Consider the following 144,179-nt stretch of genomic DNA (forward strand, 5'->3'; position numbering starts at 1 on the left):
TCTAGGGTTACCCATAGCCTTCTATTTTTCTAAGCTCCATGTACCTATCCAGGATTCTCTTAAAAGACACTGTTGTATCCACCTCCACCACCGTCGCCGGCAGCCCATTCCACACACTCACCACTCTCTGCGTAAAAAAACTTACCCTTGACATCTCCTCTGTACCTACTTCCAAGCACTTTAAAACTGTATGTAAATATTTTTGAGGACTGCAAGTTCACGGTTAGATTCTACAGCAAAACCATTCAGCTTTCGTGGTTAGCCTGGAGGCGGTAAGGTGAGACCTCACAATGTGGGAGTAAGTTCTCTTTGAAACACTCTTGCACGCTGCACAGAAAACAAGTGTCCCAGCTTCCCAGCCCTACTGACTGAAGTTAGCCAGCAGACCAGCTAATTGGCCTGAAACTCACAGTCATTGTGGAAATAAGGCCTAGTCTTTGTAAATGGATCAGTGTTCTGCCCACGGCTCATCCTATCAGTGGTGACAGCACCTCTCTGGAGATGTGATGTTCAGCTGCTTATTGAAGGTACAGACATTATTTTTACTGAAGTATGAATATACCGTGGGTTAGTCTGAGGCTCCAGGATTGACTCATTTGTGGCTTTTAGCTTTCTAAAGTACTGTCTGATTCTTCTATCCTTCATCTTGTTTATTTTCCAAGAAGCAAGTAAATCTACGCCCACACTGCATGAGGTCAGCTAGTAATTTAGTTTCAATTTTGTGTTCATGTAAGCACAATTTTGACATTGTGTTCATTCTGCGGGGATACTGTATTCTTAAACAGTGCAGAATTAGCTTTCTAATGATATTCAACTGCAATGATTTTCCAGGCTATAGAACTGTGCTGGTTTCAGACAATATTAACTAAATATGAACTTCATTGCTAAATGTTAAACTGTTGTGGAACGTTGCAACCTATTTATTTTAATAATTCAATATTAAGAAGTTTATGGTAGGCGCTAAAGAGCTCGGCAGGGAAAAGAGGTAAGAAGAACTCATACTGGTCCTCACTGAGGAGGCAGCGATGGAAATGTGAGCGGTTTCAAGTTCCTCAGAGGATCTGTCTTGGGCCCAACATATTGCTGTAATGCAAAGAAGGCACACCAGCAGCTAAGCTTCATCAGGAGTTTGAGGAGATTTGGAATGACGCCAGAGGCTCCAGCAGATTTGTACAGATGTACTGTGGAGAGCAGTCTGACCGGCCGCATCACCATCCGGAATGGAGGGTCCAATGCACAGGATCACAAGAGGCTGCAGAGTTAACCAGTTCAATCATGGGCACAAGCCACCCACCATCGAGTGCATCCTCAAAAGGTGGTCCCTCAAGCAGTCGGCATCCATCTTTAAAGATTCTCGCCATCCAACAGATGCCCGCTTCTCATTACTTCCATCAGGGAGGATATACATGAGATGAAGAAACACATTTAGTGCTTTAGGAACAGTTTCTTCTCCTCTGCCATCAGGTTTCTGAATGGTCCAAAACACTACCTCACTATTCCTCTTTCACATCACTTATTTATTTATTATTGTAATTAAAAACACAAGAATATTTTTATGTCTTGCGCTGTACTGCTTCCACAAAACAAATTTAATGACATATGCCATTGATAATAAGCCAGATTCAGATTCCCAAGAGTTTGATGAACTAGATCAAAATGGCTATGACTGACAGCTTACAAGTTTGACTGCCTCAAAACAAATGTATGAGAAATCTATGGCTTCAGGCCTTATCGTTGTAGGTGGGAGTTGTGGTGAGCAAGCTGACCAGAAGGGAGGCTAAGCTCAGCTTCAGTAGTTCTATAAAGCAGACGAGTAACCAGGAAAGAGCTAGGTGGGAAACATACGGAGTTAGTGGTTGGGATTAAAATGGAGGCCATCAGTACTCAGAACATAACTGGTGATTGAGGAAGTTGCTTTCACTGATTGGAGTGGCCTGATGTCATGAACTGGCAGGATGTATATAGGTCTCAGCCATGTGGTCTAACTGGTGGGGCACACATAGACGTAATATTTTATGTGTGAGTATTAGGGTCACAAAAAGTTTAGTGAGCTCACTCATGTGGTTTGCATCTTCAGATGCTGAATCCTATCCAGTGCATATGCCGGGCTTTCACTATGATCATTACACCGCACGCTTTGCATTCATCTGCCAACAACCTCTGTTATTAGGACGTTGATTAACGTTTACATGCTCCACTTCCACGTGGCACTGCACCAAACCTCCCATAGGTGGCAGCTCGTACCCGGATATTCAACCATAGCTCACACATGTCCGAACTATATTTTGTGGCACTGACTGACAAGCATCCCACTGACCTACAGAAGAAGTTAGTAGAACCAACTGGAGGCAGCAGTAGCTGATGGTAGAGGCTAAGATGGAGGATATCCATAAAGCTGCTTTAGATGTCTACAGCCAGTGGAGGGCAAAAACTAAAGAAAGTGACAATCGTCAACCCACCTTTGTACTGTTCAATTCTTTATTACCCTGCAGTCACTTTTGATTTACATGTTCTAAATCAGGGGTTCCCAACCTTTTTTATGCCATGGATCAATACCACTAAGCAAGGGGTTCATAGGCCCCAGGTTGAGAAACCCTGCTCCAAATGGTATAAGCATAAACCTCTTCTTTGTCTCCCCATCCAGTCACAATTATCCCCATGCCTTTCTTCTTTCAACAGCCAGCATCTGCAACTTGCCCTCTTCTCAGTACTTCCATCAGGGAAACAGTGAAGGTGAAGTTGCGTGCTTTCTGCATTGAGCACTCTCTGTCTCCAGGTAAAGTCAAGGGACTTCATTTAGCCTAAAGGCAGGATCTGCTTGGGGTGAGATGGTAGGAACAAATGGCCTCATGGTGGGGTGAAGGTAGCATGGTTGCCAGCTCGTTGGAGCACAATGTTGAGCAAGGCGTTCTGAGCAGCACACAAAATGCTGGAGGAACTCAGCAGGTCAGTTAGTATCAATGGAGGGGAATAAACAGTCTAAGTTCTGGGCAGAGACTCTTCAAAAGGACCCTGCTGAGATCCTCCAGTGTTTTCTGTGTTGCTTGGACTTCCTGCATCTGCAGAGTCTCTTGTGTTTATGGCATGGTGTTCTGTTGAGGAGTTTGAGGGGATAGATGGCAGAACATGGCTGGTACTGTATGAATAACGTAATGCTTGGTGCATCAGCTGGCTTTCACAGAGTGTGCATTACGTCAAGGAACATGGAACAACCCAGTGGCAGTGTTGCTTAGGCTTATAGCGCTGACCCTTGGTGCTTGGTTCCAAACTGGCAAAGAGCGGGAATAAAGTGAGCCTTTTCTCTTTGTTTGCTGGTAACTTGTGAGGTCAGAGTTGGGACCACTTCTTTTCATATTGTACGTCAATAATTTGGATGATGGAATTAATGGCTTTGTGGTCTAGGTTGTGCATGATATGAATATATGTGGAGGGACAGGTAGCATTGAGGAAGCAGGGAATCTGCAGAAGGATTTGGACAAATTAGGAGAATGGGCAAAAGAGTGGCAGAGGAAATACAGTGTCAGGAGGTGTATAGTCATACACTTTGGTAGATGAAATAAAGGCATAGACTATTTTCTAAATGGAGAAAATACAAAAATCGGAAGTGCAAAGGCATTTGGACGTCCTTGTACGGCATACTCTGAATGTTAACTTGTTAAGAGTTGGTGATAAGAAAGGCAAATGCAATGTTTGCATTCATTTAAAAAGAACAAGACTATAACAGCAAGGATGTAATGCTAGGTCTTTATAAGGCATTGCTAGACTGCACCTGGAGTATCATGAGCAATTTTGGGCCCCCTGCCTAAGAAAAGATGTGTTGGCATTGAGACAGTTCAGAGGAAATTCACAGGAATGATAAACAAGAAGCTCTGCAGATGCTGGAAATCAAGGTTACACACTCAAGATGCTGGAGGAACTCATCAGGCCAAGCAGCTTCCATGGAAAAGAGTAAACAGTTGATGCTTTGGGCCAATGAAGTGAGACATCAGAGTAAGAAAGTAGGGGGAGGAGAGGAAGAAATACAAGATAGTAAGTGATAGATGAAACTGGGAGAAAGGGAGGGGTGAAGTAAAGAGCTGAGAAGTTGATTTGTGAAAGAGGTAGAAGGCTGGAGAATGGGGATCTGCTCGGAGAGGACAGAAGGCCATGGAAGAAAGGGAAGGGGGAGGAGCTCCAGAAGGAGGTGATGTGCAGGTAAGGAGATACAGTGAGAAAGGCAATTGGGATTGGGGAATGGAGAAGGGGAGGGGGCAATTACCGGATGTTCAAGAAATCATGTTCATTCCATCAGGTTGGAGGCTATCCTGATGGACTATAAGGTGTTGCTCCTCCAACCTGAGTAAGGCCTCATCGTGGCAGTAGAGGAGGCCGTGGACTAGCATGTCAGAATGGGAATGGGAAGTAGAATTATAATGAGTGGTCACTGGGAGATCCTGCGTTTTCTGGCGGATGGAGCATAGGTGCTCAGTGAAGCAGTCTCCTAGTCTACGTCAGGTCTCGCTGACATACATGAGGCCACACCAGGAGCACCGGAAACAGTATATGAATCCTAACAGACTCACATGTGAAGTGTCACCTCACCTGAAAGGACTGTTTGGGGTCCTGAATGATAGAGAGGGAGGAGGTGTAGGGACAGGTGTAGCACTTGCAAGATAAGTACCAGGGGGGAGATCAGTGGGAAGGACGAATAGACAAGAAGAGTCTTATACTGAGTAATCCCTGTGAAACACAGAAAGCTGAGGGTGGGGAGGGGGAGGGAAAGATATGCATGGTGGAGGGATCCTGTTGGAAATGGTGGAAGTTGCGGATAATTATGAGCTGGATGTGGAAGCTGGCGGTAATAGGTGAGGACAAGTATGCAGAATTATGCGCTGGACAAGTATGATCCCAGGAATGAAAAGATTGACATACGAGGAATATTTGATGGCTCTGGGCTTATAGTTGCTGGAGTTTAAAAAATGAGTGGTTGGGGAATCCCATTGAAACCTATCGAATATTGAAAGGGCTAGATAGAGTGGGTGTGAAGAGGATGTTTCTGATAGTGAATGAGTGTAGGACCAGAAGGTACAGCCTCAGAATATAGACCATAAGACCACAAGACATAGGAGCAGAATTAGGCCATCTGACCCTTTGAGTCTGCTCCACCATTCAATCATGGCTGACTCTTTTTCTCCCTGCTCCTCAACCCCAGTTCCCTGCCTTCTCCCCGTAACCTTGGATACCATGTCCAATCAAGAACCTATCAATCTCTGCCTTAAATACACCCAACGACCTGGCCTCCACAGCTGCATGTGGCAACAAATTCTACAAATTCACCACCCTTTGGTTAAAGAGATTTCTCCGCATCTCTGTTTTGAAAGGGCACCCTTCTATCCTGAGGCTGTGCCCTCTTGTCCTAGACTCTCCCACCGTGGGAAACATCCTTTCTGCATCTACTCTGTCTAGGCCTTTCAACATTTGAAAGGTTTCAATGTGAGCCCCTTAATCCTTCTGAATTCCAGTGAGTAAAGACCTAGAGCCATCAAACATCCCCTGTATAATAAGCCCTTCATTCCTGGAATCATCCTTTTTAACCTCCTCTGGACCCTCTCTTTTCTAAGAAGAGAAGCCCAAAACTGTTCACAATTCTCAAGTGAGGCCTCACTAATGCCTTATAAAGTCTCAGGGATGAGGAGGAATTTTTTTAGCCAGACTCCACCATAGACTGCAGTGGAGGTCAAGTATGTGCGATATTTAAGGCGGAAGTTGATCATTTCCTGAACAGTCAGGGCATCAAAGGACATGTTGAGAAGGCAGGTATATGGGATGGATTGGAATTAGTGAGCCATGGTGCAAGGGTGGAGCAGATTTGATGGGCAGAAAGGCCTAATTCTGTTTCTTGATCTCATAAGACCATTAGACATAGGAGCAGAATTATGATATTCAGACCATCAAGTCTGCTCCACCATTCCATCAGGGATGATCCAGAAACCCACCCTATCCCATACACCTGCCTTCTTTGATGTCCTGACCAATCAATAAATGATCAATTTCCACCTTAAATATACCCCGGACCTCCAACACAGTCTGTGGCAGAGCATTCCACAGATTCACTACTCTCTGGCTAAAGAAATTCCTCCTTACGTCTGTTGTAAAAGGTCACCCCTCAGTTTTGAGGCTGTGCTTTCTAGTTCTGGATACCCCCACCATAGGAAACATGCTCCCTATCTAGTCCTTTCAACATTTGGTAGGTTTCAATGAGATCCCCTGCATTCTTCTAAATCCCAGTGAGTACAGGTCCAAAGCTGCCAGTGCTCCTCTTATGTTAACCCCTTCATTCCCCAGAATCATCGTTGTGAATCTCTCCTGGACCTTCTCCAATGACAACACATCCTTTCTGAAATATGGGGCCCAAAACTGTTGACAATACTCAAGTGCTGCCTGACTAATGCCTTATAATGGCTCAGCATTATCTCCTTGCTTTAATATTCTATTGCTCTTGAAATAAATTCCAACATTGAATTTGCCTTCTTTACCACAGACTCAACCTGTTAATTAACCTTCTGGGAGTCTTGCACGAGGATTCCAAAGTCCCTCTGCACCTCTGATGTTTGAACCTTCTCACCATTTAGATAATAGTCTGCACTATAGTTCCTTCTACCAAAATACATTATCATACATTTCACAACACTGTCTTCCAAATGCCTCTTTTTTGCCCATTCTTCCAATTTGTCAAAATCGCATTGCTTCCTCAGCACTACCTGTCCCTCCACCTATCTTTGTATCATCCGCAAACGTTGCCACAAAGCTATCAATTCCATTATCCAAAACACTGACAAACAATGTGAAAAGCAGTGGTCCCAATACTGACCCCTGAGGAACACCGCTCATGACTGGCAGCTAACCAGAAAAGACCCTTTTTAATCCCCCTTGCTGCCTCCAGACTGTCACCCATTCTGCTATCCATGCCTGTATCTTTCCTGTAACACCATAGGATTTTATCTTGTTATGCAACCTCATGTCTGCTACCTTATCAAACACCTTCTGAAAATCCAAGTAAATGATATCCACTGCTTCTCCTTTGTCCACCCTGCTTGTTACTTCCTCAAAGAACTCTAACAGATTTGTCAAGCAGGATTTCCCTTTACAGAAATCATGCTGACTTTGACTTATTTTGTCATTACTCTCCAAGTACCTCATCTTTAATAATAGACTCCAACACTTTCCCAACTACTGAGGTTAGGCTAACTGGCTTATGATTTCCTTCCTTTTGCATTCCTCCCTTCTTAAAGAGTGGAGTGACATTCGCTATCTTCCAGTTCTCCGGGACCATGCAAGGATCAAATGATTCATGGAAGAGCATGACCAATAAATCCACTACCTCTTCAGCAACCTCTCTCAGGACTCTGGGATGTAGTCCATCTGGCCCAGGCGGCTTATCCACCTTAAGACCTTTGAGTTTGCCTAGCACTTTTTCCTTTGTAATCCCAATGGCATTCACTCCTGCTCTCTGGCACTCAGAGATCTCTGGTACACGGCAGTGTCTTCCACAGTGAAGACAGATGCAAAACACATTAAGTTCATCTGCAATTTCTTTGTCCCTATTACTACCTCACCAGCATCATTTTCCAGTGGTTCAATATCAACTCTCACCTCCCTTGTACTCTTTATAGAACTGAAAGAACATTTGATAAGCTGCTTTATATTATTGGCTTGTCTTCCCTCATATTTCATCTTTTCTCTTCTTATAGTTTTTCTAGTTGCCTTTTGTTGGATTTTAAAAGCTTCCCAATCATCCAATTTCCCAATCACTTTGGCTACCTTACATGCCCTTTCCTTGGCTTGTATGCAGTCCTTATCTTCCTTTGTCATCCACAGCTGCCTACACCTGCCATTTGAGAACTTCTTCCTCTGTGGGACATATCTCTCCTGGGCCTTGTGAACTATTCCCAGAAACCATAATCTCTGCTCTGCTGTCATCCCTGCCAGATTCCTCCTCCAAAACATTGACCTGGGCAAGCTCCCCTCTCATGCCTCTGTAATTACCTTCATTCCATTGTGATAGAGATACATGTGTATTATGCTTCTCTCTCTCAAATTGCAGTATGGTCTTACGGTCTATCCAGTAAAGAAATGATAGGTGGTTCCATCAGCAAAATTTGGAACCCAAACACTAGTGGAAAGTCAGCAGCCTTCCACCTACCATGACGGGCAGTGTTCATGCTCATCCCTTTGGAAAAAGATCAGTATAAACACAGCTGTAAAGAAACATGTGTGATTGATTTCATTTGGCATATCATGTTTAATTTTTTTTTTGGCTTTGGTAAACTTTTTTTAACATTGAGGCAATTAGATTCTGTGACCAACAGGAGAGGTGACAAGGAAAAACGCGATTTATTGGTAAATGAGGAAATTGGGGATTTGCTTTTCGTAGTTGAGCATCTACACCAAATACCAGACAAGTAAAAGATGTCAAGGTTTCCTCATCTTCTACTGCGCTGCATAGCTGGGACGTCACCAGGACTTTGGGAGAAATGACTGTTTCCTTTAGAAACTCGCTGCCTGAGAGGATAGTGGAGATGGAACCACTCACCACATTTAACCCTTACATACTGTTCAGGTCAAATTTGACCCGTTTTGACATTTGACAGCAGTAAAAACACACTAAGTGCCATTTTTTTAAGCCGAAATGTGATGACTTTTCCTAAAGTGATCCAAAATGCGCAAAAATGAAAATATTTAAAAATGTTATACTTTTGTACAGGTGCTACAAATTTTTGTATATTGAGGCTGTTCCAGGTCAAATTTCACCCGCATCTATTGAAATGAATTTTAGACACTTGTTATGAGGGGATTCTTGGGCTGGGTCAAAATTGACCCGGACCATATTGTGAAGATATAGAATATGAACAGGTTGCCTGGGTTAAAAAAAGCCAGAATGTTCACTTGAAGAGTTGTGACTGACAATGTTTCAGACCAGCCACATGGGAAACTTCTGAGACGTGCATTTGGATGATCCTTCTTCTCCCTTTCCTTCTGCTAATCATTTCACGGCATCTTGAAGCATAGAACTCCTAAGTCCCGTCTTGTTTTAACATTTCATTCAGATGACGGCATTACTTCAACCCTGCACAATTTTTGCTGTAGATCTGATCTGGAACATGAGCTAATAATGCTCGATCCAAAGGTGAAATTTTTACCATCTGAACTAAACTTAATTCAGTCACCTTGCTATCTATAAAATGTAAATTTAAACAGCCAAATCTTAATTCATTGTATTTTTTCTCCACTAAGTCAATAATTTAGTTTTAATAAAGTACATTCACAAAATTAACTTGGCACAAAATTGACTTAATTTCAGAAATAGCTGAACCTTCTGGGTTCAGTTAGGTAGTACAGTGTACTAGTCAGAATTAGAATTTACAAGACTCAGATTGAAATACTTGAGGAAACTGATATATACTTCCAAAATTGTTTAAATATTTGGATTAGATAACAGCTAATTTGTAAGTTGCAGTTCAACAATGAGTTTATCCAAAGTTAATTGAAGTGCCTATATTTATCTGCACAATAAAAACATTTTGCTTTAATAGTTATCTAGTACTATTAGAAAGTATTTGAGATGAGGAGTGATTTTTGTTTTTGGTAATTTACTTGTCAGAGTGTAACTACCTCTTTTCCTGTGAGACTGCAGTGTTTACCATGTTGTATGACAGCTGAGTCTCTGTGCACCTCTAGGTTTGACTGTTCCTCGACATCACATTATTGCATGCCAGCATAAATGTGGTCTGGTTCACCCATTTCCTGAAGCATAAATATAGTTTTCACCATTGTGCAATTCCAAATAAACAGTATCAACTTACTGAAGTGAAGCCAACCATCCATTTCATTTTCTTTGAGCGGATTGGTTGGCCTGCCATGAGTTTTCATCTTCATGAGTCACATTATGTCATTTAAAGTGATGTACACAAGAGTCAGTACAGATTTGCCAACGTGGCTGCCAAATTAAACTGCTGCTGGCTTTCATTTGACTTACCCATAAACCCCTTTGGAATTTGTTTTCCATTACATGGTCTGTATCAAAAACAACTGCAGCCTGGAGGAAAACCACTGGAAGCACACATTAAATGTTTCTTGCACTTCTTAATGTGCGTTGAAAGCATGGCAGCCTCTCTAAACATGTACTGGAGGACTGTTAACAGTTAGACTAAAATGTCTGACCATAGTTAATTTTCGGAGGAATGGTTTTCACAGCAAATATTTTAGATAAATTAGCTTGCTGGCAAATGATACAGAGGCCAAAAAACCTGAGCCACAGGGATGATTGATCATCCTTGGAGACTACTCAGATTAAGTTTGCATAATACTTTAACTATGAACAAACAATACAAACATCATAAAGTTTACCTCAAAGTTAATTTCATATTTATGCTTTACAATGTATTTCATTGCAAAACTATAGCAGTAACTGAATTATGAAACATACCCGTAATAATGAAAAACAAAATGTTACATAGTGATGCCCACAGGAGCCGTATCACCCCAAAGTACAAGTGAACCTGATATGTCATACTAAAGCCTGCTAAAATGTTTAACTTGCTAAGTATGTTCAAACAATCAAGAAACAGTGGGCCAAGCCAACATTACTGCAGCTTCAGGAAATCAGAAATAAACATACAAAAAAAGTGTTGGAAATAGTTTGCAGGTCAGGTAGAGGAGAAACAGAAGTAATGTTGAAGGCTGATGATCTTAGAGACAACTAAACATTGACTTATTTCTGCCCAGTTAAAGTTATGGAAGTAAAAATTATCCCTTACATGAGTAAGTCTGGATCTAATTATGCATTTTAGAGCCCAGCCCTTCCTGCTTAAAGTGATGGCTGCTTCACATTAGCATTTCAGAATCAGAACCAGAATCAGCATTATTATCACTGACATACAGTATATTGTGAAATCTGTTGCTTTGGGGCGGCAGGACAGTGCACTACATAAAAATTACTATGTTGCAGTAACAAATACATATATAAAAACAAGTGTAAAAAAAGACCATAACGTCAGGTATTGTTTATGGGACCATGGTCTGTTAAGGAGGAGAAGAAACTGTAGCTAAAATGTTTGGCGTGTGCCTTTAAGCTCCTGTTCCTTTCTGCTGATGGTAACATTGAGAAGAGGGTACGTCCTGATGTGTGAGGGTCCTTAATGATAAAAACCACCATCTTGAAGATGTCTTCGATGGTGGGGAAGCTAGTGCTCATGATGGAGCTGGCAGAGTCTCAAATCCTCTGCAGGTTTCTCTGATGCAGTGCTCCCATACCAGTCAGAATCCTCTCCTTGGTACGTCTATAAAAATTGCTAAAGTCTTTGGTGACATACTAAATCTCCTTGAACTTCTAATAGAATCTATCCACTGGCTTGTCTTCTTCATAATTACATCGATATATTGGGCTCAGGATTGATCTTCAGAGGTGTTGACACCCAGGAACTTGAAGCTACTCCCCTTTTCCATTGGTGACGCTTTGACGAGGGCCGAATGTGTTCTCCTGACTTCCCCTTCCTGAAGTCCACAAACAGTTCTTTGGTCTTACTGACGTTGAGCGCAAGTTTGTTGTTGCAACACCACTCAACCAGCCAATCTCCTCATCACAAGTATGTGACATCTGACAACAGGAGTCAGAGTCTGGCAGCCACATAAGTACCAGAGCTGCCGTGTAAGCTCAGTCATTTGCTTATTCCAAAGGGCTACAAACAGGCTAGTTTAAATGACTGAGGACATGGTAAACAGAACATTTGTGAGGAGGTTGCCAGGACTAGAGGACCTGAATTATAGGGAGAGGCTGGCCAGTGTACCGTGGAACGTAGGACATGAGAGGTGACCTTATAAAAGGTGACCTTTCAAATTAGGAGTGGCAGGAGTAGCGGAGATGGTCATCATTTCCTCAGGTTAGAGGAATCTAAATCAAGAAGGCATAGATGCACGGAGAAAGGGGAAAGAGTTAAAAAGGGACCTGAGTGGCAACTGTTCATGCAGGGGTTGGTGAGTATATGTAAGGAGCTGCCAGGGGAAGTGCTTGAGGCAGGTATATGGAGGAGCAGGGCAAAGAAAATAGTGACTGAAGGCAGGAAATTGGAACTTGAAAGGTGGGCACCAGTAGAACATAGAACATAGAAATCTACAGCGTATTACAAGCCCTTCAGCCCACAATGTTGTGCTGGCCATGTAACCTATTCTAGAAACTGCCTAGAATTACCCTACCGCATAGCCCTCTATTTTTCTATGCTCCATGTACCTATCTAAGAGTCTCTTAAAAGATCCTATTGTATCCGTCTCCACCACCATCACTGGCAGTGCACTCCATGCACTCACCACTCTCATGCCTCTCATCATCTTGTACACCTCTATCAGGTCACCTCTCATCCTCCGTCACTCCACGGAGAAAAGGCCATGTTCACTCAACCTATTCTCATAAGCCACCCCCTCCCATCCAGGCAACATCCTTGTAAATCTCCTCTGCACTCTTTCCATAGTATCCATATCCTTCCTGTACTGAGGTGGTCAGAACTGAACACAGTCCTCCAAGTGGGGTCTGGCCAAGGTCTTATATAGCTGTGTAACCCCCTGGGTCGCCTCAGGCTCGCTCAGCTCGTTCTCGTCTAAGGGGAGCAGACTTCGGCCCCGTCAGACTGGGTAATCAGCTTGTGTGGATGCTGTGTGATGTCCCCGCCTCGCCAAAGAACAAACAGGACACCATATGCGATTAAATGATTACAATTTATAAAGGTTACTAGAACTAATTGATTAATAATGATATAGTATATATGAAGGAAAAGAAAATAATGAAAAGGCGCCAAACTTATCAAAGTCCAAACCATTTCATGCACAACTGTTGGAGCTCAATTACTGAAGTCTTCTAGCCAACATTCAATCCCCTCCGAACTCCTTGACTTGCAGCTCAGGACCACCCGAAGTGGTCAACCAAGCACATCTATCTTCATCTCCTCTCCTTGGGGTACCTCCTGGCCTCAGACCCCCGCTTGGGGTCCGTTCCTCACCCAGTTTACAGCATCACAACCTCTCTCTCTCACCCCCTCGCGCCGACTCCCCCAAAAGCCCGCCAACAATAGCTTACAGACTCAGAAGAAAGAACAACATTAATCCCAATTGGTTAACAAAGGAATACAATTCTCGTTATCAGTAAATTTTAACCCAAACAAGCTTCCAGCACTCTCTCGCAACAAAGAAGCATTCCTACTTTTAACAAAACAAAGAAGCCATTTTGATTAACATACCCAGTAACAAAGAAAAAGAAGAAACCCCCCTTTACATTACCTCACAGCTCTTGAGCACAACATTGTCAATCTGTGTAGCAGCTTTGAGTGTCCTATGGACATGGAGCCCAAGATCTCTCTGATCCTCTACACTGCCAAGAGTCTTACCATTAATACTATATTCTGTCTTCAAATTTGATCTACCAAAATGAACCACTTCACACTTATCTGGTTTGAACTCTATCTGCCACTTCTCAGCCCAGTTCTGTATCCTATCAATGTACTGCTGTAACCTCTGACAACCCTCCAAACTAACCACAACACCCCAACCTTTGTGTCATCAGCAAACTTACTAAACCACCCTTCTACTTCTTTGTCTAGGTTACTTATAAAAATCATAAAGAGGAGGAGTCCAAGAACAGATCACTGTGGAATACCACTGGTCACCAACCTCCATGTAGAATACAAACCATCTACAACTACCTTTTGCCTTCTGTGGGCAAGCCAATTCTGGACCCACAAAGCAAGGTCTCCTTGCATCCCATGCCTCCTTACTTTCTGAATGAGCCTTGCATGGGGAACGTTATCAAATGCCTTACTGAAATCCACATAGACTACATCCATGTCTCTACCTTCATCAATGTGTTTTGTTACATCCTCAAAGAACTCAATTAGGTTCGTAAGGCATGACCTGCCCTTGACAAAGGCATGCTGACTATCCCTAATCAGATTATATCTCTCCAAATGCTCATAAATCCTGCCTCTCAGGAGCTTCTCTTGCCCACCACTGAAGTAAGACTCACTGGATTATAATTTCCTGTGTGATCTCTACTCCCTTTCTTGCACAAGAGAACAACATTTGCAAACCTACAATCCTCCGGTACTTCTCTCTTCACTATTGATGATGCAAAAATCATCACCAGAGGCTCAGCAATCTCCTTCATCACCTCCCACAGTAGCTTGGGGTGTATCTCGACCGGTCCTGGCAATTTATATAATTTAATAATTTTCAAGTGCTCCAGCACATCCTCTTTCTTAATGTCTATATGCTCAAGCATTTCAGTCATCCCAACAACTGCCAAGGTCCTTTTCCCTGGTGAATACTGAAGCAAAGTATTCATTAAGTAACTCCGCTACCTCCTCCGACTCCATGCACACATTTCCACTATCGCAGCTGATTGGTCCTATTCTCACATGGCTCATCCTCTTGCTGTTCACATATTTGTAGAACGCCTTGGGGTTTTCCTTAATCCTGCTCGCCAAGGCCTTCTCATGGCCCCTTCTAGCTCTCCTAATTTCATTCTTAAGCTCCTTCCTGGCACCCTTGTAATTTTCTAGAACTCTATCAGTACTTAGTTTCTTTTACCTTTCGTAAGCTTTTCTTTTCTTCTTAACTAGATTTTCCATGTTGTTTGTATATCATGGTTCTTTTATCCTACCATCCTTTTCCTGCCTCAATGGAACATATCTATGCAGAATACCATACAAATGTTCCCTGAACACTTGCCACATTTCTGCCATGCATTTCACTGAGAACATTTGTTCCCAATTTATGCTCCCAAGTTCTTGCCTAATAGCATCATGTTTCCCCCTACCCCAATTAAATGTTTTCCAAATTGTCTGCTCCTATCCCTCTACAGCACTATGATAAAGAAGATAGAGTTGTGATCACTACCTCCAAAATGCTCCCTCACCGAGAGATCTGACACCTGACCAGGTTCATTTCCCAATACCAGATCAAGTACAGCCTCTCCTCTAGTTGGATAATCTACATATTGATTCAGAAACCTTCCTGTACACACCCAACCATCTTCACCTCATCCAAACTCCTTGCCCTAAGGAGATGCCAGTCAGTATTAGGAAAGTTAAAATCTCCCATCACAACAACCCTATTATTGCACTGTTCCAAATCTTACCTCCCTCTCTGCTCCTTGATGTCTTTGTAACTAGGGGGTTTGTAAAAACACCGGTAAGGTTATTGCCCTCTTCATTTTTCTGACTTCCACCTATACTGACTCAGTAGATAATGCCTCCATGACTTCCTACTTATCCATAGCCATGACACTATCCCTTTCAGCAATGCCACGCCCCCACCTCTTTTGCCTCCCTCCCTATCCCTTGTGATGCATTTAAAGCCTGGCACACTCAGCAGCCACTCCTGCCCCTGAGACATCTGAGTCTCTGTAATGGCCACAGCATCATAGTTCCACATATTGATCCATGCTCTATGTTCATCTGCCTTGTTCATGATACTCCTTGTATTAAAATAGACACATTTCAAACCATCAGGCTGAGTGTATCTTTGCTCTATCATCTGTCTATCCTTCCTCACAAACTCCCTACAAGCTGTCCCTACTTGTGCTCTAACCTCCCCATCCTCTTTCTCTTCACTTTGGTTTGCACCCCCCTGCAAATCTAGTTTAAACCCTCCCCAATAGTATTAGCAAACCTCCATGCCAGGTTATTGGTCCTCCTTAGATTCAAGCACAACCCGTCCTTTTTTGTACAGGTCACACCTGCCCCAGAAGAAGTCCCAATAATCCAGAAATCTGAATTCCTGCCCCTGCTCCAATCCTTCAGCCACACATTTATCCGCCACCTCAATTTATTCCTATACTCACTGTCGCGTGGCACAGGCAGCGATCCTGAGATTACTACCCAGGAGGTCCTGTTTCTCAGCTTCCTTCCTAACTCCCTGTATTCTGCTTTCACGACCTCCTCCCTTTTTCTACCTATGGCGTTGGTACCAATATGTAGCACATCTTCCGGCTGCACACCCTCTCATTTCAGAATATTGTGGATGCATTCAGGAACATCACAAAACCTGGCACCTGGGAGGCAAACTACCATCCACATTTCTTTATCATGCCCACAGAATCACCTATCTGACCCCCTAAGTAAAGAGTCCCCTATTACTGCTACCATCCTCTTTTGTTCCCTACCCTTCTGAGCTACAGGGCCAGACTCAGTGCCTGAGACACGGCTACTGTTGCTGCCCAGGTAGGTCCCCCCACCCCCCCAAGCGGTACTCAAAATGGAGTACTTATTGTTAAGGGGGACGGCCACACGAGTGGTCTCCACTACATGTGATCTCCCTTCACTCTCCTGACAGTCACTCACTTATCTGTCTCCTGTGCCCCTGGTGTGACCATCCGCCTGTAGCTCCTATCGATCACCTCCACACTTTCCTTTAACAAGCTGAAGGTCATCGAGCTGCAGCTCCAGTCCCTTAACTCAGTCTCTAAGGAGCTGCAGCTCGATGCGCCTGGTGCAGGTGTGGACATCAGGGAGGCTGGAAGACTCCTGGATATCCCAGATCTGCTACCCAGAGCAGAAAACTGGCCTTGCAATCATACACACTATTCTTAAGTTAGAGGAAAAAAAGAGATATGAAAGTAATTTACCTCCTTACCTTGCCGAGGCCTGTCCGCACCAAAACCCTACTATGACTCACGCTCCTTCGATGACTGATCTGTGAGGTAGTATCTCCCTTTTATCCCAGAACCTTCTACGCAGCCTTGTGTGGTGATGAGCTTCTCCCAATCGAATCTCCCACTGACAGAAACTCCTCGCTTTTTAACTCTTTTCAGCGGCCTTGTGCGACAATGAGCTACTGTGTCTGTGCACTTCTCCCAGTGGAATCCCAATGTTGCACGAACATGTTGAGCTGAAGGTCTTGTATTTGTACTGTATTTCTCTATGACTCTATAATATGATAAAATGTGCTGTGATACAATTTGCTGACTTGGAATAAACTATGACATCAATTTCTGGATCTCTGTTTCTCTCTGTGCCTTGAATTTGCCATCAAATTTGATGCCAAACACATATAGTTTCACTGTGTCCCTCACACCAAATCTGGGTTACATACTTTATCTGGTCTTTTCTTATTGTAAAATCCCATGTATGATGGAGACTTCCTTTGTAATTTCACACACCAATACTGTATTACTTCTGCCTTGAAGACACAGCTAATTGAAATATGACAAATTTATTTATAATTTTTCTGTTGATGGTTTAGGTTCAGCGGACATAAATAAAGCAAAATTGTAAAATGCATCCTCATAAGTAAATTTAACAAAATTTTTACATTTAGATAACCTCTCTTCAAGAAGAGTCATTAGACTTAATTTAATTTTGTTGTCTACCTACAAAGTGACTTCATTCAGTGCAGAATGTAATTAAAATATTAAATATACGATAAAAGAATTATCCAGTGGTGAAGTAACGCTTCTGGTGCTCATTGAGTTATTTTTTTCTTCAATATGGCTCAAAAGATGTGCCGTCTGTTAATTAAATACTTTACTTTGCTGGATGGTCTTTTTCCTTAGGGTGCTGTATCTTGCTTCCAGACATGCTTGTATATTATTATGTGGGGATCTCATGTCAAATTTGTTTGATAGACATTTAGCCTCTAGCTCAAATTTGCATTCTTCATATTCTGACAAAATAGAAGATTCTTAGGGGACAGTTCAATTAAGTTATCTTTGAGGCTTAAATGTTGCCGCAATTTAGTGCCAATAGATTCCATTTAATTTGTAGGAAGCGCCGCCCCCCCCCCCCCCCCACCACTCACTCTGCATAATAAATGTGCACAGAGAGGATGGTCAGTGGTGTGGATTATGGTGCTGGATCTGGCTTGGTAATTGTTTTAATGAGCTGCTCTGCACTGTTGGTTTGGTTGGCTAATTATTATTGTTGTATCTACTAAGACAAAATCAAAAGCTTATCTTGCATACTGTTCATACAGATCAAACCTTTTCACAGTGCATTCAGGTAGGATAAGGTTAAAAATGTACAATAATGTGTTATTGTTAAAGAGAAGGTACATTGGAGGTGAACAATAAGGTGCAAGAGAATAATGAAGTAAATTGTGAAGTCAAGATTCCATCTTGTGGTACTAGAGAATAATTTAATTGTTGCTTTACATAGTGGGATAGAAGCTATCATTGACACTCGTGATACACCCTATCCTCATTATATGCATCTTCAGACTATGCGGATTCACAGTTATGTGAGGAGTCTATTTCTACCAATGTCTCCTTATATATGTCCAAAACTCACAGTTATGTGAGGAGCACTGCTTTCCCGATATCAAGTCCTGGGCCATCAGCCAAGGTGTTAAGAACCACCTTAACACTTGAAGAAAAGTCGGAAATTATAAACAGGGTGGCGTCAGATGAGACCTGGCTTTTTTGGAAACATATGCTGAAACACACTTACATAAGGAAGGACGGAAAAACTGTGTCAGGTTTCCAGGCAGCAAAGGATAGATTGACTTTGCTTATGTGTTCCAATGTCGAAGGAGACTGTAAGATGAAGCCTCTCTTGGTTTACCATTCACTAAACCCCCGTGCTCTTAAGGGTTTGAGTTAGAAAGTGCTTCCTGTCCACTGGGCAGCTAACAAGAAAGCATGGGTCACTTTGGAGATTGGTTTGCTAATCATTTTGCTGTTGAGGCTGAACACTACTGCCAGGAAAAGAATCTTGCCTTTAAAGTTCTTTTGTTGTTTGACAATGCACCAGCCCATCCTAAACATTTGGACAGCATTCATCCTAACGTAATAGTGTGTTTCTTGCCGCCTAACACAACATTGCTGATTCAATCACTCGACCAAAGTGTGATATCCACATTCAAGGCCTGTTTTTTTATGGCGAGCTATCTCTCAGATGCTGCGAGCAACAGACGATTTTGAAAATCCCGGGAGTTTACCAATGGTGAGGGAATGGTGGAAGTCCTTCAACATCAGACATGCCATCAACAACATTGATGAATCCTGGAAAGAGGTCAGGTCTGTGAGAGTTCTGTGAGTCTTCCTTCACCCCTTGCTGTCCTTGATGATCCTGATGACCCACAACCATCCACCTTATCCATGTAAAGCTGCCTGTCACCACAACAACCACTCATCTCCCGGAGTGAACACACCTGCCATTGTTGGTGAGTACTGCACACCCTCGTATGTTAACTTTCTATGATTTATTATGTTAAATATTACCTTACATTGATGAAATATAATACAAATGTTGTCTTGTGGTACTACTTTTAAGTCATATTGGTATGAAAATGTGAATAAATTGTAGATAAAGCACATTTGGGAAGCCTTCCAGAATGCATCCCTGTTTCCTCCATTTAAATAATTATTCACATAATGCGTCGACCGCGAGGAACGTATCCCCTGCATATATCGAAGATAGGGTGTACGTGCTTTGAGGCTTCTGCATTTTCTGCAAAGTGGAAGGGGGAGAAGAGAGAATGTCTGGATGGGCAGGATCTTTGATTATGCTGGCTGCTTTACTGAAGTAGCAAGATGTATAGAAAGAGTCCATAGAGGGAGGGCTAGTTTCCACAATGTACTGAGCTGAGTCCACAGCACTCCACAGTTTGTTACAGTCACATGCAGAGTAGTTGCCATACCAAGCCAACTGACCTCTTGCACTAAGATGGACTTGTTTCTGATTTCGCTGTCTGTTCTGCACGCTCTCTGAACTTCCGTGCCTATGATGCAGCTTCAAGCAAATTTTTCATTGTCCTTGTACCTCATTGTACTTGTGCACATGACAATAAATGAATTATTTTCAAAAAATGTTCCATTTTAATTTTAAAGAATTTGTTTGTTTGAAATGTAATATATTTTGCATTATTGAAGAATATCAGCGTAATTTGTCACCTTACTTTGGATTCTCATTGTCAAAATGGATAATGGACATTTCTCTCTGTGATCTATTGTAAGGAACTCTGCGTATCTTGCTCCATCTGCTGGCTGCTGACTGTGTGGTAAAACAGTCTGAGAAACAGGCAGAGTTCAATGTGGAGGGAGACTTCCAATACTGTGGCAAATTTATACAAATTGGCAGTGCATCTGAAGCACTCAACCAGAAGCCAGACTCACTTTCAGATTTTAGATCTGAAAAGTTGTTTTGCAGCAAGAAGTGAGAGGCCTGTGACAGTTCCTCACTGAGCTGAGGACCATGGTCTAAGTGGTTGAAAAGGAGCAGATGCCTATGTGTCAAAAGGGTGGGTTGGCACCAGGATTAAAATGATTTCTAAGCTATGGAAAAGCCCTTTTGCTCAATTTATATATAGATACATATATTTCCTATTAAAGAAAATAAGCAGTTGGGAAAGGAGCAGCAATGGCCTCTTTTAGGACTTCACAACCACTGGTGAAAGTGAGCCTGACATGTTCTACTAAAGCTGATTGGTTCAGACACTCATACGAACCTGCCTGATGTTCATCTCTCAGTTGCCTGTTCTTCCACTGAGAAAGGGGAAGTGAGCAGCTGCAGGTTTCCCTTGCACAGTGCCAGTTGGCAACTATCTCCAGTGTTATTGGAAATAGATGTTATTAACTAATTATAAGACCACATGTGATCTCCATTGGCAGCTGGAACACTGAATATCACTACAGCCGGTTAATGGGCTGGGTAGCATGTTTTGAGAAATTTGTAATTCGACCAACCTCTTTAATGTACCAATGTCAAGAAAATCATATGATATTGCTTAAGATTCCATTCAAGGAAGTGAAGTAATAGGGCATTTTTTTATCAGTAATGTATTATAACAGATTAGCTTTATACTTCACGTGTACATTCAAATGTATAGTGAAATGCATTGTTTGTGTCAAATCCAATCAGTGAGGGCTGTGGTGAGCAGCCCACAAGTGTGACAAAGCTTCTGGCCCTAATAGATCATCCCCACAACTGACCAACCCTAACAAATACAGTATGTTTTTGGAATACGGGAGGAAACCAAAGCTCCTGGAGGAAACCTGCGTGGCCATGGGGAGAAGATACAAACTCCTTACAGACAGTGGTGGGAATCGAATCCTAATTTTACAGAGTTCAAAGTAAATTTATTATCAAAGTACTTGTATATTAGATATGCAACTCTGAGATTCATTTTCTTGTAGGCATACTCGATAAATCCAGAATAGAATAATAATGATAGTAGAATCACTGTAAGACTGTACCAACTGGGCGTTCAACCAACGTACAAGAGACAACAAGCTGTGTAAATACAAAAAGGAAGAAATAATAACAAATAAATAAGTAATAAATATGAAAAATATGAGATGAAGAGTCCTTGAAAGTGAGTCCATAGATTGCGGCAACATTTCAGTAATGGGACAAATGAAGTAGAGCAAGTTTATTCCCTTTGTTCAAGAGCCTGATTATTGAGGGGTAATAACTGTTCCTGAACCTGCTGGTGTCAGTCTTCAGGCTCCAGTCCCTTTTTCCTGATGGTAGCAGTGAGAAAAGGGCATGACCTGGGTGGTGGGGGTCCCAGATGCTGTTTTCCTACGAGAACGCTCCATGTAGATGTGCTCAATGGTGGTGAGGACTGTATCCATCACTTTTTGTAGGATTTTCCATTCAAGGGCGTTGGTGTTTCCTCACCAGGCTGTGATGCAGCCAGTCAATATACTCTCCACCACACATCTGCAGCAGGTTTTCAAATTTTCAGGTGTCATGCCGAATTGCCAAATCTTCACAAACTCCTGCCATGCTTTCTTCACAATTGCACCTAGTGCTGGGCCCAGGACAGGTCCTCTGAAATGATTACAGAGAGGAATTTCAAGTTGCTGACCCTCTCCACCTCTGAAGCTCCCAATGAGGACTGGCTCATGAATCTCTGATTTCCTCCTCCTGAAGTCAATAATCAGCTCCTTGGTCTTACAGATACTGAGTAAAAGGTTGTTGCTGTGGATCCCCCCTCCCATCTGCTGATTCGTCACCACCTTAGATTCAGCCTATGACAATGGATGTTGTCTACAAGGACTTGGGTGACAAGGCCCTGCATGATAGGTTAGATCATGCTGGGATTGAGGATAACTTAGCCATTTGAATACAACAATGGCTTTGTAACAGGAGTCAGAGGGTAGTATTTGAGATTTTTTTTCAGATTGCAGGCCTTTGACTAGATTGTCATTTACTGAATATTAATGATCTGGATGAAAATGCAGGTGGCATGTTTTATATATATGCAGTTGACACAAAAATTGGTGTAATAGTGTCAGGAAATGTAGGGAGGCTTGAGCCAAAAGCAGAGCAGCAGAGACAACTTAGCAGTGATTGATAACTCTTAATAGGCATCGAGGGCACGAGCCCATGATTGACTCCATTGCTTTTCTTCAATTGAGGTGTTGAGCAAAGTACAAGTCAATGAGGACGAGAATGGAGGATGGGAAGGTGTTTACCTCCACCTTCCTGTGTTTGACTGTGGTTCCCCTCTCTTGCTAACTGCTTTAAGAGGAAATTGCGGGGATCTTGGAATCCATATTTCAACAATTAATCCGAGAGGCTGTGGCCTTGTTTTGGGGAAATTCAGGGTTCATGTTGCATGAACTTCTGCATTCTGGTTACTCTATTTTTGCTGTTTTTGAGTGGTTTGATCGAGGTGATCGATGTGGTCTGGGGCGCTTTGGCCTACAGCCTGCACCAGGGTAACAGCGTGACACTGAACTGAACTAAACTGAATACAACGGGACTCCTGGTATGATGTTTCATATTCTGTGTGTTCTCTGCTTGCTTTTTGCTGTTCGCGCAATTTGTTCTTTTTCTGCCTGTTGGGTATCTAATATTTTCTTGAATGGATTCCACGGTATTTCTTTGTTTTGTGGAAGGACAAATCTCCGAATTGTATTCTGTATACGTACTTTGATCATAACTGTACTTTGGATCTAATAACAAGCCACAAGGGGCCACAAAACAAAGAATAGATAAAGTAAACACAGCAGGCAACAAGGTGAACTTTAGGCTGGGAGAGTGGAAGCTAAGAGCAGCTGGCTGAGGCCAGATGGTTCGATGGAAGAACAAGGATTGTGGATGAGAACTGGGATTAAGTAGGCTGCAGGCGATGAGTCTGGAATGAGTGGCAGGTGAATCCTCTTTGCTGGGTGGAGACTGGGAGGTGCCTTCATATGCAAGCCTGACATTGAGTGGACAGGATCTAGACCAAGGGGGCAAAAGATTGGCAGTTGGAGTTTAACTCACTCAAGAGCAAAATGGATCTTGGGAAGTTAAATCAGGTCAGGACATAAGTAGTGAATTGCAGGGCCCTGGGAAGAGTTGTAGAACAGAGACCTAGATGTACAGGTTCACTGAAAGTTGTGATATAGGGAGACAGGATGGTAAAGAAGGCACATGGCATAGATTTTCCTTTTTAGGTGGAGACATTAAGTACCAGAGATAGTATGTCATGTTACAGCTGCTCAAGGTGTTTGTGAAAATGCTTCTGGATTATAGTGATCAGTTCTTATTGTCTTGCTGTAGGAGTGATGAGATTAATCTAGAGAGGGTGGCTGAATAATTTACAAGGATGTTGCCTGGCTGGAGGGTTTGAACTATAAGGAGAGGTTGGATAGACTGAAATTGTTTTCCTTGAAATGATGGAGGCAGAAAGGTGGTCTTATTGAAGTTTACAAAATCATGGAAGGCATAGACAGGGTAGATAGTCACAGTCTTTTTCCCAGGCTAGGGGTATTTATATGTAGGGAGCATAGGTTTAAGGTGAGAGGGGAAAGATTTAAAAGGGAGCTGAGGGGCAAAAGTTTTCACGCAGAGCATGGTAAGAATATGGAATGACCTTCCAGAGGATGGTACAATTATAACATTTTAAAGATACTTGAACAGGTACATGAATGGGAAATGTTTTGAGGGTTATAAGCCAAATACAAACAAATAGGGCAAACTCATTTAGGACAAACCTGGTCAGCATGGATGTATTAGGCTGAAGGGCTGATTTCCGTGTTGTACAACTTAATGACTCTTAAAAGATAGGTATTGACTGTCTATTATCACAGATGGAGTGAGTGACATTAATTACAATGACGATGAGCTAAACAAGGCATTAGGCTTCTTCCGTTTCCAAGGAGAATGCCTGACGGGGTCCTGGACCTGGGCATTCAGATTCCAGATTCCTACATCTCCTATGTCAAGACAATTCCCTTTTGCCTTCGCTGCCTTTCCTTCCTGCTTCAATATAATGCAGATAATTTATTTCACATCACATTCACTACATTTGGATTGATTACACCATCAAACACCCCATTCCACTCATCTCTACCTCCTTTTCAGCATTCCCTGGAAAGGATCCTGCAATAACTTTCTGGTCCGCCTCTCTCTCATCTCAGCAGCTTCTGCTGCTTTCTTTTTAGTGTGAACACAAGAGATACGATACCAGTGATGCACTAACACTTCTTTTAATTCAGTATACTATGTTCACTGCATACTGTGAAGATCAAACATGAGTTGGGGAATGGGAGCAATGGGAGCACAATATTAAATATCCAATAGTGTATCACTTTAATTCTCCCAATAAATAAATAAATATCGTACCCTGTTACAATCAAATTGAATGGTCTGGGAGCAGAACCGCATCTTGATTCTTCTGGTTAGAAACTTTACAGCATTGTGGATCCAACAATGAATACATTTAAGATCATTCCGGTTCTCCCAGATACGGTGCCTAAAAAAAGTATTCTCCCCACCCCTTAATGTTTTATTATTTTACAACATTGAATCACAGTGGATTTAATTTAGCTTTTTTGACACTGATTAACAAAAAAAGACTCTTCTGTGTCAAAGTGAAATCAGATCTCTACAAGGTGACCTAAACTAATTATAAATATAAAGCACAAAATAATTGATTGCACGAGGATTCATCCCCTTTAATTTGACACACCAAATCATCACTGGTGCAGCCAATTGGTTTTAGAAGTCACATAATTAGTTAAATGGAGATCTGTTTCTGGAGACCTGTGTGCAGTCAAGGTGTTTCAACTGACTGTAGTACAAATACACTTGTATCAGGAAGGTTCGGTTGCTGGTGAGTCAGTATTCTGGCAAAAACTACACTATGAAGTCAAAAGAACGCTCCAAGCAACTCTGCAAAAAGGTTATTGAAAAGCACAAGTCAGGAGATGGATACCAGAAAATTTCCAAGTCACTGCATATCCCTTGGAGTACAGATAAGTCAGACTCCTCTGAAGGAGTTACAAGCTTCAGTGCTAAGATGGGAGGGACTGCGCATACAACTGTTGCTCAGGTGGTTCACCAGTCACAGCATTATGAGAGAGTGGCAATGAGAAAGCCACTGTTGAAAGAAACGCACATGAACTCTCAGCTAGAGAGTGCCAGAAGGCATGTGGGAGACTCTGAAGTCAGCTGGAAGGAGGTTCTATGGCAGGGGTGGGCAAACTTTTTGACTTGTGGGCCACAAAGGGTTCTAAAATTTGACAGGGGGGCTGGACCAGGAGCAGATGGACGGAGTGTTATAAGAGAAAATATTTCCTCATAAGAGAAAATAAAATATCATGGGATATGTAGAAAACATGTGCTTTAATTTCAATTGAAAATGAACAAATGCATTACAACAAAATATCTGTCTTTGAAGTCCCATGGTATTTAGCTATTTATTGAAATGACTTTTAAAACACTGAAAATTAAATGAATAAAATACAGCTTTTTTTTAATAGTAACAGTTATTATTTTAAAGCACTGAAAATTCTGTTATCCTTCAAGATATTATCATCATCACTCTCCTCCTGACTGTCTTTATTTCAAAAACGGTAGGAGATGCAGGTCTACTTGTCCTGCTCCTTCTTATTCAATTGTCCCCTGTGCCAAAACTCAGCAATGACCAGTGTCACTGACAGAACAGTGACAGCGCGCCAGTATGCGGAGCGCGTTATTTGATCTGGAGCGCATTTTTTATTTTGAGAACGTACGTGCACCTGCGCACTACTCATGTCCATCACTTAACAGAAATGACATGTAACATGTAAGGCTTATTGAAAAAAAAATATTTTCAAATGCATTTTTTACATAACACAACGAAGAAACTTATTTTTAATTTCAGTGGGAACAGTGTTGTTGGTCTCCCTTTTTAGCCAGCGCATCAAAGTCTGGATTTAGTTTAGTTGTGGTGATTCTCAGGATGGATCTGAGGTGTTAACAAGGTTTATTAATATAATTTCATCAAGTTCTGCGGGCCGGATTAAAAAGCTTAATTAAAAAGCGGGCATATGGCCCGCGGGCCGTAGTTTGCCCATGCCTGTTCTATGGTCTGATGAAACCAAAATTAAGATTTTTGGCCATCAGACTAAACGCTAGGTTTGGCTTAAGCCAAACTCGGGACATCATCAAGATACACCATCCCGACCATGAAGCATGGTGGTGGCTGCATCAAGTTGTGGGGATGCTTCACTGCAGCAGGCCCTGGAAGGCTTGTGAAGGTAGAGCGTAAAATGAATGTACCAAATACAAGAAGATCAAGCAGGAAAGTCTGATGCAGTCTGCATGAGAACTGTGATCTGGGAGAAGATTTCTTTTCCTGCAATACAATGACCCCAAGCATAATGCCAAAGCTACACAGGAATGGCTTAAAAACAACAGAGTAAATGTCTTGGAGTGGCCAAGTCAGAGTCCAGACCTCAATCCAATTGAGAATTTGTGGCTGGACTTGAAAAGGGGCTGTTCACTCACAATCCCCATGTAATCTGACAGAGTTTGAGCATCTTTGTAAAGAACAGTGCCCAGATGTACAAAGCTGATAGAGGCCTACCCATACAGACTCAAGGCTGTAATTGCTGCCAAAGGTGCATCTACTAAATACTGATTTGACAGGAGTGAGTAATTATGCAATTAATTATTTTGTGTTTAATACCTATAATAATTTTAGACCAATTTGTAGAAATTTGTTTTCACTTTGACACAAAAGGGTCTTTTGTGTTGATCAGTGTCAAAAAAGTCAAATTAAATCCACTCTGATTCAAATTTGTAACACAAGAAAACGTGAAGACTTCCAAAGGGGTGAATACTTTTTATAGGCACTGAGTATCTCCTCTAAGCTTGTTTTTTCATCTTGTTTCTCCCTGATTCACCACTTGGTGTCTTCCTTGAATGGAGACACAACATGGTCCTTTTCACCAAACATTCATGCTCCTGGGTGAACTTCTTCTCAAATTGAACTTTTCTCCTTCGCCTCAACTCACTTCTTTATCCAGTGAAAGGTGTAGCTCTGGGAACATTCATGGGCCCAAGCTGTGTCAGTCTTTTTGTGGGATACATGGAATATTTTTTTGTTTCAGTCCTGAAGGTGCCTCCCTCTCAACTTTTATTCCAGTACATTGACATTTGTGTGGCTTCCCATATTTATGCCGAACACAAAGACTCCACTAATTTTGCTGCAATATTTTTGGATGTTTTTATGTATTCGGTGTAAATATAGTTAAAGGAGCAAGGTTGTTAAAGATTTTCTGGTTTTCTTGATTCCAAGAAGCTATCCTCTTCTTTTCATTCGTGAATAAGATGGAGAAGGTGAATTTAAGTAAATAAATTGGCACGGTCAGCTCTTCACTTCCCACATAAAGGGTTTTACGCTGTCTCAGTGATTGCAGGTTTGTTATGATCAATTAGCTTTGAGGCAAAATTTGTGGAGGATACGAGGATAGGTGGAGGGGTAGCTAGTGCTGAGGAAGCAATACAATTGCAGCAGGACTTCAGTAAATTGGAAGAATGGACAAAAAAGTGGCAGATGGAATACAGTTTTGGGAAATGTATGATGATGCATTTTGTTAAAAGCAACAATAGTGCGGATGATCATTTAAATGGGGAGAAGGTTCAAATATCAGAGGTGCAGAGGGACTCAGGACTCCCAGAAGTTTAATTTACAGGTTGAGTCTGTGGTGAAGAAGGCAAATGCAATGTTGGCATTTATTTCAAAGGAATAGAATATAAAAGCAAGGAGATAATGTTGAGGCTTTATAAGACTCTTGTCAGGCTGCACTTGGAGTATTGTCAACAGTTTTGGGCCCCAGAGGAGATTCACAAAGTTGATTCTGGGAATGAAAGGCTTGGCATATGAGGAGTATTTGGCAGCATTAGGCCTGTACTCACTGGGATTTAGAAGAATGCAGGGGGATCTCATTGAAACCTACCGAAATTTGGAAGGACTGGATAAGGTGGATGTGCAGAGGATGTTTCCTATTGTGGGGATATCCAGAACTAGAGAGCACAGCCTCAAAACCGAGGGGCGACCTTTTACAACAGAGGTAAGGAGGAATTGTTTTAGCCTGAGAGTAGTGAATCTGTGGAATGCTCTGCCACAGACTGTGTTGGATTCCAAGTCTGGAGTATATTTAAGGTGGAAGTTGATAGTTTCCTGATCAGTCAGGTCATCAAAAGATATGTCGAGAAGGCAGGTGTATGGGGTTGAGTGGGATCCTGGATCAGCCATGATGGAATAGCGGAGCAGACTTGATGGACTGAATGGCCTAATTCTGCTTCTATGTCTTATGGTAACTCTCCTGCCATCGACATATATCTCAATCATTGTTAGTAAATGGACTGTTAGGCTCTAACCTACAACCACAAGACTAAAGGATCAGATATGATATGATCTTTGTCCAAATGGAACCATTGATGGACTCAGTGGAAAGCCCAGGAGGCAGGGCAGAACATCAATACAACACACAGACATGGAGGTAAAGGAAAAGCGGGATCTCCCAGTGGTCCCCCATTTTAATTCCACTTCCCATTCCCAATCTGATATACTTATCCATAGCTTTCTCTACTGTTGTAATGAGGCCGCACTCAGTTTGGAGGAACAACACCTTATGTTCCTTTTAGGTAGTCTCCAACCTGATGGCAAGAACATCGATTTCTCGAACTTCTGGTAATGCCCCCCTCCCTCCTTCACCATTCCCCATCCCCTTTTCCCTCTCTCATCTTCTCTCCTTGCCTAACCATTGTCTCCCTCTGGTGCTCCTCCCCCCTCTTCTTTCTTCCATGGCCTTCTGTCCTCTCCTATTAGACTACCCCCTCCCCAGCCCTGTATCTCTTACACCAAATAACTTGCCAGCTCTTTATTTCATCCCTCCCCCACCTTCTTACTCCAGTCCTGCTGAAGGGTCTGGGCCCGAAACGTCGACTGTACTCTTTTTCATAGACGTTGCCTGGCTTGCTGAGTTCCTCCAGCATTTTGCGTGAGTTTCTTGGAGGTAAAGGATGTTGTGATCATGAATGAACCATGCAGTGACAAGAGCTGAAAGGGTAAAAGATCTTAATTCAGCACGAGGTGATAGTCAGGAGGAGATCTAATGGAAGATTCCTTCCTGGGAGAATCTCTGAAGAAAACTCTGAACTCAGACGTAAGTTAAAGATTTACACTCTAATACAAAAATAAAAGTAAGCGATTAAATACAGCTTCAATAATTAGATTTGCAGTTTACATTAATATTAGGGGTGTAGACATACGGTTCTGTAGAATTACATACTAACAAGTGAAGTGCAGCGGAGATGATAACTACTCTGTATATTCACCCTTTGGGAATATAGAGGTCCAAAACAGACTTCTTTTACCACTGCACTGAGAGATGGCTCTCTGCAGGCAATGGTATGTATTTATACAGCCACCCTTGTCTTAGTTTGAAGACTGGTTCTTCTTTGCTGCCTGTTATCCTCATTGAGCAGAAAAGCAGCATCCATCATCGAAGATCCTCACCACCCAGGCCATGCTCTTTTCTCGCTGCTGCCGTCAGATAGAAGATACAGGTGCCTCAGGACTCGCACCACCAGGTTCAAGAAAGTTACTACCCCTCAACCATCAGGCTCTTGAACAAAAGGGGATAACTACACTCATTTAAGTACTCACTTATCTTGAAATTTCATGCTTGTTATCTATTGCTATTTATTTATATCTGCATTTGCACAGTTCGTTGTCCATTGATGAATCTCAGGGTTGTATGTGGTGACATGTATGTACAGTACTCTGATAATAAATATTACTTTGACTTATTCCATGGCTCCTGAAAGATGCTGTGCACCTAACAATCCTTCACAAGGGATAAACTGCTAACTAAGCAGTATGAGGCCAGCTGTTCTCTCACTGGCCAAAGGTAGCATATTGTGACTAAAGATCCAAAATGCAAAGGATTGACTGATTGTAGGGTTTCCAGCACCAACTGCACTTTGTCCTGCAGATCATCTCAAGGTCTTACAGATTCCTTCCCCAAGGGATTGAACAGACAGATACATTTTTAAAAATTTAGAGCAGGGTGTTACCTTCAGGAACCTTTGATAATAAACTATCAGCAATAAAAATACATAGATTAATGATTACATTAATGACCAACAAGGCTTTTGTCTGGGTATGTAGCCATTAGAAAGCAGCTCTACTTTGAATGAGTGGCAGCATCTGGGATCAATGTAGGATTTAACACTCCATTATAAGCTGTTTTCAACATGCGTAAGATTCTAAGCTAGGCGATAGCCCATCTTACTATGGTCACCTTCTGGAAAGTGAAGGTATTTAACGTTAGAGAGTTCTTTCAAAGGCCTTTCTTTCCTGTTTTATCTAGCAGATCTAGATTCTATCATCACAGCACTGCCACAATTGAAGTTTATTATGTGTTGCATTCTATAACATACAATGAAGGTCTACATTAGTAAAAGCTAGAAGGATTTCCAGAATCATAGCTTGCGGTAGTGAAATAATAGGTTCCAATTATAGTTAAAATATTTATAGAATAGCATCTCAATGGGAATTTAAGTTCCTCTAGAGCTTTTAATTTCCTGACATTTATTTCATATTCGTCTTCTGATGTTATTATTGGATAAATTTATTGAGATTAAATTGAACTCAATGGTCCTTTATAATGCAGAAACATTATGGCTTACCAAATGCCTGGCTATCAAACCTGGCACAGGTTCTTGGCAAAAGGAGCGGATGAAATTGAAACAATACTGCTCATGTATCCCACGTTACTGCTTATTTTAAAAGGAAGTAGGATTTACAGGGTACTAAATCCAAGGAAATAGCTCTGCTTCAATTCCATACATGATAAGCTATCCATAATTAATATTTTTAAATATTTTGATCGTTTTTCAAAGTTGCAATTTGATGAGATAGTATTATTTGTAATTGTTTAAGGGGAACATGAGGGGGAACTTCTTTACTTTGTGGATGTGAGTTTAATTTCAACTTTTAAGGGAAATTTGGATAAGTAAATGAATGGGGGAGGGTGTATGTTCCAGATAAATAGAACTAGGCAGAATAATAGTTCGGCTCAATTAAGACGGGCTGAAGGGCTTGTTTCTGTGCTGTAGTAATCTATGGTTCTATGATTCTATCATTTATTTTTGGTGTTTACAAATTAACAGGCTAGCTAAACTGGAAGAATGTGCCTTTCAGTTAATTTTATCAATGCTTCAGAACATGCCATGATAGATTTTCATTGTCTCAACCTGGGTGGTAATTCAATGTGATGAATTACCCATTCTTGGCAAAAATATTCTGGAAATTGTGATTCACTCTCCTTTGCAATTTCACGTGACGTGGATTGTGCATTCCCAAGTGGCTACTTTCCTTGTAGAGATGCAGCGCCCTAACACATCAGGAACATTTTGTGCTCAGTGGCAACTCCTGACCCATGAGAAAAGTCTTTGTGTGGTCCTGAAGATGGAGCTGAAATCTGTGATAATGCAGAAGTGATTTCAGTTATTTTGCTGTCAGGGCCTGCTTTGGCACCTCGATCAAAGTCAATTGAATCTCTGTCCCTTTGCCACATTCAGCTGGGTTCAGGTCATTGAAGCAGGTCTCTCTACACGTGCTGGGGAATTGCAGTTATACTTGACTCCGTTGCTGGACTTATAGAAGAGTCCACTGTCAGAGCACAATAGATCAAGCTACTGCTGAGCAAACCTCAGGATCTCAGTGTTCACGTGGAAATACCCATTTATACAGTGACTGCAAAATCCATCCAGGCCATCGGTGCTCACTGAGGTCAGAAGCATTTTGCTGGCAGATGTAATTTCAGTCTTTGTGGTTCTTCCCTGCTGCTTGCTCTTGTTTATTGACATCTTTTGTCCCTTTTGATCTTCTTTCTTCCTTCATGGAAAAGATTTGGGATTGGTTTAACTCTCCGTTATGTTATAAAGCAACACAAATTTGGAACTGTTTAAATGAATGAGAAAGCTGCACTTATTGAAGATTAGGGTGGCCATATTTTTAAAATCAAATCCAGGCACATGTGGAATGGAAGAACAGCCACAGCAGAAAGTGTAGATTGCGCCATGTAGCATGATAAAGTGTTTCAGCAGCCTGTATCTTAGCAGTTGCATGTAAACAGTTCAAATATAAAACAAATGCTTATGTAGTAACCATTAATGTAACAGCAGCATTTAGAAATAATACAAGTAGATGTTTGGGACTTGAACAAAGACAGAAAATTGCAGGCAGATCTCAACGGCTCAGAGAGTATCTGTGGGGAATGAAACAGTCAAGGTTTCAGTTCTCCATTTTGAAGTTCAGTAACTTTTAACATTTGTTCACTTCAGATAATTTTCACAGAGCAAAATAAACATGTGCCCTTGTACAGAATCTTTTAATATTGCAAAATGTTCCAAAGCTATTCACAGCAGCATTGGAAGACAAAATTTGACTCCAAGTTAATTGAAGTACTGATCAGTCCCGATGAAGGGTGTTGGCCCAAAACGTCATCTCGTTATTTCTCTCCTTAGATGCTGCCTGACCTGCTGAATTCCTCTGGAACTTAGTGTATATTATTCTAGATATCCAACATCTGCAGAATCTCCTGAGTTTATGGTGTACCCTAATTAATTAGGTCTATTTAATGAGCAACTTTGAAGCGGAAAGACAAGAGGTGGCAGTCAGAGGTTTAGGGAGTGAATTCCAGAGCTAACTATGAAATGACTATAATCAAGATGATCATCAAAAATGTAGAAACAAGAAATCTTAGGTGGTTTTTGGGTTGGAGAAGAATGCAACTATGGAGATGTCTAAATCCATGGAGAGATTGAAAGAAAGATATCAACTATAAAATCAAAATATTGCTTAGCATACCAGTTATAAGAACAAGTGAGATTTTTTTGTGAGTTAGGCCACAGGTAGAAGAGTTTTGGATATCTCAGGGATACCATGTGTAGAATTAAGATTTTATCCCTTTTCATCTTAGACAATAGCTCTACATTCAACATATTGGAATCAATCTTCATTGCACAGTATTACGCTGGGATGTCTATTAATGTTTTGGAATTACATTGTACAATTAAAAGTTGAAATGAGTTTAATAACACATTATTGTTTTCTGGATGCCGATTGTGCTCCTGATACCTCATTACACAAATATTAACCCCAAAGGAATTAACTTAACATTTTTCTCTAAGCACATAAACACTCCAATATAAATTATTTTCTATTTGTGAATAATATTTTGATCTTCTGCACAAATACAATATTAATTTTTGATTTTATTAATGTAACCATCTGGCCAAATTTGTTATGTATAAAGTAAGATTAATCACAGGATAATATTTGAAATCTAGGCAGGTGTTTTGTGTTAGTACATGTAAGGATGAATGGTTGGGCTGGTATCAAAATATAATCTGAGATTTATTTTTATATTACAGTAATATATCAGGTGATTTTTTTTTCAAAGGGGATAATGTTTGACCTTTCCAAATGATTATGACAACATAACACAGAATGAAAATTGCACAAGGAATCAGCTACTGGATTTCACTGACGTATGAAATTACTTTCTGTGTTTCAAGATCAGAGTGCTAAATCATTTAAGAAGTGGTACACATTCAAAATGCATCTGTTGACCCATATTCAATCTCTGGGTAACAAGGCAGAAGCGATTATTTTTCCAAGAACCAGCTACATTTTATCTCTCAGTGTTAGCTCATAAGCCAATATAGCTTTTGATCTATGAAATTTTGTCAGAACAAGGTAAACATGAAATGCCTCCCCGTGCAAGCACTTACCATTTCATCTCCAAACTAACATTTTCACCCTGTCCTGTATGAAATGCAGCATAGTTTTCGAGCATTATAGTTTCCTTTCCTTCCAGAATAATACTATGTGATTGCATATTTAATAATTTTGAAAATAAGTAAAAACACTTATTGGTGATTTGTTGAAGGAAGTTAGGACTTTCCTTTTAAAATGAAACATTCATGCAGGTCATTTCAACTTGCATATTATTAGCATGTAGTTCCTTTCAGAGGAGTAGTGGCTATCTCATAAAGTTCAGCTTCAAGATGATGATAGTTTTAACAACAGCAATGCTCTCTTTGTTGGAATGAGGCACGTTGATTAGATAACTCAGTCAGAAAATGAAGATGAATTCTTTAAGCTCCAGAAAGGGGGTCATCTTTAATACTGACAGGTCGCGCTCAGGCTGAGTATATATGTATGCAAAACAATTCTTTTCATACTATTATGATAATGATTTATCTTAGACTTTGCACATACAGCCATTTGTAAACCTACTTTTTAAATAAAATTCAGGATGTAATCTGGATTGTGTGGTATCTGATTAGACTCAAACCACAACTAACAGTTACTTATTTTTGCCCACATGCACTAGTTTAATTTGAATAAAGAAAACTATGTTTAAAATATGGGGACTATGATTTTATATTGTATCAGCTAAAATATAATACTGGTATTTCAGATTCAATTCATGCTTAAAAGAAGGTACATGTCATTTCAACTTGTTATAATTTGAAGAAATATGCATGACAATGAAATGCAAAATCTACTTCATAATGTTTATGCAATACCCTGCATTGACAGCAGAAAACAATAATATTATGTATAGGTTGAAAAGGAGGACATTTCAGATCTATTTGTCCTGATCTTTGAACATATACTACAGTTTGGTTACTGCTTTATCATTTATTTTTCTCTTCCTTGAATTCGCTTTAACTTTTTCTAAAACAAATCAATTTCATCATCTGATCATTTTCAAAAAATAGAGGTTGTCTCATCAGTTTTGGCAGGTCATTAAGATGATGTATGTCTGGAATTTTTGCACGCTAACACTAATACAGTTTTCTTATATTTACATTAGTTGAATATTACATGCAGCTGTTTTATATTTGTATGATAATACTCCAAATCCTATTCAGGTCTGGCTACAAAGATTTCACTAAACCTCACAATCTGTTCTCCTTTGAGGTAAATACTTTTGCTTATAAATTCATCTCCTGCTTGTAGCTCTAAACATGGTATGTGATAGTGGCTAAATATTCTGTTTCACTTGTGAAATTCATTTCCTTTCAATTAAAGAGCTTGGGACAAAATTTTGGAATCACAAGAGAATGCCATTTCTCTTATCCAATATTTGTAGCACAACTCATTGGACATGAAATGATTTGTAGACAACACGTCTACTTTGCAAGAGGACTTTCAATGCCTCTTGCACATGAATAAATCTATTGTTCACACTCATTTTAAGTCTTGCAATTTAGCAAGAATTTGCATGTTGTTCCTATGTGTCCTTAAAAGAGGCAATGTGATCAGACATTAAACTGGTATTAGTATTGGTTTATGATTGTCATATGCACCAAGACGCAGTGAAGAACTTGATTTGCTGTAACAAAGTTAAAACTCGACAAGAAAGAGTTACACAAATTTGTGGAAAATAGAGTTAGGAGGAGGCAATGCGTTACACAGAATGTAGAACATAGAACAATACAGCATAGTACAGGCCCTTCAACCTGTGATGGTGGGCTGACTTTTTAACCTGCTCCATGATCAATCTCACTCTTCCTTTCTACATTTTTCTATCATCCACGTGCCTATCTAGAAGTTTTGTAAATGCCCCTAATGTATCTACCTTTACCACCACCCCTGGCAGGGCTTTCTACACACCCACTGCTCTAAGCATAAAGAATTTACCACCGAATCCCCCCATTCTTTCCTTTAATTACCTTAAAATTATGCCTCCTCGTATTAGCTATTTCCACCCTGCAAAAAAGTCTCTGGCTATCCACTCCATCTTGCCTCTTATAATCATGTACTGCATATTGTTATTCAAGGACCTTCTTTGGATAGTGTTCTATTGTAGAAATGGAATCATGCACACCTTTCATAATTGTTCATGATTAAGAATAAGTGCAATGGAGAAAAAGGCTCATTAACTAACGCAGGGCTGAGAACAGATTCTCTGCAAAAAGTGGTGCGGTTAGAACGGCTGCTGCCATGGCATTCCAGTGTTGCAGATTAAATCCCGTCTTTCAGTTCTCTCTGTGTGGAGTTTGCACGTTTTCTCAATGGTTGCAAGAGTTTCCTCCTACATCCCAGAGAGACGCAGACGAGTAGCTTAATTTGCCACTATGATGTTCCATTGCTCTACGGGTGAGTTATAGGACCCTTGGGGAGTTGATGTGAATGTCGTTTGGGATTATATTGGAGGTTGAGATAGAAAGGTCAAGAGACTTTTCATGAGTGAAAAGATGACGGACTCCACACTTAATGATGGATGCCACCTTTTTAGGGCATCGCTCCCTGAAGATATCCTTGAAGGTATTGCTCCTTGATCTTGTGCAGTTCCCTCCCCCGTAGCAGACAGTGACGCAGCCAGTTAGAATACTCTCCACGGTACATCTGTAGAAATTTGTGAGTGCCTTTGGTGTCATACCAAATCTCCTCAAACTCCTAATGAAGTATAGCCACTGCCCTGCCTTTTTTGCAATTGCGTTAATATGTTGGCCTCAGGATAGATCCTTTGCGATGCTGACACCCAGGAACTTGAAATTGCGCACTCTTTCCACTTCTGATCCCTCTATGAGGACTGGTGTGTGTTCCCTCACCTTACCCTTTCTGAAGTTTACACTCAATTCTTTCATCTTACTGGCATTGAGTGCAAAGTCATTGCTGCGACACCACTCAACCAGCAGATCTAACTCACTCCAGTATGCCTTCTTGTCACCATCTGAAATTCTGCCAAAGTTGTGCTCTCAGCAAATTATTAGATGGCATTGAGCTGTACCTCAATCTACATTCTACTAACACTTATGTAATCTGAACTTACAATGTTACAGTGGTATTGCTTTCATTTTAGACATATAAGCTGAACGGTTCCATCCAGCAACAAGGGAGTGCTATGCTGCTAGAGATGATGCCTTTCAATGACCATTTAACTCAACATCCGCCTGTCACTTATTGCTTGGTTAGAACCAAAATGGGCACCACCCAGCAATTATCGGCAAACTTGCCGAACTCCTCAAACCTGCCAAACCCAGCGGCTGATTCCACGCCCTTTGTAAGTCCTTGTATCCAATCCCAAAGTCCTTATCTTCACCTGAAAAATAGTTAAGGAATAGGATGACTGTCACAACCAGGGGTTGTTTTTAAAGGAAAGAAAATGTATTTTTTCAGTTAGTACGTAGATCGTATTTTGTCATTGTAACCTCATGGGTACGCAGTGTCCTTGGTTTGCTTACCTTTAATGTCTAGTTGCTTGTCTTTGAGGGATATTGCTTCCTTTTGACTCTGGGGCTGTCTGATCAGACCCAAGTTCCTACTGAGTTCCATGGTGTACTTCAGGGGGGCTTGACAGCTCCCCTTTGCTTAGACGTTGTGGGTCCTTGTCTGGTGAAACTCTGACCCAGTTCTTCTGTGTATCATTAGTGATTACAGTTCTTCAAGATTCTGCATAGTTTTCTGAGTTCTCATTAGTTTTGCTGGTAATTTCTGTAATAAATCTTTTGTTCTCTTTGAATTACTAATGTCTCTGGGATTCCTGAACCTGAGTTCATTGATGACTCTGATAATGACATCTATTAATGGCACATTTCTTAACTTCAAATATTGCTGTGTCTTTGCCTATGAGGAAGAGCATAGTTGAATGTATATACTGATCTGAAAACATTAATCAATAGCCCCCTTCCACATAGGCATGGCTTGCCTTTTTTCCTTGTATCAAGAACTTCCTCTCTATTAAAGTGAACATTCCACCAACCCTGAGTTTTATCATAAGTGGAATGGCCTGGCTATGCTGAATTTCATTTCCCACATCACTTCAGAAAGGAGAAGCAGCCCTTTCAAACTGGCTATATATGGCACCTCGATGTACTTTGATGCAACAAAGTTGGGAATAAATTGTACAAGATTACCCTTTCTCACATGCAGTAGCAGTTAAGATGTAAGAATTGGAAGTGGGAATCTATTTCCAAACTGCTTTGATCAACTTTTGGCTGAAAGTAAAGGTTGTAAAATTTTGCCTTAAGTTGTTGATTAACGACATGGTAAGAGAACAAAGATCCTCCCTTTGGTTTCCTCTTATGAGCTTCTGTTCCTGCCTCAAGTGGTTTTGGTGCTGGTCACTGGATAAAAATCTCCCACAAGCGGTTTCAAAGTTCCAACTTCCCATTCTGTGGCTACTGATCTACCACAATTTCATTGTTTCTAGCAAAATTTTCATTGTCTCCTACAGTTCTAGTTCTCTTGAGCCCCTGACTGACCACCCATCTCTTTTAGGCCTCTTACAAGTCAATGGTCCAGGTGCAGTGACAGTTTTCAGTGGAACTTGGGCTGCTACAAGAGGAAACCATGCACCAACAAACAGGCTTGGAGATTCATCTTCTAAGATTCAATAGTGGATCACCATAAGACAAAATTAACTCCTGAACACAGGGATGGAAGGTCGGTAGTTAGGTGAATGCTGAAATATCTAATCCAACCTTCTATCATCTGGCCTGAAAAGATGTGCAGGCAACTCTAGTAGTTGTCTATACACTGCACTGACATAAAAGTATTCATCCAGTTGGAATTTATTCCAGTGCACTTCTCAATAAGGGACGAAGTAAATATTTAGCTTTCATCAACAGCCAAACCACCAAAAACAGAATAGCTAGACTTGCAATCCATTAATGTTTGTGCACCCAGTTTGTGTATGAATTGATTGCTTTCCACCTTTATATTTCCAGTGTATCTTCACTTCATAAGCAATACATTTGTTATGTATCACATCAGTAATTACCAAGGGTGAGAATAGTTCTATTCAATACAAATTTGTTCAAGTGTAATCCTATTAGTTAAAATCTGCACTGAAGTGATTAATCATCTTCAAAGTAGCCATGATGTTAGTTTATAGAGCAGTACAGCACAGTAGAGGTAACTTGGCTAACTTCATAATCTACCCTATGATCAATCTAACCTTTCCCTACTGAATGACCCCTAACCCTCCATTTTCCTTTAATGCATGTCCCTATCTAAGGGTCTCTTAAATGTCCCTAATGTACCAGCATCAACAGTCCATTCCAGACACTTACCATCCTCTGTAAAGAACCCACCAAAACTTTCCTCTACTCACTTTCCTTTTAGGAAGTCCTCTGGTAGTAACCATCTGGCAAAAAGACAGTGGCTGTCCACTCTACCTATGCCTCTGATAATCTTGTATACCTCCATCAATGTACCTCTCATCCTCCTTCAATGGTGCAATAATTTGTAGAATTGAGATTTCATTGGGCACAAAGGCAGGTGCCACCTGTTTGCTACTGGAGTCCTGTCAATCTTACTAAAAAAATTGATATCACATGTTTTAATCTCAAAGAGTAGTGTTGCCATATATAGATAGATGGATAGATAGATAGATAGATACTTTATTCATCCCCATGAGGAAATTCAACTTTTTTTCCAATGTCCCATACACTTGTTGTAGCAAAACTACTTACATACAATACTTAACTCAGTAAAAAAAATATGATATGCATCTAAATCACCATCTCAAAAAGCATTAATAATAGCTTTTAAAAAGTTCTTAAGTCCTGGCGGTAGAATTGTAAAGCCTAATGGCATTGGGGAGTATTGACCTCTTCATCCTGTCTGAAGAGCATTGCATCGATAGTAACCTGTTGCTGAAACTGCTTCTCTGTCTCTGGATGGTGCTATGTAGAGGATGTTCAGAGTTATCCATAATTGACCGTAGCCTACTCAGCGCCCTTCGCTCAGCTACCGATGTTAAACTCTCCAGTACTTTGCCCATGACAGAGCCCGCCTTCCTTACCAGCTTATTAAGACGTGAGGCGTCCCTCTTCTTAATGCTTCCTCCCCAACACGCCACCACAAAGAAGAGGGCGCTCTCCACAACTGACCTATAGAACATCTTCAGCATCTCACTACAGACATTGAATGACGCCAACCTTCTTAGGAAGTACAGTCGACTCTGTGCCTTCCTGCACAAGGCATCAGTGTTGGCAGTCCAGTCTAGCTTCTCGTCTAACTGTACTCCCAGATACTTGTAGGTCTTAACCTGCTCCACACATTCTCCATTAATGATCACTGGCTCCATATGAGGCCTAGATCTCCTAAAGTCCACCACCATCTCCTTGGTCTTGGTGATATTGAGACGCAGGTAGTTTGAGTTGCACCATCTCACAAAGTTAAACTAATGTTAGAAGCAACGTTAATCTCGCCATTTCAATTCACCAGTTTATGAAGTAAGTCTTTGTTTTTACAAACCCCTGTTGGAGAAGATACTCTTTGATTTGCGGCAGCACTGTGGCTAAATGGTAATATTCTGTGGCATGCAGAACTCAAAATGTACTTGGCTGCAGCAAAAGTCCATTATTGCCACCAAATCATGTAACAATTAAATGGTACGCGGTAAAGTAAACATATTCTAGAATAAAGTCTTGTGAGATACAATCGTCTTTAGGATAGGTGCTTTAAGAAACTTGAATGCATCTATCTCTCTAGGTTTTCATGCCAAAGGGTGGAGGTGGTTGTAGTGATGGGTGAGGCTGTGGTGAAGGCGGAGGGTGGGGGAGGCATAAAAGGTATGGCAGGTTAATTTCCATCACCTGAGTCTATGCTTAATGTCTTAGCCTTCTGTTTGAGTGAACGAACATAACTTGATATGTTTATGAGAATGTAAATCGGGGAAACAAGGTCATTAGATGTATTTAAAATGGAGATAGATGAATATTTGTAAGATTCTGGAATTGACGTTTAGGGAATTGCCAGAGAAGAGTTGAGGCCAGCATGTTGAATGGTGGGCATGCTTAAACGGCAAGGTGACGACCTCCTGCTCTAATTTTTTTCTCTTCTCGTAAAATAAATCTCATTGACACCATGGTTTTCTAGTTACAAACTAGAGAAAACCTGCAGATGCTGAAAATCCAAGAAACACACACAAAACGCTGAAGGAACTCAGCAGGCCAGGCAGCATCTATGGAAAAAAGTACAGTTGACGTTTTGGACTGAGACCCTTTGGCAGGACTGAAGAAAAAAGGCTGAGGAGCAGATTTAAAAGGTGGTGGGAGGGGTGAGAGAAATACCAGGTGATAGGTGAAACCTGGAGTGGGAGGGATGAAGTAAGGAGCTGGGAAGTTGATTGATGAGAGAGAGAGAGAAGGTCATGTAAGAGAGATAAAAGGGGGAGGAACACAAGAGGGAAGCGATGGGCAGGCAAGGACACAAGGTGAGAGAGGGAAAAGAGGATGGGAAATGTTAAAGGGGGGTGAAGGCATTACTAGAAGTTTGAGAAACCAATGTTCATGCCATCAGGTTGGAGGCTACCCAAAAGGAATATAAGGTGTTGTTCCTCCAGCCTAAGTGTGGCTTCATCACAACAGTGGAGGAAACCATCGATGGGTATATTGAATGGGAAGTGGAATTAAAATGGGCGGCCACTGGGAGATCCCGCTTGTCCTGACGAATGGAGAGTAGATGCTCAGTGAAGCGGTGTCCCAATGTTCCTTTTTGTGAACTCAGGGTATCAGATATTTTAGACACCATAATACTTTGAGCTTGCCGCCTCAAAGTGATTATACCTTACCAGCAAAACATCGCATGTATTTATATTTAGGCAAGCTTAGACAAAAAATAGTATTGCTACCTTAAATTGTACAACAAATAAACAGGCACAAGAACGAGAAATGGGATTAGGGAGCCAATTTTGAACAAAAATAAATGACAAAATTATATTTTTTGTAACTGAAAGGCACTTAATTCAAACTTTGGTCTGGTTATTACAATTTTATAAGAGAAATTTTACTATGAAATTCATCACAAGACTTATACCTATGTGTATCAATAATTTAGTATCTATTCTTATTGCGGCAATAAAGTTAAAAGAAAATGCTAAAAAGATTGTGAAGATAGATAGATGGGACTTTTATTATTATGTCATTGATCAATTAAGAAGTCTAAATAATTACCGACTGCAGAAAAATCTAACATGATAACGTGAGTGGAAAATGAAGATGCAGATATAAAATTGAAAGAAAACAAATGCAAATAAAATCCATCAAGAGGCCTACTTCTGGCAGGCCTGGCTAGTTTATTGAACTCTTATACTTTTTCTCAGAAGTAATATCCATGGTGTTCAAAGAAATGTTTCAGAAAATTGCATTGAACTTTGAAGAGATAAAATGAATAAAACATCGCACTTCTTCAATATATATAAATATGTTTTTCATTTTGCAATCACTGATCCTTTTTTGGTCCATGAATCATACTTTGGTACCTCTCTCAAGTTTTTAATTTTTGTGGGTGAACCTACATCAAGTATTCATGAACCAGCCATATTAAACTCTTGTCTACTGCTTCTGTGTATTTCACTAGGTTAGTTGGATTTATTTGGACTCTCAGATGGTTGCCGGCATTAGCACTGCACCTAAGGTTGGTGTTCTCGGTAAGGGTCATTAACATAAGCTACACTCCATCTTGTAGTCAATTTACATGTAGTAGAACATACAACCACTTCCAAAGCTAACTAATGAGATAGTATTGGCATATAATTTCCACTATGAGATATTATCCCTCATCTGTCTTCAGAAACTCGGTATAGACAAACATGAGGCCATTCATATATATTTAAAAATGGTAATTTGGAGTGCCTGAAGCAAGTGTGACTAACAGAGATATTTCTCCAAAGGACACAGGTTGGTGGAGATGGATGTCATAGAAAGAAGTTGGGCAACTTTCACCTTCTCCAGAGAAAAGGTGGTGGCTTTACATCGAGCAGCGGTTCCCAACCTGAGTTACTTGGACCCCTCGATTAATGGGAAGGCTCCATGTAATAAAAAGGTTGGGAACCCCTGATTTAGAGGATCCCTGGTCTATTAGTGAAGACGCAAAAGTTGGTTTCAGTGATGGATCCCTGACAGTGGGTACAGACTCTTTAATTTAAGATTTGATTCTGGTTAGATTTGGAATTGGTAATGATAGAAGCTGCACCCAATTACGGCAGCACCATTGTATGAAGATGATCCAATCCTGGAACAAGTACCTTCAGCTTCTTGAGCTGCCGTTATACTTCTGCTTGTAAATTCTAGGCTTTCTTCATGCTCTATCCTTCTACACTTCTCAACTCACACACCGTTTCCAGACTTTCACCAGTAAAATATCACTTCTGCTGATCAACACAACTTGTGTTGTGAGAGAGAGAGAGAGAGAGAGAGAGAGAGTGTGTGTGTGTGTGTGTGTGTGGGGGGGGGGGGGGGGGGAATGGTCCATGAGCCAGTCCTCATTGGAGGATCAGAGGTGGAGAGGGTTAGCAACTTTAAAGTCCTGGTTGTTACTATTTCAGAGGATCTGTCCTGGGCCCAGCATGTAAGTGCAATTGCAAAAAAAGTACGGCAGTGCTTCGACTTTCTTATGAGTCTGTGGATATTTGACACATCACCTAAAACTTTGAAAAACTTCCATAGATGTTTAGGGGCGAGTATATTGATTGGCTGCATCGTGGCCTGGTATGGGAACACCAATGTTTTTGTGCAGAAAATCCTACAAAAGTTAGTGGATTCAGCCCAGTACATCACTGGTAAAGCCCTCCCAACCACTAAGCATGTCTACATAAAATACTGTCAGAGGAAAGCAGCATCCATTATTAGAGATCTCCACTACTCAAGTCATGCTCTCTTCTCACTGCTGCCATCAGGTAGAAAGTTCCAAGAGCTTCAGTACTCACACCACCAAGTTTAAGAACGGTTGCTACCCCTCAACCATCAGACTCTTGAATAAAAGTGGATAACTACACTCACTTGCCTATCATTGAAATGTTCCTACAACAAATGATCTCACTTTAAGGACTCTTCATCTCATTTTCGCCTGTTCTCATTATTTATTGCTATTTATTTATATTTGTATTTACATAATTTGTTGTATTCTGCACTGCGGTTGATCTTTCATTGATCCTGTTATAGTTACTATTCTATAGATTTCCTGAGCATGCCCACAAGAAAATTAACCTCAGGGTTGTATATAGTGACGTATATGCAATTTGGTAATAAAAATTTACTTTGAATTTTGATGGTAGGAAGGGTACGTAACTTTTGTATGTGTCACCCTTAAAATTTACTTTGACATGTACTAAAAGGATCCTCATGTTAACCCAGACTTCTTATAGCCTCCTGAAATGGAGTTTGCTCTCAGGATCATCTGGCTTCCTTATATTCCATCTGGCGTTCTTGCCGTAAGATGAGCCTGAGCTACGGCCAGAATCTTTTACAATTGTTATATTTTGAGTTATATAAATAAGTGGAGCACAAACAACAGCACAACGCTGGAATCCTGGAATGCAAACAGCCTATCTGTGGAATTATCAGGCAATGGGACTTGAGCCAAATGGAAGAGGTACTGCCAAAACACAACATTGCTTCTCAGACACCAAAGGTGCCTTGAGATCTTCTTTGTTACAACGTTTGAGGCATTATATATTTGTAATTTGTTGTTTGAAAGAAACATTCCCAATGATTGCATGATCACAGCCCATGGGAGAGAACAAAACCAGATTAAACTTTGTAAAGTCTCACAATGGCTCCAACCAAGAGGGAACAAAAAATCAGTAGAGGGCTAGTGATAGGTTCATAAAGATCTGCTCAGAATTCTTAGTGTCTTCTGATATTTGGATGCCAGTAAAGCTTAACATATAATTTCATGCACAGATGCTTGACCCTGAATACTTCTGTTGGAAGTTCCTTTATTTGGTATATTACAAGAAGTGCCTACCCTTTCATTTGTGATCAAAGGTACGTTTGTAGTTCAGCTGATATTGTCCTGCAGTATAATCTCCAGAGCACTGACTCTTTTCACTCAGAAAAAGGCTCCTCAAAAGTACTATATTTCTGTGCTATTCTAAGTCATACTGAATTATATATAAAAAAACACATATTGAGACATTTAAAGCTCAGCAAACTCTAGGTATCTTTACAGATGTGACCGTAGTTTGCTAAATCTGTATTTATTACAATGCTTTTTTGAAACCTGTCTTCCACAGCAACTACCTAAGTTTCCTTTAAGCCTGCCAATCAAGAGCAAATTCCTATGGGGAAAAGAAACATAGAAAAATGGTTATTTAGCTTCAGTAAAGGAAAGAATCCCCTGGGAGCATACAAGTCATTGTGTTTTATTTTTTAGCTAATGCAATAGTTCAAGGATTATGGCCAAAGGCAGCTTCCTTTGAGAGATCAAGTGACACCAATATAATCACTGCCAGTCAAATACTGTAGTAACATGGGAAAAGCTACTGTAGCACATTTAGTTCCCATGAATAAACTAAGCAGGTCCATTGCACAAGTCATTAAGAATTTTATTTCAGTTAGTAGATTATGCTTCCTCTAGTTACGTATGCAATTATCACCTGACAGAAAACAAGCTAAGGTACGGAGGCTTGACAATGTGAGCCTGCGACTGGCAGTGTGGCACTCCATGCAGATTATTTCCAGCCACACCAGGCAGACATTTGCCTTCATTCATAGAAGGGTGCAAAGAAGTCCTTGTAAGCACTTATGCAACACAGGAGGTGTTGATTTCCTTGGCACCTTTAGTGTCAAAGAACAAACCATTCCTATTTGACATCTGCATCCAATATTGTGGCTTAATTGATAACAGGCTGCAGTAAGGGGGCAAAAGTCTTTTATCATCACAGAAAAATGTGAGCAGGCTTGAAATGCTTGTTCAAATTTAAAGTGACTTAAAGCAAAGGAAATGGCCCAGACATGTTGAGCTTTAGGCACCACCTGTCCTATTTGCAAGTTAATAACATCCATTATTATGAGGCCAGTTTCTACAGGTAAAGAATTAAATACATTTACACATAATGGTTCCTCTTGACTGATACCTCACAGAAATACATTCGTCATTAATGATCATTAGTACCCTCATTTCTCTGAAAAATCTCGTTATTTTGTATTTTGTGACTTCAGTGATAATGTAGCACATGAAGCTGTATTTAAAATGCACAAAAAGTAAATTTACCTCAAATCCCAGCTGTTACAGTGCGGTGACTGGGAAAGTTAAAAGCTGAAGCAAGGCCGTATAATCACCCAAACACAAGTCAAAATCTCCTTTGCTGCCGTATTGCAGCTCGCTTCCAACGAGTGGAGGGGCCCTGTTCATCCGCTGTCTTCTGCTCCCTACCAGGAGCCTGTTGGGTGTGTGGTGAGGTTGCTGGCTGCTTTCCCTTGCTCCCTCAGCTGAGCTCCTCATGGCTGTCTGATCACATGTGTATGGTAAAGATTTCCCGTGATGGCATTGACCCTTCAGTGGATGTACATGTAGAACTATCAGGTACTACGACGTAATAGTAGTAGCCACCAACATTCTCTGCTACATCTGTTGCATGGAGTAGGAACGGTAATATTCCCACCAGAAGTCCTCAAATGTCTCACAGACTCTGCATATAGAGCATCCAAGGGCTTCATTATCCTTGCACGATTAATTCACTGCTTCCCTATCCAACTCTTTCCTGCTAGTACTTTTGAAATGCACTGCTATCTCACTACTTCCTGGTCTAAATACACCACTGTGCAATGATTTGTTGGGCGTCCTAACCAACAGACCTCAGATAGTCAGGCTGTACATCGGCTCCTCCCTCTTCATCATCCTCCTGCTGCCCAGGGCTGTGTGCTGAGCCCGCTGTTGTACCCTCTGCTCACACTTGTCAAACACTCACAGTCACATGGCCAAACACCTGAGTAATCACATTGTCAAGTTCGCTGTTGATACAACTGTGGCGAGGCTCATCTGCAACAGCCATGAGATGGTCTACAGAGAGGAGGAGGAAGAGCTCGAGGCCTTGTGCCAGACGAATAGCCTCTTTCTCAGTGTCAGCAAGACAAAGGAGATGGACATTGAATTCTGGAGAGCTTGCACCACGCACACCCCTCTGTACATCAGTGGCACAGCAGTGGAAACTGCGAGCAGTTTCTAATTCTTGGGAGTGCATCTCTCATGCTCTCAGTGCGCATTCTACACAATCAGGAAAGCTCACCAATCCCTCTATTTTCTGAAGAGATTGAAGAGAGCTGGATTATTCACAACTATACTCACATCATTCTACAGATGTGCAGTAGAGAGCATTTTAACAAGCTGCATTACCGCATTGTTGGGAAACCACACTGTGGCTCTACAACTGGTGGTTAAAACTGGCCACCACACCACTGGAAGCAGCCTACCTGCCTTTAGGGACGTAGAAACAGAAGGGTGCCAGAAAAGGGCCAGTTACGTCATAAAGGATCCCATCCACTCTGCTCATGGATCGTTTGTCACACTCCCATCAGGGATGAAGCTGCATTGCATCTACACCAGGACCACCAGACTCAACACAGTAACTTTCCCCAAGACGTGAAACTGATCAATAGTGGCACCCACTAACCAACTCTTCCACGCCCCCAGCCCAGCCATCATTACGATATTACTTCCTGTCAGTCACCAGACACTCCTGTGCCTAATGTCACTTTATGGACATGCAATCAATCTATGTATATAAGTTATCTTAAGTATTTATAATTTTTATTATTTTTGAGTTCTTTATCATACTGTGTTTCTTTGTGCTGTGTTGAATCTGGAGTAACAATTATTTTGTTCTCCTTTACATTTGATTATTGGAAATGGCATTAGACAATCTTGAATCTTGAATCTTAAGCCACCAAGGCAGATTCTAAACATCAGCATGTGCACATTGATACATTTACTAGGATGCTGCCTGTATTAAAGTGTATGGAGAGGTTGATAAACTTGTTTTTTTTCCTCTCTTTTTCTCTGGAGGCTGAGGGAAGACCTGATAAATTATGGAAGTTGCAGATGGCTGTGGAGGCCAAGTCACTGGGTATGTTTGAAGAAGAGGTGGATAGGTTCTTGGTTAGTAAGGGTGTCAAAGAGTACAGGAAATAGACAAGAGATGGGGATTGAGAGGATAATAAGTCAGCTATGACCAAATGATGGAGCAGTCTCAATGGGCCAAATGGCCTCATTCTGCTCCTACTGTACTTATTGTGGCTTTATTGTCTATCCAGGGTAGACAGTGAGAACCTTCATCAAAGTCTAGAAATATCAGATAGTGGAAGATATGGGAAAAGGGGAGAGCTTAAGGGAGATGTATGGACCATTTTTTTTTACACAGAGGAACAGATGCCTGCAATGGGCTGCTGGGTGGAGTGGTGGAAGCTGATATAGTGGTGGTGATTAAGAGGCTGTTTGAATAGACACATAAATATGCAGGAAGCGGAGGGAATATGGATCAGGTACAGACAGAAGAGATTTAGTAAAATATGACATTGTGTTTGGCACAGACATCAGTTCCCGTGCTATGCTGTTCAGCTTTCTTTGTCCTATGGTTCGGACATAGAAGGTTGCAACCTCTTTCTACAGGTGCACATAGAACCGTATTCTCTCTTGTAAAAAAACTAACACAGAATGGAATAATCACCTCTAATCCCACCAAACTAGAGAGGTTGAGGACAAATGAATAAAGGTTAGCTTTGTGGATGGCAAGTGGAAGGTATGAAATACCAAACATCTTTCATTCATCTCAATTTCATTGACCTCCTGGTATCTGAGGAAAGGTTGAGTGAGCTAGAGTTTTCTCTTTGGAGTGACCCTATGGAGGTGTATAAGATGATAAGAGACAGGCAGAGTGGACAGCCAATGCCTTTTTCCCAGGGCGGCAATAGCCAACATACAAGGGCATAATTTTAAGTGATTGCAGGGGGACGTCAGAGGCAGGTTATTTACAAAGAGAGTGGTAGACAGCATGGCAGCGCCTCTACTTCCCTGGATGTTTGTGTAGATTCAGCATGACATCTGAAACTTTTAAAAACTTCTGTTGATGTGTGGTAGAGAGTAATAATAGCTGGCTGCATCATGGTCTGCTATGGAAACATCGATGCCCTTGAAAAGGAAATCCTACAAAAAGTAATGGATGTATTCTGGTCCGTTATGAGCAAAGCCCTCCCAATCATTGAACACATACATACGCGGAACGTTGTTGCAGGAAAGCAACAGCTGTCATCAGGGGCCCTCCACTACCCAGGTCATATGCTCTCCTCGCTGCAGCCATCAGAAAGAAGGTACGGAGCCTTAGTGCTCACACCGACTAGGTTCAGAAACAGTTATTACCCCTCAACCATCAGACTCTCGAACTAGAGGAATAACTTCACTCGCCCCATCACTGAGCTGTTCCCATAGCCTATGGATTCACTTTCAAGGACTCTTCGTCTCATGTTCTCAACATTTATTGCTTATTTATTATTATTATTATTATTATTTTCTTTTTATTATTATTTTTCCTTCTTATTTTTGTATTTGCGCAGTTTGCTGTCTTTAGAGCACTGATTATCTTCCCTGTTCAGTGTGGTCTTTCATTTATACTATTGTGGTTATTGAATATGCCAGAAAGAAAATGAATCTCAGGGTTGTGTATGGTGAGATATATGTACTTTGACAATAAATTTTCTCTAACCCTTGGGAAGGAAGGATTAGATTGATCTTGAAGTAAATTGCGAGCTGAAGGGCCTTTTCTCTATTTCTATATGTTCTATGCTCTATATTTCTAGTAATTGTTGACTTCTTTCCCAAACTTGCTCCGGCAAAGCTTACCCAGGGGCGGAAACATTGGGTTCAAGGAGCTAAAGTGAATGATTCACTGAGCACAGATTAGTTAGAACAAATGTATGGGGGAAGATAGGCTGAGGGAAGAGGTGAACAGAAAATGAACTCAATTCCTCGCTTTGACGAAGAATGTAGGGAAACCAAATGCAAAGGCAGAGTATCTAGAACTGCAAATGTGATTTCCATGTGTCAGTCTTGAACCTAGAATGTCTTCAATAAAAACAAACGCTGAGTCCTCCAAAGAAATACTGTTGCCAAAAGCGTGTGTGGGTTTTCAGGAGAGCTTTCAGAGAGGAAACAGAGGTACAGAGATGGATAGTTTTATGGAGGGATTTCTTGAGTTGAAGGGTTGGAGAAGGTTCTGGAGATGGGGAGATGGTGGAGATAGCAAAAAATATGGAACTTGAAAATCAGAGATTGGGTGCAGTGTGGAATAATTGATGAGATCAGAACGTGTCACTGTTAAAAACATGGCACACAGAGCGATAATTGACCTAAGGTATATGTAGGAGGCTGGGCAGGCAAGTCTGCGCCTGAGCAATAACTGAGGAGTGCAGGACCAATACAGCCCTGGAAGCAAAGTTCAAAGTAAATTTATTATCTAAGTGCATACTATGTCACCATGTACTACCCTGAGATTCATTTTCTAGTGGGCATTCACAGTAGGTACAACAGAATCAATGAAACACTATACTCAAAGACGGACAGATAACCAATGTGCATAAAAAGACAAGTTGTACAAGTACAAAAATAAAAATTTTTAAAAAACAAACAAATAAATAATATTGAGAAGAATACATAAAAGTGAGTCCATGAAGTAGTTCAGTGCTGAGGTGAGGGCGGTTATCCATGCTGGTTTAAGAGTCTGATGGTTGTATGGTAATAATTGCTCCTGAGCCCTAAGGCTCCTGTGTGTGTAGGCATCCGTTAGTCTCGATAGACCTTGGAAAGTTTCCAGGGCGCAAGCCTGGGCAAAGTTGTATGGAAGACCAGCAGTTGCCCATGCTGCGTGTCCCCTCTCCACGTCACCAATGTTGTCCAAGGGAGGGTTATTGGGACCCATACAGCTTGGCACTGGTGTCGTCGCAGAGCAATGTGTGGTTAAGTGCCTTGCTAAAGGACACACACGCAGCCTCAGCCAAGGCTCGAACTAGAGACCTTCAGATCACCAGACGAACGCCTTAACCACTTGGCCATGCTCCTGTACCTCCTTTCCAATTACAACAGTGAGAAGAGAGCGTGGCCTGGATCGTGGGGGTCCTTGATGATGGATGCTGCTTTCTTGTGTCAATGTGCTCAAAGGTGTATAGGGCTTTTCCTGTGATGTACTGAAATGCACTTTTTGAAGACTTATCTCTTTATGACCATTGGTGTTTCCATACTAGGCTGCAATGGAACTAGTCAGGCACTTTATAATGCTGCTGGACATACAGCTTTTGCTAAGATGCTAAGATGACAAACGGTCTTGATGAGTGTCAGATAGCTGTCAGGAAAAGAAATTATGTCAGGAGCTAGAGAAAATGTTATGATTAAAAACAGTTAAAAAAAGGCACCATTTTCCTGAAAGGCATCAACACTGCACTCTCAGTCAGCAAGATAGGCTTATAATAAGTTAAGTATTTTAATGCTCTATGGATACAAAGGATTGAAAACACGGGACTCAAGGACAACTTCTCTTCCTCATTAAGGATACCATTACCACAATCATTAGGCATGTGTGCTCAATATTTGATGTCACGCTTGTGAGGAGAAATGAGTAACTTTGTGCTTGCTGTTCTTTTTCTAAATTTTCCTACCTGTCTATTTGAGTCAATCAACATACTTATTATAAGCCTGTACATTGCTTGACATCCATAGTAAATGTGATCCCTGGTAAAAGTGATGATTTGACACTTGGCGTATATATTCAGTACCTTTAGGTTCAGCATTTCAAGTTATATAGATCTGATCATTATGCAGGAAGTTATCTGTCACTGAAGCCATTATAATTAATCATGCTTCTCACAGCATATGTAACCATACGTAGGTCAGATATGTCTGAAGGACACATTTGTGCTAAATCTGGATCAAGGTTTCAAAATATATTAAAGAATAATAAAATGTTAAAGAATTTTTAAAAACCTTTGATATAGAAATTGTAATAAGGGGCATATGCAGTGTTTGAGGTCATTTTCCATTGTTAAAGGCACATTATAAATGTAAGCTATTTCTGTCTTTCATCTAGAATCAGAGTGATGCAGTAGAGAAGGATATGGTTCACCCCATTGTAGCTAGACTTGTTCTTTATTTAAGTTCTTTTAACAATCGTATTACAGTGAAATCCAGTTAATTGGGCCGTCAATTAATTGAGGCTGCCGTTTATTTGGGACAGCACTTAAAAAGGAAAAACAAAATCAAGAAAATAGTTGGGATCCCCTTAGTTTATTTGGGACACTCTGCCACTTTATTTGGGCAGGACACCGTTGCTGAATAGTTTCTAAGTAGTGACAGTTGCTTACATGGCAGTTAGACACTACTGCATGCTTAGAGTGATCAGCTTTAAAAAGCGTCAGTTGTGTGTGTTTGTGGTCAAAAGGCAGTGATTTTTGTCACAGATAGTTGGTGAGAAATAAGCAGTAAGACAATTTGGAACTCTGCTGCTCTCTGCGGTTTCAAGCATTTAGGCTTGGAGACGCCAGAAACAGCCGGGAGTAAAAATTAAACTATTTCACTACTTCATCAAGTTGAGACTTACAAAGGTCTGAACAATCAATTTGAATGGAACAATGATAACAAAGATTTGGAGGATGCAGTGGTCTAAAGCACTGTATGATTGCAGCCAATTATCTGCACTAGGTGACTGCACTGATTTGGTTCATTTACAGTCAGTCAAAAGAACATGGAAGGTGAATTCCTCTGTCGATAACTATTAGGAGCTAGTACACAGTTTTACAGTACCGTAGAGGTATCGGTAGTGCTCTAATTTGTTCTGTACTTTAATTCAATACATAAATTATTACTCAGATAGTAGTTTGTCTTTATTATACTAAACCTTTTAACTATTTTCATGAAACTTTGGCTAATTGGTACAGCCGTTTATTTGGGCCAAGATGTACTGGTCTCAGTTAACAGGAATTCACTGTACAGTATTTGGTCTACTCCTGCCTCCCTTTGAGGAAGTGCATTTAAGTTCACACATTGCTCATAAACCAATGCTCATAAATCAATCCTCATAGGGGAATCAGAAGTGGAGAGAGTGAGCAGTTTCAAGTTTCTAGTTGTCAATATCTCTGAGGAACTAACCTTACCCAACATATTGATGCAGTTATAAAGAAGGCAAGACAGTGGCTTTACCTCATTAGGCATTTGAGGAGATTTGTTTTGTCAATGAAAACTCTTGAAAACTTCTACAAATGTACTGTGGAGAGCATTCTGTCCGGGCGCATCACCGTCTGGTATGGGAAGTGGGAGAGCGACTGCACAGGATTGAAGTAAGTTGAAGAGATTTGTAAAATGAGTCAGCTCCATCATGGGGACTAGCCTCTGTAGTATCCAAGACATCTCCAAGGAATGGTGCCTTAGGAAGTCGACGCCCATCAGTAAGGCTCCCCACCACCCAGGACATGTCCTCTTCTCATTGTTATTGTCAGGAAGGAGGTACAGATGCCTGAAGGCACACACTCAGTGATTCAGGAACAGCTTCTTTTCCTCTGTCATCCAATTTCCAAATGGACTTTGAACACATAAACACAACCTCACTACTTTTTATTTCTGTATTTTTTTGCATTACTAATTTTAACTTAACTAATATATATATACTGTATTTAGATTCTTTTCTCTATATTTATTTATCATGTACTTCATTGTACTGCTGCCGTATAAATTAACAAATTTCATGACATATATCAATGATATTAAACCTGATGCAATTCTGATGCTGTTGTGTTTAAAAAAAAGTTGTACATATAAATTCTAGTCATCCTGTCAGCCACTCTAAATTTATGGCCACTCTTCCCATTGAAAACGATCTTCTCTTTTACTCTTATCAAAGCTGTTCGTGATATCCACAACTTCGGAAATATAAAATTTCCTCTAAAACTTTTCTGTCCTAAGAACCCTAGTTTCTTCACATAATTGACCCCAATACCCCACTGTATTCTTGTATACCTGTATCCTCTACAGCGCCTTAGTGTCTATTTTAAAATATTTGCAACCAGCATTGAACTCTGTATTGCAGAGCTAAGGCCTAATCAGTATTTTATAAAGGTTTGACATAATTTCCTTGCCTCAACATCTGTGTTATTATAGTTTTCTTGACAGTGTTCCAATGTGTCTGCCACTTTAAAATATTTATGTCTATATACCCCAGATTGTCTGCCCCAGTAGCTTTGTGGTGAAGCAAACCAATTTAATTTTTTATACATATATTACACATGAAAACAATGGCAAAGTTCCTGTGAAAATGAATTATGTTTCATTGGCTGTTAAGAGTTCACTGAGATTTTCTAAACGATTCAAAATATATGATATATATCACACTAATATATATAATGTACATTTACAGAGAATCTTTAAAATAATAAAATACCCCAAGTGGTTTTCACTTAGGGTGAACTGTTATCTGCTGTGCGAAGAACTTTGGCACTTTTTTGAATTGCTATATTACTGTCTGATGATCTTCGTTGCTGATACAGCCAGTCTATATGTATAATATGTGCTCCAAGTTTTACCATGGGACAACAAAGAAAAGGTTTTCCAGTTTCTCAACAAAGAGATTTTGTGATTAACATTTTTCTGAGCGAGATTATGAAGATTTAATAGTAGTAACCTCTGGTCTCCATAACTAATCAATTGAAATTCATGTAATCTCTTGAGTCTTGAATACAGTGCCAAAAATATTATTTGTTACACTAGGCATCTGCCTTCTTCCATGATAAGCTGCTTTCTTTATCTGAAGCCATGTACTTAATTTTTAAAAATTACATGTGGTAGTACAGAGGATTCGCAGAAAAGGTCTATTTTCTCCTTTCCAGGAACTAGCCTTCTGCCAACATTTTTAAAAATATTTCTGAGAAAGATCAACAGTATCTAGAATGGGTATCAGTAAAATTATATAACAAAGTTTCTGAAGCCATTACATTATCTTTAGTATCACAGTTTAAAAAAAGTGACAGAATATGCAATATAATATTTATAAAAATCAAAGTGTGCGGTACATGTTCAATGTCTTCTGTTTATTCTTCATTAGTTGAGCACATAATTCAGAAATGTTCACGTTGTAAATGGGTTCAAGTTCAAAGCACATTGATTGAAATTATTTATTGTTGTATTTGGAACAAGTGTGAATATTGAACACATGTGAAGGTTAGCAGGTCACAGATGATATACATGTACCATGTTTCACGGATTATTACACTGAAATGGGTTAATGGGCATATTAATACTGGAGATGGAATGGATAAAGTGCCCATTAGTTTTTTTTGACAGCTTTCACTCTCTCTCCCAGTCTCTGAGCTCTCAGTCTTTGACCACCACCTTCTCTGATGGTCGAAATGATTATTTTCCCCATCTCTTCTCAGCACGGAAGGCAACAAACCACCAAATCAAAGAAGGGAGAAATTCCGCAACATTTTGGGGATAGAATCAATGGAAGTCGGATGGATTGTGCTGTTATTTCATGGGCTGGAACACGCCTGTTAGCGTAGCCTTTTATGTTTGTATATTTCTCTGCAGAACAAATATTGGGCACTTTGCAAATGTAATCTACTAAGTACAGGTGTTTCCCCCCCCCCCCCCACCTTTACAAAGGTAGAGCGTTGCTATGAAACCTTTCTTAAGCTGAAATGGCGTAAAGTGAAGAACCATTAATTTCTATAGGAAAAATTTTCGTAAAAGTGAAAATCCTCTTTGTAATGTGAAAACAGGTTACTAATGTAGGTCTCTTGTAAAAGCGAAGTGGTATAAAGCAAAGGTTGGTAAAGCGGGGGACACCTGCACTGAAAGGCCTGGAGGGAGTGGAAATGGAGAGGATGTTTCCAAAGGAGAGACTGGGATTCGAGAGACACAGGGTCAAAGTAAAGGAGTGTTACCTTTAGAGCTGAGATGAGGAGCAATCCCTTCAGCCAGCGGATGGCAAACCTGTGGAATTTGTTGCCGCTAAGACTTGAGAAGGCCAAAATATTGGGTGTATTTAAGGCAGAGACTTACAGGTTCTTGAATTGCAAGAGGGTTAAAGGTTACAGAGAGCAGGTGGGAGAATGGGGTTAAGAAGAAAATATCAGTCATGATTGAATGTTGGAGCAGACTCAATGGGCCGAATAGCCTAATTACGCTCAAATATCTTACGGTCTTGTGCTCTGATCTGAGTCCTGACAGGACCTCTAGTAGCAATATTACAAATTCATTTACAATTGGCCAGAACATTCAGGTCAGAGCCAGGATGTCCAAGCCGGCAGTTCACGAAGGGGCCACTGGAGGCCGCCCTAAAGCCAGGAAAAATGTACTTCTGTGAAGAAGTGTGCTTGGGAGCTTTGCTGGCCCCATAACGCTGTTGTAATGTGGATAATGAAGTTTGTTTGAATTGGATCAGCATTCTGCATGAGAGTCATTGGGACATTTGATTAGTTCCCATCAGCTTGTCTATCAGGTACTCTATAAATGATGGCTGGGGCCAAATTTTGTTTGTGAAGTCGGACTGGGAGGTATGCATTGCAGTAACATCATAGACTTCCATTATTTCAAACTGAGACTCAGGCACAGAAAAAAGGACGTCCTAGAAATGGTTATGTGATTCAAATTCAATAAAAGGAATCATAAATAAACTTACCTGTGCTCCTTAAAGTCTGTGATTATTCTGTGTGCTTTGGGTATCTGATACACTAATCGACACAAATAGAGTGGTGGAAGTGCACGAGCTGAATGCATTTTCCTCTGTGTGTGGAGACTGCCGACGGTGCAAACCTCCTCCAGAATATCACAGACTTTCACAAACCCATCAGACATAATCGAAGTCCATGGTGCTTGGGCTCCCATCACCAGGAATCTAATGTTGCAGTGACTCTCCCCAAGCTTCTCATCTCCTCATCCAGGGCCCACCTATCTTTCTCCGACATCCAGCCTAATGTCCTTCACAACTGATCTCTCACTTGTCCTGCACCTCTGCCCACTCATGTCTCATATCCCACCTGTGACCTCTAGTCCCAAGCCCTCAATCTCATACCCGTGCCCCTGTTCCTTTAGTGCCCAGATCAATGTACCCCCACACCACATAATTTCAGTCAAGTCCCAGCAGCCAGTCATGCAGAAAGCTTCCTTGCTCATCTCCATTGATCATTTTCAACCCTCAAGGTGCTGATCTTTCCCTGACAGAAAGACGACTGAACTCACACCTACTCTCTGTCTCCTCCTTGACACGTTCCGATAGGTCCACAGACTCTCATCGACAGCTAGCAGAAGCAACGGTGGTTCAGGTTATTCCATCTCATCAATGTACATTGTTTTCTTAAAGGAATAAAAGTTTTAAGCATGTTTTCTGACATATAGATGCTTGTATATGCAAATAAAGCTTTATCAGCCAGTTTTAGCACAGGTTCATTTAGTGTCACATGATAATTACACACTTCCTGTTTGCCCAATGCTAACATGCTACTGAAATGAGGTATCATCGTTATCGGGGAAAATTCCACACAACCAATGGCAGAAGTGAAGGTGCTCTTATTATCTGTGAAATAACCATAATGAACTAAGCAATAAGAATATCAGAAATAGAAGAGAAGGCCATTCCTTCATGAGCTTTTCAACTTTATGGTCATTAGAGTAAGATGGCGGTGTGCTTAGTTGCAGTGGTCTCTGCGAGTCCAAACAAAGGTGTAATTGTTCATCCTTTGTGTCTTTTGTGTGATTGCAGGGCGCTGCTGGATATTGAGAACATTAAGTGCTGCAGGTTTGTCCCACTCGTGAGTTGCTCAATGGTGGTGGAGCCGAACGTGTTGTGCACTGTGTTACCGGCTGCTAAAGACACCCAAGGAGGAAGGTGTCAGAGACAGTGCACGGTTCAACAAATGGTGTAAGTGATTGTCATAGACATTTTTCTTGTAATCACAAGACCCTGTTGGAAATCGGTAGTGTAGAATACTGCAACTCTGCTTCACTGGTTCAGTTGTGAGATTGATGGCGGGGGAACTGTGGGTTCGGTTGTAATGTGGACTAGACCCTCACGCCGAGGGGTTGCCTGTTACAGCTGCCCAGGGAAGTCTTTACTGGAGCCAGTGTGGAAGAGAGCTGGATTGTGGGGGGGGTGGGGTTGACTCCTCCTCTCGGTGCTGCCCTCTAGAGTTTGCTTGTTGGAAGACGAGTTGGATTACGTTTGTCAGCGGCTGTACGAACGTGTGATGGGGACTGCTGAACATCAATCTACAGGCCATGACACTCACGGACTTGGGCTAGATATATTTTTTATTTGTGACTGAATGTTTTTTCTGCTATCATAAGTAAATGTACTGTGTGTTGTGTGTGTGATTGTCGGTACTGTGTTTTGCACCTTGGCCCCAGAGGAACACTGTTTCATTTGACTGTGTTCATGGGTACGGCTGAATGACAATTAAACTTGAAACCGAGCTTACACCTCATTCAAAGGAATGCCACTGATCTGGTTTTGGGCTCAGCTTCACTTTCCTCTCTGTTTTCCATCAATCTTGACTCCCTTCTCGACTAAAACATATATATTCTGGCCCTGAATAAGTTCAAAGATTCCACATCCGACTTTTTTCTGGCTAGAGAATCCAAAAGTAGCATGACCTTCTGAGAGAAGAAATTCCTTCTTAGTCGCCTTGAAGTGAAGACACTTTCCCAGCATCCACACTGTCAAGTCCTATCAAAAGCATGCTGAGCTGTTTCAATAAAATCTCCTCTTATTCCCCTAAACTCTGATGAGCCTTACCTCATTAGTTAATCCTTTACTCAGAACCCAACCTTGTGAATATCTTTTGAATTGCTTCTAATGTAACTATACCCTTTTTAAAAAGAACAGATATCTGGAAGCACCCTAGATGTGTTGTTACCTGCACCTTGTGCAGTTGCAGCTAGACTTCCTTCCTTTCACTCCATTCCATTTGCAATTAAGTGAAATATTCCATTTGCCTTCCTAGTTACTTGAAGCTACTTGATAATGTTCTGTGTTCCATGTGCAAGGACTTCCATATCCTTTCATATCCAGTGGTGGTCTGTTTTTAAACAATTTTCTGTAGTTCTATTTTTCCTACCAAAGCTGGCTTCCAGAAGCAGTTCTGCGCATTTTCTCGCATTAAATAATTTTTTAAAATAATGATAATCAAAAGAAGTGCAGATGCTAGAAATCTGAAATGAAAACAGAACTGAAAAGCTCAACAAGTCAGGCAAGTGATAGAAAAATAGGAGATGTAGGGTTAGATTAATCTTAGAATAAAAGGTCGGCACAAGACCGATGGCTGAAGGGCTTGTAATGTGTTGTATTGCTATTTGTTCTATGTTCTATGTTCATGCTGCATTGGGGAGAGAGAAGCAGCTGCCAATTCAGATGAAGATCCTTGAAAGCAGATTAAGCATCTAATCAACATCCATTCAACTGTTTCTCTTTCTGTAGTTGCTGAGTATTTTCTGTTTTCTCACCTTATGCTCCATTTGCAGAACTTGCCACCTGCTGAACCTTTCCAGATCCCTTCGCAGCTTCTCAGTATCCTCCTCACAACTTATCTTCCCACATACCAGGGACCATCACCAAGTTCAGTCACAGTCAACTCAGTCCCTTCATCTGTGCTGTCAACACAGCTTTTCAGCAGTTTGGGCTCTAAAACTAAGCTCTGTGCTACCTCACTAGTTACAGTTTAGAAGACTGAAAATGATCCATTTATCCTTGATTCCTTTGTTTTCTATATCAGCTATTCCCCTCTTCTCCCTGATATATTAACTCCAATGCCAACCTTACTTAGAAACCTTTTGTTTGACACCTCATCAAATACCCCAGGGAAAACAGATACACTCCATCTACTAGCTCCTCTTTATTCATCCTGCTCATTACCCCCTCAAAGAACTCTAATAAGTTTGTCAAACACAATTTTCCTATCATAAAACAAAATTGACTCTACTTGATTTTCTAAATATCTTGCTACAAGGTTATTAATTAATGCCTTCCAGCAGTTTCTCAGTGACAGGCGTCAGGGTAACCAGCTATGGTTTCCTGCATTCTGTTTCCTTCCATTATACAAAAGGTTCACTGATGTTACAACCATTGCTGGTAGAACCTCAGAAGGCAACGAAAAGACGTACAGGAGTGAGATAGATCTGCTGGTTGAGTGGTGTTGGTGCAACAACCTTGCACTGAGCATCAGTAGGACAAAAGAACTCATTTTGAACTTCAGAAGTGGTAAGGTGAGGGTTAACACATCCATCTTCATAGAGGGATCAGAGGTGGAGAGAGTGAGCAATTTCAAGTTCCTGGGTGTTAACATCTCTAAGGGCCTAACCTGATCCCAACATATTGATGTAGCTATAAAGAAAGCAAGACAGCAGTTATATTTCATTAGGAGCTTGAAGAGATTTCGTACGTCACCTAAAACACTTGAAATTTCTACAGATGCACCGTGGGGAACATTCTATCTGGCTGCATCATTGTCTGGTATGGGGCATGGGGGCAATTATACAAGTACTGTACGGTAGCCCCATGTACCGTAAGCTGCAGAGAGTTGTAAAATTAGTCAGCTCCATCATGGGTACTAGCCTCCACAGAATCCAAAACATCTTCAAGAAGCAGTGCCTCAAAAAGGCGGTGTCCATCATTGAGGACCCTCACTACCCAGACATGCTTTGTTCTCAGGGAGGAGGTACAGAAGCCTAAAGGTGCACAGACAATGATTCAGGAACAGCTTCTTCCTCTCTGCCATCCGAATGGACATTGAACCCATGAACACTACCTCACTACTTTTTTTATTTCTGTTTTTGCACTACTTCTTTAACATGCGTATATACTTACTGTAATTCACAAGATTTTTCTGTATTTATCATGTATTGAATTGTACTGCTGCTGCAAAGCTGACAAATTTCACAAGCTGATCATTGAAAAGGGACGTTACATTTACCTAATTATAGCACCTGTTGTACAGGGACATTTGTCAATATGAAAAAACATAATTCGTAACAGTCATCATTCTAATGAAACTGGAAAAATACTCAGAAATCAACAGCCAAATTCTTTTTTGCTCAAATTTCCCACATGTTAAAAAATATACATATCCATACATAGCTGATTTTGTTTTTCAAAGATATTTAAATACATTTATTTAATTATTTAAATCACGTTTATAATTGTCTTTGACAGTCGGAGGTAGTCAGTGATGTTTAAACCCTTACAGATTGAGAGCTGACAATGCTTTCAGTGTGTGTTGGGGACAGGGCATCCTTACCGTGATGTTGAAGACCCTGTCTCCAATCAGGGTGTAATGTTACAGGCCAGAGTATTACAGACCAGCAAGGTGGACCCAAGCCATGTGACCAAGTAAGGAGGGGACTTGAGCTTCTTCTGTTCCAGCAACCCAAATGCATTTGAGATCACTGAAATGACAATCAAACATCGAATAGCTCACTACAATTGAGAAGAAGCTTAGGGATCTGAGCTACACTTTCATTAATCTGGTCCGGATGCAGAAGACATCACAGAAATGTCCAGGACTGCAGGCGAGATAACAGAAACGGATGCAAGCACTCAGCAGTATCAGTGGAAAGAGGAACTGTTAACATTTCAGTGTCCTTGAACTTTTATCAGACAGAGAAATCAAGTTGTAGAAATGGTGAAGCAATAGTTAAGACAAAAGGAGTATTTCTGATTGGTGAAAACCAGTGGATCAATGTGGCACTTGGAAGCAGATTATGCTTCTTTGTGTTGTGTTATGTGTTGCTAAAGGCAGGATTGTGGGACATACCCAGCAGGCCTGGCGGTTCTACCAGAGAGAAAGCAAGCCATGATACACATAGGTGACTGCTAGAGATGGCCTGTTCTGAAATCACCAGAATAAAAGACAGAGTTACTTAAAATTAGAGAATTCTGAGTTAGATGTCTTCCAGTCCTCCAGTTGGGTGGCCTTAGTGGATGAAGAGCCTCATCTGAAGGTTAACACTCCACGTCAGTCTAGATTACTCATTGACCAGGTGACGTTCTCTCAACGTTTGGACAATGCTAGTTCCAGTTTCTAACACAATTGTGAAAATGCATTCTAGAAATACAATTGAATGCTAGAATAGAGATCAGCCATGAACTGCCACCTTCCTTGAAAATAATATGGAGATTGATACATAATTAGGATTATCAGGAGTAAATCCTCCACAAAATTGGTTCCCTAGAAAATAAGAGGGTGATATTTTGATCATTCACCATTTATGATGTATTGGCAGAGCATACATGTTATCCTTAAAGTCATGAAGCAAAATGTACCAAACCATAATACCGTAACACACAGGAGCAGAATTTACCCATTGTCTGCTCTGCTGTACCAACATAGTCAATTTGTCATTCCTCTCAACTCCATTCTCTGCCAACTTCCCTTAACCTTTGATGCCAGTACTAATCAGGAACCTTTCAACTTCTGCTTTAAACATACCCAATGACTTGACCTCCACAGCTGTTTGTGGCAATGAATTCCACAGATTCACTACCTCCTGACTAAAGAAATTCCTCCTCGTCTCCATTCAAAAGAGACATCCTTGTATTCTGAGGCTGTGTCCTCTGGTCCTACACTCCCCCACTATTGGAAATATCCTCTCCATGTCTACTATATCTAAGGCTTCCAATATTGAATAAGTTTCAATTAGATCCCCTATAATTCTACTAAACTCCAGAGAGTACGGGCCCATATTATCATTAGCATTGAGAAGTCTTACAAAATAGTGAAACAATCAATAGTGTGATTAGAATTTTCTTGGGTCGCAGTAACTCAGACTCTTCATTATTTCAGTCAATTGTTGACCATTGTTAACTTTTTTGATATGTCTAGTAATTCTAAATACCAAAACTGATGAGTCCTGATGACGGGCCCTGGCCCAAAATCTTTTCCATACATGCTGCCTGGCCTGCTGAATTCCTCCAGCATTTTGTGTGTGTGGCTCAGATTTCCAGCATGTACACAGTTTTTCTTTTTGATTATTTTCTATCTTTTAATGATTAAACCAATGAAATACAATTTGTCATAGAATAAGGAGCAAAAGTTTTGATAGAATGCAGAACATAGAAAACCTGCAGCGCAATGCAGACCCTTTGGTCCACAATGTTGTGCCGAACATGTACTTACCTTAGAAATTACCCACATTACCCATTGCCCTCTGTTTTTCTAAGCTCCATGTACCTATTCAGGAGTCTCTTAAAAGACCCTATCGTAGCTGCCTCTACCACTGTCACCAGCAGCCCATTCCACGCATTCACCACTGTCTGAGTAAAAAAAACTTACCCCTGACATCTCCTCTGTACCTACTCCCCAGCACCTTAAAACTGTACCCTCTCATGTTAGCCATTTCAGCCCTGGGAAAGCCTCTGACTATCCACACGATCAATGCCTCTCATCATCTTATACACCTCTATCAGGTCACCTCTTATCCTCTGCCACTCCAAGGAGAAAAGGTCAAGTTCACTCAACATATTCCCATAAGAAATGCTCCCCAATCCAGGCAACATCCTTGTAAATCTCCTCTGCACCCTTTCTGTAGTTTCCACATCCTTCCTGTAGTGAGGCGACCAGAACTGAGCATAGTACTCCAAGTGGGGTCTGACCAGGGTCCTATATAGCTGCAACATTACCTCTCGACTCCTATACTCAATCCCATAATTGATGAAGGCCAATGCACCGTTTGCCTTCTTAACCACAGAGTCAACCTGCGTAGCAGCTTTGAGTGTCCTATGGACTTGGACTCCAAGATCCCTCTGATCCTCCACACTGCCAAGAGTCTTGCCATTAATACTATATTCTGCCATCATATTTGACCTACCAAAATGAACCACCTCACACTTATTTGGGTTGAACTCCATCTGCCACTTCTCAGCCCAGATTTGCATCCTATCAATGTCCCACTGTAACCCTGACAGCCCTCCATGCTATCCACAATACCCCAACATTTGTGTCATCATCAAATTTACTAACTCATTCCTCCACTTCCTGATCCAGGTCATTTATAAATATTATGAAGAGAAAGGGTCCCAGAACAGATTGCTGAGGCATGCCACTGGTCACTGACCTCCAATATGACCCACCTACAACCACTCTTTTCCTTCTGTGTGCAAGCCAGTTCTGTATCCACAAAGCAAGGTCCCCTTGGATCCCATGCCTCCTTACTTTCTCAATAAGCCTTGTATGGGGTAACTTATCAAATGTCTTGTTGAAATCCATACACACTACATCTACTGTTCTACTTTCATCAACGTGTTTAGTCACATCCTCAAAAAATTCAATCAGCCCACTCTGTCACAATGGTTCTCTCAGGTGATGTTACGTCTTAGTTTGGAGAAAATTAGAAGTCGAACCTTCGAACTATGTTTGATTTTGAGAAAAGATGGGGTTCATTTGCTTGTTACTACCATTTGAGTTAATTGATAGATTTTCTCCACGATTTAATTGTAAATTTTGGTATAAACTTTTTGCTGGCGGTTTGATGTTTATCTTTAGAAGCTTTTTGTATGACGTATAGCTCCGGGGTTGAGCACCTAATGGGTTCTTTTTTTCCCTCACTTTTTTCTCTTTAGAATTTTATATGTTTCAATAAGATCCCTCCTCAATCTTCTAAATTCCAGTGAGTATAAGCCTAGTCGATCCAGTCTTTATTCATATGAAAGTCCTGCCATCCCAGGAATCAATCTGGTGAACCTTCTTTGTACTCCCTCTATGGCAAGAATGTCTTTCCTCAGATTAGGGGAACAAAACTGCACACAATATTCTAGGTGCGGTCTCACCAAGGCCTTGTACAACTGCAGTAGAACCTCCCTGCTCCTGTACTCAGATCCTTTTGCTATGAATGCCAACATACCATTTGCCTTTTTCACTGCCTGCTGTACCTGCATGCCCACCTTCAATGACTGGTGTACAATGACACCCAGGTCTCGTTGCATCTCCCCTTTTCCTAATCGGCCACCGTTCAGATAATAATCTGTTTTCCTGTTCTTGCAACCAAAGTGGATAACCTCACATTTATCCACACTAAGTTGCATCTGCCATGAATTTGCCCACTCACCTAACCTATCCAAGTCACCCTGCATCCTCTTAGCATCCTCCTCACAGCTAACACCGCCACCTAGCTCGTGTCATCCGCAAACTCGGAGATGCTGCTTTTAATTCCCTCGTCTAAATCATTAATATATATTGTAAACAACTGGGGTCCCAGCACTGAGCCTTGCGGTACCCCACTAGTCACTGCCTGTCATTCTGAAAAGGTCCCGTTTACTCCCACTCTTTGCTTCCTGTCTGCCAACCAATTCTCTATCCACATCAATACCATACCCCCAATACCGTGTGCTTTAAGTTTGCACACTAATCTCCTGTGTGGGACCTTGTCAAAAGCCTTTTGAAAATCTAAATATACCACATCCACTGGCTCTCCCCTATCCACTCTACTAGTTACATCTTCAAAAAATTTTATAAGATTCGTCAGACATGATTTTCCTTTCACAAATCCATGCTGACTTTGTCCGATGACTTCACCTCTTTCCAAATGTGCTGTTATCACATCTTTGATAACCGACTCTAGCATTTTCCCCACCACCGATGTCAGACTAACCAGTCTATAATTCCCTGGTTTCTCTCTCCCTCCTTTTTTAAAAAGTGGGGTTACATTAGCCACCCTCCAATCCTCAGGAACTAATCCAGAATCTAAGGAGTTTTGAAAAATTATCACTAATGCATCCACTATTTCTTGGGCTACTTCCTTAAACACTCTGGGATGCAGACCATCTGGCCCTGGGGATTTATCTGCCTTTAATCCCTTCAATTTACCTAACACCACTTCCCTACTAACATGTATTTCCCTCAGTTCCTCCATCTCACTAGACCCTCGGTCCCTTACTATTTCTGGAAGATTATTTATGTCCTCCTTATTGAAGACAGAACCAAAGTAGTTATTCAATTGGTCTGCCATGTCTTTGTTCCCTATGATCAATTCACCTGTTTCTGACTGTAAAGGACCTACATTTGTCTTGACCAATCTTTTTCTTTTCACGTATCTATAAAAGCTTTTACAGTCAGTTTTTATGTTCCCTGCCAGCTTTCTCTCATAATCTTTTTTCCCTTTCCTAGTTAAGCCCTTTGTCCTCCTCTGCTTTCTAACTTGTCTAAACGCTTTCTAACTTGTCTGTTCCTATTGCTCTCCAATGCTATGGTAAAGGAGATAGAAATGTGATCACTATCTCCAAAATGCTCTCCCACTGAGAGACCTGACACCTGACCAGGTTCATTTTCCAATTGCAGATCAAGTACAGCCTCTCCTCTTGTAGGCTTATCTACATATTGTGTCAGGAAACATTCCTGAACACACTTAACAAACTCCACCCCATCTAAACCTCTTGCTCTAGGGAGATGCCAATCAATATTTGAGAAATTAAAATCTCCCAGCATGATAACCCTGTTATTATTACATCTTTTCAAAATCTGTCTCCCTATTTGTTCCTCGCTGTCCCTGTTACTGTTAGGTGGTTTATAAAAAACATCCAGTAGAGTTATTGACCCCTTCCTGTTTCTAACTTCCACCCACAGAGACTCAGTAGACAATCCCTCCATGAATTCCTCCTTTTTTGTAGGTGTGACACCAAGTCTGAACAGCAGTTCCACACCCCCACCTCTTTTTGCCTCCCTCCCTGTCCTTTCTGAAACATCTAAAGCCTAGCACTCTAAGTAACCATTCCTGCCCCTGAGCTAACCAAGTCTCTGTAATGGCCGCAACATCATAGCTCCAAGTACTGATCCACGCTCTAAACTCATCCACTTTGTTCTTGATGCTTCTTGCATTTAAATAGACACATCTCAAACCATCAGTCTGAGTGCATCCTTCCTCTATCACCTGTCTATCTTCCCTCTCGCACTGTCTCCAAGCTTGTTTCATTTGTGAGCCAACAGCCCCTTCCTCTGTCTCTTCAGTTCAGCTCCCATCCCCCAGAAATTCTAGTTTAAACTCTCCCCAATAGCCTTAACAAACCTCCCTGCCAGGATATTGGTCCCCCTCGGATTCAATGCAACCCATCCTTTGTGTACAGGTCATGCCTGTCTCAAAAGAAGTCCCAATGATCCAGAAGTATGAATCCCTGTCCCATGCTCCAATCCCTGAGCCATGCATTTATCTTCCACCTCACTCTATTCCTATACTCACTGCTGCACGGCACAGGTAGTAATCCTGAGATTACTACCCAGGAGGTCCTGCTTCTCAACTTCCTTCCAAACTCCCTGTAGTCTGTTTTCAGGACCTCCTCCCTTTTCCTACCTATGTCGTTGGTACCAATATGTACCACGACTTCTGGCTGTTCACCTTCCCACTTCAGGATATCGTGGACGTGATCAGAAACATCCTGGACCCTGGCACCTGGGAGGCAAACTACCATCCGTGTTTCTTTCCTGCATCCACAGAATTGCCTGTCTGACCCCCTAACTATAGAATCCCCTATTACTGCTGCCATCTCTTCCCTTCCCTACTCTTCTGAGCCACAGGGCCAGACTCTGTGCCAGAGGTGCAGCCACTGTTGCTCCCCCAGGTAGGTCACTCCCCCCCCCCCCCCACAACAGTACTCAAACAGAAGTACTTATTGTTAAGGGGGACATCCACAGGGGTATTCTCTAGTACCGCGTGGCTGTCCCCCTCTAGTATTTTTAAAGAAATTTGTATAGTCCTAGGATTAATGAAATCAAGGGCTATATATTGCTCAGGAAGAATTTCCAAACAATACCTGATATGATATGTTCCTTTGACTTTCAATGTGCCTCAGGTTTAATGGTTCCTCACAACTCAGATCCAGTTCTTCAGGCAGTCCAAGCTAGGTTTTGCTCTGATTGTTTTATCTTAATTAGAAATTAATTGGCTGAAATTAATTGATTTAGGGTTTGCTGACAAGCAAGCAGGAGAAATAGGCTGTGGGAATTAACAAATGGGAAGTTAATAAAAGTGCTGTTAAAGGTTATATAGTTAGGAAATGCCTGAGCCATTTTGTTACTTCTGACTTGTTGCGTGATTTTAGAGGAACAGAAAACAGTATATTTTTATTTATGTATTCAGTTTTCAGGATCTAAGCATCATGGCATTTATTGTTCATCCTCGCTGGCTCTGAAGAGAACAACCTGACAGGCTATTTCAGAGAAATTCTGAAGTTCAAAGTTCAAGGTAAATGTTATTTTCAAAGTACATACGTGTCATCACATACAGCCCTGAGATTCATTTTCCTGCGGGCATACTCAGTAAACTAAGAGTCAACTTCATTGTGATGGGACTGGAGTCACGTAAAAGGCAGAGATCAATGAATAACAACACACACAAAATGCTGGTAGAACACAGCAGGCCAGGCAGCATCAATAGGGAGAAGCACTGTCGACTTTTCGGGTCGAGACCCTTCGTTAGTCCTGACGAAGGGTCTCGGCCCGAAATGTCGACAGCACTTCTCCCTATAGATGCTGCCTGGCCTGCTGTGTTCTACCAGCATTTTGTGTGTGTTGTTGTTTGAATTTCCAGCATCTGCAGATTTCCTCGTGTTTGATCAATGAATAAGAAGGGTTTTGACAACAATCCTAGCATTTTATGGTCAGCTTTATTTGGGATTTGATGGTGGATTGGAACTCAAATTCTGAATTGTTTAAAAATCAAAGACCTGCTGGTGCTGGAAATCTGAAATTAAAATAAAAAATATTTGATATGCTCAGCAGGTTAGGTAGCATCTGTTAAATGAGAAATATAATCACTTTTAATTTTTTTCCATTGTTGTTGTCTAACTTAGTAAACATTCACAGTATTTTCCGCTTTTATCTCAGATTGATTCTCCTGGCCTTGGGATTGCAAGTCCTGTAATTTAACAGCTGAACCACTGTCGTTATACAACTGAAAATTATGGGGTAAACATTAATCATATGGAAGTCATGCAATATTATGACTAATGCAATAATTTATTTTCCATTTTTACATCAACAGAAGTCTGTGATAATTCAGCAATCTCTTAGAGAACAACATCTTGTGGATTCTAAAGATTGTTGGCAATGGTTTCCAAACCAGAAGCCTGTATTTCTGGCCTTAATGCTTCAGTGCTACTCAGTTAGGATTAAGTCTCCCTAGTCACATATCCTAGACACAGATATTTCCTGATATTTTATTGTAATGCATAATCTAAAATGGTGAGACCAGGATTTGGTTAGGATCATAATTTCCTTTTAGTTTGTTGCGGAAGTTTTGTTATACATGTTTGTGACTGTTGGTAAATTATATCATCAAAGTTGGATTGAGTTTGGAACTTCTCACGGATGTTAGAACATTGAGCATGTTGCCTTTGTGTAGAATCAAGACTCTTATATCGCACAGGCAGAAATTGTAAACTTTATCTTGTCACTCTTTAAAGCACTGTAAACAGGTGATGCTTAGGTAAGGCATATGGTTATGTTATGTAATGAAAATAAGATCTCTCTTCCTATTATAACCATCCTTACTCATGCACCATGTGCAAAAATTGAGTTTTCCAGGCAGTGTGGAGACAGGATGGAGCCCAGTGGGACTTGCACTACTTCCATTATCCAATAGAGGGCAGCATGAAGCTCTCCCTATGAGTAATATATTGAACATACTGTATATCTTAGAAAATAAGAGTAAAATAATTATTTTGCCATTTACTTTCCTTGAATAGGAGTTCCGGGATTTGATCACACCATATTGAATATAAATGAAAATGTGCAATAGATATTTAAAGTCAAAGTAAAATTTATTATCAGGATGCATACAAACTGAGATTCTTTTTCTGCGGGCATACTTAGCAAATCTATAGATCAGTAACTGTAAACAGGATCAATTGACAACAAACTGTGCAAATGCAAATATAAATAAAAAGCAATAAGTAAGGAGCATGAATTAAAACATAAAAGTATCCTTAAATGAGTGTAGTTATCTCCATTTGTTCAAGAGCCTGATGGTTGAGGGGTGGTAACTGTTCTTGAACCTGGTGGTGCGAGACCTGAGTCTCTTGTACCTTCTACCTGATGGCAGCAATGGGAAAAGAGTCAACTATACATAATATCATATTCTTGATGATCCTGACAGAATGTCTATTTTAAATTTACTTCTGAGAGACTAGGAAAGCTTGTTTTAAGAATAATTTACAACAAATTATGGTGCTATTTATCACCCTTTGTTAAAAAGAGCTGCTGAAATGCTACTGGCTTCCCTATTGCTGCACTTAATTATTTTGTGCTTATCAATGGCTCTTCACTCATTCCCTGCGGCTCCACGCCCTAGCTTTCCATTGACATAATTTACTTGTGAAATGGCTGGGGTATAAACAAATTGCTAACCAATTTAAAAGGCTGTTTTCGGTTTGCCCATGACTGTTTTAGTATTTAATTAATAACACTACTTTTGCAATTTCCAAGTAATGCTTCAGTGATACATTTAACTTCTCCATGTATTCATAATATGTAAAACCACTTGCACTTGGAACATGAAAGTGTGTGGTCAAATAATAAAACCAGTGCATACCTCACAAAAGCCCTTTCTTATTTGAAGCTTTTGAGGCCGAAATACTCTTTAACAAATTATCTTCTGTGGAAGTACTGTATTACATTATTTCTTTACCTAGAGTATCATGGAGAAATGGTATCATGTCTCTTGCAGAATAATCTTGTCACAAATATACTACTGATTATTATAATGATTATTTTTGTCCTATTTATTTATTTGGGGATACAGAACAGTAACAGGCCCAATGAGGGCATGCCGGCCTATTGCACCCATGTGAGCAATTAACCTACTAATTTCTACATTTTGGAATATGGGGGGAAACCAGAGCACCCTGAGGAAACCCACACAATCTCGGGGCGAATGTACAAGCTCTCTACAGACAGCGGCAGGAATTGAACCTGAGTCGCTGGTGCTGTAATAGCATTATGCGAATTACTGCATACCATTCCTCCTGCCACACCCTGAGACAGAAGTTGGCGATTGTGATTTGTGAATGCACATTAAGTGTCTAAAAAAAAATTAAGTTTCTCTGCCTGATGATGAAGAGGGCAAGGGAAAGAATCAGCAGAGAGATATCAAATCTAAGCACTTCTGTTACATGGAGAAGTTGAGGTTAAGAGGATATACTTAGAAGGTGATCTATATTGTAAGACACATTTGGAGAGTATGAGTTTTCACGGGTGAGGCCATGTAGTGGATACAGATTTTAAGACAGTGTGTAGAAATACCAAAGGGGGTTGAGCAAAGTTTGCCATGTTTGAGGAGTGGTCAGTTTGACAATAGGGGCAATGGGACAATGGAGAACCACAAGGACACTTCTTTCGAAGATCACGCATCAGCAGGCTGAGGTGGATGGCATCTTTCAGTGCTGTACCATTAAATGAAAACGCAGAATACGCAAGTATCTCAACACAATGAAAGTTGCCGTCAAAACTTCAGTAAGCGTACCTACTAGGCGCAGCGCATTAGCCATTCTGAACTGGACTGGCCTCAAAATATATCAAAATTAAAGGAAATACTACGTCACTAATCGAAAGTTACATCTTATTACAGGAGCTGGATTGCCACGCAAATCTCGACACTTGTCAAGGTGCAGATGATGGCTCCACAGCCTCTAATGATAGTGCGTGTGGTTTACTGAAGAATGGATGAAAAATATTTGAGAGTAGATGACTCCAGCAGGAAGAGTGAGCAGCTGCCTGCTACATCAGTTCAAAGCCCTCCTTCTGTGCTGTAATTTCTATGTTTCAATGAATACTGGATGTTGTATTTCAATTTTGTTGTTCTGATGACATCATCAACCATGAGAGCACAGCTTGAGTAGTTTATGAATATAAGCACAGTCGAGATTAAATTACATTCCTTATATCTCTTCACAGCATGCTATTTTATGAAACTATATAACAAAAACCACTAACTAATACCATTATGACTGTGTTGTGACCGCATCAGCAGTTGGGACATTAATAGCAGTGAATTACTACTCAAATGCTCACAGCTAAACTAGCAAATGATAAAGATGCTTTAAAAATCAGAGGAACATGAACTACTCTGATGAATGGTTAGACTGCAGTTTACAAAATGGTTGATAGGACTTCAGTGTAGTTATCATTAGAAATGCCTAACATTTAAACATGAAATGTTAGTTTTTGAAAAGATAAACATTAAAAGGGAGCGAAGCAGAGTTAGTATATGGTGGTTCTTTTGAATGATCGATGTTTCTCTCTCATACATGCTGCATGACTTGATAAATATTTCCAGCAGTTTTTAATTTAGACTTTTTACATCTGTGTTTGAAACATTTTCACAAGACGTTTCACTCTATAGCTCTAGGAATGTTCTATTTTTAAGTTTAAGTGCCTACAGTTCGCTGAGCTACATACGTAACTTTCTTTGCCTCTTTTTTAAATCACAGTTTTTTAAAAAAAATACCACTTTTTAGTGAATATTTCTGATGATTATGCAATTTATAGCTTGTATTTATTTAAGCAAGGGATTATTTTATAATAAATGATTTGAAAGCTTTGTGCAATCAGAAACATGAGTCCTTTTCCATCTATAATTTTGAATAACGCACCTGATTGCTGCCAAAAAGATTGTACTGTTTCTTCTTTAAAAAACAATATAGGAGAGAGGTGAAGGCGAATGGAAACATCAGTGAGCTGTAAAGGTACACAAACGTGTTATTGACACAAAAGGTAATGGACAGGTATGTAATAGGATGGAGCCAGCCTCTGGAAAAAACATGAAATATGAAAATTAAAGATAAAGAAAGTAACAAGCATCTTAGAACCATATGTAGTCAGATCTGTGGTTCCATTGTATAATATTGCTCAGGCAAAAAATTAGAATCGTAATCTCACATAATATTAGAATACACTAAAGTCTATAAATGATATGCGGTATGAGAAAATAGTGAATTGTATGAAAATTGAGAAAAATTAATTTGACGGGATGCCACAGAGAAAAGTTGTTGCAGGGACACGCTGTGGCTGCATTTCTGCCAGTGAACAAATGAATAAGATTAATAAATAAATTCAGTGAGCAGTGGGTAGTGGCACAGAAGTCTGAGAATCATCATTATACAACTTTGCCTCTCCTGCACGTATATGTTTTGTATCAATTAGAGAGTTGCTCATGTCTAATACAGTATATGTTACAAATAGTTCTTTTCCTAATTTAAAAACACACATTGACAATTTCCCATATCATTTTGGGTGAATTCCACCAATACAGTTTGTGATAACAAAAGCTGAAATAGTATTTAATTCCTGCCTAACAGTACATTAAATTCATCCAATGAAATATCATTAACTGAAGTATAATTCATGCAGATTTCTTGAAGTGCACCATAAATGGAAACATCTGTTAGTACTTTTTCAAAATCGAACATAAACATGTAAGCTTGATAAACTATTAACAATTTGTTATCCATGTTGCATATTGCTTGCAGGGGTAATCTCTCCCTGAATTAAACTTACAAAAATGCGCCTACAATAAATCACTGAGACAGGAGTATTCGTGGTATATATGTTTCAGCTTTTTTTTCTAAAACCACAAATGATATTGGGCAACAAAGGCCAAAGGGCTTAATCATTTTTTGTTGCTGCTCTCCTACAGAATCCAGAGTACTGAGAACAAGAGTTAAACAGCTGTCGATGTAGAAGTATAATGTTCTTGTGCCTAACAATTCCTCAGTGATATTCTTCCCTAATCCATGCAAAAGTACCAACCTTGGTAAGAACAGGGTTTTTGCTATTTACATATAAAGTATTTGAGAGGAGCTGATGCTCTATAATGTAGAACTAATAAATAAAGTCAAAGTTTATCAGTATTTCCAACAGAAAGAACATGTGTTAATTAGGGACGTAAGACTTCGAATGGAGGATGTTGTTCCAAGTTCTGAGAACTTGCTATGAATATCAACGTCTGTAAAATAAATTGATGATCATGGTATTCTCAAGCTTATGCAATATATGTAAGTTATTTTCCAAAAGGAGATTGTAATGCAATTTGTAATGTCAGATTATACAGTAATTAGCAAGTGTATTGCTATATTTTTAATTTCCTGTTTCTTCTCCCCAGTCAATATTTTTCCCTCTTTCCTTTTCTTGAAGGCATTATGTGTTACCTGGAGTTGTGAATCAAATTCTACCACTGAACCCAAGTGGCTTTACCTTATGGTGAAACAGATCATGGGAATTAGCTGTGGCAAGAATTTTAATCTCAGGTGAGCGAATAACAATGGCTTTTAAAACTATGTAAAATGGACTATAACTTGCAGGTTGATCAAGAAGCTTACTGTCAGTGATACCCAGTTCTTTCACAGTGTGAAAGAGAGTATCTTTTTTTTAAAGAAATAGAATTGACACCTTCAAGAAAATGTCTTTTTTTGTCCTTTTTTTTATTTTGTGGAATCTATCCCTCTTGATCTTTATTTGACTTTTTGTAAAAGGAATAATCTATTAGACAACATCTTAAATGCCTTCTACAAGCCAAAATATACTACAACAGTTGGATCTTTATATGCTTCATCTGAAGTATTCTGGGTCATTTTCCTGTACTAAAGGCACTTCATAAACGCAACTTAGTATTATTATTGTTATAAATGGTCATGATAGAATGTAGGGGAAGTTGTGTTCAACACTCATTTTAAAGAAAACATGCTCATCAGAGTCAACAAATTCACTAGAGAGAGACCAAGTAATTGATACAAAATCTTATTTCTGCATAGATTTCCTATGTATAAAATCTAAAAAAATGTTGTCGTAATTTGTGTCCAGTTATTTTCTAATAATAAAAATTGGCCATGCAGTGCTTTCCCGTAATAATTATACTCCTCTCCATTACTGATGCTCCAGGTTTCAAGTTTTACTTTTCCTGTATCCTCAGCATCAGCAAAACCTGTATTACGTCCACTGGGTTTCTCCAAATTCTTGAAAGTGTTGATAACTCTATATTTATATGCACTGTGTATGAAATGAAAATAGAGCATGCAACTTCATAATTATTTACATCTCCCCATTGTCCTTCATCTCTTCACCCCTCTGTGCTTCCATTGCCTTTGCTGTTGGTTGACCGTCGACAGAGAAGATACACAAGCAACACTATAGAGCAGGATGATATGAGAAAATGCTAATACCCGGTAGATTTGCATTTAACTGGCAACACTTCCCCACTTTAGAGTCAAGAAGTTCAGGATTCCTATGCAAATATTTGAGTGGAAAGAAATGTCTCAAGCTCCTGGCTGGCAGTTCTATGGCATGGCTCCACAGCCGAAGCCTTTACGGAGGCCAGCAGTGAGCACAACTTTGCAGCATCTCCCCAGCCTTTCCCCAGCAATCTGCATGACTTATCAGAGTGAGTGCAGGCAGTTCTCCACTCATTTCAATAGAACATGGCTACTAGTGTACCTATTTAAAAAAAAAGGTAATTTTGAATTGTTGAGATTATTTAAAACTTCAAAATGCAATTTTTAGATTTTAATTTTAATTTCTTAATGTAACGTTTGGATTTAGATGTTTTGATTTTTTTAAACTATTTTAATGTTTTGAAATCATTATCCTTCAACCATCAGGCTCCTGAAACATAATGGATAGACTCACTTTCAAGGACACTGCAACTCATGTTCTAAATCTTATATATTTATCTAATTATTTATTTAATATTTTTATCTTTTTGTATTTACACAGCTTGCCTTCTTTTGAATATTGGTTATTTGTCAGTATTTATGTGCAGTTTTTCATTGATTCTATTGTATTTCTTTGTTCTTATATGAATACTTGCAAGAAAATGAGTCTCAGGATCGTATATAGTGACATATATGTACTTTGATAATAAATTTGCTTTGCACATTGAAGTTTGAATGTGTCTGAATCTTCATAATACTTTGCCAACTCCGAAGACGAGTGAAGCTGGGCAATGGTTCAGCAATGACCAAATTTCATGCAGCAGTTCCATGGCCTGGTCTTATTCTAGCCAATACATCCCAAAGCCCCATATCTCCCCCTCCACCCCTGCTATTGCCTTCCCCTTCCAGTGAGGTGGGGTTGCGGTCAGGAGACCCTGTCATTACCAGCTTCAACCGATAGTTCTCACTGGTAAAATCGAAATAAATGGGACTTAGGTTAGGTGAGTACAACCTGAATGGGCAGCTTATTGCTGACTGCAAGATATGGGACAAGAACGTCTCAAGTAGCTGGAAAGAGAAAGAGGGAACCATAATGGCATACTACCTCTCAAGACTCCAAGGCATTCCATGTTACTTTACTGATGATGAAGTACTCTGGTAATGTAGGAAACTGCAAGCTCTAACTAGCTGCAATTAAGTAAAGAACCAAACTTTCAGTTGGAACTAAATTTTAAGATTCCTGAAACTACTTTGATTTCTTGCATCTTTCTTTTACAGAAGGAAAAAGTATTTCATCCATTTTCATAAACTACGGGACATATCACTCAGGGACTTGGACTATATACTCTACATATATTTTTTTGTGTTACTGTTTATTTAATTACTATCTTATATGTGCTAAAGGTGCCCTGTGCTGTGTATGACTGTTATGCTTTGCACCCTGGCCCTGGAGGAACACTGTTTCATTTGATTGTATTCATGGGTATTCATGTATGGTTGAATTACAATTAAAACTTGAACTTGAGCTTAATAAAAGGAGTCCATAATCTAAATAAGGCTTTGTGTCATTGCTGTTATACATAAATTGATTATTTGCTGCTGACAGTATAAACTGTGGATGTCATCATTGCATTTACTGTGTAATTACCTCATCTTTAACATAAACCCAGCATTTGACATGATATTCATCATACCTGACAGTTTTGGTATAAAGACTAGGGCACAAAATGGACACATTCCCTCATAGTAATTATAATACATTATCAATTTTGATGAAATTACCCAGTGCTTCCTCTGACAAAGGTGAGCCTTGATTCAGTTCTGCAACAAAGTCTACACCTTTCAAAAATTGGAGGTGGCTCAGAAGGGGTGCAGAAAAACCTTATTTCAATAAATTCAGCGTTTCTGTCACTCACTGCGATTGGCAAGATATTCTGTCGTAATTATGTGGATCACATATAATTTGTAAAAGGAAATCAGCATTATATTTCTGAAGAAGAAGGAATTTGGTTAAAATATGTTAAACATTTTAAAGCATTTCTAAGATTTAGTTGTTGCATGGTAGTTGAGATCAAAACAAGAAGGCAGATAACCATTTTAATTTTGGTAGTTGATGTCTATTTTTCATTAGGTTTATAATTGGTAATGGATGATGTATTTTAATGTAGGTAGTGAATTTTGCAAGGAGCATCATCAAATCATAATGACTACTACACATACTCTGCTTGTACATGACCCTAGAAAATGTATCAGATCTGGTTATTTTTTTACTGACTAGCACCATTTTATGCTCCACAACACAATATTTTCTAAATGGAGAAAAAATACAAAGAAACAGAGACACAAAAGGACTTGGGATTTCCTAAAGCGCAGGATTTCCTAAAGGTTAATTTGCAGGTTGAGTCTGTGGTGAAGAAGGCAAATGCAATGTTGGCATTCATTTCAAGAGGACTAAAATATAGAAGCAAGGATGTAATGTTGAGACTTTATAAAGCACTGGTGAGATTGAATGACAAATGAGAGAAAATCTGCAGATGCTGGAAATCCAAGTAACACACACAAAATGCTGGAAGGACTCAGCAGGCCAGGCAGCATCTATGAAAAAGAGTGTAGGATTGGATATCTAGTCAGATGAAGAGCATTTGATGACTCTGGGCCTGTATTCACTAGAATTCAGAAAAATGAGGGGTGACTTCAGTGAAACCTATCAAATGGTGAAAGACCTTGATAGAGTGGATGTGGAGAGGATGTTTCCTATGATGGGAGGTTCTAAGACCAGAGGACACAGTCTCAGAATAGATGGGTGTCCTTTTAGAACGGAGATGAGGAGGAATTTCTTTTGCCAGAGAATGGTGAATCTGTGGGATTCTTGTCACAGGCAGCTGTGGAGGCAAAGTCTTTATGTATATTTAAGGCAGAGGTTAATAGATTCTTCATTGGTCAGGGCTTGAAGACATACAGGGAGAAGGCAGGAGATTGGGGCTGAGAGGAAAATTGGATCAGTCATGATGAAATGATAGAGCAGACTCGATGGACCAAATGGCCTCATTCTGCTCCTACATCTTATGGGTTTATGGTCTTATGGAGTACACAATGAAAGGTGATAGGTGAAGGCAGGTGATGGGAAAGCTGAGTGGGTGGGGATGGGATGAAGTAAGAAGCTGGGAGGTGATTGGTGGGAATGGTGAAGGTTTGAAGAAGAAAGAATATGTTAAGAGAAGGGATGGAGGAGGGTACCAGAGGGAAACGGTGGGCAGCTGAAGAGAAAAGAAAGGGTGAGATAGGAACCAGAATGACAAATGGAAAAAGAGAAAAGGGGAGGGATTCCTAGAATTTAGAGAAATCGGTGTTTGAAATCAAGTTAGAAACTATCCAGAAGGTATATAAGATGTTGCTCCTAGATAGTGAGGGTGGCCTCACCATGACAATAGAGGAGGTCATGGACTGACATAAGATAATAAGACCTAGGAGCAGAATTAGACCATTCAGCCTCTCGAGCCTACTCTGCCATTCTATCATGGCTGATTATTATCCCTCTTAACCCCATACTCCTGCCTTCTTCCCATTACCTTTGATGCCCTGATTCGTCCAGACCCATCAACTTCCACCTTGGCTTGGCCTGCACAGTCATATGTGGCAAAGAATTCCACTAATTCTATGCCCTCTGGCTAAAGAATTTTTTCCTCATCCCTTCTAAATGGATGTCCCTCAATCCTGAGGCTGTGACCCCTTGGTCCTAGACTCACCCACTGTAGGAAACATCCTCTCCACATCCACTGTATCCAAACCTTTCAATATTTGATAGGTTTCAATGAGATCCCCCTTCATTCTTCTAAATTCCAGCGAGCACAAGCCCTGGCCCAAAGCTGCTTACAGTACTTCAAATGTGCCTGACCAATGCCTTACGAAGACAGCATTACATCCTTGCTTTTATATTCTAGTCTTCGCATAATGAATTCTAACATTGCATTTCCCTTCCTTAACCAAGTCAACCTGCAAGTTAACCTTTGGGGAATCTTGAACAAGGGCTCCCAAATCTCTTAGGTTTTTGAATCTTCTCCCCATTTACAAAATAGTCCATGCCTTTATTCTTTCTGCCAAAGTGCATGACCATGCAGCTCCCTACATCATATTCCATCTGCCATATCTTTGCCCATTCCCCCAATCTGTCTTTCTGCAGACACCCTGCCTCCTCAACACTACCTGTCCCTCTGCCTATCTTCATCCACAAATTTGTCCACAAAGCCATCAATTCCTTCATCCAAATCATTGATAAACAACATGAAAAGAAGTGAGACCATTACTGACCCTGTAGAACACCACTAGTCACTGGCAGCCAACCAGGAAAGTCCCCCCTTTATTCTCACTCTTTGTCTCCAATCTCCAGTCAGCCAATCTTCTATCTTCTATCTTTCTCGTAATACCATGGGTTATTATTTTGTTAAATAATAACATGTGGGGCACCTTGTCAAAGAGCTTTAGAAAATCCAAATAAACAATATCCACTGGTTGTTCCTTGTCTATCCTCCCTATTATTTCCTCAAAGTATTCTAACAGATCTGGCAGGCAAGATTTCCCCTTTAGAAAACCATGATGACTTTAGCTTACTTTATCATGTGCCTCCAAGTATTCAGAAACCTCATCCTTAATAATCTAGTGCTCCTGGTGCAGCATCCTCTACATTGGAAAGACCCAGTATACAAGGTAGATTGGGGGACTGTTTTGTTGACCCCCTTCACTCTGTCTGCCACAAAAGGTGATCTCCTGCAAGTGAAGACTTGCAACGGAAGGGCTGCCTCACATGGAAGGACTGTTCGGGGCCCTGGATGATGGTGAGCGAGGAGGTTTAGGGGCAGGTGTAGAACTTGCCCCGTTTGCAGTGATAAATGCCAGGAGGGAAATCAGTGGAGACGGACAAATGGGCAAGGGAGCCAGGGAGCGTGCGATCCTACAGAAAGTGGAGGCTGGGTGGGGAGGACGAGATTTCCAGCATCTGCAGAATCGCTTACATTTATGATTTTGTGTTGCTTTCAAGCCATTTGATAGCCAGAAAGCCAGAGAGCAGTGTAATATTTATGTTACTCTGTTGTATAACTTTATACAAATGGACATAACTCTGTTCTTGAGACAATGCATCTGTTTTCTAACAAAAATGAAAATGAAAGTTTGTACAATACCTAAGAGGGCAGTGATAGCAATTTAAAAGAAACCTTGTAGTATAGCATGTCAGGACAGAAGTAGCTTTGCAGTCACAAATAATACATTACTCTAAGCAATCTGGCTCTTGGATTCCCCCCTGTCCAAGTTTGAACAAATCTAGTGATACAGTAATGGCATAAGACTTGTGCTGCTGTCGAATGAAGAAATGTCACCCTGTGGCAATAAATTCACCCCTCCGGGCTGGAGTGCATTCCCTTTCTCTTTTGTTCCAACCGGCACATTGCCAGACCTCTGGTGACCACGGGAAGTAATGTGTCGGTGAGCTGAGATTTGTTTCTTCGCACTCGTGGGATAGCTTATGCCAAAATGAAACTAGTGCTCAGCCATTTCATCGTAAGTGAACCATTCAGAGAGGAAATATTGTTTTGGAAGTAGCATATGGAACAGCACTCACGTTAGAAGACTCTGAATAATAAGAAATGTAACGAGGGATTTCCACAAGTGGAACAAAGTTAGGCAGCAGGAAATTGCAAAAATGTGGAATACGAAAAAAACTTCAAACATTCACTTCAGTGACATTCCTCCTGTTTATCCAATTTCATTTCTTTAAAATGGGGACTTCTTGGCACACTTTTGTAAACATGGTTATTTCTGTGTTCCAGAGCATGACCCCAAAAGCTGAGAGCATAGGCACAAAATCAATATAATGAAAAATTCATTTTAAATTATGTGCCCTTATCACGTGGCCATAATTATGCTTTTCATTATCTTTGCCTTTATTTTACATATTCTGTGACATGGGTTTTGTAAAGAACTTAAAATACTTCCCCCCTTAGCATTAACCACTTAGCACCTCTGTCAGTGAATGGTTGGCAGCCTTGATTGTGGATCAAATGTCCCTGTGTTTTCACAAGCTTCTCAATGGTAGAAAATTAAGATGTGACTTCATTCTGTAAATGTGTGTAAGGAAATATGGATTCCGAAGGTACTTGCGACAAGCTGTCCCTTGAATTAAAGTTCCAGTTTTTTGGGAAATTATTCAGACCTAAATCCTTCCAACTGATAAATGATCTTTCCAGACTAGAAAATATATTTTCAACTGAAGAAACAAACATACCTGTTAGTCCTAGACCTTAGTTATGTGTATTATTCCTTGTTGGTTTGGAATACTTTAATTAGTTCATAATTTTCAGATTTAGTAAGTCATATTTTTTTCATTTTCACAGAGACAGAACATTCATTCCTGTTTGTGGAATGACATCGTTTGTCAAGGCATGCTAACGGCTTTTGGACACAACAGTTAATTATCTCGTCGGAGGTAACCCACTTCTTCCTGTCTGTATCAGAACTGGTCCTTTCTGCCTGATATCATTTTGACATGATTTTCCTTTTTCTACAGTTGTCGCCTGGTCTGTTGGGCTTGTCCTGCAGCTTTGCTATTTGCACATATTACATAGGCAGAAAACCATAATGCTACGTTAACACATTTGGTTTCACTAAGAAATATCTTCTTTGCTCTATCCACCCCTCCTTCTGCAGCTAAAAACAATCTCTCTTTCCCAGATTTGACAAAGGGTCGCGGAGCTGAAATATTAACAGTTCTCTTTCCACAGTTGCTGCCAGTTGTGCTGACTTTTTCCAGCATATTATGGAAGGAAGATATCTGTATGAGCTTTGCCATTTTAACATATCAATGAATGTTCATGGGCTGGAAGCGGGAGCGCAGCAGAGTGGAACAAAGTCACTGACCAACCCAAGCAAGGCAATGAACTGAGAATTCTTGTAAACTGCTACACATATACTGCAACATTTAAGAATGCCATGTTTAAATAAAAGTTATTAAGTATTACCTATGAGGGGCCAGCTTTAAGTGACTGAATATGCAGTCCAAGGGGATTATAAATCTGTTGCACATGCATGTGGATTATGAAATAAATCAATATATCTACAGCGCTGTGCATTGAGAATCAATGCATTCACAATCAATGGTGCAGGGCTTCAGACAGGCATTTAAAGGAATATAATATTACTGGTTCTATCACGCTGCAATGCAATTTTTTTTATATTGTATCAATACAACTTGTAGCTTTAGCAATTCCAAGTTAATTAAATTAAATCTAGTTGGTCAGAAAGTCAGCTCTGTATGTTGCAGGAGTATGAGACTCTGAAACACAGATATATTTTCTCCTGTAAACAATCACACACACCCTAGATTTACATATTAATTGATATAAGAATATAAAAATAGAAGGTGAGTAACGGTGTATGCCTACTAGGTTTGCTCCATCATTCAGTGAGGTCATGGTGGATCCTGCGCCCAGTCCACTATGCCATTCCATTCGGGAATTGCACCGTCTCCGATCGCAAGACCCTGCAGCGGATACTGAGGTCAGCTGAGAAGATCATCGGGGTCTCTCTTCCCGCTACCACAGACATTTACGCCACACGCTGCACCCGCAAAGCTAACAGCAGTGTGAAGGACCTCACGCACCTCTCACACAAACTCTCCTCCCTCCTGCCATCTGGCAAAAGGTACCGAAGCATTCGGGCTCTCACGACCAGACTGTGCAACAGTTTCTTCCCCCAAGCCATCAGAGTCTAGACTGACATCTACATCATTTATTATTATCTTGTAATTTGTCCTCTACTGTGCCTAGTGTCTTGTTTATTAATTATTGTACTGCCCTGCACTATTTGGTGCACTTTACAGACCCCGTGAGGTCTGTAGTCTAGTGCAATTTTTATGTTGTTTTATGTAGTCTAGTTGTAGCCTTGTGCTGTCTCACATAGTTTAGTGTAGTTTTGTGTTGTTTCATGTAGCATCAAGTTCCTGGAGTAACGTTGTTTAGTTTTTACTGTGTACTGTACCAGCAATCCATGGTCGAAATGACAATAAACTTGACTTGACTTGACTGAAGAAAGGAGGGAAGCAAAAGATGGGAAATTATAGGCCTGTTAGACTGACTTCAGTGGTTGGCAGGATGTTATAGTCCATTATTAAAGGTGAGTTTACAGGTTTACAGGTTTCTTGGAGGCAGACAATAAGGTGGGCTGAAGTCACTAGGATTTCTTTAAGATGAAATCATGCCTGACAAATCTGTTGGAATTCACCAAGGAAATGATAGCCAGGATAGACAAAGGAGAGTCAGTAGATGTTGCTTACATGGATCCTCAGAAAGCCTTTAAAAAGGTGCCACATGTGAGGCTGCTAAACAAGGAAAGACCCCATTTAGCATGGACAGACACGGCCGACTGGCAGAAAGCAAAGAATGCGAATATCATGGCCCTATCATGTTCCATCTGGAGGAAACAACCCCTCATCATCTGCTCTGATAATATGTTAACTTCAGATGTTTAAATGAGATTAGCTCCTATTCTTCTAACTTCAGTCAATATAGAGCCACTTTGTTCAACCTTTCCATAAAGGGCAGTCACCTCATTCCAGGAATCAACACAGTGGATCTCCAAAGTTACATTTTCATTCTTCAGTTATGGAGGCGATAGTTGCACAAAGCTCCACTAAAGTTTTAAACCTACAACATAGAACATTACAACACAGTACAGGCCCTTCATTCCACAATGTTATACCGACCTTTTAACCTACTCTAAGATCAATTTAACCATTTTCTCCTACACAGCCCTTCATTTTTCTATCATCCATGTGCCCATCTAAGCGTTTCTTAAATACCCCTAATGTATCTGCCTCTACCACCACCCTTGGTAGGGCATTCCATTCATTAATCTCTCTCTGTGTAAAAGATCTACCTCTGACATCCCTCCTATAATTTCTCCAATCACCTTAAAATGATGCTCCCTGCTATTGGCCATTTTACCCTGGGATCTATGCTGTACACCTGTGTATTTGGAGTACAAGCTCAGCCAAGGCTTCGTTTTGTACTCAAAGCACCTTGCATAAAAGTCAATTGTACCACTTGTAATTGTAATTGCTTGCTGTACCTCATGAACCCGTTTTCCAAGATCCCTCCGTACAAAAATACGTTGTGTGTCATTATTTCATGTCTCAGACTGAAGTGTATATGTATAATTCATCTGCCATCTACTTGTCTCTCACTTGACTCTCTATGATTCTATTAGGAAAGATTTAGAGGGAGGCAAATGGGACTAGATTGGATGGAAATCTTGGTCAGCATAATGCAGTTGGGTTGAGTGACCGGCTTCCATACTATGACCCAATTACTTAATTGATCATTATGCCACCTAGATTTACATCATCAGCAAACTTAGATACATTACATTTTCAGCATAGTTTTTGTAATGCTATTGCACCGGCAGCGATCACAGATCAAGGCTCAATTCCTGTCCCGAGACTGCTTGGGCTTCCTCTGGGCTCTCTCGTCTCCTCCCACATTCCAAAGACGTATGGTTTGGGTTACTGAATGGTGGGCATGCTTTGTTGGCGCCAGTACCGTGGCAACACTTGCAGGCTGCCCAGCACAATCCTCGCTGATTTGATTTGCCACAAACAACACATTTCACCTTGTTTCGATGTTTCAATATGTATATGACAAATAAAGCTATCTTTTTTTTTTCTATTTTGTCTTTTGACCTATAAATTGAAATTTGCTGCACTGATTCCTTTGCCACTCTCATTTAAACAAGCCTACTAACCTAATAGTGTAGTGCTGTTCCAGAATAATATGAAATTTCAGTATAGACCATGTATTTACGTGCTGTTTGAAGTCACGTATTTTTTACTCAGAGTGAGAACGCTGTTGTACAGTATATGTTCATGATTTTAACAAGGCAGATTTAAGCAAAGAGAGGAGTTACTAGGCCACCCTTGCTGCGAGTTTCCTTCATCTATTTTTTCCTCCTTTTTCTCAATTATCTTCTTTCAGTACTCTAGTAGCCTTGAGTTCACTCTTCTCTCCTCTTTATTGTGCTCTTTGGAATAAAGCAACAAAGAACTGTAGTATTGAAGAGATTTGTGCAACAAAATGACATCTTAATTGATTCAAGAGTCTGTTTTTTTCGCTCTGGCATACTGGTGTTTTAAATTTTAATCCTGCTTGAAGGAATTGTTTAGTTGTATCTGTGCTCAACGGATGTTTGAAGAGTTCCTTGGGGAACTCATCAGTTAGGTTCAAAGAGGCGGTGCTGGCCTCTTTGGAGCCATTTACACAAGATCCCTATTTATTCAAATAATTCTAAAATAGCGGGTTGTCATTAAATTAAGGTAGGTAGCAGGACTCACTACTGGTACTTGCCATGGTAGCATAGCAGTTAGAGTGACACTATTACAGCTCGAAGTGTTTTAGAGTTCAAAGTTCAGTTCTGGTGTTGTATGTAAGGAGTTAGTACGTTCTCCCCATAAGCTGCATGGGTATCCTCTGAGCTGCTCCCAAAGTCCAAATTCGTACCAGTTAGTAGGTCATTGTAAATTATCCTGTGATTAGGCTTGTGTCAAATAGGTAGGATGCTGGGCTGTGCGGCTCGTTGGGCTGGAGAGAGCCGTTGTGTGCTTTATCTCTAAAAAACTAAAAATAAATAAAAGAAACCATGATGATGACTTATTGAATCAATAATACTGCTAAAATTAAAGTTATTTTAGCCTTCAAAGGTCTAAGTGACCACATGGAGGTGTAGATGGTGCCCACACTCTTGACAACCCTAGTTCTGTACTTATTTCCACAAGAATAGTGATGGACTCAATGCTTTTTACAATTCTTATGTGATATGTCCATGAGCATTTGACTCATGGTCATGTTACGTGTGATCACTGATAACATGGATCTCAAGTCTTAAGCCTTTAATACAATGAAGATCTTAATCGCTAATGCAAGACTGATATTTGTCTCCTCATTAATCAGGCAGATGTGACCAGATGATTTTCTGTGACTAGCTGAAATGGCTGCTTGTGGCTGATGGCCCTGTATCTAAGGTAGAGGAGGTAGAGTCATAATTTCTAAGGTGTAATCTCCCCTAAATTTCTATTGCCTCATGAAATGATACTCCTCCTCTAAACATTGGAAGCCCATGAGAATTCAATTAATACTGCATTCTTGCCAGAAAAAAAAGGACAGAGTTAAATGAAAGCAGAAAGTGTTAGAAATATTCAACACATCAAAGTGGCTGTGAAGAGAAAACAGAGCTAACATTTCAGGTTGATGACCTTTCATCAGAGCTAAATGTTTCTCTGTTGACATACGCTGCCTAAGTATTTCCAGCATTTTTTGTTTTTAACTTCAGAATTCCAGCATCTACAGCATTTTAAAAAATAAAGTAACAAAACTAAATTGCATCATGTGCAGTTGAAGTTGATTAGTGGGCTGGATGGATCCATGTGGGAACTATTGTCCACATTAGGAAATTGTGTCACTACACAATAGAACGGTGACTGGATGTCAGTCCCTCAGTGGCTTGGAAATATATTCTATAGAGTGCCAGGGTATACTTCATATCTGGCCCCTCATTTGAAGAGGGTCTTTGAAACTAAATAATAAATGTGACTTCAGGTTAAGCTACATTTAAAAAAAAAATTCTTTCATTTGATTTATATCTTTTCAGAATTAATTCACAGTAGTTCAATGTATATTTAAATTATTTTCTATAAACAGAAGTTCTTGGCAAATTGTTTGTCTATTTAAACTCTTTTTAAATGTCTATGATTACCAGCATCATTTAAAAACAGAGAAAACGCCACTGTCAGTGATGAGTTATGAAAGGCAGTTAGATATGGCTTGGGGCAAGCCTTGGGTAAGGCCACCTGCCACAGGCACAACTTCTTCGACAGTTCACTACTGGCAAAGGTAATTTATTTGTTTTAAACTAGCTCAAAAGTTAATTTAACCACTTGAAGCCTGTTCACTACCTGTGGCTTGCTCTGCCTCATGAAGGTCGAGGGATGGGCGTCTCTTGTACAGCCCATTCTGTGAGTACCACTGCAGATCGAGGCAGCGGCTGGTGTATTACAAGGGCTGATTACAAGTCATTTTTACAACCCAACCAATAAGCCAAGATTTGAAAGTTTTGGAGTAAAAATTTATAAAGCTTGTAAATCCAACTCTGAGGCCAGGTTATCAAAATGGTGATGCATCAATTTACATGAATAATCAGAAGAGAACTGTCCAAAATTATGACCTGCTGCAAGGAATCGGCTATTAAAATGCCTTTGCATGAAAACTAGAATGGAGTGAGGCTTGTGTGGGATGACAAAAGACTGCAGAAATGTTTCAAACCTTTGCTCAATATTAAAATGAGCAAACGCTTACAGATAACCGAGTATTTTAATGCGCAAGAAGGATAGAGGTATAGGGAGTTCCAAAGGTAATATCTGTGATTGGATAGATTTAAAGTAGAGATGAATTAACAAAAAGGGATGATAGTTCATGGTGCAAGTGAGTGATAAAGAGAAAAGTAAACAAAGTTTTCTCAATTCTAATGAAAGTTCAAGAACTTTAATCATGTTTCTGTCTTCACAGATGCTGCCTGACCAGGTACATATTTCTTGTCTTTATATGAGGTTTCTACTATCAGCAGTGTTTTGCTTTGAATTACAGAAATGGTTTCCAGATTGACGTGAGTGCTTAATGCCTGGGCTGCAATCTGATAATCCAAACCTTTTGTCATATTGAGTGATATGCCATTAGACTCTGTTGCCTGGTTATTGCAGATGGACAACATTGTGGAGGCAAAAATCTATGACTGAGCAGAGCACGCTGGAAATACTTAGGAAGTCATAAGGGAGAAACATTTCACATTAATGATCTTTGTTTTAATGACTGTGTACCCAGGAGCTAACAGAAGCAGAAGACAGTACACTTTAACCAGCCAGTGGTAATTCTACTAAATAGAGCCATATACTGAATGAGTATCTGGAGTGCACCACGCTATGTCACTCATCAGAGTGCTACACGCACACACTACTTATTCCCAGGAACAAAACCAAAATTGCATGAATTGTATGATTTCAAGAACAATGAGGATTCAGGGAAGCTATCATTTAGATCTTCAGCTCATTAGTTATCTTTTGAAGAAAACAATTATGAAAATCTGAAAAGGATTGTGTTATGATCATCACTTGTGGAATCCTTTAAGGATCTGAATAGAATGAGGAAAGTTATTTGCTGAAATTATTTCCTCAAAGTGATGATTCTTACTGATCTTGTAAACAGTCTGATCCTTTGGTTGTAGTCCTTGATCCTCTTGAAATTTTCACCAATGTGCAGTGTTGTTTACATACCTGCTGGCTGAGTATGAAGATAGGCCTTTAATGTATGCTGATATTCAAAGAGAATATTCCTCAAGCACAAAAGTTGATCGCTTCTTTTGTTAACAGTACAAAAAATAACTGTTCAACTTACGTAAGAGCTTCTTCTTTGTTCCTAATTAGAACTGTAATCTATCATGCCACAAAGTTTCTATTCATTTTGGTGATTGCAGTCATGACAAATGGATCTAAGAATAAATGGGATGTCAGCTCGGTGCATGAGATGGATGTGTTCTGCATGGGATGAGTGTAATAAGTACAGTTAACATTGGCAGCCAGCCAACCATCTAACCCATGCTGTGTGAGCTCTCCCTCAGGTCCTCAACAAAGGTACTACACCAATAACCAGTTTCCCTTCGCCTTGCATTCATTAAAAAACTAATAATATATATGTTGTCATGGATAATTAGGTATTTTAAGTGTTTTCAGCTGTCAGTTTGTCTCTTAACACACAAATATATTGTATTGAGCCAAATATCTCTCTTGCAAAATCCTGATCATAACTCATTTATTTTGTTCACTGGCAGAATTTTCTACAATAGCACCTCCAAATATCCTCTTTGCTCCAGCCTGCTAACTGTAAAGCATTAAAAGTGAAAATTGCCTCAACCTGACTCCAATATTGTCCCTCTGGGCAAGTGTCAAACTGTAATCATAATTTCTTTTGAGAAAATAGAACATAAATCAGATAATTTATAACTTCATAGAGCATTCAAAGTGATCTTCCACTGTCAGCTGAGACAGACAGTAATTATTAACTGTTCAGCTTGAGTAAAGTGACCTTTAGAGATTACAGTTTTGTTGAGGCTGTGACCGTTATGAACTAGTGCTCATATATTGTTCCCAATCTCATAAATGTCTAAAAATATAACCTATTCTGCTATATCCAAGATACATTTCCAACAAGCACAGCTGTTATAAATGATCCAACTGATCTACAAATTACAGCAATTGAGATGTATTGACCGATTCTATTTCACTGGGAAGACACAGTGAATTCTACCCTTGACAAAAGCACACTCTTACACTTTCATATGCAGGTGTTCATACAGACATGTATTCACTTGTCAAAAATAACTTTCAGTATGTTTTTGGTCATTCATTAAAATGAAGCACAGCAGAACAGGGTAGCAATTATAGTTTGTGGTATTAGGAGAATGGACACTTAGCATGTTTATATGATATGCCTTTGGTATTTTAGTGGAAGTAATCAGAATCAGAATCAGGTTTATTATCACCGGCATGTGACATGAAATTCATTAACTTAGCAGCAGCAGTTCAATGCAATACGTAACCTAGTAGAGAAAAAACATAATACTAATAATAAATAAAGTAAAATAATAATAATAAATAAACAAGTAAATCAATTACATATATTGAATAGATTTTTTTAAAGTGCAAAAACAGAAATACTGTACATTAAAAAAAAGTGAGGCAGTGCCCAAAGCTTCAATGTCCATATAGGAATCGGATGGCAGAGGGGAAGAAGCTGTTCCTGAATCACTGAGTGTGCGTCTTCAGGCTTCTGTACCTCCTACCTGATGGTAACAGTGAGAGAAGGGCAAGTCCTGGGTGCTGGATGTCCTTAATAATGGATGCTGCCTTTTTGACACACTGCTCCCTGAAGATGTCCTGGGTACTTTGTGCCCAAGATGGAGCTGACTAGTTTACAACCTTCTGCAGCTTCTTTCAGTCCTGTGCAGTAGCACTTCCATACCAGATAGTGATGCAGCCTGTCAGAATGCTCTCCACGGTACAACTATACAAGTTTTAAGTGTATTTTTTGACATGACAATTCCCTTCAAACTCCTAATAAAGTATGGTGGTTTGCCTTCTTTATAACTACATGGATATGTTGGGACCAGGTTAGATCCTCAGAGATCTTGACACCCAGGAACTTGAAGCTGCTCACTCTCTCCACTTCTGATCCCTCTTTGAGGATTGGTATGTGTTCCTTCATCTTATCCTTCCTGAAATCCACAATCAGCTCTTTTATCTTACTGATGTTGAGTGCCAGGTTGATTCTGCAGCTCCACTCCACTAGTTGGCATATCTCACTCCTGTACGCCATCTCATCACCACCTGAGATTCTACCAACAATGTTTGTTGAGTTATGCCTAGCCACACAATTATGTGTTTATAGAGAGTAGGGCAGTGAGCTGAGGTGCGTCAGTGTTGATCGTCAGCAAGGAGGATATGCTATCACCAATCCACACAGATTATAGTCTTGCGGTTAGGAAGTCAAGGATCTAATTGCAGAGGGAGATACAGAGGCCCAGGTTCTGCAGTTTCTCAATCAGGACTGTGGGAATGATGGTATTAAATGCTGAGCTGCAGTCGATGAACAGCATCCTGACGTAGGTGTTTGTATTGTCTAGGTGGTCTAAAGCCGTGTGGAGAGCAATTGAGAGTGCATCTACTATTGACCTATTGTGGTTATAGGCAAATTGCAATGGGTCCAGGTCCTTGCTGAGGCAGGAGTTCAGTCTAGTCATGACCAACCTCTCAAAGCATTTCATCTCTGTCAATGTGAGTGCTACCGGGCGATAGCCATTAAGGCAGCCTACATTATTCTTCTTAGGCACCAGTATAATTGTTGCCTTTTTGAAGCAAGTGGGAACTTCCGCAGTGAGAGATTGAAAATGTCCTTGAATACGTCCACTAGTTAGTTGGCTCAGGTTTTCAGAGTCTTACCAGGTACTCCATTGGGACCTTACACCTTGCGAGGATTCACTCTCTTTAAAGGCAGCTTAACATCGGCCTCTGAGATGGAGATCACAAGGTCATAGGTGCAGCAGGGATCTTCACAGCTGTAGTTGTGTTCTCCCTTTCAAAGCCTGCATAGAAGGCATTGAGTTCATCTGGTAGTGAAGCATCGCTGCCATTCATACTATTGGGTTTCCCTTTGTAGGAAGTAATGTCTTGCAAACCCTGCCAGAGTTGCCGTGCATCTGATGCCACCTCCATCTTAATCAAGTTAATCTTATCAGTAAAATAACTGAGCTGCAGGATGGCATAAGAACCGGACAAGTTTCTATTGGCTAATATTGCAGGCCAGGAGTGGTTATTTCTGATTCCTGAACATTAAGTCCATTTTAATGACAGAATTTTAAAATTCACAGGAACATCCTTTAATTACTCTATGTTGATATTTGGCTTCCTTTCTCCTCTTTCAGTTGCCATTGCTATTGTTGGTCAGACTTTGCTCACACCTCATGCTCACGTTCTGTGGGGTGTCCATATTCATATTGACCATTACCAGCTGCCCTTATTGCTGTGGCTACTCCACAACGCAGTCAGTTGACAGCAACTAAGCGACAGGTAGACCCTGTCCGAGGCCCATCCCAGAACTGTCCTGATGTCCTTCTGATAGCATAAGCTCCCAGTAGGCAGTTTTCACTCTTTCTATGTGTCTGAAGACATATTTCAACAGTTGAGATACAGTTAAAAAATAAAATCATTCTATAAAATTGAAACAATCAATTCATTTACAATCACATTCAAACTAGGATTTCAACCAACTCTTTATTATGGAGGTGCCCATATTATCCATTTCATATAGTTTCATACAAATCAAAATCTCAATAAGTGAATAGTCAATGAAGTTTTTCAACCATCTTGACCCCATTGACTATTCAGCGCAGATTTTCATTTCAAAGTAGACAAGTTCTTGATAGGATTAAATGCAAAATTTTCCTTAACTTCAATGAACATTTCAGTAACAAAGACATCATACATTAATGAGACTTGATGAAGGATCTCAGCCTGAAATGTTAACTGTTTATTCCTTTTCATAGATGCAGCCTGACCCGCTGAGTTCCTCCAGCATCTTGTCTGTGTTGCTCTGGATATCCAGCATCTGGAGAATCTCTTGTGTTCACCATACATTAAGCAGTCTACAGCAGGTACTATTCTCTTGCATTTTACAATTAACTAACAACCTTCTTCCTCTGTGTAAAAGATTTCTACGCATTACTCCTTCATAGCTCTCTACCCCCCCTTGTAAAGTTACCCTGGCATGTTCACCCTTATGGTGAGGAGACCAGTACTTTTATGTACAGTAGCTCTAGCTCCCAACCTCAGCACCATTGAGCAGCAATGTAGGGGATGCAGATGTTTCATAGCTCCAAGGACCCAGATTTGACTCAGGTTTCTGTTGCTGTCTGTTTGTACAAACCTCTCTGTGACTGTAATGTCTTTCCCATTGGCCAATGATCTCCTCCCACATCCCAAGGATACTCTAGTAGTTTATTGACAACTACCCTAGTGTGGTTGGGTGGCAGGAGTATCAATGGGCTTCAATGGGTGCATGAGAGAAAACTGGTTGTGGGAAAATATGTGGGAGAGTGCAATTGATGGGGATATCCTGAAACTGGATGGAATAAAGCATTTCCTTTTGTGTCTGAAGTGAGTGTGGATATCTACTGTACTGAACATGGTCGGATCAGAAAATTCACATCTTCTCAATAGCTTTGAAAGTCTTCCTAAGGCACAGTGCCTTTATTGGACATGATATTTGTGACTGAGTCCAAACAATGACTAAGAGCTCAATTCTTCCTCCTGTTTTCTGGTTTAAGATGGTGCTGGTGATGTCTGGCGACTACTTATCGGTGGCAAAAAAACAAGACAAAGAAAACTAATTAATAGCATATTAATTACACTTCATTAATAATGATCAACACTAACAATGGTGAGATGAGCAGTGATAGTGGTGGAGGCGGAGGCGCAAGTGAGAAATGGTTGAGGAAAATGGAGGCAAGTGGAGGTGGAGGCGGAGGCACAGGGAAGGAATAGTCGAGGCAAGTGAAGGTGGAGGTGGGGTCAAAGCAGAGCCAAGGCAGAGTCGTGGCATCCCTGAGAACAAGGAATGTCCTGATGTCTGATTGATTTAAGTACCGGCCGAAATGGAAAGGTCTGGTATGGACCAAATCGTGGTGGCAATGTTTAGGCCCTGGAGTGGTCCAAGAGCGAGGAATAGCCCAATGTTTGGAGGAGTTAAACACCGGATCAGATTGAAAAGGTCAGGGTGTTGGGACCAGAGGCGATGCGAGGCTGTTTCTGCACGGTTCTGCTCTCTGCTCTGCGGTATTTACTCAGCACCATGCTGAACTGAGCCTGTGGCCTGGTCCAGCTGCAATGATGCCTGGCTTCACATCTTTCATAACACCACATTTCTGAAGCTATTTGTTTACATTTATTATCTACATAATTTGGTTTTTTTTAACCTCTGTGCATTGAGTGTTTGAAAGTCTTTTTTAAAATGGGTTCTATTGCGTTTCTTTGCTTTATGGCTGCCTGTAAAGAGACAAATCTCAGGTTTATATAATGTATACATACTTCAATAATAAACATACTTTGAAATGATTACTATTACTAAGTTCTATTGGAATTAACCCCAGTTCTTTGTCTTGTTCCTGTTTATACAGCGATATCTTCCCCTTAGGCAGTCCTCCACTCCAGTTCTGCACTTACTGAGGTGGCTGATGGGGTCGATGTGGAAACGCTGTTTGTTTATATGGCAGGTAGGACATGAGATCATTGTTAGGTAATTGAGGTGGCTTGTTTGGGAGGTGGTGCATTCCAGCTATGTATGATTCTGTGTGCTCTTACCACATGGATAAGACCTTCTCAATGCTGTCCTGAAGCCCCTTCTTCATTTTGACTGGTCACTGTCCACAGATGTCCTCAGATCATTGGGAATGTTACACTATTTACCCATGAATCTTTTCCTTTGTGTTAGTCTCTTTCAATAATGGAGCTCACAATAGTGTATGTGTTTCGAGGATTTGGTATAGGGCATATAGTGGACATGGCCTACGCATTGAAGTCAACGGGGTGTAATTAAGCCTGGCGAGAACACTGAAAATTTTTAATTCTACTTAGCATTTTCATTCTGACATACCAGTCCATGGCCTCCTCTACTGCCACAAAAAGGCCACTCCCAGGATAGAGGAGCAACACTTCATATTCTATCTAGTTAGTCTCCAACCTGACAGCATGAATATGGATTTTTGTAACATTCATCAATTTTTCACTCTTCCCCCTTCCAACTTTTTCTTTTCCCCATTCTGTCTCTTTGCTTACCCCTTCTCTTCTCCTCACCTGACCATCACTTCCCTCTGGTGCCCCGCTTCCTTCCTGTTATCCCATGGTCCACTCTTCTCTCCTGTAGATTCCTTCTTCTTCAGCCCATTAACTTTTCCACCTCTCATCTCACAGCTTCTCACTTCATTCCCCTCCCCACCCACCCACCTGAAGTCTCACCTGCCAACTTGTTCTGCTTCCCTCACCCCTACCCCCACACCAGTTTCTTATTCTGGCTTCCTCCCCCCTTTTGGCCTGTCCTGATGAAGGGTCTTGGCCCAAAACGTCAACAGTTTATTCTCCTCCATAGATGCTGCCTGGCTTGCTGAGTTCCTCCAGCATTGTGCATATGTGTTGCACTGATTTTTTTTTGCTAATGATGCCTCTAGATATGGAGCATGTTGTGGAGATTTTGTATCAATTTGTGGTTTGTGGCACTTGGTGTGGGCTGTCCACATTACTACCAGGACCAAGTAACTCCTTTAATGTACTATCAAAGATGTGCATTTGCACACACCAAAAAATCACACTCCGCAATTCAGAAATATTAGTAATTTAAACTATGCTGCCCTATTACTTGACTAATATGCAAAAGATAGAGATGGATAGATTTTTAGGCTAGTGCAATCAAGGCTAGTGGGTTAGTGTAGGTAAGTGTCACTGATGGTAAAGTCAACCATGATCTTATGAACTACTAGCACAGGCACTGCAGCTGAAAAGCCTCCTTCTGGCTCTATCTCATATGTTTCTGTGCTATGCTCTAGTCTTTTATTATTGGGTCCTCTATTTCTTCCCTCAAAAAAAAGGTAACCTGTTTTCTGATTAAAAGTTAATGTACGGGGGGGCGGGGGGGAGGTGATTGATAGATTGATAAGTTTGTGGCCTAATGGAGAAGGTGATGAGTGATTAACTTCAAACTTTCTGTGTAATCACTCAAAGAGTTGAACTGCATGTGCATGTAATGAGAGCTGTATAACTCATCTCCTTCTACCTTAGACCACAAACTTATCAATCACCCATCTGTGGACACGTTCTGGAGGTCCAAGATCCGTATGCTCCACGACTGCTGGCTAAGTGTGTAAATGTAGGAGGGGACCATGTTGAAAAATAAATGTGCTAGGTTTTCTAAAATTGAGTCCTCCTACCTTAGGCCACGAACATATAAATCACCCCTCATATAATGATATGAGGTATACCGCCAATTGTAAAATTCTGTGCTTCATTACTTACAATGCACAAACTTAGTTGTGTTTAGTACAAATAAAAATACAACAGGTTGTGCATGATTTTGTTAAGAAATACACAAAGCTATGTACATTCCTTTCTGCTTCATTTATTACTTGTCAAATAAATCTGTCTGTGAGAGGGTTCTACAGACTTGTGCTTGGATTGCTTCTGTAATTTTGCATTTGGTTTTGGATACCCCATTTACTCTTGCCCACACTGCACCAAAATATGTGGATCCCACATCAGCCTCTACAGCCACCAGAGGATCCACCAACAGACAACCCCTTGGTAGAACATCTGACTTCATTCAGGTAGTCATACCTCTGCCACTCCCACCACATCTCCAGAATGATATATTGGCCTTAACATGTGCACTGCATAAACTCATAAGGGAGATTTTAGGGATAAATTATGAGAGAAGAACAAACATGTTAATTCCTTTAGTTTAGAAGATTGTAGGTGATAACTGATGCTTTAAGCACTCAAAGTGATTCAAGACAATGAAAATGAAGAAATTGCGTGGTTTCAACAGAGTCAAAGAAACTGAACTTCAGACATACAGCTTCACACACTTTGTCCCTGTGACTGAGAAAGTAATTTGTAATCTTTAAACTAGGGATTTGCCAATCAGGAGAAATGTCAGGGGAAATTTAGTGCAAATATGGGTTAGAGTTTCACGTAAGTGTCACCTTAAAATGTCAATGATAAATTTCTTGTTTTATTGGATGGCCATTGACAGGCATCATAAAGGTGAGGTGGAAGAATAACTGGAATTTTCAAAACAAAAACAGACAAATTTTGTTTAGTATTGAAGGGATAGAACAACTATGGTTAGATAGAATTGAGGTGTGGATCAATCATATGTTAACTGAATTGTAGACCAAATATGAGAAGCTGAATGATGAATTCTTGTTTCTAATCTTCCAATAATTTCATTAAAATAGAATAATCATTTGAGATTATTTAATATACCTGCAGTATTGTATTTTACTATCTTGTATCATGTTCAATATATACCAAGACTTAACAATAAATCTGTTGACTATATGCTATCAAATGATTCATAACATACAGACAGCCTATTCGGTTAACAGGAAGTGACAGAGGCATTCTGTCAATCAACTTGCATATTATTAGTTGTAAGCACAACACAGCTGTGTACAGGCACTTTGCTAAAGTTCAGGCAGGTTAAAGAGATGCAAAAATATTCACATGGTGTAATGAGTTCAGCAGTTGGACAGTTCCCATGACAAAACTAAGTAAATAAAACGACCAGGGTGAAAATATTTCTTTCCATTTGTATTGTTTACTTAGATTCTCTTTTGCATTACTTATTATTTTAAGGAAATGCTTATCAGAACAAACTTCAATCAGTTCCTGTGATTAAACTGGAAACCTATTTATCAGATAAGTACTATCGAAAGTGAGGAAAAGGTGGAACATTGCATTTCTGTGATATTTTCCTTGCGGAGATGGAAGAGCTTTGATAAGAGGTTTTGCAGAAATATGTGCTGTGATCCAAGAATTATTTATTGTAGGTAAATCAAATCCTATTTGGGATGGCATATGCAGTAATTGTTTGTAAAATGGAACTAAACATCGTACCAAGAGGTAGAACAGAGTTTAGAGCAGCCTCAGAAGTTGCTAATAGTTTACTAATTTTGCAAAATGATAAAAGCTTTAGCTTTTCTTTCCAAGAAACACCTGCTTTGAGATAATTTCCAATAGTATATACTTAATCTTTTGCTAATTTCACATTCCTTATGCAAATATCCAATCAGTGGTGGGTTTAAACACCTTCATCAGTTTCTGCTTCTTCATTGTTTCTGATAAGAACTCCAACAAACCTAACGGAAGATGTCATCTTTTTGGCTCACTTCATCTGAAATGTACTTTACTGAAAAATACTACAGTCTGCATATTAAAATATAGACTAAATTCCCTCTAGTGTTTTGCTACTTAAAGCTTCTGCAATTGAGTTCAATATTAATTGAACCGTTAAAAATCCAATGAATAGTTTGAGAAGATTTACTAATATCTGAGATTTTCTGAAATGGTTTTAATATACCAAAAGATAAATCTTCAAGAGCAGTTACAGTAGTTAGTGTAATGCATAAAGCATTAGGCATAATAATTTGTTCAGCTAAAATGTGTCTGTAGAAAAGAACTGCAATTTAAAAAATTAGCTTTAAATTGTTTTAAGATTATCCACCATTTATCTTTATTTGAGTCATAAACTGCAACATTCAGTTGCATCGTGCTTGTGGATGACGACTTATGCCCAATCTCTGTGTATTTGTAACCTGTCTCGTTGACTGTATTATTGGGTAGGCGGCTAAAAGGTGTGACACCTTTGCCTATCAGAAGCATGAATGGCAAGCAAATTGTGATGTTAATCAGCAAACAAATGTTAAATTTAACTCCTGCAGTGCCAATTTACACCTCAATGATGCAGCTAATGCCACGTATTCAACAGTCAGTTTAACACTCAGCAGTTTAGCACTCACCACCTGAACACGTCCCACCACCTGAGTTAGTTAAAAGAATTGTCAATTACTGGCAGCCTAGTGGCCAGTTGATTTCCTCAGTGTTTGTGTATGAGTAGTACATGCTGGTGGCATCAGCTCTGGACTTCAAGGCAGATGGTCCTGAGTTCAAACCCAGCCGGGTCCCAACCTGGGCAGCAGTCGTATCTGTGCGGAAGAAATCCGTATCTTGCCACAAAAACCCTGTGGTCCATGAAGTCATGAAGAGTCAGAATCAACTTAACGATAATATGGAGCGACAAAATAAGACACACAAGGGTGTGAGTCTCCCTCAGATTTCACAGGATGTGATGTGCCAGTGTTAACTTAAAAGCTTTATCTAATTACTCATAAGGTAATTTAGTGCCATTCCAGGGATATATAATGGCAGGGGAAATGAAAAAAAAGGACAACAATATAGAGAGCAGTTCTTCTCCCTCACATCTCAGTGAGGAAAAATATCTGAGGTAAGAGAGATTCAGCAAAGGGGCAACTGAAGGAAGGCACAACTACAGGTAAAGCTCAGGATATGAAATGTTTGCTAAGTTAAGGCCACATCTGGTACCACGATATAATTGCATTAGGTGGATCATGTTGACATTGATATTTGGTAGGGTGATAACAAGTGTGATATTCCTGCTGACAAGAAACAAGGAGGAGAGGGAGCTTGTGATGTTTCAACACGCAAAATGTTGGAGGAACTCAGCAATTCAGGCAACGTCAATGAAGAGAAATGAACAGATGATGTTTTGGGTTGAGACCCTGAGTTCATCCAGCAGTTCGTGTGTTGCTCCAGATTCCAGCATCTGCTGTCTCTCATGTTTTGAGCTTGTGATATTAACTGGAATGTCTTGTTAACTTAATCCTAGCAGAAACAAATTCCACTTCAGTGGTGTAGCTGACACTATGTATTCAACAGTAAGTATAATGTTCAGTAGACACTTACTATTCTGAAAGGGCTGACTAAGAGAGCAAAGGGGAGAGTGAACATACATCTTCACGAAGATTGTGGACCTCCTGATGTTACAGGATGCTGTTGACTACATTCAAGTTGGATTGGAAGCAGCAGCTGTGAATTTGGGAATGTTCCACCTACAGAATGACTCACTGATTTGTGTGATCATCCAGAATGCATCATGCAAGTCAGTGTGCTGTACCTAGGCAGTTACATTCATTATAAACAGCTTTCCACAGTACCATCAATAACTGATCCACAATGATAAAACAAAAAGGATGTCCACTAGGTTGCAAAGACTGAACATCAACCACATAATTTTTAATTCAAATGTACAGCACATATACAAGTGGGCTGGAAGTAAAGTAAGTAACATCTGCTATTGAGTGGAGTAGATACTGGTGTGCTCAAAGCGTTGTTTCTCCTACTCTGAACTGAACTAGAGGAGCCTGTAGTAATTAGCAATACATGTCTCAATACAATGGGTGGTCTGTGGTACACAAAGTAAATCTACAAGGACAAGGACTAAACCAGCTAAGTGGAATGATCTCGCAGTGCATGAAGAAGAGGAAGAGGTGGTTCAAAAAGAAGAGAGAAAGGAATCTGGACTTTGTCATCCATATGATTTGATTATGGTACAGATAAATACAGTTAATTGCTCATTCATCAGTACTTTATTTTCTGATCTCACTTCTGTTGCTGACCATTTTAATGATCCACAGTACTAACATAAAGTCCATCATGAAATTATGAAATTAACATTCTAAAAAGCAAATTAACATTCCAAAAGCCAAATCAATATTCCAAAAACTAAAATTAACATTCAAAATCAAAGCATGCCCATTACCTTGCAAGCACCACCTAACCACCTTTGTGCATTCCTTCAGTACATTTTATCTTCAGTTCCCATGATCCTCTGCATGGTACTCCAGCAATTACATTTTCATTCATAGAAAGTTGCAAATTTTCATTAAGAAAAAGGTAAACTTCCAAAAAACTCTGGGTCTATAGGGCCCATCCTTGGACTGCACAATACACCATGAGCAGGTTTGGGGACCCAGATAAAAAGTATCAGCATCATCATCATTATGTGCCGTGTTGTATGACATGAGTGATTGTGGTCAATGTTCATGACTGTTCTAGGCAAACTTTTTTACAGAAGTGATTTGACATTTACAAAGAGCAGGTCCTGTTTGACACAATTACTGGAGTTCTTCGGAGATACAATGAGTGTGGTGGATAGGGGGGAATAGGTGGGTGATGTACATTGAATTGCCGGAAAGTGTTCAATAAGGTGATGCATAAAAGTCAAATGCATGGGAGAATGATGCATGGAGTTGGGGATAATGTATTAACGTGGATAGAGGATTGGTTAAGCAATAGAAGGTAGAGGATTGGGATAAGTGAATGTTTCTCTACTTGGCAAAAAGTAGAAAGCCAGTTGCCACAGGGGTCAGTGCTGAGCCCACAATTGTTCATGATATTTATCAACAGTTTGGAAGAGGGCACTGAGTGCAGTGTAACCAAAGATACTGATGACTCTAAAATTAATGGAAAGCAAATTGTGGCGGGAATGTGAAGAGTCTGAAGAGAGATATAGATCAGTTAAGTAAATGAAAAAGGGTCTGGAGGATGAAGTACAACATTGATAAATGTGAAGTCATCCACTTTGGAAGGAAAAATGGAAGATCAAATTATTATTTAGATGGAGAAAGATTGCAGCATGCTGTTGTGCAGAGGGACTTGGGGATGCTTGTACATGAATCGCAAAATGTTGCTTTGCAGGTGCTACAGGTTATCAAGAAGGCAAATGGAATGTTGGCCTTCATTCCTAAATGAATTGGATTTAAGGGCGGGGGGGGGGGGTCATGTTGCAAATGTATAAGGGATTGGTGATGTTGCACCTTAGAATACTGCTTGCAGTTCTGGTCTCCTTACCTGAAGATAGATATATTGGCTTTGAAGATGGTACAGTGGAGGTACACTAGGTTGGTTCTGGAAATGGAGACTTTAGCGTAAGAGGAAAGATTGAGTCACTTGGTACTATACCTATTGGAATTCAGAAGAATGGGAGGGGATCTTATAAAAACATATTCAGTTTTGAGACGGATATGTAAATTAAAGGCAGGAAGTTGTTTCCACTGCTAGGAGAGCCTTGAACTAGGGGACATAGTCTCAAGATTCAGTGGAATAATTTAAGATGAAGATGAGGAGAAACAGCTTTTCCAAGAGAGTAATGAACCTGTGGAATTCTCTGCCCAGGGAAACAGTAGAGGCTAACTCATGAAATATAGTTAAGACACAGATGTCTTGCATAGCAGGGAAATTAAGGGTTATGGGAAAAAGCAAGGTATATGTGAATGAGCTTACGACCAGATTAGCCACGATCTGATTGAATGGCAGAGCAGGCTTGATGGATCAGATGGCTGACTTCCGCTTCTATTTCTTATGTTCTTTATGTAATTTCATTTTTTATTATGTCATTCATATTTATCACCCACTTTGCATTCTCCCTTCCATTTTACCCATTCCATAAAGCCTTTTTGATCTTTTATCTGACACTCCTCTTCCCCTGTGCTCCTTGTTCTCCAATGTGTGAACCTCAGCTCCCGCTGCCTCTCAGTTTCCTTGATTTCTTCTTTAGACTCCTATAGTCCTAACTGGAGCATGTAATCTCCTCCCTGGACCTCCTCACCATCATTTTCAATCTTCTCCCTGGTGAGCTTCCCAGAATGACTTTGTTCCTTGTTCTCCTATCTAGCTGCCGATCACCTTCCTATGCCAAATCCCTCTTAACAGCATGTTGCCCATCTCTATGGAATCCCATAATCCTCAATGGCTTCTTGCTTACCTTCTTGGCACCCATATTTCTCGCTGGCCACTCTGATCACTTCACTGCTTCTCACTAGAATCATTGATCTTCCCTCTAATTGTCTGCATCCACTACCTCCTAGTCTCCTCAATTGAACCTATCCTCATCACCACCATTTTTAACTACTCCCTTGATCCCTTCCCATCCAACAAGGCCTATTTAATTACAAGTTCTGCCGTGGGCTTCAGGCACTGTAAATAATGGAACCCCAAACCAAACCTGCACAAACCCACTAGCCTTGTCCATTACTTGAAAATGTGAACTACAGATTATCTTGCATAAGATGTATAAAATAATAAATTCCTGTACCGATGAATCAGGAGCAGTTGGAATATTTTTGTTCCATCTTGAATCATAAAGCAATAAAATAATAATGGAGGTTGAAGAAGTTTAGTTTTCATGATCTGTCTGTGACAGCTTATGAGTCTGTCCTGCTTGACTTGACCAATGAAGAAAAAAGGACAGTTGATGTTGCCCAACCTTCAGCAGAAGTCTTGACAGAAATATTTGTAAGTATACTCTTTGGGAGATTATCAAGGGATATTTTTATAATCTGAAGGTTGCTGCTTGCATCATACTCCAAGGAAAAATGATTTTGGGCAAACTTATGAACAAAATCATTAATAACTGCTGTACTGAATCATAGAATTTCAGTTATTGAGATGAAAACAGATTCCATATATTAGGTAGCTGAAAACTCTCATTAGGTTATAAAATCAAGCTTTTCATAATTATGTTTTTTCCCTGAAGACATTTTTCCATATATATGTAAACTGTGAAGAAACTGTTCTGAGTATCAACTCATTTCTCCAAGATCAACGAATAGAAAATACACTGGCCATAATCTGCTTTTCCTAAGCCAAAATTTGTGATCTTTAGGTATCTAGGCCTATGGATTAACACCATATCAGTTGAGGGTTGCAATCTATACATTTTACCATCAGGTTACTCAAATATGGTCTATTGGGTATGGACCTATATGCTAACAGGACATAGCATCCCATAACAAATCTCACAAATGTTTACACTTACTGCAGTAACATTTTGTTTTGTCTGAGTGAAAAACAATTTTGTACAAAAAATCCCAATGGGATTAAAACTCTCAATTCTCCAAGTGAATCTAAAAGATAAATTGCTTGATGTAATAAGTCATCAGTCCTTTATTAAGACTGTCTTAATAATTAACTGAAACAGGATACTAGAACCTTATTTTAACTAGGGCCCTTGCTAGTATCCAGTTAGGATTTTTTGATTATCATGCCCCAACACCTCCGAATCATATCCAGACCTATCCTCCCTTCCTCTAACCATCATTTCTTTTGTAGCCTCATGGCATAGTCAGTCAGACACTGGTTGCTAAAAGAAAATCCTACCAGAATGTTGCCTTACCTAGGAAATGTCTCCAGTACATGAAAATGGACCAGGTTGTGGAAATTACTCTAAGAAATAGGTTTAAGCATTTAAATGGCTACATTCCACAGATATTGCCAGATGCTCGAACCCTACCTCATGTATTTCCCACATCAATCCATCCTGTTCAAGTGCAAGTCATCGGCAGGTTCACTGGCTGCACTGGCTTTCCTAATAATGCTCCCCTCTCACACTTTGTTGGTCAAGTTCATGTGACCATTAAAGATAAAAGCCTTGGGAGATCCATCAAGCCATAAGCAAGCAGAACTTCAGTTATTGCTTTGACAGAAATGGGCCAAACCTGTCTGAAGTCAACTGGTGGAAATAATGTTTACACTATCTTTTGGATTGTCAAACATATCTGTTCACAGGGTAATTGTTGGGAGGAGAACTGGAGAGTGCTTAGAAAGGGAATGCTTAGGATTGTTTGTGGGGGGGGGGGGCGTGGCAACACTCAGAAGGAAACTATCAGATTACTTTCTGTGGCTTCATCAGAATTCAGTCTCTGGACTTCCTTGTGCTTTGAGTTCCTCTACAGGCAAGACCCAGATTAATTTTGAGATTAACTTGCCTCTCTCCATCACCAACTTTACCATCTCTATATTACACTCTCTACCAGTCCGTGCAGTTCAATATTCCGATCATTCTGATTGCAGGCTTTTCTCCTCAACCCTTTACCAGATTTCTTAGTGACTATCTTTTATTTAAGGCTCTTAGTTTTAGATTGCATACTATGAAAATATCTTTTGAAGGACTTTGTTATTAATCCTCTGTTGTCACTTGTGGTCTTCCATTTACTGGTGAAAAGAAATCCAATGTTTTCAGTCTTTCACGATACCCATCAGTGTCCTAATAATATTAGTAGTATCAAAGTTCTTTATGACTAATAAAGTGCATTTGAAATGCAGTTATAAGAAGGTAGGATAACTAAGCATTTGGCCCTTAATTTGATTGACCATCGAGGATCATCATTGATCTTCTAGTGCAACACTATTTTCAGCCACCATCTCCATTTACCTTAGTTCCTTTATATTAAAAAATCTATTTAAATTTATTTAATCTCTGTTACGGATGCAATTAATGCTTGAGCTTTAATGGCACCCCCAGCAGTGGTTAAAAAAAAACATACAGGTCACTGTACTTTATAGATGGTATAAAAGTATAGGAGTAAGGATGTCATGATGAGCCTTTATGAAACAATACTTGAACCGCTACTGGAGAACTCAGTCCAGTTATGGACCCTGCAACTGAACGAAGAGGTGAATGCAGTGGAGTAGATGCGGATTAACCAGCGTGATTTGAGATGGAAGAAGTGACCATGCTGTAATCGGGACAGAAGAGGCAGCAGGAACATTCGGTGAGGGTATTTAAAAACATTGGACTAATAGAGAGAAATTCTCATTGCAGAGTTTGCAATTTCACCTTGAATGTTTAGTGTCTGAAATGCTCTACCAGGAGCAGCAATGGGAGCAAATTCAATATTGTATAGAGAACTGGTTGAGTGTCTGAAAGGAAAGACTTTGGGGAGAAGACTGGAATGTGGATCTAAGTGGATTGCTCTTTAATAGAGATAGCATAAATGGCCCAAATGGTCTGCTACTAATTCTGTGTTTCTGTGAGTCATACCACAAAAATGTGAATCACTTTATTATTCTTCACTTACAGGCAGTATCTCAGTTGGAAGAGATCGTTGGTGAATTCATAAAGATAATATATGAAAACAACATCAAAATCCCAAGCAAACACACTCCAATAACATCTGGAAATATTTCAGGTGAATTATTTCTGGAATGATTTTTTTTTCAATTCACTTGAAGTCTTAATGGTGACATTTTCCTGTATATCAAAGAATGAAGAACATTTTACTCTCTATACAGCTCAATTTAAAAAGCACGGGACAACTCCCATATTAAAAAAAATAAGAATAAATATAATTTAAATGTATTTTACATTCATCTATTTTCACACAGAGGTTTGGAATATATTTGCATTTCATTGAAAAACACAACTGGAATATAATTTTCTAATTCTTCTGAGACTACTGATAATGAAGAGTTATTTATCTGTTGTTTGCTTCAGTCGTGCAATACTTTAAAATTAAACAGTGTTTTTAATTGGGGATTTGAGTATTTAATGTGATTACTTAATTATTTATGTGATGCACCATTTTTATCCTTTTATTTTCTTCATACTTCGACACAATCTCAGATGTTTGGAATTACAGTATGTTTCTTCAAACACTCATCTCAATTCCTCTGCTTAGCCTCCTTTAGGGCATTTTTCTCCTTTATGTAATGTGTTTTTTAAGAACTCCTGAATCCTGGACCAAATTTTTAAAAACTGAATCACCATATTTCACAGAAGCAGAAGGATATTTTTATGTGAATGTCTATTAAATTTAAGCTCGTTCAGGACACCTGTGACTTTTGTGAAATGCTTTTATTTCATTTATGTGTGAAAGTCGGATTCCAAAATTTGGACAGTAATTGCAAATACAACAGTAAGTAAAAATTTCAACAAACAGCCTTTTGTATATCATGATTGTGGAATAATGGATATTTGCTTGCTGCTTACAATAGTGGCCATCTACCAACATAGGTAAAACCTGACTGCATCGTGCACAAGCTTGAGGTTCTTCAACCCATTCAACGACATCCAATGACACATTATGAATTATTATATTCCTATTGCTATTGAGGGAGTGCAGCGTAGGTTCACAAGGTTAATTCCCGGAATGGCGGGACTGTCATATGTTGAAAGATTGGAGCGGCTGGGCTTGTATACACTGGAATTTAGAAGGCTGAGAGGGGATCTGATTGAAACATATAAGATTATTAAGGGATTGGACATGCTGGAAGCAGGAAGCATGTTCCCGCTGATGGGTGAGTTCAGAACTAGAGGCCACAGTTTAAGAATAAGGGGTAGGCCATTTAGAACAGAGATGCGGAAAAACTTTTTCACCCAGAGAGTGGTAGATATGTGGAATGCTCTGCCCCAGAAGGCAGTGGAGGCCAAGTCTCTGGATGCATTCAAGAGAGAGTTAGATAGAGCTCTTATAGATAGCAGGGTCAAGGGATATGGGGAGAGGGCAGGAACGGGGTACTGATTGTGTATGATCTGCCATGATCACAGTGAATGGTGGTGCCGGCTAGAAGGGCCAAATGGCCTACTCCTGCACCTACTGTCTATTGTCTATTGTCTATTCCATCTTCTGCCTGCAGATTACAATGTATGACCACCCCCCCCCCCAACCCCAAACCTCATCCTACAACTGCTAGTTACTTTTGAAAAACTCATTCAGAATCTCATTAGATAGGGAACTTATTTGTAAGGGCCAATGTGCACAGTCTTTTTGCCCAGGGTTGGGGAATCTACCAACCCTAGATACTGCCTGCAATCTAGAAATAGGTTTAGAGTGAAAAGCTTTAATAGGAAACAGAGGGGCAACCTTTTCATCCAGTGAGTGGTCAGTGTATGGAATAAACTGCCAGAGGAAGTGGTTAAAGCTGGTAGGTTAACAACTTTTAGAATGTACTTGGACAGGTATGTGGATAGGAAAGGTTTAGAGAGACTAGCTGAGATGGGATGCTCAGTCAGCATGGACCAGATGGACTGAAGGGCCCATCTTAATGTTGTATACAAATCTATGACTCTCAAATCTCTGATAATGTTATATTAAATTATATATATGTGAGTGGAATTGCTATTGACAGAAAATTGGTCAACATCTCCAGAAGTGTGTAAAACTGTTTCTGCACAGCAGACTGCTTGGAAACAGAGTCACCCAAGAAGCCTACAATCCCATGTGCTAATGGATCACCCTTGCATTCAAAAAGGCCTTTCGTTCTAGGGGAGAGGTCCAAGCAGGTGGTGGCAGGAATGGGGACTGTTGAGTTGATCAGAAAATGAAGGGTTTAGTCGGAAAGTGAAAAGAAATGGTGTCAGGGGCTGCTGCCTGGACTCATACAGCAATCAGGTTCGAGAGTCTGATCACCATTTGGGAGATGCAGATTGAAATAGGGCTGAGATTCAGAATCAGATGCAAGACTCTCCGTGGTGCAGTGAGAATTGATGGTTTGCAGTCAGAAGGTGGAGTTTAATAGTTGAGGATGTTTTGGGAGGTACCAGGTCAGGTAGGAGCGGAGGAAGGAAGAGGGTAGAATCAGAGTCTCAAGCTGCAGAGGAGTGAAGGGGGTATTCTGTACTGGGTGGGATGTCGGGATGGTGTCTGGCTGAGTCAGCAAGTTAGTTAGAGGATCTTCCTGACTCAGGATCTAGTGACAGTCTGGACCATGGTCAAATAGTTGCTCTGCCAGCCTTGCAGGCTTTATAGGCTCTGGGAAATCCTGCTTCTCCATGACTGCATGTGCAGCCTGTCATCAGATGCCCTGCATTGTCAGATTCCTCCCAGTATCAGCGCAGAGCTCTTCAAGCAGAAATCAAACTTTGTCATCCTTACAGTAAGCCCCTGAGTTTCATAGAAATTGGCTCATAAGGCAAACCAAAGTATGGTTCTACATAATCTCATTTCTAGCCAAGCATATTCCAACAGCAAATGGTTATAGTTTGTTGCCCAAGTTACCTTACAGACTGATTAAATTCCCAAAGCACTTTAAGATTAAAAGTTTTGGTAAACGACATTTGTCAAGAATATAATCCATTTGAAAAATATTTAACTCCTATCCTGGTCTAAAATAAAGGTGTACTTACTCTGTCAGAAGTATGAGAAATTCTGCGGATGCTAGAAATCCAAAGCAACACACTCAAGATGCTGGAAGAACTGTGTAGGTCAGGCTGCATCTATGGAAATTAATAAATAGTCAATGTTTTGGGCCAATGAACACCATCACCAGGCAGGCATTAAAATGGAATCCCCAAGGAAAGAGGAAAAAACACATGGAGGAGTGATATAGAGGCCAAAAAGGGATGATGAGGACACTCCTGGACTACCATCGAGGAACTGTCTCCGAAGAGAAGACAATCAAGATGGGAGGTCATCGATGGCATATGCTCCACTGGGAGCTAAGGTGTGGAAGAATTTAAGACTCTTTGGATATGTAGGGGTTAACCTAATCGCTTGTGAATGCTCTTAAAATTTAGCTCAGGTCTGAGTTGCAAGTCTTAGAATCTAGTTCTTGCTGAAGTCTAAACAAGAATGCTATGGCATTTACATCATGCTCTTGCTTGTTGAAAATTAGTCCAAAGTTCAAAGTCACGCTGTTCGTCGAAATCCAGTGTTAAGTTCACAGTCAAGCAATGTTATTGCTAAGTACTTTTAGTCAAGTACGCTGTACATATATAATGAAATGGGTCTGCAAGATAAGCAGAGCCTCTAAGCACTGCTTTTAGGTATGGGGTTCTCCATGATATCATGAAATAAAGTCCTATAGTCTGAAACAGTTCTCTGAGTCGGCCTGATCTATTCTGTCTGCTGCTCCTAAGATTTTATCTGCAATAGGGCTCAAGAAGAAGCAGTTTTGGGCAGAGATCCTTCTTCAGGACTGTCAAAGAACATAGTTGGCCATTGAAGAATTGATTTGGGATGGACATGTTTGCATATTTCGTAATGACATTGTCTGCCCCAGCTCACAGAATCATCATATTGGTCCCATTCCCCTGTAACCTCTTCTCCCTACCTTTCCATTTACGCCCCCCCCCCCCCAGATTCTACCACTCATCTACACATTAGGTATGTTTTAATACATTGACCAATTGGCATCCCAACCCGCAACATCACTGAGTATGGAAGGAAATCAGGGTGAGTTGTTACATGCTAGATGGCGTAGCTTTATGGTGAGAGTTTTAAGGAGATCCATGGGGAAAGTTTTTTACACAGAGAGTGTGAGGTGTCTGGGTTGAGCTGGCAGGGGTGGTAGAGGAACAGTGGCATTCAAGAAGCTTTGACATGGAGGAATATGGATCATGTGGTTGAGAATAGGTTGTCCATTCTACCAGAGACCATGAGAATTTCCTGCAGGTGCCCTGGTTTTCTTGCCATGTGCTAAAACTATGCTGGTAGTTTAATTTGGCATCAGGCTTGTAACAGGCATTGAGTGCAAAAAGCTTGTTACTCTGTTTTACTGTTCTATAGTCTGTGAAGCCAGACTATCTGGAGGAAACCTAGATGGGCATAGGGAAAACATGCAGACTCCACATTGTCAGCATCAGCCACTAGGACTGAACCTGAACTTTTGGAGTTGTGTGGCAGCAGCTCTCCAGGACGTGACATCTTATCGTCACACTCAAAAAATGTTTGAGACTCTGTATTAAACAACTAGTTATGGCTATCAGCAATCTGAGTCCAAATAGGTGTCATAGAACCCATGCTCATTGCCAAAGGCTTTGTGCCACTCAGGATGGCAGCTGAATGGAAAATTGTGATTACACCAACCCCCAAAAATTCAAATTTACAAATTCATTGAATGGCGTGCTTTCAATCTATTCCAAGACATATGGTAGAATAGACTTTAAATAATATATGCCAAGTAAATGAAAATCAGACTCAATAGACATTGAGCTCCCAGGTGTCTGACCCCACTAGATCTCCTAGGTTCATGCCTAATCATATATGTTTAAAGAGTTGCTCTTTTGAGGTTTCTGTTGTACAATGCTGCTTCAGAAACTTCAGGGCCTACACTGGTAGTTAAAATTAAAATTATTTTGATTGTTAATCACTTGATTAGAATATAATGTCTCTAATGGAGAAGAGTTTTGATGGTCTAGTATACACCGATAATTGGAAGGGAAGATAATGAGGCAGAAGCCCTGCTTTCTCCTTTGAAGTACTTGCAACATGAATGAATGGTGCAGAGTGTATTGTAGGCTGGCAGGGTGTCACAGTGGTTTGTGCCACTGCCTCATAGCTCCAGAACTCCATTTGATCCTGACCTCGGGTTTTGTCTCTACAGAGGTTGTACATTCTACCAGTGACCATGTGAATTTCCTGTCGGTGCCCTGCTTTCATGCCATGTGCCAATGATATGCTGGTAGGTTATTAGGTGTTATAAATGTACCACCGGGTGCAGGAGAGCATAAAAAGAAGTCTAAAGGAAGTGTGAGAAAGAATTAGCTGCAATGGGAGTGGAAATGGGGATAGGTTTATTCTCCTGGATTCTCCATAATGGGCTAAATGGTATGTCTATTTTGAGATAAGATAAAGAGCTATTTGTGTTCCATTCTGGGCTGCTTGGACAATATCAGATTTGATGGGCTTTCCATTGAGAAAGGAGGACGAGCAAAGTGATGAGAAGGAAGTACTGAAAGGCTAGGATGAATACGGGGACAAGTGGGTCTTAGGAAGCATGAAACTGGGGAAGAACAGGAGCCAGTTAATTTCTCTGTTCTGTTAATTATACATCGTATCAGACAAGGAAGCTATACTTCCCATGATTGTATGAAGTAATGGAAGCGTCTAAGAACTTTGTCAAGATTAACTGGCTCCTGTGAATGTTACACATTGCAATATGAAAGCAGGTGTGCATAAGCCCCCCTATAGGATATTCTCCTCTGCTCCATTAGAAAATCTATTTTGATTGGGTGTGTTGTGTCTGTGAATGAGCTACATTGAGATCATAACAGTAGATGTAAAATATCTTTATTCAGCACAAGCAGGCATTCAGGAGGAAATGTGATGGAAGACCTTCTCCTAGAAGAATCTCTCAGTAGGATCCCCTAAACTCAAACCACACTGAGTACTCGAAAACAGAAATAACAATGGGTGATGGAATACAATTTCGAAAGTTTCAATTTTGAGTTCTACTGAATTATATATTTATAACGGAAGCATATCACAACTAACAAGACATGATTGAATGTTCAAAGACCGTTGCTGGGATAAAGAAATTCACACGGGTAGTCTCAAAGTTTCTGAGGACAGAAACTCCAAACACTTGAAGTCACTAATAGGGGCTCACTCTCTGGGGAAACAAGCTTCCACAATTGATTAACTGGAGAAACAATATTTGATGTGATAACTGACTGCTGAAAGTGAGGAACTTTCCTTTCTCTCTGTCACAATGCAGAGATTATCTGCAAGATAATTCAACTGAAGATTTCTGACACCTGGTTTTAAAGGACAATTAACATAACGACATGGTGAATGAGCAAGTGCAGCAGGCAGTGAAGAAGGCTAATGGAATGTTGGCCTTTAATACAAAGGGAATTGAGTACAAGAGCAAGGAAATCCTCTTGCATTTGTACAGAGCCCTGGTGAGACCACACCTGGAGTATTGTGTACAGTTTTGGTCTCCAGGGTTAAGGAAGGACATCCTGGTTGTAGAGGAAGTGCAGCGTAGATTCACGAGGTTAATTCCTGGGATGTCTGGACTGTCTTACGCAGAGAGGTTAGAGAGACTGGGCTTCTACACGCTGGAATTAAGGAGATTGAGAGGGGATCTGATTGAAACATATAAGATTATTAAGGGATTGGACAAGATAGAGGCAGGAAATATGTTCCAGATGCTGGGAGAGTCCAGTACCAGAGGGCATGGTTTGAGAATAAGGGGTAGGTCATTTAGGACAGAGTTAAGGAAAAACTTCTTCTCCCAGAGAGTTGTGGGGGTCTGGTATGCACTGCCTCGGAAGGTAGTGGAGGCCAATTCTCTGGATGCTTTCAAGAAGGAGCTAGATAGGTATCTTATGGATAGGGGAATCAAGGGATATGGGGACAAGGCAGGAACCGGGTATTGATAGGAATTGATCAGCCATGATCTCAAAATGGCAGTGCAGGCTTGAAGGGCCGAATGGTCTACTTCTGCACCTATTGTCTAACATTTGCCCAATGATGCTTATGAGGGTGCCTCATAGTCATATCACTTTACAAACCATTGGCACATCCCTTTTGCCTCTACAGATGCTGCTTGGTCCAATAAGTCTTCTGGCAGTTTATTTTTTGCTCCAGATTCCTGTCCTGAGCAGCCACCTGCTGTGATCACCAGACCGAATTGTTTACTTACAAACAGCTTCCCTTTTAATTACAATGTTGATTACTGCTTGTACTAGACACTTTTAAACACAGGCTACGCATGTGTTTTATTCCTGAAACAATCCTTCAACCGGTTTCCTCGTAAGTCAAACATCAGCTTTTGCGTGGAAGATGTAACTCATGTTATGTCACTCCACACTTGTTATAAGTCTTTCATTTAATTAAATATTCACCCTAACATTACCTACAGTTAAAATAATTGAATATATACCGTACCCATTCATTAATGAAATGCCGTGAAACATTTCACTTCATAATATCTTGAAGATGTTTTAAAACTATGTGGGAGAATTTGTGCAAAGTTGGATTTCCATTAGTCAGATCATTCATAACCCAGGAAGATACTGTATTTCATGGAGACTGGTAGCTATTTGGATCAGTTGCTACTATATCTTAAACTTTCGCCATTGCTGCTCTGCCCTAACAAGATGGTTGCAATTTAGCCTTGCTCTACTTAAATGGAGCTGCCGGCTTTTAAGAGCCATGTTCTCATAATTACCTGTACCTTGCCATTCAATTTGCTTCCTGTGGAAAATATGCTGGAAGTTAATTTTCAATTATTATAATGAACATGGTGATTCAGGAGAGGTTAGTGATTCTCTCCACAGCATAATGTGAGTGCAGTGCTGAATTGCCTTTTGATGGGTTTGCTGAATCAGCCCTATGTGCTTTGACTGTTTCAGTCTCTTACAAAATTAACATTTGCTAATTGGAAAAGTTTCATAAATCCTTCAAGATCTAGTGGAAAGCAAGCAAACAAAATGTAATAAAAGGTACAAACAAGAGTGATAGCAATGAAACATTCAGGCCAATGGAAGTGAGCATGCCAGGTGAGAACACAACTGACCCTTATCGTTGGAAAAGTGCCCATTTCTCCAACTTTGGATTCCTGTCTCTGATCATTGCAACTTAAAAACTAGAAGCAGTGGTAGGCCATTTGGCCGCTTGAATTGTTTAGCTAATCAATATGATCATGACTGATCTGTGATTGGCATCAATTCCACTTGCCTGTTCCTCATAACCTGTGATTTCTATATGGTCCATGCCTGCCAACAGCACAACCCAGACAAGGTACAGGCTTGGGTTGATAAAGTGCAGTCAATGCGCATTCCCAATAAGAGAGAGTCTAACCTAGCAGCACAGATCTTCACTGGCAATCACAGTGGCTCTGAGTTCAAAACAGAAGCTGAGGAAATGGCTGAAAAAAGTGATTATTCAACCAGATCTCACTTTAAGTAGCCTTCACCCTGTGATTTCCTCAGCGTGCTAGCCTGTGGTCAGAAATACCTTTTTGGCTATTAGTTTCCTCCTGGCCTAACAGCCACGGCCCTTCCATGAAGTGGAGCAATCAGGCCACAGGAGTCCCTACCCATTGACTGTCCAAATGGCAAACTGGCTACAAGCTTTGTCAAAGACTTTTTCCAATAAAACAAATAAAAAATGGTAACTGTAGTAAGGAAAAAAGCCATTTCCCTCCACTTGCCACTTTAGTGAATGGCGATAAGCCCATTTCAATGAGTGCTGCATGTGCCACAGAGGGTGGGGTGAAGTTGAGAAACCAGGTACAAACAGCAACTGTCTCTCCAGCTCAGGACATTATAGATAGCCTTGGGGTGACAGAGGAGATCAGCAACAGTACACACTAGTACTTCTGTGCTGCAGTTCACAGGCGCAGAAGTCTGTAATGTGCTAAAGTGGGCAATGCAGTTGCCTACCTCTTCCTTTCTGGCCAACTGGCAGAGCAACTCAGCCCATTGCCTCTCCCACTGAAATGTAGCCGAAACCCACTTCTGGACTTCGGCCAAAGAAACAGCTCAAAAGAATTTCTTCTGCATTCTCATCCATTTTAAAAGTTATTTACAAGACTAAACTGTGCAATGCCTTTTATTCTTACATTCATAGTCAACACTTTACATTGTAGTCTATTACATTCCTTAAAACCAACTAATGACTAAAATAGTCATCTAGTGTGAGCACCAGCAATTCCTTTCCTCTCTACACTTTGAGGCTATTGACCTAAAGGTGTCACAGGTAGGTTAAAGTTCAGGTGAGGTCCGGCTGGAGGTTGTAGAGGTGGACAATAATTTTGCAGACGTCAGGGTAAACAGTTTTGATGATGAATCATGTCTGGGATTCAACCTTTTTAACAGAATGGGCAGTAATTGCTTAAATTAGTGAGTAAATTCTAAAGACTGAAGATTAGCTTTATTTGTCACATGCACATCGATACATGGAAACACAGAGTGAAACGCATCATTTGCTTTGAATCAAGTCAGGAAGCATTGTGCCTACAAACATCACCACACTTCCGGCACCAACGTAGCGAGTACTCAACCCACTAACCCGAACGCACGTGTCTTTGGACTGTGGGAAGAAACTGGAGAACCTGGAGGAAACCCATGCATTCACGGGGAGTTCGTACAAACTCCTTACAGACAGTCGTGAGAACTGACCTCCAGTTCTGATCACTGGGTGGCGCTGCAGATCCGTGCGCTAACCAGCATGCTACCCGGCTGCCTCTGCAAGGATTCTGGGAGGATGGTGGCTTTTGATCGTCCTGACCTTTACAAAGTCATTCAGTTATACAGCATAGCAACAGGCCCTCCATACCTATGCTGAGCTCCATACCTATTTATACTGATCCTCTTTCCAGATACCAACTACTCTTTACTCCTTTGTTTTCATTTAAACCTCCTCCTTTTATTTTAAACTTGCCCCTTCTAGTTTCAGTCACCCCACTACCAGGAGCAACAGACACTGGCCCTCTACCTCTCATAATTTTACATACCTCTGTCATACTTCCTCTTAGCCTCTCAGCCCCCACCCCCATTCCAGGGAAACAGACCCAGCCTATCCAATTTCTCCTCCTAACTCAAACTCTCCAATCGAGGAAATATCCTTGTGAATCTTTTCTGCACCCTCTCTAGCTCAAGTACACCTTTCCTGCCATACGATGACTAAAGCTGCACACAAGACTCTAGGTGCAGCCTAGCCAATCCCAAGTAAGATCTGTAACATGACATACCAACTAATGTACTATCAGTACCTCAGCTGATAAAGGGAAGCTTGCCATACACCTTTATCATCACCCTACTCAACTGTGTTGCCATTTTTGGGGAATTATGTTTCTTGCCATAGGTAACTGTTCAACAATACTCCCCAGGACCCTACCATTCATTGTGTATGTCCCATTTAGGTTTAATTTCCCAAATTCAAAAATGTCCGAGTACGATTTTATCTTCCATTCCCTTGTCCACTTTCCCAGTTGATCTAAATCCTACAGTCACCTTAGGTAACCTTCTTTGCCACCCGCTACACTATTAAATTTGGTGCCATGTGGAAGCTTACCTTAGTTGGGGGAAAGTTTGACTTGTCCACACGTTAATTTCAGTCTGGAGGTCAAACAGGTATAAAGTGTCATGAGCTCCAGCAAGGTATTAGTGAGTGTTACAAATTTACTTTTGTGTAATCAGTGCATGTTGGAAGGTCAAACCTCCGCCGCCACAAAAATAAGTTAATCAAAAAAGAGGAAGGGGCCTCACAGGTTCTTGATGTTTGTTAAAATAATATTTTAACAGTTTTAATTATTATAAGTCATGAATCGAATATCTTACTGGGTATTACCCCCATATCTATGCAAGTGATGTACAACAATACTGATCGTAGAAAATGGACAATTTGGAGTGTAATGTGAGGAAAGGCTGACAAATGAAATTATGCATCAGGTTGCAAAAAAACATGTCATTTGTAACCTACAGAAAATGGCTTACATAAGCCACTACCTCCCCTGCAATATCCTCATATGATTTATCAATCAAGCATTTGGCAAGTTGATAATAATGTGAAAAGTATGGTGTGAGCCATACTGTTCTCCACCAATTGCCAGGACAATGGTGAAACATTAGCTGATGTTGGCTTAGTCATTTATAATAACACTTTGCAAGATGCCATAATTAACTTCCTCTACTAGGACTTGTCAGGCCTGTTTTATTGATGAGAGCACTAATGCACTCTTTTGCTGACCCCCTCATTTGTCTGATAGTTTTTAACTTAATTTAGTACTTGGGAGCTTTCAATTAACAGAAACAGCTGTGGCCTGGCATCAACTGGGCTGTTCCTCACTAGTTCTGCATTGCTTAGCTGTAAAATAGGATAAAATGTTATGTGCTTTGATCTCTCACTCTGGGAACAGTGGTAAGGGAAAATTCATTACATTTTCCATCAGCTTCCAGTGAATACATGGTGTTAGTTAATGTCTTTTGGGCTATTATATATGAGCTGTTTAAATAAAAAGAAGCTTAGCAGATGTTTTGGGTTTAATGTGTTGTATTTGCAATAAGATTTACATATTTAGGTCTCATAGAGTTCCAAGGGTTTCCTAAAGATTCGGCACTTCTCCTGTCCGCACACAAGTTAAGAGTAAGTGGTGCCCTGAGCATTGTTCCTGTAATCTACTTGTATGCAATTTATTCCTGATGTTTTTAATTTGCATACTCTGTCTACTTATGCAAGCTCCAGTCCACACAGTCAGATAGCTAATGGAGCATTAGCACAAGGTCAGCAGCTGGGGTTGATTCGAATTACTTCTAGCAACTATTTAAGCTTTTGCATTTCTCACCTAAAACAGAAGGAAAGTGACCTGCCTCTGGAAATTCTTTAAGTCTGTCAGCCAAGTAGCAGTGCCTGTGGAACAGCTGCGAGTGGTGATGATACGCAGAGCCAAGAGTTCTGACAAATCAACTTTATTATTCATATACATTTACACGTATTAAGAAATTGCCGTGGTGTGTTGGCAGGACATGCAACAAAAAGTGACAGCATTCGGCAATCACACAGAATAAAGAACTATATAATAAATAAAATTAGAAGAGCAAATAAATGCATAAATACAGAAATATCGGCATGTATTTACAATGCTGTCAGCATCATTTAAAGTGCTTACAATGCAGTACAGTGGCTGAGGTAATAGATAGAGAGGATGGGGGGGGGAGCAGGAATGGTTGATCAGATTAACTGCCTGGGGGAAGAAACTTTTCAAATAGCATGTCTTTTATTTTAGTCGTTTTGTTTTAATAGCCCTATAGTGCTTTACAGAGGAGATCATTTGGGAAAGACAGTTGGCAGGGTGGGTAATCACCGCAATGAATTTTCCTGCACATTTCTTGGTGCTGGACACATACAAGTCCTGCAGAGATGATAGATGGCAGCCAATGAACTTTTCTGCTACCCTAACAGTTCACCGCAGTTTTTGTATATTGTGAGAGGATGCTGCACCAAACCGGTTGACCTTCACTAATCCGGCACCATTGGGACCTGAGGGATGCCGGATTAGTGAAAATGCCGAATTACAGAAGGATCACATTAAGCAATAGCTACCCTCCTCATCATACCTTTAAAATATCATGTAAATCAGTATAAGTAAGATAGTAATGAAACAGATATATTAAATGAGTAGCAAGTGAAATTTTAAGAAAATAATATACCGTACAGGCACAGATAAAATAAAATAAAATAAATGTACAGGAATTAACTTATACAGAACAGTTGAGCACTTCGCTTCTAAAGTGAGATGCTTAATATACCTTCAGGCAAAGTTACATGTCTGCAAATGTGGGGTTGTCAGGATCATCAACATCTTCACCTCGAAAAATGAGTGAAGCATCAGGAACTGGTGCTGAAACTGGCACAACAGTTTCTTCAAAAACTGTCGATATTGGTGGCAGCACATCTGGGTGAGCAAAAGTTGATGGCACTGGATTTTGAAGTGTTAGCTCCCCTGTTGCACTTTTTCTAGCAATTTTTTAAAACATATCTTCCAAGGTAAGCTGTTCCATATATTTTGGTCTCTCTCTGATTAGCTTATCCTGCAGCATATAAAGACTCATTATTTCTTGCTCAGTTATAAAGCTTCGTTGCTCTAATCCATTTAGGAATTCACCTGTCAACTTAATTAGTCTGTCAATGGAAAGTCTCTCTGCTACAACTTCCTCATCTTCATCACTGCTTTCTCCTCCAATATCTTCCTTCTCTGGATGTACAACCATCTGCACAATTTCCGAGTCAGTATAATGATGAACAGTAGGCTCATCCTCATCTATATTCATCCATTCTTCAATATTGTCATCATTGAACCTTGATGCAAGATCCTTGGCAGCAGGATTACTTAGCTCTTGAGCAAAAGAAAGCAGTTCACGTATCATCTGTTTTTCCTTGGAAACTCTAAAGCCTGTAAAGTCATTTCCAGTGTCTTCACCAGGTGCAGACTCAAATATTGAACCTGGCCAGAATTTATGCCAACCATTCTTCAGTGTGGATAGCTCTACAGACCTCCAAGCATTAGCAGCACAGTAAATCATCGCTTTCATATTAAAATCCTTTATAAATTCCTTTACGGGTCTGCCAGCATTAACTGCATTCAAAAGGCACCTCATAAACAGGGAACGATACTTCGATACATCTGCAGTTGTTAGCATTCTTCTTGGTATACGTCTCCAATACAAGGCAGTCTCATCAGCATTGTACACCTGCTCGGGGCTTAATCTTTCATCGGAGACTAACTCGACGAACTTGTCAACAAACTCTGTTGCTGCTTCCTTGTCTGCTGAACATTTTTCACCACACACTGCACGAAACTGTAAGCCATGATGCTGCTTGAACTGATGAAGCCAGCCTTCACTATAGTCAGACTCATAATCTAGTCCCAGTTCTTCATGAAACACTTTTGCTTGTTCCTTCACCCTATCTTCAGATAGTTCAACACCTTCACTTACACGAAGATTAAACCACGTTATCAGCACTTTATCTTGTTCCAAACTTCTTTCATTGTTTTTCTTATGCACATCTGTTTCTTTGAGCCACTATCAGCAAGAAAATTTAGCAGTTTTTCTTTCTGTTTCTTTATATCGTACACTGTGGAAGAGTCAATGTTGTAACACTCGCACAAGCTTTTCACCGATACACCACTGTCCAGTTTTTTCAAGAGTTCAACCTTGTCATTAATGGATAATGTGCAGTGTTTTCGCTTAACAGCACAAGGTGCATTTCCTTTACTCACTGAGGCCATAATTGGGGCTAGAAAAGAGCAAATTATATTAATAAATTCAGGAAAACAAGCAGGAATCGCCTGTCTGTGCTTACAAGAGCGCATCAGCACGTGAACAGATCTAGCGCAACCAAAACAATGCACAGCAGATTGGTACGGTGTCCTGTGAAAAATTTGAAATCAGTGCCAGATTATTGAAGGAACCAGATTACAGGTAGCCGGATTAGTGAAGGTCAACAGTAATGCCTGATGTGATCTTTTAGATGTGGCAGCTGTGCTGGAAGAGCCTGTTTTAAGGATATGTTCTGTGGCAGCAATTCAGAACATAATTCTTCCGCTGCCCGGCTTGGCTAGAACTAAACCTGCAACCCAAGCAGATTCCCGGCTTGCGACCATTGAGCCAAATAAAAATCTGTTAATCATTACAAAGTAGGAAAGTTAACTGGGATAAAATTAACATCGCTAGAATCCCACCAAACTGGAGTTCTGTCCGGTTTCCATGAAACCAAAAGATTGGTGGCTATCTCCAAAAATGTGTATATCACTTCCCAGAAAGAAAGAACTATGGCTGTGTTTACTCTTATTTCATCTTTTAATTAATGTATTAATTCCCTCAACATTCAAGCAGCAAAGAGCACACAGTAGTACTACTGTGGTGATATTTGATCCACCATGGTAAACCAGATGGTCTATTGAGACAGGATAACTGGATGATATCCTGGATGGCTATTGACTTCATGCACTCTTGCATAGGCCACATAGAACATTGAACAGTACAGCGCAGGAACAGGCCATTCAGCCCATAATGTTGTGCCAAACCAGCTGGAAGTCAAATACTGCTGCATTGAGTGCTGTGAAGCAACGCTGTAAAATTTGGCAAAGACACAAGAGGGACTGATGAAAGGGTGCAGCCCGAAACGTTCACTGTTCATTTTCTTCTTTCGATGCTGCTTGGCCTGCGGAGTTTCCTCTAACATTTTGTGAGTGTTGATCCAAAATTCAACAGAAGTTCTCACTTCTTGCTGTTCTGGGTCCGGCACATAAATGCCATTACAAAGAATGCACAGCAGCACTTGTAATTTCTTTGAAGTTTCCAAAGATTCAGCACGCCATCTGGAACTTTGACAAACTTCTATATGTGTAGTGGAGAATATATTCACAGGTTGCATCATGGCCTGGTGTTGAAGCATCAATGCCTTTGAATAGAAAAGTCTACAAGAAGTATTGGATACAGTCCAGTCCATATTGGATAAAGCCTCCCTACACTGAGCACATCTACATGGAGCACTGTCACAGGAAAGCAGCAACCATTATTGAGGACTCCTACTATCCAGGCCATACAACAACACACACAAAATGCTGGTGGGACACAGCAGGCCAGGCAGCATCTATAGGAGAAGCACTGTCGACATTTCGGGCTGAGACCCTTTGTCAGGACTAACCGAAAGAAAAGATAGTAAGAAATTTGAAAGTAGTGGGGGGAGGGGGAAATGCGAAATGATAGGAGATTGGACCGTTTCGCTGAACACCTACGCTCAGTCCGCCAGAGAAAGCAGGATCTCCCAGTGGCCACACATTTTAATTCCACATCCCATTCCTATTCTGATATGTCTATCCATGGCCTCCTCTACTGTCAAAATGAATCCAAACTCAGGTTGGAGGAACAACACCTTATATACCGGCTGGGTAGCCTCCAAACCTGATGGCATGAACATTGACTTCTCTAACTTCCGTTAATGCCCCTCCTCTCCTTCTTACCCCATCCCTGACATATTTAGTTGTTTGCCTGTTCTCCATCTCCCTCTGGTGCTTCCCCCCCCCCTCCTTTCTTTCTCCCGAGGCCTCCCGTCCCATGATCCTTTCCCTTCTCCAGCTCTGTATCACTTTCGCCAATCACCTTTCCAGCTCTTAGCTTCATCCCACCCCCTCCGGTCTTCTCCTATCATTTCGCATTTCCCCCTCCCCCAACTACTTTCAAATCTCTTACTACCTTTCCTTTCGGTTAGTCCTGACGAAGGGTCTCGGCCCGAAACGTCGACAGTGCTTCTCCTATAGATGCTGCCTGGCCTGCTGTGTTCCACCAGCATTTTGTGTGTGTTGTTTGAATTTCCAGCATCTGCAGATTTCCTCATGTTTATCCAGGCCACGCTCTCTTTTTGCTGCTACCATCAGGAAAGCGGTACAGGAGCCTCAGGACTTGCACTACCAGGTTCAGGAACAGCTATTACTCCTCAGCCATTAGGCTCTTGAACTGGAGGGGATAACTTCACTCAACTTCACTCATCCCAACACTGAACTGTTCCCACAAACTTTGAGCTCACTTTTAAGGACCCTTCATCTCATGTTCTCTATATTTGTTTCTTATTTCTTCTTATTATTTTATTTTATTTTTGTAATTGCAATGAATGTTGTCTTGCACATTGGTTTATTACTCATCTTGTCGTGTATGGTCTTTCATCTATTCTATTGTGTTTCTTTATATTTACTGTCAACGCCCACTACAAAATGAATCTCAGGGTTGCATATGTGTAATTTGACAATAAATTTACCTTGAACTTTGAGCCACTCAGAATGAGAGGACAACTTCTGGAAGCAGCCAAATTGTTAGGATTGGAAGAACCGGAGGAAGACTAAGTAGTTACCAGTGAATTGATCAAGAGAGCTCCTTACTGCCCCCACTATGAAGAACTCATCCAAACAGAAATTCTATTATTATAACCCTAATTCCTTTATACTGCCCTCGCAGTGCCAATCTGAAAAGCTATGGAGTGAGTTAAACACTTACTCAAAAATCATCCGAGATGGAAGCTTTCTTCAGAGATTTTAATGAGATCTTACCTGCTAAAAGGTATTGCTGTTTCAAGGGCAAATAAGCAAAGGATGGAGATAGATGTCTTTCCGCTGGGTGCTTCAAACTGAAATCCATATTAACCCATGCAGGAAATGATATAAAAAAAACAACTTATGTACAACAGTCTTCAAACCTTTTAAGATCCTGAAGGGACTAACACCACTGTTGCCACTGCTCATGTTTCTTTTTAGGGAGAGAGAAATTTCATGTGCAAGTGTCCAAGGTCAACTCTCATAACACAAAGCCACCTGGATACTCACTAAAGCACCAAACCCAAGAGGGTCAGTTAGGCTTTTGATAGTCGATAGCTCCCCATGACACATAAAGGGTCTTTCAATTTCAACAACCTGGAAAGTAAGCACATTTGCAAGAGGGTCCCATCCAAGGCCCATAGGAGGGAGGTCCTGTTCAGGATCAAGATTCTGTAGACCTTAAGCCGGATCTTCAGATGGGAAACATTGCATTACCTCAGGTCTGAGGTCTCAAGTCTTGCATTGCTTTTAGCGCCCTGACTGATTCTCATGCACTAGAAAATTATTTAAGACCATAATCAACATAGGAAATGCATTTCTACATACCTCAGTGCTTCAGTTCCGAATGTCTTCTCTCCACCGATAGCTGCCCTCAAACTGATGCATAGATTGCCACTGCTGGTGAGGGGAAGTTACCAAATACATGCAATCTCACGCAGTACTCCAGAATCTAATTGTGCAGCTGGTGGTCACAAAACCACAAGAATCTGAGGTCGTCTCAATGATCCTCTCTCACTAGGAAGCTGTGGAACATTTCTTTGATGTCTGCCATCACCGTGATGGACCCAGCTCTGAAGCGCATGAGGATCCCGCGCAGACTGTTGCTGAGGTCTGGATCCCACAAAAGCACGATGTTTAGTGATACGCTCTCGAACAGTGCACCAGAATCAAAGACGATTTGTATTTGCGCAGGTTTCTGGGGTAGTAAACAGCAAAGTCGGGCAAAAACCGATTTTATTACAGGGATCTGGTGGAGGAGCCCGCTCAACATGGTTGCTCCTGAAGATTCTCTCAATGAGCTCTGTGTAACGATTGTTCATTCTTGGTTTCCTGACTTTAAGAGGAAGTACTTTTCATTGGCTCATGGAACCTCTGCTGTTCTCTTTTGGGTGAGGGAAGGGTCTGTCTCAGTGATCCTAGGAAACTGTTGTAGGACGGATTGCTGGAATGTTGTGATTCTCTGCAAACCCCTTTGTAAACAGTGAGGCTTCCACAGCAGCGCTCACTTGTTTGACTAGTGCAATGGAAGCACCAGTAGCCACTTCATCTTGGATGGGCCCAGTCATGTGCAAACAATCTAAGCCACTGATTCACACTGAAAATCATGACCCTGGGTTACTTGAAAGGCCCTGTGCTAAATCAGTGCCTTTTAAGTTTCAAAAATAGACTTTATTCATGATAAGTAAATAAATATACAAAGAAAGGAAGTAAAAAAAGCTCTGCAAATTTGTGTTCAATACATTTAATAGTGTAAAATTTTTAAAATAAAAGAAACAAACATTGCCATTCATTTTAACGGCAATGAAATCAGGACCATTCCCTTGAAACTTAATTGGTGGCATTGGCCTCCATGCTTATCTGATCCTTTGTGACCATGGTTCTAGAAGGCCCCTTCAGGTCAAAAATCATCTCTCTGCACCCCTAAGACTGTGTCTGACAACATTTGGAGTTTGCTGTCACCCAAGTTGTGACATTCTTCAATATCCACTAAAATCAGGTGTATTTCCTGCAAAAATAGAGCAATCACAATGCACCTTCTCTTTGTAGAGTGCAGGCTAAGCTTGTAAATAAGTGGATTGGCTTGTTATATTGCATCTAGCTAATTAACACTGTGGTCATTGCACACTGAATGACGATCTGATTGAAATGTGAAGGGTGATTGAAGCTGAGTGATTTTCTATGTTATAGTATACGGATTATCAACATGACAGTTTCTGCCAGTTTTCAAGTGTGTTGCATTGTCCCTTTATTTTCCAATGTAGTAGTACAATCACTTGAGTCGAGTATGATGTTCTCCTAGGCTGTTGATTGGTGGGTGCTCCGGTGGCGACGGATGCTGATCAGGGATCCACATATTCTGTTAGGGTGGATTTCCTTAATGGAGAACTTTGTTTAATGTGGGGAGGCTGAAGCACAGGCTGTCACCACACAGTCCTTGATAAATGGGTTCAGGGTACAATGACTGGGGGCCCTTCACTGTCACAGCTTTCATCTGCCTTCACTGCCATTGTGATGCGTCATCATCTTCTGCCAGCTTCATTGTTGAGGTCTTGGTTGGATCGCATTGTCTGGGACCTTCCCCTTGACCTTACCACAATGGGTGACCCTATCAGGAGCTGAAATCCAGATGGCATCTCTCTTGGGATCTCGGGAACTCAGCAGTCTTTGCACTATGGCAAGGTGATGATCCTTGAGGCAGTATCCAATTTCCAATCATTTCCAATGTAGAAATAATTGACTAAATTTTAATCCTCTGAAGCACTAAGAATGTGTTGAGGTTGCGGATGGGGGATGGCAATAGTGACCCCAGCAAGCAGCAGATCTGAAATTTTCTGCAGTAGGTTTACCAGAGCATTTATAAAACAGTCATGGCATTAACGTTTTAATTCCGGGTTTCAAGAACCACTAGTCTGAGCGAGCGCAACAATGACATCCACAATTCAGCTTGGCTTATTGCAAGCATGAATTTTGCTGGATTCTAGCAGATCTGGCTGCGCGGCCAAGAAAGTTGGGCTTGCCAAGGCTCCAGTAAGATTAAGTGACTCCTCACTGAATGTCATTCTGGAGACTATAATAATCCACAAGGAGTTCATGTTGCCTCTTGTGGTGAGGGATTACCTGCCAGCAGCAGTGAGATGTCTTGGCAGGAGGTTGCCACTGAATTGAAGCAAAATGTTCTTCTCATTCCTAGATTTGAGTCATGAGCAATTTAATTACTTCATCAGGTCAGTAACAGGGAATACAATGGAATGTTCACCTGGATCACCATGTGCACATTACGTCAGCCCTTTAAACTCGCCCCCAATTATACTCTGGCATGTCACTATTTCACATTGCAGCCACATCCTTCCCTCACTGTCTTGCTCACATCCCCATCCGAGCAGTCATTGCTGTGATTTGACCTTCTCATCTTCCTGCATAGTCACGCCTCTCCCTCATGGTCACCACGGATAGAAGTCCACAGTCCATCCATTCAATGTAGATCCTTCACTCTCAATCTTAGGACCTTGGTTCCCCTGTTGCAGGAGGGAGTGCAGAACACAAGGGAAAGAGAGCGAACTGGAGAGGTGGGGGTTGGTTATCCTCCAACCTTCCCATCACTGACACCTGGGAAAAAAGCAGCATGGCAGACCATCAGAAGCAGGTGAAGGGGACCTGTTAACTCTTTGGCTTTAGAATTCTGCCTCATCCAGCCACCCTGCTGCGCAACTCGTGTGGAAAATTTAACACAGTGAGTGAACTATATTACTGTGGATAATGATAATCTTATTGATCAGATGATAATCTTTAATCACCCATAGTGCTTTCACCCTCTGAAGACAATGCAGCAGCAGAGTGGCACAGCTAGTGTAGCTATTGCTTCCTAGTTTCAGTGACCCAGGTTGAATCCTGGCCTCCGGTGCTCTCTGTGATGATGAGAATTTCCTCTGGCATATTGGTAGATTAATTGAACGCTGTAAATTGCTCAGAGTGTAGATGAGTGGTAGAATCTGGTGAGGGAGATTGTATTCCCTGTTACTGACCTGATGAAGGAATTAAATTGCTTATGACTCAAATCTAGGAATGAGAAGAACATTTTGCTTCAATTCAGTGGTGAGGGAGGAGTGGATGGGAATGCGGGGGGAGAATAAAATGTGATTAGCGTGTGAATAGTGTCAGTAGGGGTTTGATAGTCACCACAGTTTTGATGGGCTGAAGAGCTTGTTTCTATTCAGTATGACTGTAATAATGGTGACACCTCTTTCTTACAGACAGTCACACAGTCTAAGGTTACATAATCACATTTCTTATGTATCGCTTACACTTGCTCACCCTTCAGTGCGTCCTGTAAGAAATGTACAGTTAAATCAGAGCAGATGACGGAGACAGGTACTGTAAAGGAAATTCTACTTCAAAGGGTGCAGAATGTAAAGGGCTGGGCATCTGGAAACAATTGTCACACCTTGTAGGCCCTGTACTAATCAGAAACTTCTGAACTACAACAAAGACCATGAGATGCAACATTTGACATCCAGCCTTGCAGAGAGATTGAAGGACATGACTGAGGTCTACAGTAGGAATGACACCCTTGGAGATACAATAACTGAGCCATGGCCATTCAGGCCCTATTTTCTGCAGAGAGGTGTATACCCGCTCTCTGCTCATATATAAGGATAAGAGGAAGAGGGCCTTGTGAGGCAGTCGTGAGGCCGGGTCTAATCAAAACACTTTTACTTATAGCAGTACTTACCACGATCTGTGCTGACTTGACTCCTCATGTCCCAAAGGCCAAATCTGTCCAGCAGGGGCACAAGTTGAGTAATCTGTAAGCGGGGTAATCATGGTTCTACAGGACAGGGTCTCAGCAGTGTCCTTCAAACCCTGCAAAAAACTGGGAGGTTTGGACTGAACAGTAGTTTTAGATAGGCAAAGATTGAAGATACATAAGATCATAAGACAATAAGATACAGGAGCAGAATTAGACCATTTGGCCCATCGAGTCTGCTCCACCATTTCATCATCTCGCAGCCCCAATCTCCTGCCTTCTCCCTGTATCCTTTGATACTCTGATAGATCAAGAATCTATCAACTTTTGTCTTAAATATACCCAATCACTTGGCCTCCACAGCCAAATCTATGGGAAGGAATTCCACAGATTCAGCACTCTCTGGCTAAAGAAATTCCTTCTCATTTCCATTCTAAATAGATGTCCCTCTATTCGAAGGCTGTGTCTTCTGGTTCTAGACTCTCCCACCATAGGAAACATCATCTCCACATCCACTCTATTGAGACCTTTCATCATTTGATAGGATTCGATGAGATTTGCCCCCCCACCCCACATTTCTGAATTCTAGTGAATAAAGGCCCAGAACCACCAAACCTGAAAGATAATCCTTTCAATCTGGGAATTATTTTCATGAACCTCCTTTTAACCTTCTCCAATGTCAGCGCATCTTTTCTTAGATAAGGGGCCTAAAACTGCTCACAAAACTCCAAGAGAGGTCTCACCAGTGCCTCATATTGCCTCAACATTACATCCTTGCTTTTAAATTCTAGTACTCTTGAAATAAATGCTAACATTGCATTTGTCTTTCTTACCACAGACCTGACCTGCAAATTAACCTTTAGGGAATGCTGCATGAGTACTCCCAAGACCCGCTGAACCTCCGAGTTTTGGATTTTCTCTCCATTTAGTAAATAATCTACACTTTTATTTCTTCTACCGAAGTGCAAGATCATATACTTCCCGACACTGAATTCCATCTGCCACTTCTTTGCCCATTCTCCTAATCTGTCTGTCTGTAGCCTTTCTGCTTCCTCAACTCTACCTGCCCCTCCACCTATCTTTGTATTGTCTGCAAACATGGGCATGAATCCATCAATTTTGTTATCCAAATCATTGACGTATAACTTAAAAAAAATCATTCCCAACACAGACCTCTGTGGAACACCTTTGGTTATTGGCAGCCATCCAGAAAAGGGTCCCTTTATTTCCACTCTTTGTCTCCTGCCAATCAGCCAATGCTCTATCCATGCTAGTATCTTTCCTGGAATACCATGGTCTCTTAGCTTATTAAGCAGCCTCATGTGCGGCACCTTGACAAAGGCCATCTGAAAATCCAAGTACACAACATCCACTGATTTTCCTTTGTCTATCCTGCTTGTTATTTCTTCAAAGAATTCCAACAGATTTGTCAGGTAAGATTTTCCCTTAAGGAAACCGTGCTGACTTCGGCTTATTTTTATCATGTGCCTCTGTACCCCAAAACTACATCCTTAACAATGGACTCCATCATCTTTACAACCACTTAGGGCAGACTAACTGGCCAATAATTTCCTTTTTTCTGCCTCTTTCCTTCTTGAAGAGTGGAGTGACATTTGCAGTTTTCTAGTCCTCCAAAACCATTCCAGAATCTATTTAATCTTGAAAGATTGTTACTAATGCCTCTGCAATCTGTTCAGCTACCTCTTTTAGAGCTCTGGGGTGTAGACCAACTGGTCAAGTTGATTTATCTACCTTCAGTCATGTCACAGTCATTTAGATGTGCATAAAGATTATCTGTTGGCACTGCTTTCTGTTCTGGAGCATTTTAAGTTAAAGCCTAGCTAGCTGTCAAGACTGGAATAATGCTGAATATTGCTGGGTAGACAAGCCAGGTGTGGCTATCTTTTGGACTGATTTGCATGATGTAAGTGGTTTGCATGTTAGGTCTATAGATATTGGATAGATGGAGAAATTGAAGAAGGTAGGCACTCCAATCAACTGAGTTCAATGCTTAGCTTGCAATATCTGCATCATGCTTTACATCTTTCTCCTCTTCCTTCTCACTTGGTGTATGTCTGCACAGGGTGCAGTGGATGGCTTTGTCTGCACCAGTCCTGGGCCTCACTGCTGAATATCTTCAGCCAGGCTTGAAGATAGATATTTGCAAAGCAAAGTAAGTGCAGGTGCTCCGAATCTGAAATAAGAATAGAAACTGCTGTAAGTACCCCATCAGAGGAGAAGCAGAAGTAATTCAACAATGACTGGGACTTATTGCCAGGTCTGCCTGTTGGCTCTCTAGTCCCTGTACAAGCAATCTTCCCAAACTTTGGTTTTAAAGCAAGCTCCAGGTGCCTTGTAAAACTTGCAGGCGCACTGCTGAAGTCCCAACTTCCTGATGATACAGCTCTTAATAAATGTTCCTGCATTGCAAATATCAGGCTCTTTTAGATTTTCTGCGTGGCTAGCTTAAACAGAAGACAGTGGATTATCTTCATTCAATCTCTAACCCAGTCCCTCAGCAGAGGTAAAATTCAGCCCTAACTCATCGGCATCAAGGAAGGTCTACATGTCGTTTCTGATTGTTAAGCTGCTTAATTTGGATTGCATACTATGTTCTGTTGAATGACTTAATTTACCATTAGTGGCAGGTTGCCATACAAAAAGCAAAAAAGTAACACACAAAAGGTTTGGCAGTAACTACATGCGGTTACCACATAGTTACTGTCAAAATATCCCTAATGCGTGCAGACAGGAGATTTTGGCCTTTATTTACAATGAACACATTCGCTGCCAAAGCTGTCTGATACTCAGTCCTCTCATTTACACTGTATCCTTGTTATACAACACTATTTGACTGGCTTCCAGGTAACATGCTATAATACATCTTGTTTTCCCTTTCCAATGATCCTCTTAATCTCCCCCTTTGTTTTCTTTTCATTTTTGTGTGCTTTTAATTCTATCAGCTTTCAGCTGCGCTGGCCCTTTTCACTCCAATTATCAAGTGTACAGTTACTATTATATCGCTTTTGCTTCTTCTGGATGTTAGCCACAAAACCATCTCTCCTGGATAGTTACTAAAATAACTTGGTTCAGCAACGGGCCTGAAAGAGCCTTTTGAAGTTTTTCCATGGGCTTTGAAAGAAAAGTAGAATTTAATTAAAATAACAGAATCTTCATACTGCTGTTGGCGTGCAAAATGGCTAAAGCAATATGTGAGGACCTGGATTAAAATGTTTGTCTGCTCTTTCATATCAACTTTATACTCAGTCAAACCTTTGCTAAATATTTATTCACATTTCACAAACCTTTATTCGTTTTGGTACAGCTCATGTTTTATTGTTGAGATTGCGCTTATCATTAGCTACCTTTTAGTCACCAAATCATTGTGAAACCAGGTCACAATTTTAAAAGAAAATGCCCAAGAGTGATAATTTAATGTTAGATCATGAAGAAAAATAAACCTTTTCTTGTTTCTCTGCCTTATAGCAAATATTAGTGTGGCCATTAGTGGATAGTGTACTAGTAATATTAGGTTCTAATCTTTGGTTTCTATGGTTTAGACGATTCCTCCCACATTTTCAGTAAATTAGTATTTCTGAAAGCAAATGAACTAAAATCAGGAGAGACTGAGATTAGAATTTTTAAGCTGCCAACTGAACCATGTCCACTGCAATCAAAAAGCTAATTGTTGTGAATGTTCCAAGACTGTAGCGCTTGTTATGTGCTTCACATTTTATCAATTTTCTGGCATTAATGTGATAAATTTGCATCCATAAGTATTACAGTGGCAGCCTTATCTCTTAAAGTCGAGTGTTTGAATCGTGACTGCTTTGTTCTGACTGCCTTTCAACATATTGGATCAAATACCAGGGCAAAAGATAAGTTTACTTTCAATTATTTTTTTTGGTGCTCAGAAGTAATCCCTTGGACAACTTTTTTTTCTTCAGATAAAATCCTGCTCAGGCATGCATTAAAATGCAGCTTGTAAGGTACCTGGTGTTGCTGAAGACGAGATAAAGGAATCATGTTTTCAGGCAAAGCAGTGCACAAGCTGTCTTGCTGCAAAGAAAGACTCTGGTTGGCCTAAGGCAAGTGCGTGCACAGGAGACACTCCACATCTTTCATAAAGTGGTGGGTTCTGTGTGAGCACAGATGCATTTTGTTCTCCTATGAGGAAATGATGACTACATTATCAGAAACAAAGCTAAAATAACAGGGCTTCCTGAATAGTTTCTTTTGTCCCTTGTGCCTCTGCTATTCCAACCACTTATCAAAGTTACAGATTTTTGCTTTGGAAGCTGTAACTCAGAAATCAAGTGCAGCTTATTAATATGAAAGTAACAGGCTTCTGTTTATTACATGTAACAATGTAGAATATAACTGTTTAATATAAATCTGACATTTAAATTCCACTTAGTCTTCAGATATGAATGATTTAAATGAATAATAATTTACCCCAGAGTAAAGCTTCCTTCAGCCTGCATTTGAATGTATTGAAGCTTTTCAGGTAATCATTTTTTTTTCAGAGGAGCCAAATTGTGAAGACATCTGTTATGTTATTAATTTCACATAAATCTTAAGCTCCTCGAGGCCCGAAATGGGGCTTCATTCAAGCCGAATTAATGAAACATGATTGTAAGTCCCTTGCATGGAAATGCTGTCATACAATATTGAGTTGCCTATAATCACTGAGTAATCTTATGGGCTGTCGAGGGAGCATTAGTTCAAATCCCTCCATAAAACAATCTCAGAAAATATCCAAATCAAAATCTTAACTATATCCTGAAAGATTAATATCAGATAAAATTCTGTGAAATAAATCATAGATTCCTGGTAAAGGATTCTGATATTTCCTGTAAAAGTATATTGTTCTGTGTAATGGATGATAAGATATCTCCACTCAGAACTAGTAACCATAAATGCATACTGTAGATGTGCTTGATTAATTGAAATCTGTAGGCTTATAAGATTTTAATTACTAATTTTAATATTGTCATTTTGTTAATGACAGCATATTACACGGAAAAAGTAAATTTCACTCACTCTTGTAATAAAATGAATGACTTTCAAACTTCAGGTGATGCACACGCCAAATCAAATGGATTGCAACATATAAAATATAAAATTTCCTGCCTATATACTTGAGTTGTAATGGTGCTAATATTACATAGTTCTCATGTCACACTGTGTGATATGCAGATATGTTAATGATGACAATGGCAATTATTTTCTGGAAGAGTTAATGCCACAAATTTTCTCTGGACATTGCTTCAAAGGTTAATTTTGATCTGTATTTAGTTATAGCCAATCAGACATAGTCACTAGAGAGTCCACAAACTGCAATAAAAACTATCTATGTGTATCCTCACTTTAGCTAATCCCTGCTCCCACAGGCATTATTGAATTTACAGTGGATAGAGTGGTTCTTTAGTGTTGGTTTCGGATGCTTGATTCTCATTCACCTCTGCAAATCCAAGTCAAAGTAAACCCAGATCTTTCAAGACATGACCCTTCAGTAGGCATGCTGAAGATCTGCTATAGTTAGAGTGATAGAAATTACCTTCTCTTTTATGTAGTGATAGTGAAGTTAAAGGTAGGGTTGGGTTAGGGGATGGTTTAAGTAGTGTATTCTTCTGATTTTATTCTAAAAGGAGTTATTTATTTTATTACTTATGCACCATATTATTTGTTATAATGTAAAACTTCGATCCATATCACTTAAGATAAAAGCGACAGGTGTTTCACTCAGATTAACATGCTGGAATGTACCTTTGAATATAATCTTTATTGCAATATATGAAGCTATGTTTTTTCTCTTTGATCATTTTAATTACTCCATCCTGATCGGTAATATACTATTCTTAAGAGTATATTTAGGTAATTCTAACCCAGGTTTACCAACAGTGGCCTGACAAGGGAGATGAGGAGTTAATGCTTCCCCTGTCTGGGTGGTCCAGAACTAGGCTTCAATCCTGTAATAAGGGTTTAGTCATTCAGGACTGAGATAGGAGGACATTTCTTAAAATAGAACTTGGTGTATCTTTGGAATTCACTGAACCAACAGGCTGTGAAGGCCTAGTTGTTGAGACAATGAACATTAGATATTTGGGTCTGGGAGAAATCAAGGGATTTGGAATTAGTTCAAAGAAGAGCACTGTGGTAAAAGATCACCCATAACCTTATTGAACAGCAGAGCATTTACAGGAGGTTGAATGGCTTATTCTTGTTTCTTTTTCTTACCTATTCACACACTTCATATCTCACTCGAGAGATTAATTTGTTATATTTTTTTTGCAGATTTACTTTCAATTATTGAATCACTACATTCTCCACTGTCTCCATGATGACACGATTTCTGGTGGAGGTGAGTGAAATGGGTGTATGTGAGCAATCTTCTGGGTAGAGGGGTTGAAATGTTCTGATATTCTATTCTGATCTATCGAAGCAAACCTCCAGCCATTCTGCACAATACAGGCAATTCTTGCTGACATTGAGAGAGATCATTTTCAGCAAATGCAGATGAGAAATTCAGTTCTCCCATTGCAAAGGCACACCTATTATTCCTAAAGTGTTTTTTTCTGTGATCTTACTTTGAATGACGGCAATCCCAATAATAATTCTGGTATAGATGATGTCAAGATTGAAAGGCCTACACATCCAATTTTGGCAGGCATCTGAAAATATTGTTTGTTTTTAGTTTTGTGTCTCAGATTTATTTTTGGCATTTTGCTTTTGCTCAAAGGTTTTGATGGCCATGTACCAAATTGTTTTTGAAGATGGCCAATCCATTCAAAATTCTTCATATCTTAACAGTAGGAAAAAGCAGGTACATAATGTTAATCAAGTTGCATGTTAACTTTGAACTTCACTCATTAAATAAAATGGACAGGCTGAGGCACATCTACGAGAACTTAAACACCCCAGCCCACAAACTTACCACCTAAAACTTTCTAAAGTGAATAACTACTACTATTTTGACCATTTGATATTCCCCTACTTTGTTTGATTCCCACCTAATTAATAACAAAAATGTTATTGTTAAAAAAATAGATCTTTTTGCTAAATAGGGTGAGATGTGTATTTTTTGTTCAGTAAAACAGTTAGTTAAATCCAGGCAAAATGATAAAAAGTATTGATCTAATTTAGTTTGGTCATAAATATAAAAGGCAATTGAATTGCCTTATTGGGTTAGTACTAGCTTAATGCAGACTATGATTTTACTCTTAGGTTTCAGGAATTGCTGAGGTCCAATCTGCAACTTGACCACAAATACCTTCCATTTAATAACCAATTATTATTCACTCATTTCCAGTTTGAATTTCATCAGAACCACTTGGTTCCAGATCTTACATAACTATGCTCCAAACATGGACTGGACAGACGATTCCAGTGCACAGGAGAAAGTGACTGTATTTGACATCCAGGCAGAATTTGACCAAGAGGAGCACCAAGATCCCTGGCAAAACAGAAGGCAGTGGGGTCAAGGGGGCATCAGTCCAGAGCCTGGAGATATTCCACACACAATAGAAAATGGTAATGGTGCAAGAGATCAGTCACTCCACCCCAGAACATCACCTTCAGGAGTTCCTTGGGGCACAATCTCAGCCCAATCATCTTCAACAGCTCCATCAACTTTTCTCCTTCTATCAGGAACATGGGTGGACAATTCCACTCACAAAGTCACACATTTTGAAGTGGTTCACTTTGGGAGGTGAAATTGGAGGACAGAATGTAATATTAATGGTAAGACTCTTGGCAGTGTGGAGGATCAGAGAGATCTTGGGGTCCATTTCTATAGGACACTCAAAGCTGCTGTGCAGGTTGACAGTGTTGTTAAGAAGGTGTATGGTGTGTTGGCATCCATTAACCGTGGGATTGTGTTCAAGTGAGTGAGGTAATGTTACAGCTATATAAGACCTTAGTTAGACCCACATGGAGTAGTGTGTTCAGTTCTGGTCACCTCATTACAGGAAAGATGAGCATACTATAGAGAGAGCAGAAAGGAAATTTACAAGGATAATGCTTGGATTGGAGAGCATGCCTTAGGAAAATAGGTTGTGTGAACTTGTCCTTTTCCCTTGAGCTGACGCAGGATGAGAGGTGATCTGATAGAGGTGTATAAGATGATGAGGGGCATTTATTGTGTTTTTTTTCCCCCAGAGCTGAAATGGTAAACACGAGAGGGCTTAGTTTTACGGTGCTTGGAAGTAGGTACGGGGGGATGTCAAAGTTAAGTTTTTCACAGAGAGAGCGGTGGATGCGTGGAATGCACTGCCAGTTGTGGGGAGGCGGATACAATAGGCTCTTTTAAGAGACTGTCCAAGGTACATGGAGCTTGGAAAAATACAGAGCTATGCGGTCGGGAAATTCTAGACAGTTTCTAGAATAGGCTACGTGGTTGGCACAACATTGTGGACCTGTAATATGCTGTAGATTTCTATGTTCATATGAGGCAACCCATGCCTGTATACATCAAGAATTCAGGCACGGATTGAAGTTTACCTGTGTCTTAGTGTTAAGTTGTATTTGTGCCCAATATTGTAATCACAGAATCTAGTTATTTATGCATATCCCTTGACATAAACACATTTGGGATGTTGTGAAACTCAGGTAGACCAGCCACTGGACGAACATTGTATTTGCAAAATCAGGCTGGTACTTTGCAATGAGCCAACCACCTCTGGGTACCATCAAACCTTTTCACCATCAATAAGGCATGCCAGGAGTGTGATGCAGAAAACCCTTTTTGCTCGGATGAATGTAGGTCAGGAAACTCTAGAGAAGCCCAATATCATTCAAAACAAAGCAGTCCCTTAGTTGGTACTTAGTCAGCAGCACCAGTTTCTCATTCCCTTCATGATCAGCACATCTTGCCCTTCAGTTTTTTACTCTTACTCTTACTCTCATCTTACTCTTCAGTTGATCACCTAGATCCACTTCTTAAGCCTATCACTTACATAAGAAAGACAGGGGCAGCATTAATATAGGAACAACACATCCATAAGCTCTCTCTGTATGGCAATCCATCCTGACTTCAAAATCTAACACTGTGCTACCATCATTGCTAGTTCTACATCTTGGAATGCACTCCCCAACACCAGGACTGCAACAATTCATGTAGGTGTCGCATCACCTTCTCCCCAAGGGTAATTTTTGGTTGTCAATAAATGTTGGTTTCTCCATAACTTGAGAATGAACATATGAAAATATTGATAGTTGGGCTATTTTTGTCACATAGAAGTCAAAGAAGTCATGGAAGACTACAGCACAGAACAGGGCCTTCAGCCCATGTGATCAATGCCGAACCATTAACCTGCCTAGTCCCATCAACCTGCACCCAAATCATAGCCCTCAACACTCCTCCCATCCATGTACATATCCAAATTTCTCCTAAATGTTGAAATCGAACCTGCATTCACCACTTGCATTGGAAGCTCATTCCACATTTCACCACCCTCTCATGTTCCCCTTAAACATTTTACCTTTCACTCTTAACCAATGACCTCTAATTTTAGTCTCACCCAAGCTCAATGGAAAATGCCTGGTTGCATTTACCCTATATATACCCCTCATAATTTTGTATACCTCTATCAAATCGCTCCTCAATCTTCTACATTCTAGGGAATAAAGTCCCAACCTATTCAACCCTTCCCTGTCACCATTCTTGTAAATTATCTCTCTATTCTTTCAAACTTATTTACATTTTATTTAGGTAGGTGACCAGAACAGTATACAATACTCCAAGTTAAGTCTCACCTACATTTTATTTTAACATAACATCCCAAATCTTGTACTCAATACATTGATTTATGAAGGCCAATGTGCCAGAAGCTTTTTTTAATGATGACCTGTGATGCCACTTTCAGGGAATTATGGATCTGTATTCCCAGATTCCTCTGTTCTATCACACTCCTCAGTGGCCTACTGCTCCCTATGTGATACCTACCCTCTCAAGATGCAACAACTCACTTGTCTGCATTAAATTCCATCTGCATTTTTCAGCCCACTTCACCAGCTGGCCCAGATCCCGCTGGCAAGTTTTGAAAATCTTCTTCACTGTCCACCATACGCACGCCCCCCCCCCCCCCCCCTCCAAAGTTGCTGATCTAGTTTACCACTGGATCGTTGATATAGAAGACAAACTACAGCAGACCCAGCACCAATCCCTGTGGCATACCACTAGACATAGCCTCCAAATCTGAGAGGCAACCATCTACAAACATTTTCTGGCTTCTTTCACTAAGCCAATGACTGCTCCAATTTACTACCTCATCTTGAATGACAAGCAACTGGAACTTCTTGTCCAACCTCCCATGCGGGACCTTGTCAAAGGCTTTGCTAAAGTCCATACAGACAACATCCACTGCCTTGCCTTCATCAACTTTTGAGTAACTTCTTTGAAAAACTCTATAAAATTGGTTAGACATGACATATCATGAACAAAGTCACATTGATTATCTCTAATCAGTCCCTGTCTATTCAAATACATGCATACCTGGTCCCTTAGAATACCCTCCAATAACTTTCCCACTACTGATGTCAGGCTCACCAGCTATAATTTCCTGCCATATTCTTAGAGCCTTTCTTAAACAATAGAATAGCATTAGCTATCTGCCAATCTATTGGCACGTCACCTGTAGATAAAGATGGTTTAAATATCTCTGCTAGGACCCCCGTAATTTCTGCACTAGCTTCCCAGAGGGTTCAAGGGAGTACATTGTCATGCCCTGGGGATTTATCCACACTAATTTGTCTCAAGACCACAAACACCTCCTTTTCTGTAATCTGAATATGGTACATGACCTCACTGCTGCATTGCCACAGATCTCTCGACTCTGTGTCCGTCTCTAGAATAAATACAGATGCAAAAAATCCATTCATGGATCTCCCCCATCTCTTTTGGTTCCACACATTGATTACTACTCTGATCTTCCTGAGGACCAATTCTGTCGCTTCCTATCCTTTTGCTTTTAATATACCTGGAGAAATTCTTGGGACCCTCCTTCACCTTGCCTGCAAGAGCAACCTCATGTGTTCGTTTAGTCCTCTTGATTTCCATCTTAAGTGTTCTCATTCATTTTTTATACTCCTCAGGTACCTCATTTGTTCCTGCCTGCCTCTACCTTCTATGAATCTCCTTATTTTTTTTTCAACCAGGACCTCAATATCTCTAGAAAACCTGTTGTCCTCACCTTTTATTCTGTACTCTCAAAACTTCATTTTTGAAGGCCTCCATGTATCAAGAACATCTTTGCCAGAAAAAAACCTGTCCCAGTCCACACTTGCTAGATCCTTTCTGATAACATCAAAATTGGTCTTTCTCCAGCTTAGAATCTCAACCCAAGGACCAGACCTACCCATTTTCATAGTTACCATGAAACTAATAGCATTATGATCTCTAGATGCAGTGTTCCCCGACACAACCTTCTGTCACCTGCCCTGACTCATTCCCTAACAGAAGATATAGTATCACATTCTGTCTATTTGGGACTTTTATGTACTGATTAAGGAAACTTTCTTGAACACATATGACAAACTCTTTCCCATCCAGCCCTTCTACAATATGGGATTCCCAGTCAATGTGTGAAAAGTTAAAATCACCAACTATCATAACTGTCATAACTATCACCAACTATCATAACTGTCATAACTATCATAACTGTCAATGTGTGAAAAGTTAAAATCACCAACTATCATAACTGTCATAACTATCACCAACTATCATAACTGTCATAACTATCATAACTATCATCAACTATCATAACTATCACCAACTATCAACTGTTTTTGCAACAGTTTACAATCTCTACAAATTTGGTCCTCTAAATCCTGCAGACTGTTGTGTAGTCTAGAAACATAGAAACATAGAAAACCTACAGCACAATACAGGCCCTACCTTAGAAATTACTGGCTTACCTATAGCCCTCTATTTTACTGAGCTCCATGTACCTATCTAAAAGTCTCTTAAAAGACCCTATCATATCCGTCTCCACCACCGCTACCAGCAGCCCATTCCATGTACTCACCACTCTCTGAGTAAAAAACTTACCCCTGACATCTCCTCTGTACCTACTCCCCAGCACCTTAAACCTGCATCCTTTTGTGGCAACCATTTCAGCCCTGGGAAAAAGCCTCTGACTATCCACATGATCAATGCCTCTCATCATCTTATACACCTCTATCAGGTCACCTCTTGTCCTCCATTGCTCCAAGGAGAAAAGGCCAGGTTCACTCAACCTATTCTCATAAGGCATGCTCCCCAATCCAGGCAACATCCTAGTAATCTATGATATAATCCCAATAGTTTAATTATGATATAATCCCAATAGTCTATGATATGGGGAGGGAAGTTCAAGGGGGATATCAGCGGAAGGTTTTTCACTCTCAGAGTGGTTGTGCATGGAATGCACTGCCTGAGTCAGTGGTGGAGGCAGATACACTAGTGAAATTTAAGAGACTACTAGACAGGTATATGGAGGAATTTAAGGTGGGGGGTTATATGGGAGGCAGGGTTTGAGGGTCGGCACAACATTGTGGGCCGAAGGGCCTGTAATGTGTTGTACTATTCTATGTTCTATGTTCTATATAATCCCAATCATCTGGTCATACCTTTCTTATTCCTCAGTTCTACCTATAAAGCCTTACTAGGTGAGCTCTCCAGTCTGTCCTGATGGTGCACTGCCTTGATATTTTCCCTGAATTGTAATGCCACCTCTCCCCATTTAATCCCTCCTGGTCTGTCACATCTAAAACAATGGAACCCTGGAACACTGAGCTGCCAGTCCTGCCCCTCCTGCAATCAAGTCAAAATTCCATGTGCTGACAACTGTCCTAAACACATCCACCTTTCCAACAATAATCACTGCACTGAAATATATGCAGCTCAGAACATTAGTACCACCATGCTTGACCCTTTGATTCCTGGCTTTCTAAGTAGGCGTAATAATTTCTTTCTCCATGACCACTCCGTTATCCACTAGAGAGCCCACTGATCCAAAAATCTGAAGCCCTTGCTCCTGTACTAACTTCTTAGCCACATGTTAAACCATATGATTTTCCTATTTCTGCCCTAATTATCATGTGGCACAGGCAGCAATGCTGAGAACACACCCCTGGAGGCCCTATCTTTTAACTTACCACCTAACTCCCTGAACTCACTTTGCAGGACCTCATCACCCATCCTACCGATGTCATTGGCACAGATGGTGCTCACCCTCCCACTTAAGAATGCTTTGCATTCGGTCCAAGATGTCCCTGACCCTGGCGGTCAGGCGTCAACAAAACATTCGGGAATCTCGTTCTCATCCATAGAACTTCCTTTCTGTTGCTCTAACCAATGAATCCCTCATCACTACAGCTTGCCGCTTCTCCCCCTTCCCTTTTGAGCCACAGAGCTAGACACAGTGCCAGAGACATGACCGCTGTGGCTTGCCTCTGCTAGGTCACCCACTCAACTCCCTAAAGTATCCAAAGTGATATGGCTGTTGTTGAGGGAACAGCTTCAGGGATACTCTACACTGGCTGCCTATCCCCTTTCCTCCTCCTGACGGTGACCCTGAGTGTACACCCGGCCCACTCACACTATGCTCACTCTGCTTAAACCCAACTTTGTTTTATTGAGTACGTTACAAGTGTCTATTTATGCGCAATCCACTGTACCGATTTGCATTGAAAACATTTTGTTTTGCATGCTATACATACAATCATTGCAAGTCATAAGTACATCAAAGTAGTACAAAGGGTAAAACAATTACGGTACATTATATATAGTGGTATAGTTACCATAACAAATAAAGTACAGAGAAAGTAGGCAATAAGTGGAAGGTCTATGACCAGGTAGATTGAGAGATCAAGAATTTATCTATATCATACTAGTGTCTTAAAATAATACGACAGAACTGTCCTTAAGCTTGGTGGTTCATAATTTCAAGCATTTGTACCTTTGCCCAGTGGAAGGGGGAAAGAAGAGAGAATGACTGGGGTGGGAGTGGCATTTGAATATGTTTGCTGCTTTCCCAAGGCAGCAAGAAGTATAGACAGAATCACTGGAGGAGAGGTAAGTTTCTGTGATAACTGAGGTGTATCCGTAGCTCTCTGCAGACTTTTGTGAGCATGAGCAGAATATTTGTTATACCGAGGAGTGATGCATTCTTCAGGCGGCTGTAAAAATTGGTGTAAGTCAATAGGCACATGCTGAATTTCCTTTGCCTTCTGACAAGATTGCAATAATCTCATTTACTCAATAAAACTACTTCAAACTACTTCAGAATTTTACTTTCAGAAATCCTGATAATTACCATATTGCTCATCTTGATTCCTCGCCCTCATCTTTTCAGATTTTTGGCAGATGAGAGTAGAACAGTGGATTTTGTCTATCCAGACTAGCATGGCCTTTGACAAAGGCTCTCATGGCAGGCTAGTCTGGAGGATCAGATCACATGAGATCTAAGGGGGATAGCAGATTAGATTCATAATTGGCTCAGAGGCAGAAAACAGAGAGTTCAGGTTTGGCTCTTAAACTGGAGGCCTGTGAATACTGATGTGCCAGACGGGTTGGTGCTGGGACATTTGTGACATAAACAATTGGGTTGTGAATGTCTAACGCATAGTTACTAAGTTTGCAAATAATACTAAGGTATTGCAGATGGTGCAGAAGGTTATGAAAAATTACAGGGTGATCTTCATCAGCTGGTACATGGGCTGAGGATTAGCAAATGATTTTCAATCCAGGTAAATGTGAGGTATTACATTTTGCAAGATCAAACCAGGGAAAGACTTATACAGTGAATGATAGGGCCCTGGTGAGTGTTATGGAATGGGCAAACCTTGGAGTGTAAGTACATAGATCCCTGACAGCAGCATCACAGCCAAATGTAGAAGATGCTTGTCATGGGGAGGTTCTGTTGCAATTATATAAGACATAGTGAGGTCACACGTGGAATGGTATGTACAGTTTTGATCGTCCTGTTATAGGCAAGATTTTATTAAACTAGGAAGAGTGCAGAAAAGATTTATCAGGATATGGTGGCCTGGTTCACTAGGAGAGGTAGCATAAACTGGGACCTTATCCAGAGAAAATAGAAGATTTTAGGGTGACCTGACACCATCTTGATAAAACATGGATAGCAGAGGCTTTGAGGGTTACGGACCAAATGTGAGCAGATGGGTAACATAGTCAGCATAGACGAGTTGTGTTGAAGAGCTTGTTTCCATTGTATGAGTCTATGACCCCATGACAAGGTAAATGGTACAGATGGCATAAACAGATCTTCACACATTTTCCTCCCTTTGCTGTGGTCCACGTTGGACTGCAGAATGAAACATACCTGTGTATTCTTGTGGGAGTAGAGTGGGGGAATAGGATTTATGAAGTCATGTAGTTTATGAATTTTTGTGATGTTTGAGCTGCCTTTGAATTTATTTATCATTAGAAATGAAGGAAGCTTATTGTTGGACTCCAGGGCCTTATAATGTTTTGGAAATGTTATATTTATATAGGGAACTAGATTTGATACAGTAGGTATTTGTTCCAAACAAAACAATACTCATTCATCATGGTTTACAAATCTATAAATTCATTTGATTTTATGCATTTCAAAACCTCAGAAAACACTACTTCTCCATAGAGACTAACAATTGCAAGTTACTGAAATCTGGCCCAAAACCTAATTTCATTCTGGCTTAAGGCATCCGGCTTAAATTCTATCACAATCTGCTCTCTGTGGTTTCGCTTTGGGGAAGATTTTCCCGGCCACCAGCAGAGATCCTTTTTCTTCTTCATTTGATGCTATGATTTTACATCCTTTTCATGCCTCAGCTATGTCCCAAAAGTCACCCGGTCCTCACACTTACCTCTTGTGGGTAACGGCACGGGCAAAAACTCAGACCTCTGCTGCCACAGATGCCGAGAGGTGGAATAGTCTCTGTTAGTAGTGACTAGGGTTCAAGCAGTATGTTCCACTTCCCCAGTCTTCTTAATGGTCTTTGTCAGCTCATGTCATCAAAGGCATTTCGGTTGAAGTACAGTCAGTGGCCACTTTATTAGGCAAAGCTGGTCATTAATGCAAATATTTAATCATTCAACCACGTGGTAGCAAAACAATGCATAAAATCATGCTGACATAATCAAGAGGTTCAGTTACTTTGACCAAAGATCCAAATAGGGAAGAAATGTGATCTAAGTGACTTTGACCATGGGATGATTGTTGTTGCCAGACAAGTAATGAGTACCTCAGAAACCACAGATCACACTTACATGTGCAACAGCCTCTAAAGTTTAGAGAGAATGGTGCGAAAAAACATCTAGTGAGTGGTAGTTCTGTGGGTGCAATGCCTTGTTAATGAGAGAAGTCAGAGGAGAATGGCCAGACTGGTTCCAGCTGAGAAGAAGGTGACAGTAACTCAAAGGTGTTAAAACAGCAGTGTGCAGAAGAGCATCTCTGAATGCACCACACATCAAACCTTAAAGTGGATGGGGTACAGCAACAGAAGTGTTGCAAGGACGTGGCAGTGGAACGATCCCAAGTGCTGAACACGGGCACAGAGGCTGAGTTGGGAGGCATTATGGTCGTAGCGAGTGTGAAATTGGTGCCAAGGGAGGCTTCACCCAATGTCTTGGTTTTAGCAGAGAATTCAGGAACAATGCTAGACTTAGAACTGATAGTCCTAAGAACCATGGAACAAAGTACTCATACACGAGTCAACCAACAAACTGGCAGCTCCTTGTTGTGGTCACAGGGTTTTTAGACTGCATTTACTGATGGAAAGCAGGCATTTGTAGTTAGTGGAAGCTGAGAATGATTGGAAACTAAACGAGGTGATTGAGGCCCAATTCCTGAGGAAAATGGCCATGTGGACGATTGCCAGAAGGGGCCATGACAAGAAGACCACGAATATATAGAAATATACTCAGTGGCACTTTATTAAGTGCATCCTGTACCCAATAAAGTGGCCACAGAGTGTATAATATGTTAATTTATTAAAAATAAGAGCTATCAAAATAAAAGATTGAATTAAAACACTTTAAATGCCTGCAAAAATAATGAGAAACATAACTGTGAAGAAAACAAACTCAACCTTAATTGAACCTTTTTAGTTATCCAGATCCTTTGTTCAGGGTGATCTAGAACTGTCTTTGGATTCAA

The 144,179-nt window shown here is 40.5% G+C and overlaps 1 long non-coding RNA gene across 1 annotated transcript; it reads left to right on the forward strand.

Annotated features, from left to right (window-relative positions):
• The first annotated feature begins 374 nt into the window (after positions 1 to 374).
• LOC140740981 (uncharacterized) lies at positions 375 to 76,718 on the forward strand. The gene is made up of 7 exons (XR_012101974.1): positions 375 to 527; positions 57,782 to 57,940; positions 68,137 to 68,241; positions 71,623 to 71,756; positions 73,690 to 73,806; positions 74,187 to 74,299; positions 76,478 to 76,718. It is a non-coding gene; the product is annotated as an uncharacterized lncRNA (long non-coding RNA).
• The last annotated feature ends 67,461 nt before the right edge of the window (positions 76,719 to 144,179 follow it).

Source organism: Hemitrygon akajei, chromosome 17 (assembly GCF_048418815.1).
Source record: "Hemitrygon akajei chromosome 17, sHemAka1.3, whole genome shotgun sequence".
Classification (NCBI taxonomy): Eukaryota; Metazoa; Chordata; class Chondrichthyes; order Myliobatiformes; family Dasyatidae; genus Hemitrygon; species Hemitrygon akajei.